Raw genomic sequence first — 144,179 nt, forward strand, 5'->3', positions numbered from 1 at the left:
GTTTGAGAAACACTGACCCTGTGAAATATGTATTGTACAGGGTAAAAGCACACAAAAGACCACATTTCACGGATGAGATCAGATTTCACAGTCCGTGACACGTTTTTCACAGCCGTGAATTTGGTAGGGCCCTAATGATAACCTAACAATTGGCCTGTAGCAGAATGGTTACTTCCAAACCAGGACAGATGTTGGTGTGATCACACATTCAGATTAACATCCTTGCTTGTATCCAGCTATGGATATTCCAGATTTATGCATCTGCATTTATTTGAAAGAATGAAAGACAACTTAATGTTTAAAAAGCTGCTTCATGTCAGAATGGAGGGTAATGCTTTGTGGCTTTCGTTATCTGAACTGAATGTGGAGAATTCTGTCAAATGTAGGTGTGCACATATAGTCGTATGAGCAATAATACACGTATATCAGCCTTTTTGAAGTGAATGCCTCATCATTCCAATATAGGAGAGTATGGACATCTAAGAGTAAGGATGGTCTGGTATTTAGGGCTGGAACTCAGGAGCTCTGGGTCTATTCCTGACTCTGGCACAAAATTTCTCTGTGACCTTGGATAAATCATTTAATCTCTCAAGCCAGGACCCACAACAGGATTTAAGTTCTGCAGTGCTGAGTGCTGCAGCCCCTTTTAGGTGCCTACAAAAATCACATGGACAACAGTGATACTCAAAACCTAAGTTAGGTGCCTAGGGTCCAATAGAATGAATGGGGAGAGGCATAGAAATCTTAGAGTCTGACTGTGATCCACAAAGCCAGTGCACTGGGCGGCTCCCTGCCTAAACCAGTCAATGGGAGATGCAGGAGACAGGCAGTATCCTAAGCCCCACCCCTCTCTCAGAGATCAGGGACTATGTCCTGGCTGCAGGGAGGTGTCTATCTCTGCTAGCTATCCAGAAATCAGAAGATAAGCATTTGGCTGCCTAAGTTTCAGAGGCCTGAAATAAAACAAGCAGAGGAATACAGAGGACCTTCTTAATAACTTTGTGAGTAGGGTACTCACCTAGAATGTGAACATACCCCCAGTTCAAGTCCTGCCCCTCCACTACCCCAAGGGGAGAAGGAATTCCACAGATTGCAAGATCCAGAGTGGATCTGGGGATATTGATGTGGGTGCCTCAACACAATGGTTCTTGAACCATCATGGTCCATGAAGCCCTGTCCCAGTGACCTGTGGAGTGAAATACTTTGAGAACACAGCAACAGGAAATTGGCAAGGTGCAAGAGGAGGGATCTCTCTTGTGAAGTGAGCAGCAGAATGAAAATGCTGGAAAGCCTCTGCATCTAACATGATCAGATTTTATTTATGTTAATTTAATTTATTGTTATTTCTATGAAGCTCATTACCATGCTATCTAAGAGCCTCACAAACATTGATGAATTAAGCCTCACAACACCCATGTGAGGTAGGGAATTATTATCATCTGCATTATACAGATAGGAAAACAGAATCATACAGAGGTTAAGACCCAAGTTTTCAAAAATGATCATTGATTTTAAGCACCTCAGTTTTTGGGTGCTCAACTGGAGATACTCTGGGTGTGATTTTCAAGGGGTGCTGTGCTATCATTTAAAAATCTTGTGCATCTCTTCTTCACGAGGAGCTATAATCTCCATACACACGTAACATCTCATTCTTCCTTGTTGAACAAGAAAGTTTGTCTTTAAAAATTCTTAGGAAATGTCATTTTAACAGCCCATTATTAATGTAATGTACTAGTGATAGCTCTGGGTACCTTATACTATTCCAGATCTGCCTAGCTGCAGGTAAATAAAGCTTTCTTAATTTTTATGGACTGATTATCACATTGCTGCACACACACTGTTCCCTTTGGTATGCAGCCTTTTCCTAGTTCTAAATTCAATACTTGATCTGTGTGGAAGGTGGGATTAGTTTGTGTTAGTCAACAGCACCCATTGCTAATTTAGCCATACCTTTATGTACACTCCACAGCTGTCGGCACACTAGATAAAGAAAAATGTCAAATGAACTACACATTACCTACTGAAATTGTAGTATACTTTGTAAAAATGGATGTATTCTACATATAGGCATGGCAACCTGGTTAATACTTCAGCCATGATACTGTGGAAAGCATAGGTGTTGACTTTATGGTTGCTGGGGGGCTGGAGCACACATGGAAAAAAATAGTGGGTGCTAAACACCCACCAGCCATAGCCGATCAGCTAATCGAGGGCACTGCCAAACAGCTGTTTAGTGGCTCTGGGAGGGACTTGGGGGAGGGCAGAAAGCAGCAAGCAGGGGCCTCAGGGAGGGGGCAGAGTTGGGGCGGGAAGAGGCAAAGTGAGGGTGGGGCCTCAGGCAGAGTGAAGGTGAGGCCTTGGGGGAGTGGGCAGAGTGAAGGTGAGGCCTTGGGGGAAGGGGCACCCCTGGGGAAAAGTAAAAGTCATTGAATATAATGGAAAGAACTAGAAGTAGCCATGCAGATAACCTCCCATTGCTTATTATGCAAAAGCATGTGTATTTTACTGTTACCTCATCCTCCTCTCCACATATTTCATCCATCTACTACACTCAGAAACAGGAAATATCTTTTTGCTACATGTTTGGCTATGACTGGGGCCTCCAGGCACTACCAAAATAAAAACAATGAGGAAATGAAAAAAAACTCAGAGGAATAGTAGAGTGTAAGTACCAATTTTTTTTTTATTACATTGACCTTTTAGAGAAACTCACATAAGATTTTTTTTTCCTTGCTAGATAACATGGTCAGGCTATTGAAAAAGAGAAGAAAGAAAAACATAATACAACAAGGCTTCATTTATCAGATTTGCTTCCATTTGCCATGTGTCAGACTTTTATAGGGATTGACCTCTCCCTTTTTCTCCCAAGACCAACCATTGTTTCAGTTACAGAGAGGAAAAAACCATACATACATTAATTAAACCTGAGGCAGTGGAGGTTATGGTTGTTTTGCAGAGTCCTTGTTATAAATCAGACACATCCAGCTGTAGCTTGTCTTTTTTTGTGCGCAAGCACTCTATTGCAGTAGCGTGTGGGACAGAAATGAACCAGTAAGTAGCTAGGTTTTTTTTAAAAACATTTTTAAAATTAGTATATAGAGTCTTTACCTCACTGTGTTTGTCCCATTGCTCAGACTGAAAGGCTTAGAAACTTGCCTCCTCCTCCTAGTCTTAAGAAGAACTAAAGTTTAGTTGAGAGAACAATCTGGTAATAAATATAAAGATAAGCAGATACGGGTAGGCTTAAAGAGACACTAGGACCTGTATGATCTAATTAGCTGTCGCTTTAGTTGGGAGTCTTTTTGCAGCCACACAATCCCTTGACCACAATCCCATTCCCTGTACTTTTAAGGGAGATTTCCTTTCTTCGTCTTCTTCTCAAAACTCTATTGTCAAAAGCAAGAAGGAACCGTTCCTGTTTCTACAAACGTATATATTTCCTTATTCTTTAAAAACAAAAGGTCTCTGGTTTAACTTAAATACTCATTTCCGCAAGAATGAATACTGAACCATTTTTTCTAAGGGGAAGAATAAAGTCCTCCATAGCTGATGAACCCATTACTAGCACCATGATACTCTTTGTTGCCTTTACAAGCTGGAATAGTCAAGTGCAGCAATCTGAACAGAATTTCTATGGGTACCTGTCCATCATTAGTAGAGCCCTGCATGGATACAAAATTTATATCTGCATCCGATCTGCAATCTGCAAAAATGATCTGTGGATATAATGTGAAGTATTGTATGTATTACTCCTGGGGAAATTCTGCACCAAAACATTAAAAATTCTGTGCACAATATTTTAAAATTCTACAAAATTCTGCATATTCTTTGTCTAAATAACGCAATATAATCCAGCTAGTTTCAATTATTTTGGTAATTTATTTAAACTACAATACAATGGATGGAGAATGGGAGTGGGGAGCATTGAAGGAAATCATCAAACCCCCTCTGTCTAATAGTAATGTAGCTAGTACAAACCCTTTACTTCTAATTATTAGTAGGGCTGTCAAGCAATTAAAAAATTAATCATGATTAATCGTGCTGTTAAACAACAGAATACCATTTATTCCCGTCAATGTAAACAAACTTGTTTGTCTTAGCGATTAGTAGAATAAGAAGTAGGACTGAGTGGACTTGTAGGCGTTGAAGTTTTACACCCTTTTGTTTTTGAGTGCAGTTATGTAACCAAAAAAAAAATCTGCATTTGTAAGTTACACTTTCATGATAAAGAGATTGCACTCCAGTACTTGTATGAGGTGAACTGAAAAATACTATTTCTTTTGTTTATCATTTTTACTGAGTATATATTTGTAATAAAAAATAATAATATAAAGTGAGCACTGTGCACTTATATTCTGTGTTGTAACTGAAATCAATGTTGAAAATGTAGAAAAACATCCAAAAATATTTAATACATTTCAATTGGTATTCTATTGTTATAAGTGCAATTAATCACGAATAATTTTTTTAATCGTGATTAATGTTTGTGTGTTAATTGTGTGAGTTACCTGTGATTGACAGCCCTAATTATTAGTCAGCAAATATATACAGGCATATGCTCAGTGTTACATCATAGGCAACTGAAGAGCAAGTGAGGGCTGGGGACTCAAACTCACAATTTATACTGGCTACAGACCATCTCCAAAAAGGTCAGTAGCAAAGAGTTCATGGAGCACATTCTGACAGGACGTTTTTTCAGTCCAAAAATCTAGACCAGTTCTAATCACTAATCATAAGCATTTATAAGGCCATAGCATCCTTTGTAATAAGGCTCCTTTACACCACTCTGGCAATGTAAAGGAACCTTAACATTTTTACACCTGTTTTATACTCCTGGGAGAATTCACTAAGAACAATGGAAACAATTCACTAAGCAGGCAGGCTGCTATATTCTCCTCTGCCAGAGGGAACAGAGCCTGCCCTACCTCCTCAGAAATACCCCAAAGCCCTGTCCCTCCATGCCAAGAGTGCTGCAATAGAATATCAGCACTGGAAGGGACCTCAAGAGATCATCTAGTCCAGGGGTCTCAAACATGCGGCCTTATTTCCTGCGGCCTGCCAAGCAGCCCGCACCCACCCCCCGGGCCTACCTCCAGGCCAGGGGTGGGAAAGCTACACCCATGGGATTGCCCCCCTCGAGCGCGGCTTCCTGAAGCGGCTGGCATCACGTCCCTGCAGCCTGGAGGTGGTGGGGGAGGAGGAGAAGCAGAGGGCTCCATCTCTGTGTTGTCCTGGCTTCGAGGCACCACCCCGCTGCAGCTCCCATTGGCCGGGAAGGTACCTGGGGAGGTACCTGGAGGCATGGCAAGGTGGTGCCTTTGGGGGAGGTACCTGGAGGCATGGCAAGCAGCGCGCAGAGCCCTGCGGCCCCTGGGGAAGGGGGGATGCAGGGACATGGTTCCAGCTACTTCGCGGAGCGGGGCCGGAGCCAGCAGCCTGCCCTGGCCCCAGCGTGCGCCACTGCCACCCAGGAACCCAAAGCCCTCCTGCACCCCGCACCCCCAACTCCCTGCCCTCAGCCCCCTGCTGCACCCCACACCCCTTCTACACCCCAACCTCCTGCCACATCCCACACCCCTACTCCCTGCCCCGAGCCCCCAATTGCACCCTGCCCCCCAACTCCCTGCCCTCCCTGCACCTCAACCCCCTGCCGCACCCCACACCCCAACCCTGTGCCCCAAGCCCCCTGCCTGCACCTCAACCCCCTGAGCCCCCTGCCGCACCCCACACCCCAACCCTGTGCCCCAAGCCCCCTGCCACATCCCACACCCCTCCTACACCCCAACACCCTGCCCTGAGCCCCCTGCTGCATCCCACACCCCTTCTGCACCCTGAGCCCCCTGCCTGCATCCCAATCCCCTGCCCTGAGCCCTCACCACAGCCCCATGCACCCTCTGGGGGCAGGAAGGGGGCAGAGTTGGGGTGGGGACTTCAGGGAAGTCTCTCTCTCTCTCTCTCCCCCCCCCCCACTCCCCCCTTGGTGATTTACATCTCTACCAGTTGCTCTGAGTGCCCAAACCGACCTGTCTGCATTGCCAGGGTGTGGGCACATGATCGCTCTTGTGGCTTCCCTTTGCTTCCCAGTCAGAAGTCACTTTTATGCGGGTAAGCAAAGAAATCTACTGGAGCCATGAATTCTGAGTACGTGCAGTGACATAAAATTCCCCCAGGAGTAATGTATGGGAATTTCCAGCAGATGCTCTAAGGCAAGAGTATTAAGATCAGTAAGAATTAAAACAGATTCTTGGGGAATCTGGTCCTAGATATAAAAGTCAGGTAAAAAGATAGGTGGCAATGTAAAATACAGACAATTGCTGCCAGCTGGCTTTGAGGAGGGCTTGGCCTGTCTCACTTAGAAGGCAGATCACAAACTCAGGAATGGGAGTAAGAAAGAGTACAGGCACGGAAAGTTGTCGATGAAGGGTTTGTCTAGCAGTTTTTCATGTCTTAGTGGAAAAGTTACATGTTAGCTATCTACAGAATTAATAATAGCTAACAAGAAATGTACATGAATCTATACTAAACCAGTCAAAGTAAAGGTGTTAGACAACTTGTTTTTCTTTATTGGTATTTGGCCCAAACTGTTTGTTGTTTTTGCAAGCTTAAGAGTTAAGTGCAATTCATATTCATATTAGAGCAGTGGTTTTTAATCTGCGGCCCAATCAGCACACAACTGCAGCCCATGTGACATCCTCAAGGCTACACAGGTAGTATTTGATGTGGCTCACATAACACAATGTGGGCCACATATGTGGCTTACAGTGGTAAATAGGTTGAGAACCACTGTATTAGAGGTTACTTCCATCGTGTGCAATTTAACTAAGTTATGGCTAACAGAAGAGAAATTCTATTTCCTTAATCAGTAAATTTAAGTCCAGAAGCAAAGGTCTTCTTCTGCAAAAGGAATCTTATCAAGAAGAGATTAGTTTCCTGCTTGCCACACTAGGACTAAACACAAGTGATGTGAAGAGGTGGTGGGGCTTTAGGTTGAGTGGGGGTGCCCCCTGCCCGTTAAAGGGGAGGTGGTGGTGGGGCTCTAGGTTGAGTGGGGGTGCCCCTCATTAAAGGGGAGTTAGTGGGGGGCTTTAGGTTGAGTGAGGATGCCCCCCCGTTAAAGGGGAGGTGGTGGTGGGGCTCTAGGTTGAGTGGGGGGTGCCCCCCTGGTTAAAGAGGAGGTAGTGGGGAGGCTCTAGGTTGAGTGCGGGTGCCCCCCATTAAAGGGGAGGTGGTGGGGGGCTCTCAGTTGAGTGGGGGTGCCCCCCTGGTTAAAGGGGAGGTGGTGGTGGGGCTCTAGGTTGAGTGGGGGTGCCCCCCATTAAAGAGGAGGTAGTGGGGGGCTTTAGGTTGAGTGAGGATGCCCCCCCGTTAAAGGGGAGGTGGTGGTGGGGCTCTAGGTTGAGTGGGGGTGCCCCCCATTAAAGGGGAGGTGGTGGTGGGGCTCTAGATTGAGTGGGGGTGCCCCCCTGGTTAAAGGGGAGGTGGTGGTGAGGCTCTAGGTTGAGTGGGGGTGCCCCCCATTAAAGGGGAAGTGGTGGTGGGGCTCTAGATTGAGTGGGGGTGCCCCCCTGGTTAAAGGGGAGGTGGTGGTGAGGCTCTAGGTTGAGTGGGGGTGCCCCCTATTAAAGGGGAGGTGGTGGTGGGGCTCTAGGTTGAGTGGGGGTGCCCCCCATTAAAGGGGAGGTGGTGGTGGGGCTCTAGGTTGAGTGGGGGGTGCCCCCTGGTTAAAGGGGAGGTGGTGGTGGGGCTCTAGGTTGAGTGGGGGTGCCCCCCATTAAAGGGGAGGTGGTGGGGGGCTCTAGGTTGAGTGGGGGTGCCCCCCATTAAAGGGGAGGTGGTGGTGAGGCTCTAGGTTGAGTGGGGGTGCCCCCCATTAAAGGGGAGGTGGTGGGGGGCTCTAGGTTGAGTGGGGGTGCCCCCCATTAAAGGGGAGGTGGGCAGGCTCCAGGTTTAGTTAGTGGGGGTGGCCCCCCATTAAGGGAACGGGGAGGCGTGGTTTAGAGCGCCCCTTTCCCACGGCGGGCCATGCTAGTGAAGCAGAGGTTACGCGTGCCGGCCTCTGGGAAGGAGGTGGGTCTGGCAGCCGTTAGCTGCCATGGACGCTCTCCCCAATTAAAGGGAGGTGGCGCGCCCCAGTGGGGAACACGGTGACTAGTTCTCTGTCCAGCCCGGTCCCTTTAATTCGTCGGGCTGCACCAGCAGCGAGTGAGGGCGAGGGAGCGCGCACATTCCTCCGGTGGGCGTGCTCGGTGCGAGGGGGAGGGGGAAGAAGGAGACCTGGCCTCCCCCGTCCGCGCGCTCATTCACGGCCGGTGACGGCACCTGGTCACGTGCCGAAACGCGTCACCCCGCGCGCGAGGTCCGTTCCGCCAATCATAGGCGGCTGCTGCGGGCTGGGGAACCTTTAGCGACGGCCAATATCTTCCGCTGGCGAAGGCGGGACTTCCGCCGGGAGCCGGAAGCGGGGCTGCGGGTCTCTCATGCGAGCGGGGTGTTGCTGCTTCTGGAATCAGAGACGTTTTGGGCCCCGAGTCCCGCCGCCGCCTCCTTCTCCACGGCCCCCCCCTTCCCCGCTGCTGCCGCCGCCTCCTCCCCCCCCGGGCCCCGCTCTCCATCCTCCTCCTCCTGGGATCCGGCAGCAGCGAGGCCCTGGTGGTGGCGGCGGCGGAGAGAGGCCCCGGCCCCCGCGGAGACCCCGGCAGGAGTGAGAGGCCCCGCAGACCCCGGCAGCGGCCCCGGCACCGACCTCAGCGGAGGCGCGAGCGGCGAGAGGCCCGGGCGGCAGCGGCTGTTGGTGACAGGTGAGTTCAAGTGGCCTCCCCGGGCCCCCTCCCTCCTCTTGGCCGGCCTCGCTCCGGCTCCTCCCCGGGCTGCGACCCGCCACCTCCTCTCACCGGGGAGGCGGCCAGGGCCGCCATCTTCCTACCCGGAGATCCCGCTCCTGGGGGAGTCGGATCCCGGCCCCGGGCACTGCTGGTTGCGGCGAGTACGAGCTCCTCGGTGTGGGGCCGGGCCGGAGCCCCGAGCTGTGTCGGCTGCTCAGAGCCCCGCACTGCAGCTGCCCGGCCTCGCAGGGGAGCGCCCTGCGCACTCCCCTACCCGCGGGCTGGATCTCCCGGCCTGGAGCAGCAGCCAGTCACTGCCTAAAGCGGCTCTGCCTCCCTGACCGGGAGTCTCAGCGGAGATCCGGCCCCGCGGCAGAGTCGCTCCTTCCGAGGCCGGGATGGGGGCGGGGGTGTTGTGTAAAGACACGAATAGCTCCATAAAGCTTTCGCAAAGCGTCACAGCCCTACACTGTCCTTGGCGGGCGGGCGGAGAGGTGCGGTCCTTGCCCCGCTTAGCCGGCAGCCTGAGTGGGACCAGGTACAGAAACCGCACTCCCCCACTTAGCTAGACGCTGCTAACTGGATTCCTGTAGGCATCTCTCCCCCTGGACACAAAGAAGTTAACATGCCTAGGAGCTTCAAAGATGTGTATGAACAGGTCAAAAGAATTACCAGCAAAAAGTATTACTTTCCATCAAGTATTATTGCTGTTTGTTCCTCCACTTGCTGCTTCAGCCAAGTTTTTCCCCTCTTAATTTTAGTTTGTACAGCTACTCAAAATTACTACTCAGTATTACAATGCACATTAAGTGTTCAGTGCTTTCAATCATCGTGTTGCACATAAGTCCTATGAGGCAGAAGAGTATCATTATTTCTACTTTGCGGGTGTGGAAATTGAGGCAAAGTGAAGTTGAGATTTGCCTGTGGTCACAGGGAGAGATGGTTTCAGAGCCAGTTTGAGTCACAGGTGAGGTTAAAAATCAGGAATTCTGACTTCCAGTTCATTACTTGCTCTCCTAAATCATGTCTATGGTCTAGTTTTGCTGGCCTTCTTCTGAAAGCTCAGCAACATTTGGCTGAGAATCTAACTTAAGAGAAGGGGGATGCACATTAGAGCCCTTCATGCAACTTTTTCCAAACTTCACTTTGTGCTGTGAATCTGATTGGGCTTTTTAGAACTACTGTTATTTCCCAAATAATCTTTTTTCCAAACTTACCTGTGGAGTTCTATCTCCAGGGCTTTAAGTCTGACATGTCAGCTACTGTACACCTTATCAAATCAACTTTCTAAGAAAATGTGTTCTGAAATGTAAAGTTAATCAACTTACATTCATCAGTAGTTTCACATCTTTGCTATTAGAATAAGACTTTAGCTTTCTAAATGTTGAAAGAACTGGGATGATACCTGAGAGAAGGGGTACAATGTAAATGGTGCTTTATTTTTCTATATAGTGTATATAGAAGTGGATATTTTTCTCCCCCAGAAATGCTGCAACTTGTATTGAGGTCTAGATTTCAATAATACAGTACAATTTTAAACATTTTAATTGGTTTAATATATCTGGAATAAATGATCTCCCATATGGAGACTCAAGTAAAAAAGCTAGGTTAGTGTCTTTTTAAATCCATATTCGAACAAGAAAATGTTTGTGTTCCCACTTGTGCTAAAGTTTGTGTTTTCTTAACTAGTAGTGATATATTTTCAAGGTATATCATAAGTGCCACCTTTAAAACTTCTAGTATCTTTCCTTTGGTTATTCTTGTCTTCAAATTCCCACACTTGTATATTGAAAAATAAGGCTTGCATAGGAATGTTCTATAACTCATATCACTTGCTTTTAGCTTCATATTGCATGCCTTCATACAAGAATACATGTAAAAAGGTATGGTTGGATCTAAATATCAGGTTCATGCATCAGATGCATCCTTTGAGACGCTAACTATTTAGGTCATTCTCAGAAGGTGTCTTTAAACTGATGAGAATAGAGTTAAATATTAACTACTTGCCTAATTTTACAGAAGTGAAAAGTAAATAATTTTGTCTAAACTAAATATTTTGTGAACTGCAGTTCTGTCACTTAAAATCTCATAACTGGTGATAGGGTTTGGCTTTAAATCAGTAATTTAATGATAAACTTTTATAACTGTTATATTAAATGTTGAATATTTAGCTGGTAATAACTCTGAAAATGTGGTATGCTGAAAACATGGAGGGAAGGCATACTCACATAATCCACATAAAGTATATATAATCCAAGCCAATGACAATGAAAGGTGACAGGGAAAGGGGTATAAAGTACAAGCAAGGTGATCGGATTTTGATGATACATTTCTTATCAGTTAAAAATAACCAAGGGACCTTTTTAAACTGAATAGATTTCTCTCCTGTTATCCCTCCACCATTCATCATCTTTATCTCCCCAATTTTGATTCCAGTGTCCTTGTACCACTTTCCCTACCTTAGACCCTTCCACTTTTCATAAATTAGCAGATAGCTTACAAGAAAGAAGTCAGTCTCATTATCAACTTGTTTCTTGTATTTGTCCTGGAAGAAATAGGTCTTGAGGAAGGATTTAAATGGAGAGGGTAGTGGCCTTGCTGACAAGCTCAGGTAAGATATTCTATGCTGTGGGAGAGGACTCCACAAATCAAAGCAGAAAGACCATTGTAAGAAAAGCTAACAAATGGAGTATCAATGCTTGGCATCGCTGGCAGAAAGAAGATGGTATAAGAGACAAGGTTGGATAAGCAAAGGAAACATATTCAAGCGTGGGAAATATAAAGCCATACTTTTCAGGCGTGATGCATCATTATATGAGGGAGATGTGCTGTCAAAAATGATAGGCTCCAAAGGGGAAGTTACAGCATTTTGTTCTTTAAAATATATTTTTAGGTGTTCGCTGGTACTAGTCAAATGTGAACAGATACAAACGGTCCTTGGGTTTTTTTTGTTTGTTTGTTTTTAATTCCTATATATGCAGGTAGTAATGTTAAACTAACAAGTCTTGTAGCTGTCTTACTCCCCTTACAGAGTCAGAACATAGGCACAGCTTTGGAAACTAAGGATATTACAAAATGGATAGAATTATAAGGAAGAAAATTCCCTGTCCTCCCCTACAGTTTTGTAAGAGATGATAAAATGGGTTGGCTGGGAGAATTGTGTAGAACAGCAATAAAAGAAACACTTGAAGTGAAAGCCTAAGAGGACATCTGAGCAGGAGAGTTTCCCAATGCAGGCCATGCTCATGCTCACACTGTCATTGTTTAGTTAATAGGAACTAAACAAGGCATCACATTTCACAAAACAAGCAAAGTCAACAAAGGTGGTAGAATAAATGGAGGAAATTGACTTAAAAACTTAAGTTTCCAAGTAACACAAAATTAATTAGGTGTTGAAAATAAATTAGCTGGTGTATTACTAATTTCACTTTGTCAGATTTAGCAGTTACAAAGTTCATGAAATGCTGGAAATGCTCCCTTTTCCTCTCTCCCACTTCATATCTCCCTAAAAGATAGTTTTATGTCAGCACTCTCTCAACTAAATTCCAGGCAAGATGAAGTCCCATAACTTTCAAGCAGCAAGAAAAATTGAAGAATTTTAACATACTTTTCCCAATAGTAAGTAATTGACCGCAAATATAAAATTGGATGGCATTTCAACTGGCTGGGTGATAAATTAGTTGATGGAAACCCAAATAATTTGGTACTTGGCAAGTCTTGCAATGAAAAGCAGAATCTTTGTATGATTCATGATTAAAATTTTATCTGAGCCCCAACAGTTAATGGGAATTGCTAGGAGGGGCTTATTTCTACTTTTACTGTAAGTTTAAATTTTCTGCTTCCCCAGTAACCCATCACTTCCAGTGAAAGGATACTAATACACTGATAATTTACCTTAAACTTTTACTTGTATAGCTCTTAGTGGAAAGCTGTAGACTACTTCAGGGCAGTGCTATTATCTTCACCTCTTTTGTATCCCTATTTCCTCTTTCACTATTTTTCTTCCCCTCATCTCCTCTACACCTGTCAATGTTGTAGTCTTTCCTGTTTGATTTCTCCTTTTTAGGGGGACTCCTACTTGGTGTAGAAGTGCTCTGACTAGCGAAACTGTGTGATCCTAAAACAGTTTAATTCTGAAGTTAAAGTGCTCATGATTACAATTCCTTTGTGATGTGTGCATGTTCTTCCATGTTGATCTGTGTGTGTTCAGGATGGCAATTTACTACTAATTTGGATGCCAGACAGAACAGTTATTGTATGGTAAGCTTCTTGGCCTTACGCTATTTAAGTGTACTTGCAGTGCTTTGAGGAGGCAATGTTTTGGCACTCTGATTCATCAATCAGTTTCTCCCTTATCTTTGAGCCTTAGTCTTTTCCACTATTCATCTGATTGTGGAGGGTTGGATTGTTCATGCTCTGGAGCCTGTCAATACAACTCCTTAATGAATAGTTGAATGATTTTAATATATAAGGAATCATATGTTCATAAAATGAAGGGATTGCCATCTCAGCATTTCCAGATCCTGTTATTGCTCACATAGCACTGTTGGTGCGCAAGGACCTGTAGTCTGTGGAAATGAAATCTAGAAAAAGAATTTAACCTGGATTGCTCTCATGGCAATACAGGGTTCTGAAGACCTGGAAGCCAGAAGTCAGGTACATTCATATCTGTAACTGTTACTGTTGTAAATGTCACTTTTGGGTTCTAGCCTGCTGCAGATAACTTTTATGCTCAGAGTTGCTTATCCATTTTGAGCTGTGTTAAGGAGTGCTTCCTCTCTTGATTTTTCTCAGATGAAAATAGTACATATAAAAATGGTGGTAAAACTAGGCCTTCTGTCTGGGGGAAGGAGTTAATGGAGGCGCTTGAGTGCCGGGGGCTTAAGCTGTTTCATATACAGCTTGTTTGAGAACTGACTAACTTTGATAGTAGTTGTAGACCTCATAACCAAATTGTGTCCAGAGCATGTTTGTTTGCTTTGGGGATTTTCCCCCTGGCAAATGCTTAGTAGGTGCTAAGCTTCTCAGGGTTTTGTCTAGTATATTTAGTTTTTGGCTGTGTTGCGCGTTGTTTGGCCAGTGAATGACACTATACTTGGATATATGTTCAAAACTGTTGTCAAAGAAATGACAAGGTATTGCTTTTAAGAACATCAGCCATTAAAAGTGTTAATGGAACAAACTGGCTGAAACTGTATCCCTGACCAAATAGGGGCAAAGCTACTAACTCATTTTTAAAGTAGGATTCAAAATGTATTCAAAATGCTGCTTGCATCCGAAGAAGTGGGTATTCACCCACGAAAGCTCATGCTGCAAAACTTCTGTTAGTCTATAAGGTGCCACAGGATTCTTTGCTGCTTCTACAAAACCAGACTAACACGGCTACCCCTCTGATACTTATTTATAATTGTAATTATAATTGTTTTATCATGAGAGCTATAGGTCTTTAAAAGCCATTAATTCCTTCTCTCCGTACCCAATCCATAACTAACATTTTAAACTAACTTTTCCCTTTTTCTCTAGAGTCAAATTCTGCCCTCAGACACTCACTCACAACTTTCATGGCAATGGAAGATCTGCACACGTATCACAGGGTGGAATTTGTTCCTTACTGCTTTTTTTTTCTCTCTCTCTCAATAATTCATCATGGTGTTCCCCCTAGCTACTACTAATACATCTTATCAATCCATTCTCTATGCCTTCTCAAGGTGAAGTGCTGCCATAAGGAAACAGTGATGAAAAGTAAATATTTTACCGAGTCAGCACATAATTGTATCTATCCAGCTGTGCTGGGTGTGAAAAAATTACTTGTGGATTTTATCATTCTAGGAAAGATATAGGACTTTTATGCAACAGTGGTGTTTCACTGGCGGTTCTAGTGATGTAAGATATTTCCAAGCACTTTGTAAGCTTAGGATGTTGCTATTCTAGTAATAAGTCTTGAGAAACAATATATTAACTAAATAGTTATTTGTGGTGAGTGACCTTTTTTAACTAATTGCTTCATCAGACACTCCTGTTACAAAGCTTAATCTAAAAATTGTCTCAGGGAACCTTATACTGAAGTCACAGTAAAACTAAAATCTTTGTTTAGTGTTGGTACTCATAATGATACTTTTACAGGTTAGGTGCTGTCTCAGGTTGCCCCACAACAGAGCTTTGCTAGTTCTGACCATTGTTCAAACAAGGAACGGATGAATCAACAGGCCAATGTCCAAAAGCAGTTTGCTTACTCATACCCAGTGGCTGGAGGGTTTTATGCTTAAATGAGTCAATACCGCCTTCTTATTTCAAAATGTCTCACTCTAAGAAATCAAAAGAACAGAGTAAAATTAAACAGACAGTTAAAATAAATGACTCGAACTTCCTGAAACAAATTGATTATGGCTGTTAAACTGAGTTACGAGATATACACCTCTACCCCGATATAACGCGACCCCGGCAGATCAAAGTAAGTTTGATATAATGCAGTTTCACGTATAACGCGGTAAGATTATTTTGGCTCCCAAGGACAGCGTTATATCAGGGTAGAGGTATATTGTGTTTTGCCATCCTCAGGTGCTTTTGAGAATTACAAGCACTATGCCTACACGGTGGAAATATTTTCTCCATTATCACCAACAAAACTCAGCCATTAATTGATAGTCCTACACAGCAGTTCATAGACAGGAAGTGAACGGTAACTTTTCCAGTTAACACAGCAATAAAGGTGGGCAGAACATAATTCCCCACAATAGAATTGAACCAGGACTCTGGGATTGGTGTCCTTAATCCTGCTCACATTGCCATCCAGTTTCTGATAATTAGTCATGTTATGCCTGAAGGATGGCACAGTGAAGTGCGCTGTTCTTCCTATTCTTATTCTAGGTAGCAGAGATTAGCACTTCTTATTTTTCTGTCTGTCATCTAAGTATTCACCTGATACACTTTGTCTTGTGACATTTAACAAGATTATCCAAAGTGTTATGGTTAGAGCTGGGTAAATAATTGATTTATTTATTTTTCTTCAGTGGGTGAACTGAAAAATCCCTGAAAAGGTTCATTTTGGTCAGACAAAAACTGATATTTTTGTTTTTTTTCCCTCACTGAAACAAGAAACAAATTTAAATTAGGTTTTTTCATTTTTTTTAATTTTGTTAGTGTTGTGCTGTACATTTTTAAACAAATCCATCTAAATTTCAAAATAACATTTTGAAATAAATAGTTTGTTAAATTGTAATGAACAGCTAAAACTTTTTCAATTGTTTTTCATTTGTTGGGTTGAAAACTATTTGTGAATTCGACAAATAGTTTTGGCCAAATCAAAAATGCAGTGAGGAATTGGGTGGGGAGTGGTAGGAAATTGAAAACGTTGAAGTGGTTCACTTAGTTGCCCCAGAACCACATTTGTGGATGAAAACTATTTGACCAAAAAATTGAGTTCTCATGCTCATTTTATCTTGCTCCATAGTATCAAGATATTGACAAGGTTTCAGAGCAGTATGGTAGTGTGTTGTGCCAAACTATTTTGACTTGTGGGGAATGTTAAGGGAGTATTAGATTTGAATCCAGGCTGAAAATTTGGAGTCCATCCTTTAACAATGAGCCAAAAAAACTGAATTACCAGTAGCACTGATTCCAACAATGCATCACAAGTGTGACTGTAAGACTAACTATAAATAAAAGTGCACTACAGTAAGTGTGTTTCATGTACCAGTTTGCTTATTTTTAAAAGGTGGTGCATTATTGTTATATTGGGCTGGAGCATGGATTAGTAGCAAAAATAATGTTGAAGTGATCAACCTCTGAGCTATTTAATTTATTTTTTTGTCAAATATAAAATCTTACATAATCATGGTCAATAATTCAAGATGCAATTTTCCTCACTTTTAGGACATTCTAAGTTTAATGAATGTACATTTGTGACCACTTTAAATTAGTGTGGTTTATGAAGACTTGGATCTTGCCTTTAGGACATTGACAAGCATAAGCTAAAAGATTCTTAAGTTGCATTGGAAAAGTTTTTTTTTTTTTTTTAAAGCAACCTCCAGGGAAACTGAGAAGGAAACTGACTTCAGATTGCTCTGTAAAAGAAATGTAACCATTTTTAATTAAAAGAATCTTGAGCTGACATTTTCATTGAAAGAAAACTGGTTCTTAAGAGCTTTGCCTTTCATTACCTTCACTATCAATTATATTTGATCTGGCTCATAGTATAACTCCCACTTGGGTTTTGAATGTGTCAGCACTTTCATTTTGCTGTCATGCTCCAAAGATCTGCTCTGGTTGAGGAAAACATGTGCCAGTACTGCCATAGCTGCCCTGCTATATGCTGTGGTCAGTCCTAACTCTAGCAGATATCCCAGTGACTTTTTAAATCTTTTTGATTGCCTGTTTTTAATAACATTAAATATATACTGGGTATTAAACTAAGCAGGCCTTCAAATTGAATGGCTAACATCACTTTCGTAGAAAACATGATGAATCATGCAAACTGCATGTGAAGGTTAGAGACTATTTCTCAAAGCACTAAAAATCAAATGACCTTCTTGATGTCTCAAACTTCAGTGAAATGTTTTTACTTAGATAAGGAAACTGCTTGTTGTGGACTCAAAACATGCAGCTTTAGAATATATATTTCTGGGGTTTTTTTTGTTCTTTTAAGAATATAAGCCCATTAGGATCTGTTGAATTAGACCAGACTCTTAACCTAAACCTTGGTAGTGCCCATTAAATTAACTTTATAGCTTCAAGATTAAACTCTGTCTTGTCTCTGGTTGCTAGAGCAAGAGGCAGTGTTCCAGTCAATACCTTGGTAGTATCTGGTTCATCAAGGGAAGGTACTATAGGCAAAATGTCACCCCTGAGTTAGACTTCTTTCCCTTTTGTTGTTGGGTTAAGTGGTTTATAGTTGTACTGCAATATGAAACTACAGTATCATAAACCAGAGGTTTTCAAACTGGAGGGGCAGACCCCTCTGGGGGGTGTGGAATATACTTGGGAGGGCATGAGAAGCTTTGGGGGATGGGGTGGAAACTTACTGCACACATTTTACCCATAGCAATGAATAAGCGGATTCCTCAGGACCTCTCAGGTCCTCAGATGGTACTGTGAATTTGACTTTAGATGGCACCGTGCGTTTTGACAGTTCTCTGTTAAGCTTGCATAGCATTGTACAAAGTCGTTGCTATCTGTAGTTAATCCATTTGCTACAAGGTGGTGTGCCCATTTAATTGTAAACATGGACCACAATCACAGTTTTGCTTTTGCTTTTATTACAATGGATTGTTGGCTCATTTGTGCAATAGTGTGGGGGTGGGGAGGGAGACCAGTGAAAATCAGAAACCGAAACTGATTTGAGAGAAGCACTGCCACAGCCATTGGTATATGTATTTGTGTTGCTGGGGGGTGGTAGGTTACTGTAAACGGCTACAGACATGAAGATGGGGGGCATGCTCATATAAGTTTGAGAACCACTGTCATAGACCCAACTAGAAGACTTGCATTCTGAGAAGCTAAAGCAGGGGTAGGCAACTTATGGCATGGGTGCTGAAGGCAGCACGTGAGCTGATTGTCAGTGGCACCCACACTACCCGGGTCCTGGCCACCGGTCCAGGGGGCTCTGCATTTTAATTTAATTTTAAATGAAGTTTCTTAAACATTCTGAAACCTTATTTACTTTACATACAACAATAGTTTAGTTATATGTTATAGACTTATAGAAAGAGACCTTCTAAAAAGGTTAAAATGTATTATTGGCACGTTAAACCTTAAATTAAAGTGAATAAATGAAGACTTGGCACACCCCTTCTTCTGAAAGGTTGCCGACCCCTGAGGTAAAGTATACTTCCAGTGTACTCATTTCCATTTTAACTTAAAGCAAATTAGGGTTTTTTGTGCTAATCACAGTTAAGTGGATTTACCTTCTTAAAAACTAAGATTGCAAAAAGTAATATTAATTCCTGTATATGTCTCCTTCACAGTATTTCTAAGCTCTGGAGCTTTAGAAAGTTAGTGGTGTACTCTGTGGTTAATTTGGATCTGTTGGGTTCTTGTGATTCTGCTGCAGTCTCTGATGTGCCCTGGAAGCTCTGGGTCACCCTCAGAGGTGGTGCTGGTGTTCTTGTCCCTGGGGCCCATGTCTGGCTGGAGAGAGCACCAGAGGGTCGTCTTGCATCAAACTAGCGTATTTGAATTCTGAGGGGCAATGTGTACCTTAAACTTCAAGTTGAAAACTGTTCTTTTCTTAGAGTTTCTAGCAGAGTTCTCAGTATTGCAATGAGTACATTACCAGTCATCTTGGTGGCAGGAAACGGGAATGGGGAGGAAAACTTTGTAAATAAGGAAAAGGAAGTCAGATATAGTAGTTACAGAACAGGGAATTATTGAGTTCACTATTCTAGTCCCAGCTCTGCTAAATTGGCTGTGGCTCTGGGAAAGTCACTCTATTATATATAAAATGGATAAACCTTCTTGCCTCCTTCAAGGGTGTTGTAGTGAATCACTGCATCTGTTAAAGGCTTTGAGTCCCTTCCAAGGAGCTCTAGAAGTATAAATGAAATATTGGGTGATATTAGCACTGGCTGTAAACATTGCAGCTCTACCATTTATTTTGTGGGCTGCAGTGTAATTTCTAAAGTGACCCTATGTCAAAACCCTGTTTGCAATGATATTAGTAAATTAAGATGTGCTGTGTTGCTTAACCCACAAAAACATTCACATTTCATGTGTTTTTCAGTTTCAAAAAACTGTTACTCAAATAGAAATAAAGCCTTGTGTTACAAGTCAGCAAAAGTTTCAGCATTAATATGAAAGCTGACTCCCATGACTGAGTTGGTAAGAAACAGCCAATGCAAGCAGCTTATATCTTTACTACTGTAAAGTGGAGAGGTTTTCTTGTAGTCTTGCAGCAGCAGTCTAGATGAGCTACTTTAAGAAATAGTTGGGTTCTAGATGGGGTCATAGATAATTGCTTCTTGTGACAGAAATATAGAGTAGCATTAATTTTCTGGACTTCATCTGCATCCTTGAAAGAGATAAGTACTCAAAGCGTTGCAGAGGTGAGGTGGAAGACAAACTTTGTGTAATCAGACAGGCCAATGAAAAAAGCAGGGCGCCCCCTCCCTTTTTTTAATCTGGGTTATCAGTAAACACCTTCAGTTGTCAATTATAGTTAAGTTTTTTCCACTACAAGTGGAAAAAGTTACTCAGCTCTAATGCCCAAATTTTCAGACTGTGGATGCTTACTCCCGAAGGCAAATTTCAATCTTAAGATTCAGTAGCTTTCTAGAAACAACTTTTATCATACCCTATAAAAATATTTGTCCTGTATGCACTTAGATGAATTTCCCTTTCATGAGGCTTTTCTTAGTCATGTGAATCTCTCATCACCTTCACCTGACCACTAGGAGTAATAGCCATGTGAAATAAATGTAGAGAAACTTGTCAATTCCTTCCCCCCCACACACACCCCCAATTCACTCTTAGCACCTGGAATTTTTAAAAAACTTTGGTATTTCATGCTATGGTTTATAGTTTTGCATATACAGTGACTGAGAAATAGAAAAACAAAACAACCAATCCTGCTACAAGTGTAGAACCTTTGAAATGCACAAGGGTGGGTTTTTGTGTGTGTGGTGGGTTTTTTTGGCCTTAAGTGGTGAGTTTTGTTAAGCCTCTTATTGAACCTTTTGTTAGGTCACAGGGTCATGTGTGACCATGACTGTTACTTAAAACTGCTGACTAGCTTGGAGGGCAATACTGCAAAGCTGTGAGATTACTTAATGCTGTCTCCTTAAACTGTATTGTTTGGAGCACCATGTGCATGTGTGGATGAATAAATCAGTTCATATTTTCACTTAAATCATTAGTAAACCTGTAAAATCTTTTGATGTGACTAGGAGGCTCTTGTTAGCTGTTTTCTGAACCACTTCTGCCTAGGAGTTTAAATCTTGTGATTTGGCCAGCTGAGGAGCCAGTATAGACAGCATCTACTTGGATGCAACACAACCATAGTCCTCCATCAAGTCTAAGACAAGCTTGGACACCACCATGTTGCATGACGGAGGGAGGGATAGCTCAGTGGTTTGAGCATTGGCCTGCTAAACCCATGGTTGTGAGTTCAATCCTTGAGGGGGCCACTTAGTGATCTGGGGCAAAAATCAGTACTTGGTCCTGCTAGTGAAGGCAAGGGGCTGGACTTGATGACCTTTCAGGGTCCCTTCCAGTTCTAGGAGATTGGTATATCTCCTATTATTATTTTTTTATTTTATTTTTTCTGTTCCTAGAACACATTTATTTGTTCTTCTTCGAGTGATTGCTCCTATGCATTCCAGTTAGGTGTGCGCGCCGTGCGTGCACGGCTCTCCGGAACATTTTTACCCTAGCAACTCCAGCGGGCCGAGTGGGCGCCCCCTGGAGTGGCGCCGCCATGGCGCTGGATATATACCCCAGCTGGCCCGTCCGCTCCTCAGTTCCTTCTTACCGTCCGTGACGGCCAGTTGGAACTGTGGAGTGCTCTCTTACCTCCACAGCCCTAGCGTTTCTCCATTCTTCGGTGTATATAGTTGGTTAACTTAGTTAGTTTTTAGATTAGTTGAATAAGTTTAGTTAGTTATAGTAATAGTAGGGGAGTTAGAGGGGTTAGCCCTCTTCTTCCACAACCGGTGCGGGCTCATGCCCAAGGCACCGGGGTTTAAGCCCTGTGCGGCTTGCCAACGGCACATGCCCGTGGGCGACCCGCACGACTCCTGCCTGCGCTGCCTCGGGGAATCTCACAGGACAGATAAGTGCCCAATCTGCACGGCGTTTAAGCCGCGCACCAGAAAGGAGCGGGACTCTCGCCTCAAGCAGCTCCTTACGGAGGTGGCACTTCAGCCTCCCGCGCCGTCCCCGGCGGCACCGAAATCGTCCTCGGCGCGCAGCGCACCAGCGGCACCGAGCCGCCCCGGTACCGACGCTGCTAGATCTTCGCAGCCGGCACCGACGTCCCGGCACCGTTCCCTCTCTCCACCGAGGAAGCGGAAGACGGCGCACTCGGCTTCTAAGCCTCCTGCTTCGGGACAGCTTACCCAGCCATCACCGGCACCTCCGGCACCGGCTGTGGTAGTGCACAAGCCGTGCACGGTTCCGTTGACTCCGGCACCTCAAGAGCCGTCGAGTCCGGTACCTCCCTGCTCCCCGGTGCCAACCGCGGTCGAGCTGCATCTCCCGTCCACGCCCGAGACATTCTCGACGGCGAGAGAGCTTATCGAGCTCACAGAGGCACCGAGCCCCCGGCACCGCCAATGCGGGCTGTTCAGTCGGTGGGCAAGCTGGCAATGATGCAGCCCCCGACAGACGGGATGGACGGCGCTCCAAGTCTCGGACCCGGTCCCGATCCAGGAAATGGTCGCCATCCCGCCGATCCCGATCCCGGCACCGATCAACGTCTCGGTACCGCTCCCCGTCTCGGCACCGGTCGCAGTCCCAGTACCGCTCAGTATCGCGTTACCGGTCGCACTCCCGGCGACGCTCACGGTCCCGGTCACCGGACCGACGGTACCGTTCTCGGCACCGCGACTCCCGAAGCCGCTCCCGTCACCGCCGATCGAGGTCGCGGTCAGGCTCCCGGTACCGAGGCAATCAACGGTCCCGATCTCCATCCTGGCACCCCGACGGTCGGCACCGATCCTCGGCACCGTCCGGGGACAAGCTGCCACCTTCCACGGCGCACTCCATCAGCGCCTCTGCCCCCCCCCGTGGCCTTCGCGTCAGCAGTCAGTCGCCTCTCAGGCGGGCAGCGGGAGAGATCTCCGGGCTGGAGGAGGAAGGAAGAAACAAACCCATATCTCTTCCTCCCATCTTTTTTTTTTTTTTTTCCTTTTCCTCCACCCTCACAAATGATATTAATTTCGTTTGATTTCTTCATTGTGTCCCTAATAACAGAAGGTAACATTTATGTGCCTGCAACTCCTGCACAGTTGCCCAGCTGACAGGAATTGTGTTAATTAACTCACTGCTGTTCTCATTGGTGAACTACTATTGGCAGGGGCAGCAGTAAAATTAGGGAAGGAGACAGTATGGGAGGCTATATTGTCATAAACTGTGTTCAGAGGAAAGTGACAGCGTAGTGGTGTTGTGACTACTCTATTTGGGATGCTCTACCCTTTTATCTGAGGTAGCAGAGGCTGTGAACTCTTCTTGAGAGAGGGAATTCTTGGCCTAGCTTTAGTTGGTTGTTGACCTAAAGTGAAGACACTTGCCTAGGGGGTGAGAAGTCTAGATGTGAAACTTGAGCAACCCTCTGTCCTCAATTAGAGGACTATTTATTATTATTATTATTATTAATAAATAAAGTCAGTCTTCAGGTGAAAGGATATTCCCTGTTATGGAGGAACTCTGGGTGTGAGGGGTGTATAGGGGATGCTGACAGACACTCCCTTAATGTAGTATTTCAGACTCTAATATCTAAACCATATTCTTAAATTTATTCACCTAAGTTTAGGTTATTGCTGATTACGTACTCTATCATATGACTTTTTAAAAACAAACTTTGTATTTGTAAATAATCTAAGTGCTATACCCAGATTTACAGGCACTCTTTTCTCAACTCATGTATTATTTAATTTTAACATTAGCTTTAATAAAAATTTTAAATCTGTTCTCTCAAGCAAAAAGGCAGGAAAGGGACCAGTTCATACAAACCACAGACCACAATTCACTCTGCCAGTGTGATGTCTCGTAGTAGTAAGGTGTGTACCCATGGCTGGCAAGAGGTACAGCGCGTGTGTTAAGTTGGCTTAAACTTAATTGCCTTTGTCTAGTGGTTTTATGTCAGGCATATTATGTATAGTAAACTTAATTGTTTAGCAACTTTTTGTGTATCATTATGTACATTGTCTTCCGTGTTTTGTCAAGCTTGAAAATAGATTTAGCTGAAATAGCATTGGAAGCAAACCTAAAACTGCTTATTGCACGTGTATGTGTTTCTTATGGACTTCCAGGCACAGAGTGCTCTTCTCAGACGCCTTACACAAGTATATGTATAGTCTCATCCAGGCAGTTCTTTCTCTGGCATAATCTTCTGGGTCTCCCCACCCAAAGGACCTAAGTGTGGCAGTGTTTCTTGGATCATAGAGTTGGAAATTTTGAGTGCATTGCCTCCAGAGAAGGATGGGGTGCACAGCCTTGCAATATGATAGTGCATTGAATTATATGTTAATTTCAAACACCTTTCTCCTGCTTTTTTTTTTAAATGTGGCCTGCAATAGAAAACCTAAAATTGAGCTAACTACAGACATGCTGAATACGGCCGCAGGTGAGGATGGGTTTTAGAACATAATTAACTTACTAGTATATTTTATACTTCTTGGTCTTGTAAAGACTCCAGCTCGGCCTATGTTTGCTGTTGGCACTTTAGAATGTATGCACTTGGGAAGTCCGGTGCACGCAACTTGCTGCATCTCTGAGCTTAAAGGTGCAGGACAAGGTGCACTTCTTTACTAATTTTTCCAAGTACTACAAATCTACCAAAATACCAGATTCTTCATAATACACGTAGTAAATAAAGGAGGTTGGGATAAAGGGAGAAGAGAGGAAGCAATGTATCTATCTTGAGGGTCTGCTTTGATCATAGACATCTGAAGAGTCAGCCCGAATTGCTCTGCATTTTTCTGGCATTTCCTTTCTGTGGAATGCCAGTTCATTAGCTGTGTGGTCAGCCATGTCACTGAGCCAGGCATCAGTATTTGGTGGAGACAGACTTCTCCATTTTTTTGCAGGTTTAATCTTTTAGTGACCAAAGCTGTGCAATTGAAACCAAGTTGTCTTGTTACTGGGTAGCCTCCAGGTATCAGGAATGTATCCAAGAATGAAATTTAGCATCTAATATCAAATTTGGTATGAGGTGGGTCAAAGGACAGACGTTCTTGATACAGGGACACTCAAAAAACGTGATAATATAACACTAAGGGGGTTACATTTCTAACAGCAGTCCTCATTTATGAGGCCCATTACCATTAGCCTATGTGGGTGGGGATCAGTATGTTCAAAAAAGCCATTTATGCTGAATAAGCTTTCCTCTCAGGTCTATAGTATTTCAACATTAGATACAATTGTATTCCATTCAGTTGGTGATAGTTCTGTATCCAAATATCTATTCCAATCAAATCTCAAATTGTTAATCTTTAGCGGAGCTTTTCAGGCCAGAAAATCATAAAAGGATACAGCTGGCTGAATAAATCCAAGAAGTTTCCTCCAAAATAATAAAAGGTTCTGGAACTCCTGGTGCATACAGGCCAAACACATCTGTCATTAAATGCTTTAGCTGGAGATATTTCCATGCTCCAGGGCATGGCAAGCCTGATTGTTGCTGAAGATCTACAAGTGGCTTAAATTGATCATTAAGGCTACACTTTAGTCACAGGTACTTTTTACTAAAAGTCCAGGACAGCTCACGGGCAGTAAACAAAAATTCATGGCTTGTGACCTGTCCATGACTTGTATATCCCCTAACTAAAACTTGGGCTGGGGAGCCATGGGTGCGCGGGGTGGGGGAGTCTGGGAGGTGCCACTGGTGCAGGGATGCGTGTAGTGGGGCTGGCAGGCTCCCTATCTGGCTGCATGCAGCATCTGGCATGTTCCTGCAGCTCCTGGGAGGGGAAGGTTGGGTGGCTCCGCACACTACCCCCACCATGAGTGCTGGCTCCACAGCTCCCATTGACCAGGAACTGCAGCCAATGGGAGCTGCAGGAGTGGTGCCTGCAGGCAGAGGCAGTTCGCAGAGCCCCTTGGCCCCTCTGCCTAGGAGCTGCAGGGACATGCCGGCAGGGAGCTGCAGGGACATGCCAGCTGCTTCCAGGAAGGCCCCCCAAGGTAAGTGCCCCTCACACTATAGCCATGAACCCCCTCCCACACCAAACTGCTGGTGGCCCAGGGGCTGACTGAGCTGGTCGGGCAGCAGTGGAGCCAGCTGCTGCAGAAGTCACAAAGTCAAGGAATCTGTGACCTCTGTGACAGGCATGCAGCCTTAATCGTTGTCAGTTATCTGCGACACAATCATCATTCCCCTCTCTCCAATCCCTTCGTATCAAGGTTTTGCAGTTGACTTTAAGGCTAGGATTGCTCCATAGGACTGCCTCTACGAAGAAGAATGGATGGAAGCAGAACTTTGTCGCCAAATTTGACCAACCTTGCCTTGCAGCTATTATTGTGTGAGCTCCGGAGCTGCCAAATCAATAATAATTCAGTCGTACAGTGCCTGAAGCAGGGGAGATAGTATACCAATAATTTATTCAATCTGAACCCAGAATAGGGTCTGTGAGGTGCTATCTAATAGCCACAAAGATGCCTGGCTTAACAAAAGGAGAGAATTTGCCAGGTTGGAAAACAAAATCCTTCAAGATGGGGGAGCTATAATTTATTCAGTCTAGATTTCTTACCTGCTGATTTCTTACCTTAAAATAAGTTTGAGGAATAGAAATAGGGAGACTGCTCAGGACATTCAGAATTCTGGGAAGGACATTGAGTTCATAAACCCTCAGTTTGTAGGGCAAAATTAATATACTGAAAATCAGTCTCCCTAAAGTGGGCAACACTTGGTTCTATATTTAACTTACAGATGTCTTGAATATTACTGGGAATCAATATTCCTAAATATTTAATGCAAGAGGATTACCATTGCAAGTCCAAATTTGATGAAAACCCTTTGGGCATATACGTTAATGCCTGAGATTTCTCATTTACCCCCAATTAATTTTGTGTCCTGATTGGTGTCCAAACGTATTTATAGTGGTTAGAAGATTAGGAATAGCAGTAGCAGGTTTAGAGACAAATACAGCAGCATCACCCACATAGAGCATGAACTTGTTCTCTCTTTGACCCATTGTATCAGGATGGGCTTGTTGATTTGCCTGGATGGAAATAGCTAAACATTGTAAAACTAAACAAATGGAAGAGGCGAAAGGGGGCAGCCATGCCTTAGACCGCTCTCTAATGGGAATAAGGCAGAAATAATACCATCGGTATTATTGTAAGTCAGGCTAGAGCAGAAAAGCTCCATCCAAGCAATGCATTGGTTATCAAATCAAAATTTTGATATTACATGAATAAAATAGTCCCAGATTATGCAATGAAAGGCCTTATCAACTAAAGAAATGACAGCTAAGGATTCTTTAGAATCTCTCAAAGCGGCAATAATATCAGTTGACACACATTATCTGAGCCATGTCTCTTACAAAGGAAGCCTACCTGATTTATGTATAACATGAGAACTTTTTCCAACTGGATAACAAGCTTTTGCTTAAAATCTTAATACCACAATTGATTAAAGAAATTGACCTATAATTACTGTATAGTCCAAGGTCTTTTCCAGGTCTAGCAATAACTGAAATTACAGCTTCTCTAGAGTGGTGGGAAAGTTAGCTCATTCCTGGCCTCCTTGACCATATTCATTAATCTAGGAGTTGAAGTTTCAGAGAACTTTTGGTAAAATTCAGTAGGGAACCAGTGTGTGCCAGTAGTCTTTCCAACCCTTTATTTCTTTTATAGCCTTGGCCAGTTCTGTGATTTCTAGTGGGGTGTCTAGAAGTTCCTTCAGAGAGTTAGAGATGAGTAGCATGGACAATCAACTAAAATAGTTACTAAGTCATCTTTACCAATACCCTCTTCAGCTAAACATAGTTTTAAATAAAACTGTTCAATTGTTGTATATAATTTGTTAGCCTTTTGTTTACGTTTGTGTGCCAATAGCTTGCCAGCTCTCTTACCAAATTCCCAGTAATCTTGCTTCAAACAAAATAACATAAACTCACCCTTTTGGGGCAGAAGTTTGTTTATTTCATACCTTTCTGATGAGGGTTCTGAGTTTCTTTAGGGAGAGGGCAGAAGCATAGTTTTCATCCAAGATCTTAATTTCCTTTTCTAAAGGTATCAATTCTGTGTTCTCTCCACTCCTTTTTATAAATGTTGCATAATAGTTGATACGGTCTCTGATGAAGGCTTTATTGGCTTCCCAAAATGTTGCAGTGGTGAAGTAATGGCAACATTTGTTTAAAGGAAGAAAAAAAGTTCTTACTCTCAGTGGAGTTACCAAATGATGTATCAGATTTCAGATCAATCTCCACATCTTAGTTGGAGGGTACATACCTTGTAGGCCTAAAAGACATGCATAGGCACATGGTCAGCTATATCCACATAACAGTCCACCACAATAAGTGATGGAATTTATCAAGTCATAATAGTAAGAAATAGTCCAATCTTGGATGTGTTGAATGAGCTTCTGCAGAAAAAACAACAAACAAAAAAACCAAAACAAAACTGGGCAATCCTAAGGACAAAAACTATAATTGCCACATATCTTGTAAGCCTGAATCAGCCATGTTTTGTTTTATTTTATTTATTTATTTATATAATATTAAAAAAAAGGGACCTGACAGGTGTTATATAGAGATGGAGAAATTTATCAGACTGGATCTAGAGTTTCATTAAAGTCTCTAGCTATAATAATTGGATCTGACTCATGACATTTATATTCATAAAGTATCAAAAAATTTGGGATCATCTCTGTTTGGCCCATAGAGATTGACAAAGACGATTACAGAATTGCCAATTTCAGCCTTGAGGACAATGCGTCTGCCCTCATTGTCAGACCTTGTGCTCATTCAACTTTTTATGTATTAATTTAGCAATTTTAGAATTAAAGCAACTAAAAAATTAGGCCTACCCAATCTCTGTTCAGTTTAGGATCGTCAAGTTCTGTCAGGTGTCTCCTGAAGCATAGCGACGTCAGCATTCGCAATGAGTGCATTTTGTGATAGGGTTATTAAAACCTTTTATATTCCAGGAGACATGTTTAATTATGGGTGCCTTCACTGTTAAAATGTACCAGATAAAGTATAAAGTCAATTTTGTGAATAAATGAGAAATTGCAAATTTTCTTGAGCAGTGTATGGTTCTTGCATAGCTAAACAGCAAAAGTTATATAATCCAGAGGTAGGGTGTCACTTCCTGGTATATATTCAGCAGGAATGGGAAGGAAATTTCCAGCATGGGAGGATAAAGAGAGGGAGGGGGGAGAAAAGAATTAAATAAGTTTGAAAAAACAAAATGGAAAAGATAGTGGAGAGAGAAATAGACATTAGTACCATACAATAAAAAAAAAAATCTGTTTAAATATCCAAAATACACACTTGACACCTGTGGAGTGGGGAGAGTGGCTGCATGAGGTGAAACTTGGAGACCCTCAGAGCCCCTGGGGCCCAAACATTACAACTATAGTAATCATCTTTTACCAACAGAGCCTTGATACGTTAGTCTAAAAAGAAGCACCATCTAATAAAGCAATGATATTTGCTTTATTAGATGGTGCTTCCTTATGGACTACATCTTTCCACAGTGCACAGTCAACCTGTGGAACTTGTGAGGGATATTGTGAGGGCCAAAAGTATATCTGAGTTCCAAAAAGAACTAGATAAGTTCATGAGGATGGGTCCATCAGTGGCTATTAGCCAAGATGGTCAGAGATATAGTCCCTAAACATCTGACTGCTTGAAGCTGGGCCTGCATGATGGGGGAATGGAACACTTGAAATTGCCCAGTTCTGTTCATTCCCTCCCTTCTGGCCATTGTCAGAAGATGGGATCCTGGGCTAGGTGGACCATTGATCTAACTCGATATGACTGTTATGTTCTTAACCGCTCCTTTTTCCCCCCCTCTGGATTTCTGCAGTATAAGCTCCTTAGTGATAAATTTCAGGAACGTCAGTCAGTGCTCTAGACTGACCTTCTGGAACTTGTTTGGGGGCAAGGAACTGGCGTGCCTGAGGTATATCCAAAAAAAAAAAAATCTTAGGGCATGTTAGCAGTTGAGGAACAAATTCAGAAGGTTTACCTTTCTGTATTCCCACAATCCTGATGTTACATTGCCATGAATGACTTTCTTGATCAGTTAGCTTGGTCTTAATCTTGATATCATTCCAGTTCTTCATAGCCTGTAGTGGGTTGGTTTGAAAACATCATCCACTTCAGAAATTTTTCTGCTTCACTCATCCATCTGAATAGAGCTTGTAGTACACTATGAATCTCAGTCATGGTGGTCTGTTGGGTAGATGCAATTTCAACAGTATCTGCGGCTACTGCTTGCAGGATCGCCATCCACTTACATTCTGTCAGGCTCAAGCAACAGTTTGTAGAAGGTGAGGAGGTAGATCGCCTTTGAGGATGGAGGGGGGTTGGGGCATGGTAGAGGGTGGTGTGCTTTCAGTTTTTGGAGAGGAAAATGCTGAGCTAAAGGGCATCTTGGGGGTTTCAGTAGTTGAATGGTGGGTTTTAGGAGACCATGTTTGGGGATTTTCTGTGGACTGCTTCAGTATTCAAGCAACCTGTATCCACTTTGGTCACAGTGCCCTCTGGTGTCTAATATGTTATACAAACTAAAACTTCCATATGCAAAATCTGTGGTCCCATGGGCCAGGCATCTTAATGTATTAGTAATGTTTTTTTGTTCTTCCTGGAAATGATGCAGTCCACAGTGATTCTGGAACTGGCCAGCAGTTCTGAAAGATCTAAAACTAAAAAAATCAGTCTAAAATTATTTGTGTGCTGAATCCTGAGTCTGGTTAGTTCCAAGGTGTAAATCAGCCTAAATGCAGAACCCGTTTTAAAAAGAACATTAAAGGCACACTGTCAACTTAATTCATAGATTCCAAGGCCAGAAGGGACCATAGTGATCATCTAGTCTGACCTCCTGTATAACACAGGCCATAGAATAATTCCTCAATAATTCCTTAGAAAAACATCCCATCTTGATTTAAAAATTGCCAGTGATGGTGAATCCACCATAACCCTTGGTAAGCTGTTCCAATGGTTTAAAAAAATTTAACAGCAAGAGTAATTAACACCTTCCAGTCTGAATTTGTCTTGCTTCAATTTTCAGATGTTGGATCACGTTATACCTTTCTCTGCTAGATTGAAGAGCCCTTTATTAAATGTTTGTTCCCCATGTAAATGCTTAAGACTGTAATCAACTCATCTCCCTTAACCTTCTCTTTTTGTTCAGCTAAATACTCAAGGAGCTCAGTCACAATAAGGCATGTTTCCTAATTGCTTAATCATTCTCGTGGTTCTTCTCTGAACTCTCTTCAGTTTATCAACATCCTTCTTGAATTGTACACACCAGAACTGGACACAGTATTCCAGCAGTGGTCACATCAGTGCCAAAAACAAGGATAAAATAACCTCTCTACTCCTACTTGAGATTCCCCTGTATAGGCATTCAAGGATTGCATTAGCCCTTTTGGGTACAGTGTTGATTTGGGGGCTCATGTTCAGTTGGTTATCTACCAGAACCCATAGATCTTTCTACAAGTCACTGCTTCCTAGGGTAGAGTCCCCGATCTTGTAAGTATGGCTGACATTCTTTCTTCCTAGATGTATCCATTTACATTAAAACCGTATTGTTTATTTTCACCCAGCTTTACCAAGAAAATCAGTTTGCTCTGTATCAGTGACCTGTTCTCATTATTGACCACTTCCCCAATTTGTGTCATCTGCAAACTTGATCAGTGATCATCTTATGTTTTCTTCCAGGTTGCTGGTAAAAATGTTAAATAGCAAAAGGGCCACAAATGGTTGCCTCTGGGTCCTCAGTAGAAACACGGCTGCTCATTGATGATTCCCTGGTCACAATTACATTTTGAGACCTGACTGTTTTAAAGCATGCCATGTTAATTTTATATTCAATTTAAAAAAAATAATAGTGAAGTACCAAGTTAAACACTCCCTCCTTTAATTCTTTGTTAACAGAGTCCCTGTCAGCTGCTCCAGGATCAATGTCAGACTGACAGGCATATGATTACTGAGGTCATCCCCTTTACCCTTTTTAAATATTGACACACCATTAGCTTTCTCCTAATCTTCTGGAACTGCCTCACTGTTCCAAGACTTAGTGAAAACCAATATTAGTGATCGAACAAGCTCTTCAGCCAATTCTTTTGAAACTCTTGGATGCATATTATCTGGACCTGCTGATTTTAAAATGTTTAACTTTAGTAGTTTAAATCCTACTCAACTTTATCAGCAAGTTACATGCAAAGACTATTATGGATGAAAAAGGGGAGTATGTATCTTCCCTTTATTTTGTGCATTTAAGACTTGCATATAGCATTCCTGTCTTTCCCTATATAGTTGGTTTTACTTTGTGTGGATCTTTTTTACAGCTCAGGAGGAGGTATAGTACCTGAACCACTTAAAAACAAAAAAACAAACGAGTACACTTGAGCAGGTGACACCCCTTCAGCTTCATCTCTGGCTAATATGGTAGATGCACAAGTCACTACTATTGAGTCCTTCAGTAATTAAGTTTTCATGTATTAGGTAAAGTGTGCAAGTCAGTTTAACCTGAAACCAGAAACTTTAACCTGAATTCATTCATTTATTTTACCAAAAAAAACCCCACAACACTGTACTAAAAACTTCACTGTGTGTATTTATTTAAAAAAAAAATCTGTTATAACATTAAGATTGCTCCGAAGTTAGAATTGAGGTTGCCTTTGTAACCTTAATTTGTCCCCTTTGTGTATGTGCATTATAATGTATTCTTGAATTATGTGATCAGACTATTTTTTCCATGAGCCCTGTCTTCATCAATGCACAGGACGGCCGCTGCTTACTTATTAAGTAGCTGTTCAATATTTTGTTTCTCCTTATTCAGGATGCATCCCCATGCCTTATCTATTGCACGCTCTTCAAACTCTGCTCTTAAGATAGAATTATTTTTCTCATGGGCTCTTCTATAGTGCTTATCATTATAGCATCTACCTACTTTACACACCTTAATGAATAGTTGTCATCCTCTGAACCAGCTCTAAAGAGGATGTGACACAAATTTTGCTGGTGTGTTTCACAGATATTTGCTGACGGCAGAAGAAGAGTTAAACTTGGAGCTCTTGGGTTCCATTCCAGGCTCTCAGGAGATGCGTACTCTAGTGGGCACACTCTCTGCCCATTTTCCTTAAGCATGACTCCTTTTTGCCCTTTGCCTTACAACCTGTAGCTGTCCCATTTCTTTTCCCCACCCTTAGCTCTTTATCCCTGTCCCATTCTCACCTCGCCAGTCCCAGTCTCCACGCTTTTGGCTTCTCATCCCAGTCTCCTTGTCCAGCCAACCCATTTTCCAGCACTCCAAGTTTCCATCTTGCCTCCCACCCAGGTCCTGCTCTTGTCCCTATGCTGTTGTGTCAGGCAGCATCCTGCTTCATGTTGCCTGGGGGGAGAGGAGTGAGTGATGGAGGTAGTCATCAAAAGCATAGGAGATAAATTCTACCTGGTTCCCCCATATAGTGCGTAGCTCTGGCACAGTCTGTGGCACCCCAGAGCTGCAGGGAAAGTTCTGTTTAACCCCAGCCTGAATCATGCCCAGCGTGCACAGAATGTTTGGGAGAAATTTAGCTGCTGAAACTTGTCTCCACTCAGCACGTGCAAACTATTTCTCCTCCCCCACCCCCGAAAAAAAAAAACTTTTTGTTTTTTGGCAGATTTTTCACAGGGATGGCAAGAAACACATCCCTGATAGGGCCTTTGCAAGATTAAGTCCCTGCTCCAAAGCATGGTGACTCTAGATGCTTCAAGGTAAAGATCTCAATCACTAGCATAGGAGAAAAAATGCATTGTTTTGCTTAACTTTGTTCTTGGAAGTGGTTGAACAGTTTTGGCTCAAATTTTCTAAAATTCTTCAGCCTAACGCTGTCTGCACTAGCACTTACATTGGTAAATCTTTTGTCGCTCACTGGTGCCCTGCTGTGGTAGAAGAAATAAGGCAGCCCTCCCCAGAAACCTGCAACAGATTTCAGAGTACCTCGATGAAAGTTTCCTGGAGATTTCTATAGTGAATTCCTGGGCCATCCCTGTGTATATAAAGTCTTTTTCATTGGGCACCGTCTGCCTAGCTGGTGCGGCCGCTGGGAAGATAGGCACTGTACCTCACCTTATTAAATTTAATAAAAAATAGAATATAAGAACATGTCACCCCAGAATATAACTTGAAATTGCATACTCGCCAGGGGTTCTTTCCCCAGCATCACACTTCGCCACAATGCTGTTGTGCGACTGGCTGGACAGCTCTGGGGTTACAAGCAGCTCCTGGCTCTTGGAAAGAATGGATCCCCTGCTCACCTGTCTCCCATTCTTTTTTTCCTCTTTCCTTTCCAAGACTACCACCTCAGTGTTGCCATGTTGGCCTGGGACTCTGACTCTCAGAGGTATCCAAGTCATGGTGGGGTCGCTGCTGAGAATCATATGCAGCTACTTGTAGAAGTGGCATGTCTGCAGTGCTGCACCAAAGCAACTGTTCACCTCCCTTGCCTTCTAGTACACCCACTACAGTTCCTTTATTTATTTATTTATTTATTTATTTTTCACCCTCTTCCTTCACCCGGCATTGCTGTGTGTCCCTGGTGTAGCTCTTCGCCCCCATGCCCTGCACAATCTGCTCTGATGTCTACATTTCTGTGGCTGAATCAGCTGTGACTGAACAGCCTCTTCTCATAGACCAATAAGATCCATCACCTCCTATGTACTCCAGTTTTGGAGACTGGAGCTGCTGTGATTAGCTGTGCAGTTGAGCGCCCCACACCCAAAAAACAGGAAATGAAAATTCAAAAGGTCCTGGTCCTTTAACCAGGAGGGGCTTTTTCCTGTGTACCTGGCTACTGTGCAGCAGAGTTGAACATGTTTACCCGAGCAGTCACACTGGTGCATTATGGGACACCTTCTGGAGGCCGGTTAGATCAACATAAGCAACGTTGTGTCTATACTGCCTCTATGTTGACTTAACAACATCGAATTAAGTTCTAAGACTCTTGTGGAGGTGGAATAATTAAGGTTATGTCTACACTAGCACTTTTGTCAGTCAGTGGTGTGTGTGTGTGTGTGTGGTGGGAAAACCCTGACCAACAAAAGCACCAGCGTGGACAGCACTACGTTGACAGGAGATGCTATCCTGCCGACATAGCTACCGCCGGTCGTTAGCAGTGGAAACTAATATTAAAGCTAGATATAAGAATTCTGGACAAAAGCATTCTTAGTGGAGAGAATGACACGCACTTGAAAATAATATTTTGAGATGATGAGTAATTAATCATTTCTTCTTATTCCCAAAATAGTCTTCCCAAGCATGTATAACTCTCTGCTGTTTTTAAATGCAAGATACTTAAGTCCCACGCAGAGTATTGTGAACCTGAAGAGATAAAAAAAAAAACAACAGACCGCAACAAATCCCCCAGAACATGGTTATTTCCTTTTTTTTTTTTTTATTCTAACAATTGGTTAACTGCCCCAGCCTATCCTTGGTATGTTAGTGCTGCCTATGCTCTCAAATGTATTGGGTATGAGGATTTTGGCCCCTGCTGCAGGAGTTCACACCACTACATCTGCCCACCCCCTGCCTAGCAGTGAATTGTGCCCCACAATCTCCAAGTCAGTTCTGCTCTCTGCCCCCCCCATCAGTTCTATCCCCACCCAGACAGGTTGTGCCTCCCTAATTCCTCCACCTCACACCCAGCATCCCGTTCAGCCCTTCCACCTCGCCTCTGCTCCTCCTTGGGTTCTCCCCCCAGCCCTGGGGGGCTGCAGCGGGATCTCTGTTCCCCTTCCAGGCTGGGGTCTAGGGCCTCTTCCCCACGGCTGGTGGCTGCAGGAAGGAGAGGGGAGGGGCAGAGGAGGGGACCTGTTCATCACAGAAGGGGAGGGGAGAAAGATTGAGCTCTGATTGGTTGCTCTTCCCCTGGAGGAGGAAGGGCAGTGAGGCAAATAGCCAATCAGAAGGCAGCTTCTCCCTCCCGTGCCTCCACTCCACAGGACTCAGATTTGCTATTTTACTCTCTGTTCCCCAAAGGGAGGTTGACTCATGCATAATAATGAAAGGGGTGTTGTCTCAGAGAGCAAAAGCACAGAATGTGATCCAGCTCCGACACTTTTTTTAAAATACAAAGGAAGGCTTTTTGGTTCTCGCATGTGCCATGGAATTTTTTTGAAAAAACTACACCTGTTTGGTTCTGACAGCACATCAGTTGGGAAATGCTGCTATAGACACTGCACTATGATAACTTCCTAGAGTGCAGTACAGTGTGCTCTCACAGGAGATGGAGAAGCTCCTGCAGCCATGGTCCCCAAACTTTTCATGCTGTGCTTCTCGCCCTGCCCCCCACCCCCACCCTGGGAGCTGCGCCAGGAGTTGGCCCGCAGCTCCTGGGTAGGGGGGGCTGAGGTTGGGGATGGAGCCACAGCTAGGGGTAGGTCTGGGGTGACAAGTGGATTTGGGGCTGGGAGCACATCTGTAGCCAGGGCTGGGTGGCACTCCCTCCCCAATTTGGGGGGTTGGCCCAGGAGCAGAGCTGCAGCTGGAGGCAGAGTGAGGCTGGGTGGCACTCCCTGCCTGCTGTGGGGGCTGGCCTGGGCCCTGCCCCACCCCCCTGAATGATCTTCTGTAACCACCTGGGGTGTACACCCCACAGTTTGGGGACCACTGACCTAGCTGCTAATGCGATGGTCTAGTGCAGAAGCAAAGGCATGTGAGAGTGAAAATAGTGTCTGATACTACATTTCCACTACAGTATGTAAGGGCTTTCTGACTTGCAGGTGGGAAGGTAGGTGGAAATCTGGGGACAGTTTTCTGGTGTTAAAAATTAACACATGCACCTCTTGAAAGTCTCAACTAGAGCATTCTTATGTTAAGTTTCAGAGTAGCAGCCGTGTTAGTCTGTATCCGTAAAAAGAATAGGAGTACTTGTGGCACCTTAAAGACTAACAAATTTATTTTAGCGTGAGCTACAGCTCACTTCTTCGGATGCATAGAATGGAACACACAGGCTTTGGCTACACTGCAGCGCTTTGAAGCGCTAAGTGTAGCCAAAGCGCCAGCGCTGGGAGAGAGCTCTCCCAGCGCTGTCCGTACTCCACCTCCCTGTGGGGAATAACGTACAGTGCTGGGAGCTGCGCTCCCAGCGCTGGGGCTTTGACCACACTGGCGCTTTGCAGCGCCGCAATTTGCAGCGCTGGAGAGGGTGTGTTTTCACACCCTGCTGCAGCGCTGCAAATTTGCAAGTGTAGCCAAGGCCACAGACAGGAGATACTTATACATACAGAGAACATGAAAAGGTGGAAGTATGCATAACAATTGAGATGAGCTATCAGCAGGAGGAAAATAAACTTTTTGAAGTGATAATTAAGATGGCCCATAGAAGGTGTGAGGAGAACTTAACATAGGGAAATAGATTCAATTAGTGTAATGACCCAACCATTCCCAGTCTCTGTTGTATCTAATTTGCATATTAATTCGAGTTCAGCAGTTTCTCTTTGGAGTCTGTTTTTGAAGTTTTTTTGTTGCAAAATTGCATGTGCCAGCAATGCCCCTCTGCCATGTACATTGGCCAAACCGGACAGTCTCTACGCAAAAGAATAAATGGACACAAATCTGACATCAGGAATCATAACATTCAAAAACCAGTGGGAGAACACTTCAACCTCTCTAACCACTCAGTGACAGACTTGAAGGTGGCAATTTTGCAACAAAAAAACTTCAAAAACAGACTCCAAAGAGAAACTGCTGAACTCGAATTAATATGCAAATTAGATACAATTAACTCTGGCCTAAACAGAGATTGGGAATGGTTGGGTCATTACACTAATTGAATCTATTTCCCTATGTTCAGTTCTCCTCACACCTTCTATGGGCCATCTTAATTATCACTTCAAAAAGTTTTTTTTCCTCCTGCTGATAGCTCATCTCAATTGATTAGACTTTTCCTGTTATGCATACTTCCACCTTTTCATGTTCTCTGTATGCATAAATATCTCCTGTCTGTGTGTTCCATTCTATGCATACGAAGAAGTGAGCTGTAGCTCACGAAAGCTCATGCTAAAATAAATTTGTTAGTCTTTAAGGTGCCACAAGTACTTCTGTTCTTATGTTAAGGTAACTAATGGAAGTGTGCTTCTATGTTGATGGCTTCTTTTGAAAAACTTCCATTAACCTGGTTTCAGACTAGTTTGTGAAGAAAGGGATTTATGCAAAGAGCTAAATTCCAAATATATATTTGTTTACATTTGCTGGAAGAGCAATGAAAAGATCTTTTATTTTAATGAGCTTTTTTGTTGCTGTTTGCAGTGCTAAAGTTAGTTGTCAGCATTTGCATTATAAATTCTTTTTAAGGGCTGATTACTCTGGTCTGAAAACTGCAAGATTTCAGCCTAGGAGCATTGTTTTGTGGTTTATATGTTTTTAAATAACAAATCTGACTGAACTGATTGTGCTTATGATAAACACTTACACATCCATGCTCTTGTTCACTCCAGATAGTAAAAACTGACTGCATACAAGTAAAGTTTACAACAAAGATTAGAGAAAAAAGTAGGTTCAAGTGTTCAAGTTAATGGTAGTTCAATGTCAAGGGTCATATTCTGAAATCTGTAAGTAGTTCATTCCTTTTTCAGTATTACTTTCAGTATTATTCAGTCCTTTCCTTCCTGCAAAGACTGCTGCTAATGTAGCTGACTTTTTGCATGTGTTATACTGACTCGCCGTTCTTGGGTAGTAAAACTATAGATGGTTGTAACTCAAGTTTTATTATAACCCATGTTTTCAGCTGAAATGCCCTGCTTGGGTTAATCCCAAAGGTGAATTGTTTAAACTTAAGCAAAATCCATTTAGCTGTTCTTGGGTTAGGATAGGGGAGATTAATTTTGTATTTTAAAATAAGCTCGCTCTTTACGTATTAATGTCTCAATTTAATTTTAGCATTTAACTGTCTAGTTTTTGCTAAAATAGGCCCTTGATAATTCTGAAGAAAAAGTTATCAATCTTGTAAGTACTTATGTAATTGTATAACCGTTTCTAATTCGACCTTCAATTATTAAAATTAAGGCATTAAACTAGTTAGGGACATCAAGAGTAAAAAAAAAAAAATTTTACACATACCTTAGAAGCAAGAGGAAGACCAAAGACAAGGTAGACCCGTTAATCAAATGAGGAGGGATAGCCAATATCGGAAGATACAGCAATGGCCAAAGTGTTAAATGGTTGGGGGTGTTTTGGTTTTCATTGAAAACAGTGAAAAACATCAGCATAAATAGGGTAGGCTCTGAGACTGAAATAGTGAAGGAACAAGCTAAGAATTACATAGGGCTTGTCTACATTTGAAATGCTGCAACGGTGCTGCTGTTGCACTTCAGTATAGACACTAACTGCACCAATGGGAGAGGCTTTCTCATTGGTGTAGGTAATCCACCTCCCAGAGAGGTGGAAGGTAGGTCAGTAGAAGAATTTTTCTATTGACCTAGGTCTGTCTACGTGAAGACTTAGGGCAGCTTATCTGTATCACTCAAGAGGTGTGGCTTTTTCACACTAGAGACAGAAGCTGGGTTGATCTAACTTTCTAGAGTAGACCAGCCCTTAGTAGACACCTTCCAGTCAGCAGGGCTTGACTACGTACATCCTAGAATACTTAAGGAACTGGCTGAGAAGATCTGAGCCACTAGCAATTATCTTTGAGAATTTGAGGATGGGAGAGATTCCAGAGGACTTGCAAAGGGCAAATACAATAGTCATCTACTAAAAGCAGAATAAGCTCAACCCAGGGACTTACAGACAAGTCAACTTAACTTGAGTATCTGGAAAGATAATGGAGCAAATCAAGCAATCAGTTTGTAACCACCTAGAAGACGATGTGATATGTGACAGTCAGCATGGATTTATGAAGAACAAATCATATCAAACCAACCTAAAATCATTCTTTGATAGGGTAACAAGCCTTGTGGATGGGGGGAAGCAGTAGATGTGATATATCTTGACTTCAATAAAGCTTTTGGCCCCGTCTCCTATGACCACCTCAAACTAGGGAAATACAGCTTAGATGTACCCACTGTAAGGTGGGTACACATCTTATCAGTGGTTCGCAGTCAAAGTGGAAGGGCATACCAAGTTGGGTCCCACAGGTATTTGTCCTGCGTCCATTTCTGTTCAATATCGTCCTAAGTGATTTGGATAATAACATGGAGAATAAACTTACAAAGTTTGTGAACACCACCAAGCTGGAAGGTGGTGCAAGTGCTTTGGAGGACAGGATTAGAATTTGAAATGGCCTGAAATAAATAGGATGAATTTCAGTAAGGACAAATGGAAAGTACTGCACTTACGAAGGGATAATCAATTGCACAAATACAAAATGAGAAATTACTACCTAGGGAGTACTGCAGAAAAGGATCTGGGCATTATAGTGGACCACAAACTCAATAAGAGTCAGCAACTTAATACTGTTGCAAAAAAGGTGAACATCACTTTTTGGGATGCACTAGCAGGAGTAATTCTTCTACTCTACTCAATACTGATAAGGCCTCACCTGAAGTACAGTGCTGTGTCCAGTTCTAGGCAACACACTTCAGGAAAGATGTAGTCCAAAGGAGAGCAACAAAAGTGATTTAAAGATCTAGAAAACATGAATTGCGAAGGAAGATTGGAAAAAAACTGGGTTTGTTTAGTCTAGAGAAGGGAAGACTGGGGGGGGGGGGTGTAACCCTTCTAGTATGTAAATGGTGGTTAAGAAGAGGTAGGTGATAAATTCTTCTCCCTAACCACTGAGGATAGGAATTAAGTAATGGGCTTAAATTGCAGCAAGGGAGATTTAGGTTTGACATGAGGAAAAACTTCCTAACTGTAAGGGTAGTTATGCACTCAGTATAACTAGGTTGCTCAGGGGTGTAAAAAATCCACACCACGGAGTGACACAGGTATACTGACCTAACCCCTGTTGTAAACAGCACTATTTTTACAGAAGGGCTGCCCTCTCAATACAGCTACTGCTTCTCAGGGTACGTCCAGACTACCCACCGCATCGGCGGGTAGCAATCGATCTATCGGGGATCGATATATTGCGTCTAGATGAGACGCGATATATTGATCCCCGATCGCACTCCTGTCGACTCCGGAACTCCACCAGGGCGAGCGGCGGAAGCGGAGTCGACGGGGGAGCTGTGGCCTCTATCCCACGCCGTGAGGACGGGAGGTAAGTCTAAATAAGATGCGTTGACTTCAGCTATGGTAATAGCATAGCTGAAGTTGGATATCTTACATCGACAAATCCCTTCCCCCCCACCCACCCCCAGCGTAGACCAGGCCTCAGGGAGATGAAGTGCCTATGCCAATGGGAGAAGCTTTCCTGCTAATCACTACAGAGGGACATCACCTCCAATGCAGCTGTGCTGTTGCAGCATTGTAAGTGTAGACAAGCCCTGGTCAGGGATGATCTAGATAATACTTAGTCCTGCCTGAGTGCAGAGGACTGGACTAGATGATCTTTCAAGGTCCGTTACAGGACTACAGTTCTGTGATTCTATTGTCTTGTAGTACTAGAGTGAAAAACTGCATGGTGCATTAGCTAAGTGTTTGCTACTGAGTAGGATGTCTGTGGAGTTGTGGAAAAATCATTCAGCTTTATAGTTTGTGGGAGGGCATGGTTTTTGTATATCTTATTCCTGCAGTCTATGGAATTGAATTTTGTGACACCCTTGTGCTATGGCTAGGCTAGCCTCTGTTTTAAATGCAAAAAATTACATTACAGTATTAACCGGTAAATTTAAAGAGCAAAGGTCCAAATGCTGATGTGCCTTCAGGGCTTCTATTGACTGGAGTAGAGCCCATAGGGACGCTTGTATGTAGCAACAACTTGGCCACACTGTGTATTTATGCCATTGTTATGATCACTAGTCAGTTTGTTTTTAAGATGCACAATTAACCATGGATATTCCAACATTGCTATGAGAATCTTAAATATTTAATTTAATTTTGTTAATGCTACATGAACATAGAAATTTGTACATTTACTATATTGAGCATTAACTATTTTGCCTGTTAAATTGATACTATAAGGTGATTAACATTGAGTAGTCAAATTGTCATCTAGAGCATTGTATGCAGTGGGGTTGCTGCTGTGTTGGTCCCAGGATATTAGAGAGTCAGCGTGGGTGAGGTAATCTCTTTTATTGGAACAACTTCTGTTGATAGACAAGCTTTCAAGTTTACACAAACCTGAAGAAAGCTCTTTGTAAGGTCAAAACCTTGTCTCTATCACCAACAGAAGTTGGTCCAATAAAGATATCTCACCCACCTTGTCTATCTACAGTATTGTCATTCTTAGCAAAGGTTGTTGATACCAGGACACAGCATAATTAATAAGAAATCTTTAAGTCTGCAAACGTAGCAAATTTCACTTTGTCTTCCACGAAAGTACAAAGGGGTCATTTGATACTTAACTCACTTACAATTTTCATTTAGCTTGTCCTGAAGTACCTGTGTTCCACTAAGGTGTATCTAAATGCATTATTCTGTGACATGGCTAAATGGAACCCTACCAGAATATGGAGTTGGTCTACAAGGTCCTGGTAAGTGGTGACTTTATTATAATGGTGTGGTTTTTGAAAAGTTCATTATCAAGTAATTAACTTTCCAAAACAGTGCTTTATAATAATAATAAAGCCACTTGACCCTGTAGGTTAACTCTGTAGTCAAGTTCAGTAGTATCTGTCATGTCGTAACACCATTTGGGATGTTGCAGCAGAGCTCTCAGGAAACATGAAATGGCCTTCTAATTTTAAATCATGTCAAGTGGCTGTGGCATTCAGCACATGCAAATATGGTTTACTTAATTGTAAAATACTTACCCAAATGGGTGGCCAGTATGAATAACTCGTAGTATGGATTCATGCAACAAATAATGCAAATGGCAAGAATATTTATATGGCTGAGTACGGAAGCTCCCTGACTTGAGCAAGCATTTCGTTGCGGAATGCCTTGCGGAAGTCGAATTTTGCGGAAGTCAGGAATGTATCTCCGACAATAATGCACACCAAAAAAAGCGCTTAGAACTTTTTCCATAAGTCTGTATTTCCGTAAGTCAGGTTTACGTAACCCAGGGAGTGTCTGCATTCCAAATGAAACTGGCACAGGTTAGTTCTTGACAAAAGTTTTACATGAGATCCAACATGACACATCAACTAAGGGCATATTTAAACTACAGCCACTACAGTGGCACAGCTGTGGTGCTGCTTGTAGCATCATAGTGTAGACGTTTCCTGCATTGACAGAAGGGGTTTTTCCTTTGGTGTATTTAATCTTTTTGAGAGGCAGTAGCAAGGTCAACAGAAGAATTATTCTGGAAACCTAGTTGTTTCCCCTAGGGATGAGGTCCAGCTAACTATGGTACTCAGCACACAAAATATTTCACAGTCCTGAACGACATAGCTAGGTCAAGCTAACATCCACATGTAGACCAAGCCTTAGTGTTAGAAGTTGAACGCTGATTAGTTATGCTATTTTTAATTGCTTGTATGGCCATCACATTTTATTATATTGTTCATGACGTTGTTAGCCATCTAAGAAGTTTACTACTAACTTGTCTAATGTTGTCCTAGAATAATCAATTAGCTAACTCCTGTGCGATTAATAACCAGTAGTCAGGAAGTGCCAAAAGGGGACCTCAGTGCAGTGGAGCTTTATTCATGGTGGTTAAAATCATGTAATCCTACTTGTTTTTCCTCCACAGGCTTTACATGTATGAAGTACTAGTGCTAACCCTTCATCTTCTAGAAGGAACAAGGTGGGGGAAGGGGGAATAATAGAGAGATTAGAGGGAAGGGTGAAAAAGCTCCAAGGTAGAAGGAAAATAGACAAGAAGATGCATGGGCAGAATGGGGAGGTATTGCATACCTCATGTGCAATACTTTTTTTTAAAAAACTAGCTGTCTGTGAATAATCATGTGCCCTCATTTGAGTGCTTAAAGGGTAGGGCATCTGCAATTGTCCCCAAGTTCCTTCTAGCTGGAATCTAGCTGGTCCACCTCGCTAGATTTTACCTCAAGCCAAACTTCTCCAAATTCTTCTCAGAATCTTCAGAACAAAGTTACTTTTATTTTGGTACCTTAGTCTGTACTAGTGCTTGTCAGATTGAAAGTTGCTGATCTAGACCCCTTTGTCCTATCTTAGACCACAGGAGACTTACAACATGTATGGTGTCTCAGTTTTATGATGGCAATGCTTGCCTCCATTGCTTCAAGCTCATGACTGGTTCATGGCTCTCAACTTGCAGTACTTCCATGTCACCAACTGCCTGGTCCACAAGAAGTATCTCAAGTTCACAGTAGGACCCAACCACTGTCAACACTGGGTTCTGCCCTTTGTAGTCTCTGTGGCACAGTCTCTTCATGAATCTGGCTTTGGAATCTGGGGGAGTGGGGGAAGTGCCTGGCTATAGCAGTGGCATATCTAAGAGGGAATCCACTTCTACCTGTATCTAGATGACTGGCAAATCAGAGGCAGGTACTGGGGGAAGACATACTGCCTTAGATGACATCCTTTCTTTGTCTTTCACGGAAGACTCCTGGTGAACTACAAGAATTCCTCTTTCACACCATCACAGATGTTGAGCTCTACTTGACTCTAGTTCAGCAAAAGTTTTCTTGCCAGAGGACAGGTTCTGGTCCCTTCAGTCTGTAGTGCACCACCTATTGACAAGACTGGCAACAGTATGTACACTTGGGCTCTTCAGCCGCATGTCTTCATGCATATACATGCTGCTGCTTGCCAGGTGTCACCTGTGGCATCTATAATGACCTCTCCTCCTCATCCAAACATCATATTAATAAACAAGTCATGGTCCTGACCAGAATCCTGCAGGAACCTGACTGGTGGCCACACCCACTGGATGTGAGAGAAGAGGTACTGTTTTTGGTCTCTCCCTGACAATGACACAGGTCACAGATGTGTCAGTCTGGTGCACTCACCTTGGTCTCAAGATCTCATGCTCTCGATATCTTGAAATCGAGAGCCACTACCTGTCTTGTGAAACCCTGCAGTGCAGATTCTGACGGACAATGCATTGGCAATGCACAATTTAAAAAAGAAACAGTGAGGCGCTTGATCATCTTTTCTTTGTCTGGAAGCAGTTGAGTTTTGGGAATGGTGCCATCATCAGAGTGACACGATGCTAGCTCTGCACCTTCCAGGAATCGACAATGGCCTGACAGACTTGGGGCTGGAACAGCTGTGAGTATTCACTACAGAAATCTATCCTAGACATGCTATTCTACCAGTGGGGGACTCCCACCATAGTTCTGTTTGCCATGACAATGTCAAGGGCAAAGACTTCTGCTTCAGTGAATGTGTGAGCACTGACTTTAGTTCAGATGCCTTTGTTTGGTGATTTCAAGGACTGCTACATGCCTTCCCCAGGATAATATCCAAGATCAAAACTGCCTCAGCCAGTATGATGTGCTGTCAGATCTCTGCAGATGTCCAGCCAGCCCTTCTGTACAACTTTCTATCTGTCTGAAAATGATGTTGCAAAACTAGCATCAAATATTGCCTGTAGACCCACAATGGTTGCACCTGATAGCATGGATGTCAGCTAGATAAGTAGAACTGATGGACTGGCACCCCAGAGCAGGAGTGGGCAAACTTTTTGGCCCGTGGGCCACATCTAGATATAGAAATTGTGGCAGGGCCATGAATGCCCACGAACTTGGGATTGGGGTGCAGGATGGGATGAGGGCTCTGGCTGGGGATGTGAGCTCTCTGGTGGGGCCAGAAATGAGGAGTTCATAATGCAGGGAGTGGGCTCCAGGCTGGGGCAGGGGGTTGGGGTGCGGGGTGGGTGAGGGATCCGGATGGAGGTGAGGGCTCTAGGGTGGGGCTGGAGATGAGGGGTTTGGGGTATAGCAGCTTCAGGGCAGCTGAAGGGTTCTGAATGGTTCAGAATGTGGGAGGGAGGCTCTGGGGTGGGGCAGGGGGTTGGGGTGCAGGAGGGGAAACGCCTGGAAGCAGCAGCATATCCCCTCTCCAGCTCCTATGGGGAGGTGTGGCCAGGCGGCTCTGCACACTGCCCTGTCCACAGGTGCTGCCCTGAAGCTCCCATTGGCCACAGTTCGCGGCCAATAGGAGCTGCGAGGGTGGCGCTTGGGGCGAGGCAGAGCACAGATCCCCCTAGCTGCCGCTGCGTAGGAGCCGGACTGGGGTCATGCCACTGCTTCTGGGAGCTGCAGCATGCAGAGCAGCCCTTGATGCTGCTCTCCGGCTGGAGCACGGGAACGGGGCAAGCCCCAGAGTGATGACTGTTGGAAATAGTTGGCTGGCATATTTTTACCTTCAAAGGTCAAGGGACACTCGACCAGGGTGGAGACAACCTCTTTGGCCTGCTTCAGAAATGTGCTGATCTGTATGGCGGCTATGGGGAGCAACCCACTGACCTTTTGTTAAGGATTATTCACAAGGCTGCAAGTTTTGTCAAGGAAGTCGCTCCCTGACTTCTGCAACGGCCGGTGCATCTGGCCGGGGGGCTGCCTGTACAGCCCTCGGCTCTTAGGCAGGGGCAGGGCCATGGGGCTCTGTGCGCTGTCTCCACCTACAGGCACTACCCCCTCAGGTCCTGTTGGCCACACTCATGGCGGAGGCAGCGCGCAGAACTGCCTGGCCGTGCATCTGCCTAGGAACTAGGGGGTGGGGGATGTCACTGTTTGTGGGCAGCCCACCAAGGTAAGCGCCAGCCAGAGCCCTCACCTCCTCTAGCACCCCAACCCACAGCCCTGAACCCCCTCCCACACCCAAACTTGTGTTGCTGCTGGGAGGGGGTGCCATCGCCAAAGACTGTCCCAGCTTTCCAGCTCTGCCATCCCCAATACCCACGCACCCCTGCCACTGCCTCTCCCCTGAGCACCTGCAGAACCCCTGGGCCGTGCCCTCCCCCTTCCCCCCCTGAGATTTAGCCGGGGAATATAGTAAGTCATGGACTGGTCACAGGCCATGCATTTTTGTTTACTTCCCGTGACCTGTCCATGACTTTTACTAAAAATATCTGTCTAAAACATAGCCTTAATTATTCACTTGGTTATGCCTGGGCAGATGCCAAGTTCAGAAGAATGGTACTCCACTGGTTGATATAGCCAAGACTCCTCACGCCCACAGTCCAAGGCAGATTCTGCTTTGCAGTCACCTAGAGTGGGATCCACACTGACAAATAATTGGCGAGAAGAGTTACTGATCTACATTAACTGAGGGGTCCTCAAGATGATGTAGGTAGTGTGGATCCCATGACCTGCCCTACATGCCTGCTTTTCAAAGTCCTCGGCTAACTGGGCTTTGAATTGCAAAGATACTGAGGGATGGTTGTAGCCTTCCAGTCCTTACTGCCCTCGTACAGGATTACAAGGAACCACAGAATGCATGTGTGGCCCCAGTGGACTCTAACAAAACAAACAAAAAGCACTGTGCCTGAGGTATATGCACATTTAGTGGGATCTACCCTGACTACAGCATCTCAAAGAACCCCACTAACTATAGCATAAGTAACAATTCATTGTCATGTTCTGTGAGATATCAAAATATATATTATCTAAATGTACTTTAGTAGCCTACATGCTACCTTTTATTTAAAAAAAAAAATCACTGTTGTTAATTAGTGTGGGTGGGAGTTTTTAAAGAATACTTTCAGGAATATTTCCCAGGTACCTAAATACCTTTTGCTCTGTTAATGTTTCGACAAATTCTTCCCACCCTTGAATTCTGGGGGAGAAATGTAGAGACTGAGTAGTTAGAAATACCTAATATTCTCACATAGTTTCATCTTGAAGTAACTGGTGGTGAAACTGTTTAATTAGACTTTATGAAATATTAATATACGAACAACAATGTTTTTTGACACCTCATGTGCCAACACTTTATTTGGCTCTTATGGTTCCTTAGTCCTTGATCACAAATACATTTATTTTCTCTACCCTTCTGCTTCCTTGTGTATATTTTTTTTAAAGGGGGCTACTTGTCAAGAACTGGATGGGTAAAAGCAGTATGCTGGTTTTCCAAAAGAATGTGCCCAAAATATTTTTCATGCTGTCTGGTCAAACCACCACTTTTGCATACTTAGTATGATATGATAAACAAGGGTTCTTCTAAACTAAATGCTTAGTCTTAATGGGGACTTAAATTTTGGTTCCTTGAACAATGTCAGTAAAATGACAGATATGTTGAATGAGCTAATGAGTCAGATAATTGAACCTAGATCTTGTAATTTTGAGTTTTTTGTTTACTTGTAGATTTTAAAAGGATTAGTCTTTTTTGTTGGTAAACATCAATTTCACCATGTGTACACAAACTGATGTACATTTCTATCAATGGAAATTTTTCATGTAGGTAAAATAAGAAAATGCTGCTTGAGAACTTAGAGAATGTAAGGATATTTACTTTGTATATTTTGACATGTGATGTTGACAACTTGTGTTTTAATGGTTTACAGTGCTTTAATTTTATGAATCTCGATGTTTGTCATTGTCTGATTCCCATAAATTTGCAAAATTGTGTGTGTAAATAGATAAATTAGAGAAAAGCTTTAAAAATAAACATTGATATTTATCGAAATTATTTAAAAATTATTCTCCTTAGCCTATTTACTTGGATTTGTCATAGCTATATATGAATATCTGGGATATACAGCGTCATTCCACATGTAGAACACCTCACATTGTGGGCTCCAAAATTTTACTTTCTGTATTTGCCATACATTACTCTAGTAATGTTTTAAAGTTTCACTTTCAGTTCTAACTGTAGTTTTTCTAGCTACCTGCAAAACCTCTTGAGTGAGATCTTGAATACTTGTGTGGTCCCTTTATACTGAATAAAAGGGCTAAACTGGCATAAATGTGTCCTAAAGACCCCAGTCCCACCTGGGGAAAATCTTCCCCACAGCAGGCACTGAGGTAATGGCAGTAAGGGTGCCTCATTGGACCCCCTTGCCAAGCCGTAGTTCAGTGGTGTACATGCCTGAACAGGTCTGCAGTGCTGTGAGGATTTCTGGCAGTCCTGGGACATGGCTGTAATTTACAAAGGCCACAGGGGCTCTGAGTTAGGTTGGCGACTGCTCCATCCTCCAGAGCAGCCCAGGGTTTGAAGAGTGCAAAGATGACTTGAAGCTACCCTAGCACAGACCGCAATCTCCATTTCCCTGGGGTGCGCATCTGTGCTTTCTCTTACAGGCACAACACTACATCTCACCCCTTGGCCTTGGGGCTAAATCTGACATGTTCGAGGTGGTACCTCCCACACATTGCGCAATTTCTTGTGTGGTACTCTAGGGCTAACAATGGGATTAAAAAAACCTAATAATTAAAAATCCTCCATTTGTACTCAGGGACTTTAAGGCTAGAAGGCACCATCATGATCATCTAGTCTGACCTCCTGCACATTGCAGGCCACAGAACCTTACCCACCCACTCCTGTAGTAGACCCATAACCTCTCTCTGAGTTTCTGAAGTCCTCAAATCATGATTTAAATACTGCAAGTTACAGAAAACCCAACATTTACACTACTTTAAACCTGCAGGTGACCTGTACCCAGTGCTGTGGAAAAAAAGTCTAAAAACCCCAGTCTGTGCCAGTCTGACCCAGGGCCGCCCAGAGGGCGGGGCAAGTGGAGCAATTTGCCCCGGCCCCCATGAGAATATAGTATTCTATAGTATTGCAACTTTTTTTTATGGAAGGGCCCCCGAAATTGCTTTGCCCCAGGCCTCCTGAATCCTCTGGGCAGCCCTGGACTGGGGGAAAATTCCTTCCCAGCTCCAAATACGGCAGTCAGTTACTCTGCACATGTGCACAAGACCCACCAGCCAGGACCCATGGGAAAGAATTCTCTGTAGTATCTGGGAGCCCTCCCCATTTAGTGTCCTGTCTCTGGCCATTGAGAATATTTGCTACTAGCAGTCGCAGATTGGCTACATGCCGTTGTAGGCAGTCTCATCATCCCATTCCATCCATAAATTTACCAAGCTGTCTTGAAGCTGATTAGGTTTTTTGCCCCCACTGCTCTCTTTGGAAGGCTGGTCCAGAGCTTCACACCTCTAATGGTTAGAAACCTTTGTCTAATTTCAAACCTAAACTTGTTGATGGCCATTTTATGTCCATTTGTTCTTGTGCCAACATTGGTGCTTCACTTAAATAACTCCTCTCCCTCCCTGGTATTTACCTCTTTGGTGTATTTATAGAGAGCAATCATATCTCCCGTCAGCCTTCTTGGTTAGGCTAAACTAGCCAAGGTCTTTGAGCCTCCTCTCCAGAAGATAGATTTTCCCATTTCGGTGATCATCCTAAGTAGCCCTTCTCTGCACTTGTTCCAGTTTCAATTCATCTTTCTTACACATGGGAGACCAGAATTGTACACCATATTCCAGATGAGATTCTGCCCCTCCCCCCCAAAAAAATTCTCACAGTCCAATCCTTTTTAAAAAACGAAGAATGTGATTTATACAATGACTTTCTCTTTTTTATGAAACACCAACTGTTTACTAAGACACAGGTATTTTAATAATAGCTGTAAAATGTGAAACCATCAGTGTCCTGCAGATTTTCACCCCTCATCTGCTTTCTACCCATCTGGTTAGATAAAGTAACTTTCAAGCATGATGGAATAGTGACTTATTAAACACTGCTAACGTAGAAAAGCAATTGTGATGTAACATCTTTTAAAAATTGTTAAGATGAAATGTTACAGCAGTTGGGAACCTGAAAATCCATTTGTACTGAAACTTGGAATCTTTTTAATCAAATGAAAAAATAATTAGCTGCAGCGGCAAAAAGAGGTGCTGCATGGTTGGAAACCAATCTGAACGCGTCTCAAGGTGGACCAATGTAAATTGTGCTTATAGCTGTTTTCCACTGGAAAACCTACAGTAGAAACAGTTGTAGCTGTTCCTTTTGCCATTGTTCTACAAAATGAAGTTGCTTATGAATTCTTGAACTATTTTAACAGTCACTTTTATAACGTCTATCTTCTTGTTTTCTCTGCAGCTTACCAAGGTGGCCAGTAAAGTTCTCTCTGAGGAGCCAAAAAGCAGACAGCTCATGACTTCTGATCAGGACACTAAAGTTGTGGCTGAACCGCAGGTGCAGCAAGTACAAGAAGTTAAAGACAGTTCTCATCTAGTAAGTATTACAGGTTAAAAAAATCAAACATTTCACTTAGTTTGAGCTAACTATCTAATGTAGTCTGTTTTGTATATTAAACAAATACACTCTTTTGTTTGGCAGTCTTTAATACAAATTGTATCCCAAAACATTCTAATACAGGATGTGGGCAGTACATGGCACCATCACCAAAAATCTTGAGAAATAGCTGTCTAGGTGGCTGCATTTCCACAACTCTTGGAAATTCACCTTCATAGTACAAAGTTGTTTCTCAGTCTTGAAGTGGTATGCACCTTAAGTTAACATGTTATGCAGTTACTAATATGCTAAAGCCAATTGGAGAAGTTTTTTTTGAAAAAACAAAATTAAGTTACTAACCCTCAGCTTAGTCAATAGAGAGTGCTAGAACCCACACATGAGGAGAAACTTTACAGGAATAAGCCTTGGCATGGATATTTTTAGGTTAAAAGTGTTTAACTTTTGTGTAAAATGGGAATGTGCATCCCATGTAATGAATTTTGCATAGTCAAAACACTCTGGCAAAAGACATGTTGCTGTGCAGGATCTAATTGCATCATGGGGTTCTTGTGGCTTTTGGCAAAATGCATGGTAAATGCAACTTGTGTACAGATTTACAGTGATAGTAGCAAATGTTCCAAGTAACTTAGACATTTGGGTTTGAAATTTTTTATTAACCAAATGGAAAATTTTGACTTCTTGCATAAATAGTACTTAAATGATTTGAGAGACTAAAATATAATAATGCTTTAAGGAAAATATTGCCTTTGGGACTGGGTGGAGGGTGAGTGGGGAAGGTGGGGGATGGGGAGCTGCACTTGGGGCAGGAGAGGGGAGCTGTCAATACCTCTCGACTGAGCTGCCCCAGAGTGCTCCTCCAGGCTCCAGCAGCAGCTGCTCTTCCCCCTCCCCTTCTGTATAACAAATGGATCACTAGACCACTTTAAACTAGTGCACTCTGCGTTTTTCACTTCACTAATTAAACATGTGTATTCTCCAGCTTGCCCTAAAACATGGGCATAAGTGGAGGTTGGGGACCTTGGGTTTTTTTAGTTGAGTCACTTCCCTGCCTCAGTTCTGTTCTGTCTCAAACGTGGATGTTTCTCTTCTCTTTAAAATCGCAGACAGGAATATGTTGAGCCAGATTCAGAGTGGCATTATTTCAGATGTGCAGAGTTTTTTTGTTCCATGGTAAAGTTGCCTCTCTTCAGAATATCTGACTCTAGGGAACAGTCAAAATACCAGTAACTTTCAGTGCTATATCTGGACCTAATAGGTATATCAGTTGTTCTGTAGAAAAGGGTGTCAGCTTATTTGCATTAGCCTCCCACTCTCACAGAGAAGCCACTCACTATGTCTTTTGTCTAATGCTAGTTCTTCTAAAATAAATAAAATGTCCTTAATTAAAACACATAATGCTAGATGCAAATTTAGAGCCAAATCTCAAATGTCTGCTCTTCCGTATCTGATTAGAAATGGGATTAACTGTTTTAGGTAACTTTAGAGAAAACAGATTTCATCTAATGTCTGAACTCAGGTAAAGGAGCCTCTGAAGGCAGACAGTTAACAGGAGTTTGGAAGACTTGAAATGCTATCCATAGCTTTGGACCTGAAGGATAAGCATAGCCTCTTGTTTTCAGGAATGGCAAGCTTTTCTCCCGATAAGGTGTCGTCATTCTTCAAGCTTTTCGTGAACTACACCAGTATCGTGGTTCTTAGGATACTGCTTGTGTAGAGCACCTGTCAGTGACTTAGTATATTGAACTATGCTTCCGAAGGGGTTTGTTTAAAAGCCATATGTTCCCTCTCATACAAAATGTCTGAATATTTTATTAGTAATTGTTTGGTGCTGCTGTACAAAATCTGAATGTGGCTGTAGATTCATGAGCAAAACTTGTCACTTCAGTACAGTTCAAGAAACATACAAAGAAGTAGGTCATCTAATTTTTAAATCTTTTTTTATGTAGATGCTTCAAAGAATAATTCCAGCTGAAGTCCTGGCTAAAACATGATTAACAAGTTTTTTCCAATTTATTTGAATTACTTTTTAAAGGTTAAGGCTATATTTCTGTAATCTGCACATTTCTGCACCAGTTTACTTCTCTGGACCTATGCGCACTGGGGGTATTCAGCACAATGTGTTGCTGCTTGTGAAGGCCCTACCAGAAACCCTGAGAGCACAAGAACCCTTCTCTCAGGAGCTTATTGGAATATGCTGAATCGTATTCCCTAGCCATCCTGGCTTTGTCCCTCGAATGAAGGTTAGGCTGTCTGCTTTCTGCCAGTTCAGCCTCCCCTTCACAGAATGTCTGTTAGGAGGCTTCTGGAATAGATACAGACATTGGCAAACGTAACTCCTTGAGTACTGGTCTGGAGCCTTGAATGAACCAATGAACCCACAGAAGTTGTGTGGTTTGTTTTTTTGGTAGAGGATTCATCTTTTTCTCAATAAAATGTAGTGTCAGTCTTCCTGTGCAAACATAGTAAGATCAAAACTTACAACACACATTTAAAACATTCCATAGTTTGAGCAGCTAGTGGTTGGCCTAGTAGTAAGCAAATTAAGACTAAATTTTTTTTGTTAGGACCCTTTTGCCCCTACTGCCCCCACGTCCCTACCTAGAAATCTGGCTGCGTAGACAATGGCTAAGAAGACAATGGCTACAAGAGGAGTTTAATGCAACTTCTTAGGTGCACATTTGGTAACTCATAATATGCAAGTACCACCAATAGCATACATCCAATATGCTTGTTCTGTGTTCAGTTTCAACATGGTGTGAACATACAGCAGTAGTTTGCTGCAAACTGATGGAGTATCGTTCTCGAGGGAGGGTGGGGGTGGAATATCCCGTGGTCCTTTGTGTAGCTGAGCAGTGTGTATTATGGGATAGTTTTCACTGTAAGTTGTGGGATGTGAAATGGAAGTTAGGAGGATTCAGGTTTTAAAACCCCATGTTCTGGGTGTTTCATGTCATGCTTCCTTTTTGGATGAGCATTTTTGCTGTTTTTGCTTTCTGCCAGCATGGACCCAGAAATGCACTATGGTAGGAAGTGAGAGTATGCAGAGGCTGACTGGGCTGTATTACAGTGCACAGAGCCACATGTTCGGCTTTGGACTTCACCCACCTTACCACCAAGCAGAAGGAAAGAACATGTTGACTGAGTAGTTGCAGGAGGGTGATTGAGTGCATTTGGCTGTTTTAAAAGGCAGATCGTGTTGCTTATGGAATCATTTGGATGCAGCAGAAAGAGTCCAACTATTATAGTTGCTCTCACAAATATTGTGCAGAACACAAGAGGGGAAAGCCTCATCAATGGGTGGAACCGAGGTGCAGAGACTTGCTTGGCAGTTCGAGCAGCCAGCAAGGCATCCTGTAGAGAATACTAACGCAGAGGAGGATACTTTTAGGGATGCCTGTTGCTTGTATTTTGAATCTCCTGGTTGAATGTGTGTTTGTGTATCCTGCTGCTAATCCATGGGGGGCAAACTGGGACAGATTTTGAGCAGTGCAATACATTTAAGGCTGAGGAGGTGGGATATTGCCTATATACTTCTGTAAAACTTTGAATTATTTTAGCTGTATTTAAAGAATTTTGTGTTACATTAGTGATGAGTGAGAATGGACCAAAATGGATCTTAAACAATTTTTATTATGAAACAGTAACAAAGCCAAAAACTTTAATAATAAATACATAAATAAATACCTTTTTATTTGAAAATGCATTTTCCAAAACACTGTTCTGTTTAAAGGTTTGCTTTTTGTTGATCATTGTGAACCAAACTAAAAGCGCAACAGTGTAAACAGAGCAAAAATAACAAGTTTGCAGGGAGGAAGGAGCTTAGTGTGTATAGGTCTTGCCTCTTGTACTCAGTTGTTCTGGTGCGTGGCACCATAGTTCTGGACTTCTGGAGCTGGTGTTCCTGGCAGGCGGATGTTGGGCCTGAGAGGGGAGTGGCTTCTAAAAGTACTGCATGGATTTGGCATGGAGGAATTGCTGCTGGTGCCAGTAGCCAGTATTGCGGCCTAGCAGGAGCATGTTTTGTAGGAGAGCATTCTGTCTCGGGATTGTGTTCATGCATTGCCTCTGTGTATTTCTGTCTTTTTCAGTGCTCTCCTTAGCCACTGTGATGCTTTTCTTGACCATTGCCACAGCCCTTCTGGGAGAACTGGATTTCTTTCTTCCTCAGAGTCCTCATGTACAGCCTGCACCTCTTCGTTTGGGACTCTGTCATGAGTTCGCCAAACATTTTGTCCTGAATCTTCCTTTTTTGCAGATTTCTTTGGTTCCCTGCAGAAAAATGACTTTCTGACCAGCAGTCACAAGAGCAGTCATGGTACCCTCCCTAGCAGTATGTTTTAGCTGCCCAGGGCAGCCGGCAGAGAGGCAAATCATTGTGGAGCAGGGGGCAGGACTGGGGAAGACTGGGCTGGTGGCTCCTACCCTGCGTCGGGCTCAGTTGCTAGTACTGTCTGGGCTGGGGAGGATGGGACTTCCTCTTCCCCTGCACAGCATCCAGGGCTGAGTCAGACCCACCCCCAGATTTCTCCCGCAGCTGCAGGAAGCTCTGCAAACTTCCTCCTGCCCCTTTCCCCTGCTTCCTGCACCCATCGCTCCTCAGCTGCTGGGGGAGGGATCCCAGTACAGGGAGCTGCTCCCCCATCCTCCCAACCTGCATGTATTCAGACCCCCTCATACCCAGACCCTCCTGCCAAGCCTCACTCCCCCTCCCCCCGGAGCCCTGTGCACCTGGACCACCCCGATGAGCCACCTGGATCTCCACCCCACTCCCCCAGCATCTGGACCGCCACTGAACCCCCCGACACCCCGAACCCCTCTGCTGAGCTCAGTTTCACCTCTGCTGAGCCCCACCCACCTTCACCTGGGCCCCCCTTCAGAGTCTCATAACAGTTACTCCCAGAACCCCTCAACAAGCCCCGGTGCATCCAGATTACCTACCCCCCCCCAGCACCCGGATCCCCCACTGAGCTGCCCACACCCGATTGCCCCCGCATAGAACCCTCTCAATCCATACCTCAATCCCCAGACTAAGCCCATCCACACTTGGATCCTGCTTTGCTGAACCTGCCTGCCCACACCAGGTACACCTGGTATGGAGGCTCAAGGCCTGGGGTGTTTCTGGGGCAGGTCCGGTCCTTGTGCTGTGTCAGGGTTGGGTGCAGCCTCACTGCTGAATCTGTGTCCCCGGGGGTTGCTACGCAGTGATCTCCTACCTCTGTGCAGCCAGTGGCCTGTGCTTCCCAATGCCATGCTGGAGCCTCCATATTTATTTAACAAAATTTGCAGCATTTTAAAATATGGTGTGCAGAAGTTTTAACTTTTTTGCACAGAATGCCCTCAGTAGATTAGGAAAATCAGCAGTGAAATACTTGCTACTCATCAGTGACTTAGCTGAGCACTTTTGTGGCCAGTCCCTACAGAGCTCTTGGGCACTGTTTTGCCTGTAACACAGTCACCTGATATAGCTATCTACATGTTAACCTAGACATCAAGGAGCTCTTCAATCATGCAAACTTGGTTTGAGCTAAGACAATTGAAAGATGCATACTTTTTGCCCATAAAGACGTAACCTTGAGGACTTATAAAGAGGAGTTAGCAGAAGTCTAAACTATGGTGGCTAGTCAGATTTTAATGTTCAGAGTGTGTAGTGTAAATGACTTGGGTGAAGAAATTTTGCTTTTGCTAGTTTATTACAGGATAATATTTATACTGTGTATAGTGGCCAGGTTTAAACCTTTAATTTTTCATGTGCCTAGAGTTGGCAACCTTGAAAATAAAGCAATCAAGAACCTCCATGTGACTTCCAGAGCATTTACAGTGGGAACTTGAAAAGCTTTTGGGGAAAAGCAGCTATGGGAGTTAATATGGGAGGATGTTTTTGACTGGATTCTCTAACCTTTGCTAGACTAACTTACAAAAGAATTGTAAAACCCAAGAGTAGTCCTGAATGAAAATTGTTTAACTATAAAAATATAAAGAACACTAGGAAAGCTTGGGGTCCACTGTATTTGTACACACTGGGGCTCCAGTCATGCTTAAGGTATTTAGACAATACCATGGTATAAGAGCCATTCTACATTTACCAATTGAGGTTTCAACGTTGGCCATGATGATTCAAGGTTTTTTTGGTTGTTTGTTTTTGTTTTTTCCAGTGATCATCAGTAATTGCATAACTTGTAAACAGTACTCGGTAACCACATCTCTCTCTTCTAGTACCCAGGAGTGAGGTTTGTACAAGAGAAAAATGAGTATATGGATTAGACTGGGAAATCGAGCAACTCTGGCACCACTGAATGTTTCCTTAACAACTTTGTAGCTATAGAAACAGTGTTGATGAACTTTGCCGTTCAAAGTGACTGACTGTTAATGCAGCTTGATTTTACACATTACACAGTCCAGTTAACCCCACATGTTAGGTCTGAGGAAGAATGTAAACCACATTGTCTGTGTTTTCTTAGGGACAAACATGCTATAGTCACTCCAGGCAGCATGATGGTGCCCAGGCAGCATGATGGTGCCCGTCTTTTCTTTCCCCTCCACCTTGAAACCTATTGCCCTTGAAATAGTGAAGTTGTTTTAAAGACTACAGGTTTTTTTTAAATCATGGTTTAAATCACTCTTTAAAAATATCAATTACTTAAATCAGGTTCAGGCTTTGTAAACCTAATATTCTTGTGCTAATGCAACTTACAATTTAGTGCATTATAAATTTAAAATGCTGGTTCTGTTTTGTTTTTGTTATCCTTCAGGTAGTGACATTATCTTATTTGTGTGGTGTAGGCAGAAAATAAACTCTCTGTTCCTGCAAACACTTAAGTAGATACTTGAGTCTTCTCACATTGTTAATCCCATTCGCTTCATTGGGAATGCCCATGCTTAAGTGTTTGCAGGAACTAAAGCTGAATTTATTACATTTTTCTTAATGGTATTAAAAACTTTGAAACAAAATTGCTTCACTGGCAATGGAAATGTACTTAGATTTTTTTCAAAACCATAGCACAGATATTGTGAGCTCTCTTGCATACACAGACCAAAACTTTTAAAAATAGGAGGCTAAATTTAGGCTCCTAAGGCTTTAATAAAAGCATCTGAGTGACTTGAGCACAAATCCTATTGATTTCTAAGTGCAAACCATGATGGAAGGGTACAACCTGGTCAAAAGTATGTCCGCTTGATTGGCTTGTGAAAATTCAGTGTATCAGATGGTGGTGTTGGTTGCAAATATAGCATGCGTTATTTGCTTATTAGTGTTCTCCACAGGCTGGATTTGATTTAAATCACAAGTCAGGGAGACTTGATTTAATCATGGTTTTCTATATAAAAGTGCATTCTTGTTGGTTGCTATAACCTTTAATACATATTCTTCACAACTCAAATAGATGTAGGTTTCATTTTTAGAAGGTACACATACGTTCTTAAACAGTGATTTATTTTGAAAACTTTTCCAATTTAGTTTTACAGCTATATCAGAAAATGAATGATTGGTTATTTCATTTACTAAAGGTAATTGAAGCAGATATTTATGAAGTCATTGGGAGGTGAACTATCTCCAATTCAACAGGTTAATTATTAATATTTGGAGGATTTTCTTGCCATGCTCTATTAAGAGGAGAACATCCCCCAGATAGACATGTAAATTGTTTTATTTAACTACAACAACAACGTTATGTATTCTGGTTTTTTCTTTAACAGCAAACATATGTCTTGACAAAACAGGCATATGTCCCTCACTTCTCACATTTATCTCCAGACCTCTTCTCCTTGTCCAGATCTATTCTGCCCCCAACCATCTTCTATTCATTTAACTTTTTGAAACTTTGCACTTTTAGAGAGAGGTAAGGGATTAACTCTTTGTACACAAATTTGCAGAGACAGCAGACCTCAAGTCTATTGTATTTCTCACCTCTATATATTTATTTATTTAAAACGTTTTTGCTGTTAACAAGCATGTTACCTCTGGAGACACAAATTCACAGTTTGAGAACTGCAAAACTAAGCATCTCTGATGGTATCTTCTAGACTGAGCACTGAGTTCTATTGGATAGATAGAAAGATGAACCTAAATAATCTATACAGAAGCCTGTGGGACACCATAAGATTGGGTCCCTAATCCATGAACTATTGGAACTCATTTACAAAACTTTGCTTAAACCTTACATGAATATATTGTGTCATACTATAGAATTAGAATGTATAATACCTATTCCATGGTGAGATATCTTTGAGCTATAATATATCTTAATTCAAACTATTTTTAGATAAAATGCTTTTTGAGGAAAAAATCAGAAATCAAAAAATCAAATTTAAATAAAAAATCAGATTTTTTTTTATTTTAAAAAAATCATTGATTTTTATCCACCCTGGTTCTCCCAGTAAGCATCTCAATGAGGCCTGAGATGTCTTTATTTCCTCCCAGTGTAGATGAGTGTGTTGAGTGAGATTTCTTAGCAGGAAAAAAGTATGTAAAATCTGAATTTTATTAAGTAGGAAATTAAAGAAACAAAGTACAAAATGTTCTGTTTAGCAACTTAAGACTAAACATGAGCGAGAACTAAACTAGCACCTTGTCAATACATTTTTTCATATTTTCTCCATCCTTCCTTAGAATCACCAGAACATACATAAAGAAAATGGTATGGTAAAGCCACAGTAAGTTACTACTTGGCCACAGAATTTCCCATTTTGTTTCCCTGTTAATGTAAATAGTAGAATTGCTTGCCTGTGAGAGCACTAAATGAAAACTTTCAGATCAGTAAGCAAGCTCTAGTTTTAATGTCCGTTTGTTGCTCTGTTGTAGCAAGCTTTCTCTTCACATTTCGTTAACATGTCTGTAACATTCCATATTCTGTATGAAAATATGCTTATGATATGAATGACATAACTGAGATATACTTTATGTAAGATGGCTCATGTGAAATATACTTGGAAAGGTTACGACTTACTGAATGCGATTATCCAGATACAGAAGTGATACAGGCATACAAATTGAAGTTAGGAATATTGACTATGTATCTGTACTTCAACTATGCTGCTTTGGGTGACGCCCAGGGCTAACACTTCAGGTACAACAGTGGAAAAGCCAGGCAGGGGGGATGGCCCATCCGTGAGGACAATGAGCTGTGAAAAACTTGGCCTTCCTGTGACACTCCATACTGCCACTGACTCCTGGATGCTGTGATGCTACAGAGTCAGGTGGTCTTGTCACCTGATATTAAACATTACCTTGGACTTCTTGTAACTTTCTACTGCAAAGAAAGGGGGGGGTCAAGTTTGGGAAACAAAGGATTCCCACCTAATGTAAATCCTATTTAAGGGTGGGGAGGAAGGCAAACAGGACTCCTCCTCTCCATGGCCTGTCTGCCCAAGAGGAAAGACTGCAAAAGGGAAGGCAAGGGGGGAGTCCAGACTGAGACAGGGGTCCAGTCTGAAAAGAAATATAACTGGAATTCTGAACCACAGAAACTTTGCAAACTGCCTGCAACAATATCTAGGGTGAAAAATACTATTTGGCCTTGCACATTTTTTGGATCATTCACACCTCATATTCAATGAAATGTATTCTAAATGGGGAGGAGAGACCACCAGGTCTCCTTTCCAGGAAATGTAGTGGAAAAATGACTCATAATTAAATCTGGTCAAGTTCGACAGACACAAGCATGTTGAGAAACCCTGTTCCAGGAGAGAATTTGCTCACAGATTTGGTAAGTTGGGCCAAGATAGTCTCCATCTTGTCTGTTGCTGTGGGTCTCAAGGCAAATTTCTTGGAGATTTATGCCGCCTTCTGCCAATTCAGCAATGGTGAGAGGCTTAGGGTTGAATAGAGTTTCTTCTGAAAATTGGCCAACTTAACTCTTTAGTTAAATTTTTCCTATACAAGTGTCGTTAACTTAAACAGCATGTATTCTTTCTTTCTCTCTCTTTTCCTGTCATCTCTCTGGTTACACAGAGCATCTTCTAAACCTGAACTAAGTGTGAAATAATACAGGGTCATCTTCCTGAGTCTGCAGGCATGGGACCATCAGCTGTCCTGCTGTTCAGAACTTGTTAGGCAGCAGCAGAATAAATGTTAATTGCAGCAATTTAATTGACAAGACTTGACTTACAATCTCCTAGGTGGCAGTGAAACTTCTGAATAGGTCAGTTTCATGCTGATGCTTCTTGGGAAAGGTCTGAGCAACAGCTGAGTAAGACACTGTCTGTTTTCCAAGTAAAACTGAAAAGATGCTGGGAGATGGGTAACTTGGTTAGACGCTCACTACCACTTTGGGAGAATCTTGGAATTTATGAAGTGGATGAGAGGAATAGACACTGTTCCTTCCAGTATCCAGAAGAATTTTTGTGTTAACAGTGGAGGCACATTTCACATTAGTCTCACATACTAGCCACAAGCTATAAAATATAGGAGTTCCCTAGGCTGTGCCAAGAGTATTTTGGTTGTAAGCCAAGCCCATGCATCCGACGAAGTGGGTATTCACCCATGAAAGCTCATGCTCCAAAACTTCTGTTAGTCTATAAGGTGCCACAGGACTCTTCACTGCTTTTACAAGCCCAGATGATGGGAGGTTGGTTCTGTTCATTATTCCTGGACAATGGGACCTGGTAAATGTGTCAAGCCTTATGGAAAGGATGAATGGGAGAGTAGGCAGATGGAAGAATGCCTAGTTGTGGATGGGAAGTAGGGGAATTATTGTTGGGGTAAAATAGAAAAGATCAGTAGAATGAGTGAGCAAGTGAGATTTTTGGCAAAAATGGCATAGACAAATGGAGGAGGTAGAATTACCATGTAGGTAAAGAGTGGGGGGAGAGAACAGGAAATAAACAATGCAGGAAAGATTCTCTTGTAGTAAAGAAGAATAAAGTGAAGTCCAAGAAGGGAAAGCAAGAGACTATTTAAAATAAACCTACTCCTTTAAATTACAGTGGTGTGGTGACAGAGGCATTTTTGCTTTATGATGAGGACAACTACACTTAGTCAGAATTTGAAAGCCTTATGTAGATAAGATATCTAGATATGTTGCAAGGCTTTCTGTTTTAGAAAGTTAATGCGTTTAGTAGAGCACTTAGAGTGAACTAAAATAACAATGAAGGTACCTAAGCATGCTGTGGTATTGGTTCATTAAAGCTGTTTCCCTTTAAACCTGCAAGCGCATCAGATATATTGGAGTTGTACAAGAGGGAATAACAAGTTGCCTGAGTAACTACTATATTTACATCTACTTTTGGACAAGAGATTGTTTTGTATTGATATATTTATTTTCAAAATATTGTTTGGAGAGGAGAGGAATTTGGATAGCTTATGACTCTTGATTACAAGAGTTGTGACCTTTAATTCGCTTTTCTAAAAAGTAGTATCTTAGTGTATATATATATATATACTTTTATAGAAACACTTTTGGAATATAGTAATGTGCACAACAGCTTCGGTAATACTTTTTCTCTGATTTTATAAATTTGAATCAAACTTACGTGTAGCTCTGCTTTAGATACTCTTGTACAAATATTGATGGTTGTCATCTGCAACTTCAAGAAAAACAGGTTTAGGGCATGCTTGCACTTTGGTAAAGACATAGCTAAAGTAGTTTGGTTTAAGGTAGGGTGACCAGATGTCCCAATTTTATAGGGACAGTCCCAATATTTGGGGCTTTTTTAAAATATGGGCTCCCACCCCCTGTCCCGATTTTTTTTCACATTTGCTATCTGGTCATCCTAGTTTAAGGAAACCTCAGGAAATGTCACAATTAAATGCTCACAGGTCTTAAAATATTAGCTAAGTCTGCTATGTTTTGGTTAGGAAAACTCTGACTAGATATTACAGTACATATGACACATTAAAACATTGCTCTGTAACTGGGATTTGGACTTTGAGTGGCAGTGGCATATGAGCTCTCTGCACTGTTTTAAATGTACTATTTTTGGCATCTGGGTGTTGGCTTGTCTTTTCAGAAGGAGTAGAAAGTTAGTTTAGATGTGCAAGAAGGCGATTTGCAATGTGAGCTCTCCTGTAGTACAACTTCTTCTTTAAACATGGGTTGCTGCTTCAGTAAAGAACTAACTACCAGCAAAAATAATGAAAAAACTGGCCTGTTACAAAAATCTGGGGAAGAGGAGGCACCAGAAAGCAGGATAAGTAAAACTTTACCTTCAATTTTAGAAACTGTGGAAAGTATGGCGCTGCATGCAGCAGAAAAGACAGCTAATGGGACAGCTGCTTTAGTCAGCATTGAGTGCATTCATACCGATAATTGCGTGGAGTCAAATCCTAAACGTGGGTTCTGGGGTAGAAAAACAAAGTATCCTTCATACAAAAGTGTGGAGAACACTGACCGTGAGCCAGTCACTAAAAGAAAGTACAACAGACCTTTTAGCTTTTTTCTTTCATTTAGTCATATCCTAAAGGTCTTTAGTAGATATGAAAATTTGGAAAAGAGTAAAGAAAAGGAAGCCTGGGATGGCAGTGAAAGAATAATTGAAAATACCAGTAGGAATACTCAGTGTGTGAATAATACAGAAATCTCTCAATGTAATAGTCATAATGGAAACAAATATATTCTAGCCAGAGAGCCATGTTGTTCATTGGACTGTGTTTCTCCTTCACGGGAACCGGTGTCTGTAGACCAAAGCTCACAAGAAGAAACTTTGTTAAATATGAGTTATCTGGAATATTACCCAGTTAAATATGAACATTCACACACACAGAAAGAAGAAACAGTGGAGAATGTTCAAGACAACAGTCGTGACAGCCATAGAAAGATTTCAGTTGCATCACGCAGACAAACAGCAGTTCCAGCTTTTACCTATATTGATATAGACCACAGACAACATAGAAGAGAGGAGTTTTATAGTATTTGTATTGTAGATGCTGAAGATTTGAGAATGGATGAAGAGATGCCAGCTACTGAGCGTGGAGTGATTGTAGCAGACATAGATAATTCAGCTGTTACAGTTGAAGGAATGTGCAATGTGGTATGCCCTCTAGACACTAGGAAAGAATTTCCAATCGTGCAGCCAACACAAGTGGAAGCAGAGTTTAATACACAGAAAGAACCCTCTGTAGGTGAAGAGAAACATAGCTCAAACCTGCAAAAAGATGAAACAAAGGAGTATTGTCGTATGGACGTCCAATCATCTTATAACAACTTACTGGATAGCAGCTGTCAGACATGTAAGCTAAATATTGACACTATAGCAACAGATGGTTTAAGAACACTAGTATATGATGAGTTTCCTGAAAATAGAATTCAGGGATTGGATACACTAGATAGTAGTGTCAGTTTGAATGAATCAATTAATAGAAACAATGAGTCTGTAAAATTTATGAATGCTCTCAGAGAAGAACAATATTGTTCTTATTCAAAAGGTGTGAAACATGTTGACAGTTCCACTTCTGACATTTTATTGGGTTTAAATGCTAAAGAATATAATTCAGGAAAGACTGAGAGAAATTGTAACATTGAGACCACATCATTTCATTTAAGTGAACATTTACTGAAAACTGAAAAGGAAGCAAATACTAAACAAAAGTTACATGATTCTACAGGTAACTTATGTTTTCATTTAGACAGTGATTCCTTTTCAGTGAAGCAAGATCTGGAAAACCTTAGCCAAGAGGATTCCCTACTAAAGCCAGAAAGTAAACTAAATTCTAATGAGAAAACAGACAAATTTCAGACAACGTGCTGTGAATTTAGAGAAGAGGCCCCTTTTACTACTTGTGAATGTGACAGTAAATTGGAACAGCTCCTGGAAGATGAAGAGAAATACACAGATGAAATTTTGTGTAGCTTGGAAAATGCTTTGGTTGCAAACATGATTAAAATGCCCTCAAAATTGAAGAGTGTTTCAGATTTTCAAACTGATATGAAAGGCAGCACTGAAACAAAGAGAAGGTCAAATATTTTAAGTCCTAATACTACGGAAGATGACAATCATGTGAGCATCATTGGGCAAACTCCTTCATATCAAGCAGATGATATTCCTGTGGAAACTGGTTGTCTGAGAAGGACTTCATTAAGGGTAAGAAAACATACGTTAGCATCTTGCAAACCACATAACATAAGTACACATGAAATAATCAAAAAGGAAAACTGTCTAGTATGTCAGCTTTCACCAGCACTGCCAGAAAATAAAAGTAAATTATATGACTATTCCAGTTCATTTAACAAAAACAATATTTCCTCTGTATCTTTGCTGGCATATTCAAATACGAATAAAATGGACTTGAATTATAAACAAGATGAACTATGGGATAAATGTTCATTCCATGCAGTGGAAAATGAATTGAGTGCTGGGACTGACCCTGCCAGATTAACAGGTGGTGGTGTAGAAATGGTAAAACAGCCAAAACTAGAAATGCATCAACGGGAGACGGTAAATAATGAAACAGAAAATAGTGAGCCAGATTCTGAAGTTACCATTTTTGATCATGACAATAATACAGTAAGTCTCAATAGAGACTTAATGCACGATCAGAACGTTTTCTCAGTTATGCATGATAGACCTGTAACTTTGGAAGACTGTACAGATGATAGATTAAAAATGGGGAACAGTTTCAGAAATCATGAAAGAGTGAGTAATCCATCAAGCCAAAGATCCTATTCAAATGTTCTTCAGAAAAAAGTGAGAAAGTGTGATGTGATAGATAACTGTGACAATACAGAACTAGAATCCATTTACATTAAAAGGTCTACTGAACCTTCAGCTGAAGAACTTTCAGAAACTTATGAGAAATGTGTTTCAGATCTACAGGAACCAGAATTTCAAAGGGGTGAAGAAAACCTGTGTCAGAATCAATCAAAGGAAGAAAATGTTGTTTCTAATACATCAACTGGCTACACAGAAGCACAAACCAGTGAGAATAAAAAGTGGTTGGGAACAAAGAACACTGAATCTGAAAACAGCAGTTACACTCTAGATGCTGAAATGAAAAGCTTAAAAACTCTTTCCACCGCCAATCACAAACAGACGGAAACTTGTGATCTGAACACATCTAATAAAGATTTTTGTGGGGTTTATACTGACCCAGAGCAGGTAGATAGATATGCTGCTACTCCTTCATATGAATTACCTAATGTCCGAGTTGTTGCCAGAGAACTTGAGCAAGGCAGTGGGAGGTGTGTTCTAGATCTGATGGAAGATATTTTGAATGAATCAGAAAATACCTGTGAAGTGGATACACCAAATTCCCATGATGAAATGGGTTCACAGTTCTTAACTCTGCAGACTGATGATGCTGATTTAACAAGTCAGATATTTTCTGACACCATTTTTAGTGGTAATAGTGAATATCTGATGGGCTATTTATGGAATACTGCTACTTCTAACACAGTTATGGAGAATAACAGACAAAACATACCTAATGAGAATGTCCAGAGCCAGCCTCAAGATTTGACAGTTTCTTCATTTGCTATAGAAAGAGATCCTTATCAGTTACTAGTAGCAAAAAATGATGGTATTTGGGGATGGCAAGATGAGGAATTTGTAAGTATTTTTATAAGCATGATTTGATCATTTACAGTATATTAGACTTTAAAATGTGGCTAAAATTGGGAGCTGGAGTAAATCTAAGTCCAATTTCTGATTTGACTAAACAGCACAAGTTTCATATACTCTTTCAAAAAGCATATTGATCAGTTTTGGCTCGATAAAATGACTTTTTGTCATGCTGATATAGTCCAGAAATGTTACTGACCATTGTTAAATCTAGATCAATGCTGTATTTTTGTAGTTTAGAAGTTCAATCCTTGCCAAAGTATGTGGATTTCCAGAATTGAGAATTGCTGTATAAATGAGATCTTGCTACAACTGTTCATCACAAGTAAGGAAGCTATCTGAAGATTGTCAGTAGTCCCCTTCACTGTGGTATCTAAGAGCTATATTTATAAACACACAAAATAAAATTTTCTATTCTAATGTAGTCTACATCACGTATATTAAAAACTGCTGAGAGCCTGCATCACTTACAGGGAGTTTTAAATCTTAAACTTTTTTCAGAGTAGTTCAGATCAGCCCTGCAAGGCGTTCATTTATTTCAGTGGGAATGCCTCATGTTATGTCAAGATTAATTAGATTTTTAGAACCAAGCAAACCTTGTGTCTGCACACTTCACACCAAGTACTCCTCACGAGGAAGGATGGTACAGTGGTGTAGGGCACTCTGCTAGAACATGGGAAATTAGAGTTCGGTTTCCTGCTCTGCTATATGAACTTGGGGAGATCACTTCGACCCATACTTGAAAAGGTAGTTTAGGCATTGCAGTCCTGAGTGGAGCAACACCTAAATACATGTTTAAAACTCTGCGCCTTAGTCTCTGTTTCCCATCTGCAAAATGTGATAATAGCACTTCACTTCCAGAGGTGTTGAGAATAAATACATGGAGAAATTGACACTGAGGTACAATAGTGATGGGGATAGATACATGTGCTATACATCAATCTTGCTAATTTACCCCCATCCTCCCCATCTCAGTCTCTTATAGCATGAATCATTCCCATGTTCCATCACTCACTTCAGCTCATCAGTTCTCCACACCCCTAATTGAATCACTTTTCTCTCCCCCTCCCCCCCATCCAACCCTAAAATTCATCACTTTCCTCTTCTACCAAATCTGTTACATTATAATGAGTTCCTTGGTGGCAATGGCAGCAACATCACACCCAACCTGGGTAGGCCTCAAGTCCTCCCTGATGGCAAATGCCTCTCCCTTTCCTTGCTGCTCCACTTCTGCTGTTCCTGGGCCATGGGGCTTCTGCTTTGCCCCCTCCTTTATTTAGGGAGGAGGCATGTGGAGCTCCTGAAATCTTTAGTTCCTTCCTGGAAAGGGATTAGGAACTTGGGTATCTTCTGCTCACCTTTGAGGAGGGAGAAAGAGGCTCCAGCGGCACTAAACAGGAATGCTCAGCGTTAGGTCTTGGCCAACTGTGGGAGAGAAAAGAACAAACTTGACTTGCAGCTCCTTCTCCAACCCTGCCTTGGTTCACTAGCAAAGCAAGTAGAGTTACACTTGGCCTGTAGGTGGATCAGTAGCAGCTGCTCTTACCTTGAACAACAATTTCAGCACCAGATTCACATTTTTAAGGTCCTTTGCAATCATAAGGGCTGGGAATTTACTTTGTTTTAAAATGGAAGCTGTTGGCATTGGTCATAATCACTTGGGAAAGCTTCCTGTGCAAGCAGGCAAGTGGGATTTTGCAAATCTGTTTTAGGTTAACTAAAAATACTTACTCTACCACTTTCTTTCTTTTTAAATGTTGCAAGCCAGAGGAAAACAGTGGTTTAATTTCTTCACATCTGTTTACCCTTTGATTTTGTATGTGTGTACTAGCACAATGCGGCAATGTTTGGGTTGCAAGCAGTTCAAAATATAAACTGTTCACTGAATACAGGTCTGTTGCATCTTACGGTCATTTAACATGCGCAATTTCAGCTTTACACGGTCGGCAAAAACAAAAAAAGAGGAAAAAATAACAATTTTAACGCTGTACCTGTAGTGCGGGCGATTCCGCCCGCCATTCAACTCAATGTAATTTTGACTCTACGCAGTTTTCGCTTTACACGCTAACCACGGAACGGAACCCCCACGTAAGATGAGACTTGCCTGTACCATCTGTAATACTTTTTAACCAACTAAAATTTGAAACTTTTAAACTGAATTTTGTGAGCTTAAGTCTAGTAGTTGGTGTCAAATAGCAAGTAAACCAATTGGAAAAATGTGAGTAGTCTTCAGAAAATTGAAAATTCATAACTTTTTTGTGCTTGAAAGATGAGATAAAATGTGCCATAACCTGTTGTGCTGGAAAATGCTTGAAATGCACGGTCTACATTGAAATGCAATGTGCTGACATGAGCTGGCTCTGTGATCCTTCAGCAGCATAGGGCCATAATTTTTTTTTTTTTTGAAAAGCTGGACAATAAATAACAAAGCATGCCTGAATTCAGCAGCATTTAAAAGTGTATTGCCTGCCACACACTCATTACCCTTTTAAACTAGTATTGACCTCCTGGTTGTAAAAATGTATGAATTGGCAGTGTAAATGGAACAAAATTGTCTTCAGCACCATTTCCATTGTAGTGATTTCTATAATGATGCTGGAAATAGTGTTGTCCTGTCCTATTGATACTAATTGTTCCCAGTGCTGGTTAAGGGAGAGGGCATACCAGTGTCAACAGCATCAGTTCAGTTTGCTTGTTTAGGTGGTGCTAAATGAACATACCAGATTATCATGTTTTACTACCAATTTTTTGGCCTTCTTCTTGCCAAATGGTATTACCCAAGTTTTGTCATACATACTTCATATGATGCTATTTTTCTCCTCTGTTCTTTCACAGGAACAGGCAAGGGAACAAATCTATTAGGGGGCTGGAGCACATGACTTATGAGGAGAGGCTGAGGGAACTGGGATTGTTTAGTCTGCAGAAGATAAGAATGGGGGAGGGGGATTTGATAGCTGCTTTCAACTACCTGAAAGGGGATTCCAAAGAGGATGGTTCTAGACTGTTCTCAGTGGTACCCGATGACAGAACAAGGAGTAATGGTCTCAAGTTGCAGTGGGGGAGGTTTAGATTAGATATTAGGAAAAACATTAGTCTTTGTAGCCTGCAGAAATGTTAAGTTCTACACAATGGTATCGTCCTTGCAAGAGTAGTTACTGTTTCTCCTTTTTCCTCAATACGATCATGTGGTGAAGAAACTTGGGATGCTCTCTAGCATTATATGTCAGGTTTCTTTTATGTCACATATATAAATGTGACTCATCTACAAAGTACATAATCCAAAATTTCTTTTGTAGGAGTCAACCAAGGTTTCTGAGTTAAATCCTAATGCAAAGGTATGGGGGAATCATATGTTACATTTGGAAGCTAGTGGTGCCACTGATGGTAGCGTGAACAAAACCTGGGAAGAAATACCTGACCATCCTCCAGATTCCTGCAAAGAAGGTATGAATAATAGTTTTAAAAGCTTCCGTTCTGGCTGAAGTAAACCCAGTCCAGAACTTGCGAGTAATGTCACAAATTTTCTAATGTAAGACACACACACACACACACACACACACACACACACACACACACACACACACACACACACACACACACACACACACACACACACACACACACACACACACACACACACACACACACACACACACACACACACACACACACACACACACACACACACACACATGAAAATGATTAAGAAAACAAGGGTATTCTCAGATTTCTTCCAGAATACAATTCTTTACTGAGGTTTATTTATATAAATCAGTTATTGCAAACGAAAGTTTAGACCTCCTTAATGAAAAATCCACTTCAGACATTTTCTTGTAATCCTTGCTACAGGACTGGATGCCAATGGTGATGGTGACAAAAAGCAGCAAAATGCAGTGTTAACAGAACTGCAAGAGCCAACGCTAACAGTTCCAGGGTCGGACCAAAGAGATATGAACCCTTTGGCTCTTGATAATTCAGAGTATGAATCGATACATGAAACCACCCAGACAGGTAAGAAAAGCAACTTTCTTTATGCTTGGATAGAAATTAATTGTAAACATTGCCCTGTAACTGAATAATGAACATATATACAGTAGAACCTCAGATTTAAACACCTCAGGAATGGAGGTTGTTCGTAACTCTGAAATGTTTGTAACTCTGAACAAAACGTTGGTGGTTCCTTCAAAATTTTCCATCTGAACATTGACTTAATACAGCTTTGAAACTTCACTGTACAGAAGAAGGCTGCTTTTAACCATCTTAATTTAAAAGAAACAAGCACAGAAACAACTGCCTTGTCATCCTTTTTTTTTAAACTTTCCCTTTATTTGTTTAGTATTTGACGTTTAACACGGTACTGTACTGTAGTTGCTTTTTTGTCTCCGCTGCTGCCTGATTGCATACTTCTGGTGTGTGGTCAGTTCATAACTCTGGTGTTCATAAATCTGAGATTCTACTGTACTATATACAAACGTCACTGGAAATAATCACTCTTGCTCGTCAAACTAAACATCTTACAGAATGTGTTCAAAATCTAAATTCTGTCAAAGTACAGTAGTTTTTCCTTAAAAATTAACATGCTAATATAAACATGGTTCTTGTACAATACTGCATTTTGTGGGTGTTAAATATACAATAAGTGTAGGTAGATGAGCTAATAAGTGTCTAATACTTGTGTGAAACAAAAGACAATATTAATTGGTATAAAGACTTTTTAAAAATATGAATTTTTTGCTTATCCTCTTTTTTTTTTTTTTGGTCTTATGAAACTGTTTCACACATTCTTCTGAGTTCCCCCTTGTTACAAGCTTCTTAATGAAGCTCTAAATGACCAAACTTTGTAGTGGTCTGTTTTAGTAAAGTTTTCAGACGACTGCAGCAAGGTCTTGCTATACTTACTGTTAACTAGCTCTTTTTTTAAGTATATATTATAATGATTATGTAGCATAGTGTCAGGAATAGAGTCCAGTTCTGACAGTTTAGTGGCATAACAACTAATAGCTTCAGGGATGGAGGGAAAGGAAAGGGAAGAGAAATAGGTGAAGGTGAATTAAGGAAGAAAAACAAAAGACTGTAATGGTGGTGGGTTCTAGAGGTCATATTTTTCTGCAGAATGGAAGAAATTACTAAACAGGCAGTAAATAGTCACTGAACATTTAGTTTATAGCATGTTTGGTCTTTGTACATACCTGCCATTGACCTCATTGGGAGTCTTCACTCTAGAGTGATTGTAGTATGTAGTCCTAAACTTGTACACTAGTCCAAGGGCAATAATTAGAAATGGAATTTGACCTTCTTGACACAGAGTTTGACATCCCTGGTCTAGGAGACACAAACATAACATTTTGCAACGAGGGGGAAAATATATTGGCTGATCAGATGTAGCTGTAACCATTTGTACATCAATTGCGTTTACGAAAATGGTACTGTAAAATTGTGGTTTGAGTTACAGCAGCTACGTCTTTCCTTCGGAGTTGTAGTGTTTGTGAATTTGGAACACGGTGGTGAGGGCATTGAGAACTGATCCATTTTCACCAAACTTCATTGGACCTTGGCCCCCTTCTGATAACAAAAAATACTACACGATCTCAGGAGAGTGCACTGAAGCCTGAGCCGGCCCGAGCTCTGCCACCCCATGGGGGAGGGAGGAGCAAAGGCAAAGCCCAAGAGCTTCACCCCTGGGCAGGGGGCCTGTAACTTGAACCCCGCCACCCAGGGCTGAAGCCCTCAGTTTTGGCTTCACTGTGGGACTTGGGCTTCAGCTCTGGGCGGTTGGGTTCAGATTACAGGCCCCCTGCCCAGGGCTGAAGTCTCGAGGGTGGTGGGGCTTGGGCTTTGGCTTCGGGCCTGGGCCCCAGCAAGTCTAATGCCCTCCCTGGTAATCCCATTGAAACAGTGTCGTGACCACTTTGGGGTCCCAACCCGTAGTTTGAGAATTGCTGGTACTTCACTGCACTGCGTTCTTCCTATTTGCAAGGGGTTACTCAACCTTGAATTTACTTAAGTTTCTTTTCAGTTGTGTAAGTGTGATAAAACCAAGTCTAACTCAAGTATTTACATACCTTACCATCAAAAAAACCGAGGAGTCCTTGTGCCACCTTAGAGACTAACAAATGTATTTGGGCATTAGCTTTTGTGAGCTAGAACCCACTTAATCTAGCCCACGAAAGCTCATGCCTAAATAAATTTTAGTCTCTAAGGTGCCACAAGGACTTCTCGTTGTTTTTGCTGATACAGACTAAGATGGCTACCACTCTGAAACTTGATACCTTACCATATACTTCCAGCTCTTCTCTAAAGCTCTTCCAACTGCTGGTGGGCACGAGACACTTAGATGACATCCAGACATGTTGCTTTATTAATCTTTTATATTCCTGATGTAGGGATTATTAATTCCTTACTTTTCTAATTGTTAGTCTTTTTTTTTTTTAAGTATCTAGCGTTAGGGGCTTATTAATGTTCAAAGTGTAGGCTACAGCTGACCCTGTGTATGACATTTTGAAGAAGTTACTTTTAGTACTTTCTGGCAGAATTCACTTTTAGATTTCACTGTTTCTATTCGATTTAATCTTACAACCATACATCTTCCATACTTAGGAGGAAATGACCAATTGCAGCCAGAAGGTCAGGAAGACCTGCGAGAAGTGCTTAAAAAAACACTGGAGTTCTGCTTATCTAGGTATGTATAATACGTAAATATGGGAGATCGTAGGATAGTTAGGATCCTGTTATATATTACTTTCTATCCCCAAGACGTGATGGGATCTCTATCTTCCAAAAGTAAAAACTTAGTGGAAAGGAATAGCAATATTAAAGGAAATGATCCATAGAAAAAGTACAGCATGTAATGTTACTGATATATTCTGTAGCTCAAACAGAAACAATGAATTCAATGCAGAAATTCCTGCATCGGGTGCTGTGACCTGTTTTATGCAGGAGGTCAACAATAGTTGCTTCTGGCCTTAAAATTCATGAATCTACTGCTCTGAAATTCATAACCCAGTTTTATTCATCATAACTCTGTACTACTCATTACCTTTTTAATGAATTTAGATTAAGAGGATAGTGAAACTACTATGAAATAAATCAAATACAATTCATAAGGTTGTCTTGTTTCTGTACCAGAGGGCTTTGATATGCTTGTGCATTCTGCCTATGCATCTGTATTTGAGATGAAGTAAATAATTCCTTTCATCCTACATGGTTACAAAACTAATACAAGATGTTAACCCTTGAACTCCTGTGTTACCACTTAGTTAACATCCACTTACAATTGAAATAGTCCATTGAAATAGTGGAGTTTTCAGGACCTTGCATATTCAGGAAGATGGATCACTTGCCTCTTCCAAGTATGCCAGCACAATTTGTGGCAGTGAAATGGCTAATGGCCGGTGGTAATTCTAACAATTTGTTTGAAGTGGAACAGCAAAATAATGATGCTGAGTGGTTCTGATGGGAAAATGAGTGAAAATATTCTCAAGATAAAGGATGCTGTAAGAATCTGGTACTTCCTACTTTATGGAGATGGCTATAACGTTCCACCGTGGGAGTTTGTCTTTGCAAATAATGCTTTTTGCACATGATGAATTTAGTGGGAAACCAGGATTAACCACTTATTTTTCTTTCCAACAGAGAGAATCTTGCCAGTGACATGTACCTTATATCACAGATGGACAGTGATCAGTATGTGCCAATAATGACAGTAGCAAACCTTGATCATGTCAAGAAACTCAGTACTGATATGGATTTGATTGTGGAAGTGCTGAGATGTAAGTAAATGGTATATTTTGACAGCATCTTGTAGTTCATACTGAATGCTTTAGGACCTACTAAATATTTGCAACTTAAATAAGGCCACTTAAAACTATTGAACATGAACGAATATTCAGCCTTTCATATAATGCTAGCACATTCATATTTCAGTGCATTAGACAGAATTTCGTGGTTGCTAGTGTAGTTTTAATTAGATTAAGGGTCTGTCTATACTGTGACAATGAGCATGTTAAAGATGTTTGGAAAGAAACCACGTTTTACACTATGACCCTTTACACAAACCGGATCAAAATTATGTTTAAAAACAGGTTTATGTAAACAGTGCAGGCAGACCTTAAATGACTAGCTCTTTCAGGGTGTAAAACTGCTTCACTTACTGTTTTCTAAAACCAGATTTTTTTTTTCCCCCTTTCCTCTTAGCATTGCCTTTAGTCCAAGTGGATGAGAAGGGAGAGAAAGTCAGGCCAAATCAGAATCGTTGCATTGTGATTTTACGTGAAGTACCTGAATCTACACCCATTGAAGTAAGGATATTGTAGTTCCATAAAACAAAAAATGCTTCACTCTCATGACTCAGGAATTTGCATTCTCCAGTTCATAAGAATATACCGAGGGGATTTAACCTACTTTTTAACATTTCTAATGAGATTGCTAGACTTGGGCTTATAAAGTCCATTAGAATGATCTGTGGTGTTTCTCTGTAGAAATGCATGGTTTCAAGAACATTACAGTAAGACGTGTTTCGCATGAACTTCTGTAAAGTGCTAAAGCACTCAAACTACTATTGAGACCATACAGAAATTCTTATAAATAGGTTTAAATGCTGGTCTCCCTCTATAGAACCATGGTTGTAGGTCCCTTACACTAGGGACCTATTCAGGGATTTAGGCAGGTGACCATCCCTCCACAATAGATCAGCAGAATACTTCTCTGTGGCCTTCCTCATCTTAGACTTTCCCTCCCTTAAAATATTTTCTGCTTGCCTTCTTTACAATATGTTCCAGCCCCTTTGCTCTGGGGCATAACTAGTAAATGGATAAAATTGTGAAAAGGAAAAACTGCTAACAGAAAAAGTCACTGGTGAAGCTGGAAGCCCGTCCTTGTGAGTTCAAGCATCAGAAGCTTTTCTGTAGCACTGAGGCCATCAGCTTAATATACACTAGTTTGTTGGAAGGAGTGTTAGTGGTCCAGTGGATCACTAATTATGGAACGTGAAGAAAAGCATTGGAGGAAGGGGGGGACAAGGAGGGGGAAGTGTTTCCCAGTGCCTGAATAATAAAGGCATTCAGTGCATATCTTTGAAGCAGATTGGACTTGAGATAGTAGAAAGAAGATGGAGCAGCAGAGGGATCCTTAACTACTTCATTTTGGGGTGCAAGAAGGAGGCAAAGAGACTTGACACAGGATGGGAAAGCATAGAAATGAAAATGTACAAGAACAATTCATGTTGAAAGGAATGAAATGTATTCTATTACTGAAGGAAAAAGTAATAGGAAATAACAATGGACTTTAAAGTAAACAAAAGATATGGCAAGTCTTCCTTTCAATAATCCAGCTATTCTAACTTTCAGAGTAGTTAGCGAAGAGAGACATTTCATGTGCGTACGAAGTTCTTACATGGATGTTTTTCCCCCTGTCACCCATTTGCTGATTATCATAAGATGTATTGATGCTGGAACTATGTAGCTGATCTGCCTTGAACATTTGCAAAATAGCTGTGTGAACCACTGGCTTTAAAAATGGCCAAGACCTGTCAGAAGCCAAGTGCATAGTGTAGCTAAACACTGTAGAAACTACAGTAGATGTTAATTGCATACATCTTCTAGCGTAATGGGAAATTGTACAAAGTCTGACCAGAATGTTCAAAGCCACTGTCAGGTCTTCAGAGTCACATCATGGTTCTGGATATTACTTGGCTTTTGGTTCTATGAATAAAACAGAATGGAATATTCTGTACTTTAGGCAGTACAATTGTAAATTGACATTGAAAAGTATTTTCGCTTCTGTGCTGCCAAAATCCACTATTTTAGACAACAGAAATCCTGCATTTATTCTCAAATGAAAGTCCTCTAAATAGATTTTTGCTCCTGTTTTTAAACAGTACTGAGAAGAAAAATTCCAGTATGGCCTTTGTAATGCAACATTTCATATTCCTTTATATTAAAAATAAACTTTAAGATTAAGCATTACTGCGGGTATTTTAATCTCTCTCTGTTCTTAGTCTAGCAAGCTGGAAAGCATTTTTATTCTTGTCTCTTACCAGTAGTTCACATTCAAAGTTCTGCACTTCACAATAACCTTTCTTTTTTTTCAAATCCATTTCCCCTTCCCCCTCCCCCCCCCCAAACCTTTTCTTAGGAGGTTGAAGCACTCTTCAGGGGAGATAATTTGCCTAAATTTATCAACTGTGAGTTTGCCTATAATGACAATTGGTTCATTACTTTTGAGTCAGAAGCTGATGCACAACAGGTAACAACTTTTTTTTCTCAGATGTAAAATAGTTAGTCTTTAGAATGCTTCAGGGCAATAGCAGATCAGGGTGGGCAAAAATCCATACATATATAATTTTTTTGTGAACATTTCTAGTCAAAGAAATACTGCTAAACCTCCAGTTAGTAATATCAGAAGTCTGATGTTAAGTAAACGTAACCAGTAAGAACTTTATGCTGTGTGCATGTGTTCTTGTTTCTGTGAAATATTTTAACTTTATTTACTACAAATGGTGATATTCTGTAGCATATCCTGAAGCATCACCCTATCTGAAGAAATAAAATATTGATTTAGACTTTCTAAATGCCTTTTTAAAAAGTTGTGTAATTCTATATCAAATTTACTTCAATGACTGAAGTGTTCTAACTTGCGTTGACTGTTTTATACAATTACTTACCTCCATTTAGTACTGGTGATGCTTCAAATATAGCAATAGTTCTTGGTCCACCAAAACTCCTTTAACACTAGTTGTGTTGAATTAATATTCATAATGGATATTTGACAGCTTTTTTTTTTACAAATGTCAATTTTATAAGGCTTACAGATACCTTAGAGAAGAAGTGAAAACTTTCCAAGGAAAACCAATTAAGGTAAATAAAGCTGTTTGTACTATTTTATTTACTATTAACATAATAGGTTGGTGTAATTAAGTAATCTAAATCTATCTTGCAGGCAAGGATAAAAGCAAAGGCAATAGCTATAAATACATTTTTGCCAAAGAATGGATATAGACCTCTGGACATGAACCTCTACACACAACAGCGTTACACAGCATCCTTTTATTTACCTCCAGTATACAGTCCCCAGCAACAGTTTCCTCTGTACAGCTTAATTGCCCCACAGACCTGGTCTACTACACACAGCTATCTTGATCCAACATTGGTAAGTGTTTAGGAGTATGAGAAGCATTTGTCTACAGCTGCTGCATGTTTAATTGTTTCAGGAAGAGTGTTTAGCATTCAGTTTGAAGGACTGCATGTGAGAGGTCACAATCTAAGTTCCACTCTTCTGATTGTATGTGGTGTGGGTTTTTCTTGAAAGTGGACTCTGGCAGTCCATATTGTGGAGTATGAGAGGCATCTGGTTTCCTTTTTTTTTTTTTTTAGAAAGGGAGGCTTCAAAAGTTACTTTCCTCATGCTTCAAATTCAAATAGGGTTTTTGTTCTAAAGGTTAGACACTTAAGAATCCTCCTCTGAGTAATAGTGTTAAATACTTTTTGAAAGGTAATCTTCATAGCATATGTGTCGGAGTGTATTTATAAATCCACTTCAATACTATGTGTGGAAAGCACCTAACAGGACTAGTTGAGAGGGGATAATCTAGCGCACATTAGTTTAAAATTTAAGATTTTTCTCCTGCAAGGTTAATGTGCAGGATTGCCCTATTCGACATATCCTGACAGTTGCAAAACTAAGGTCTTTATTATTAGGTTTAAGAATTGTTGACGATCTCTAAGGAAGTACTGATTTAAAGAAATCTTACATTTTCTATATTCAAAACTAGCAGCAGCCTTAGGTCTGCGTTGCTAGTGCAGTCACATTAGCTACGTGACAGACCCCACATTCTCTGTATTCTACAGCCTTTCCTCCTCCCCACTTACTCTTGCATCAGCATTCATGTCACACTCCCTGTCAGTAGCCAGCCCAGTCAGGGAAGCCAATGATCCAACCGGCAGACCAAATTCAGTGATGAAGCCTGGTCATGGGCCACCTGACGCATGTTGTATATACGCAAAGAAAAAGAATGTGCGACTTAGTGCCATATCAGAATTACTTCAGCCAGCTCCGCTCTCCACTTGTGCTTCTTGTTTGGCCAGTTGTATTCATGCATGCAGCTTTTTTTTGTGCACTCACTGGCTATGGAGTGTCATTGATTGGTGGGGGCCAGGGTTGTCACAAGTGGAACCATCCTCCTACCACCACATCTATCTTTGAGTGTAAAATAAACTAGGGTAGTAGTGCTCAAAATTAGAAAGATACTATTTAGAAATCTTGGCAAATGATTAAAGTCTCCTTGAACGAACTCCCTGTGTATTGAAAGGCAAGATTATTAGAAAGTTGTGGTGAACACATTTGACACATAGGGAAAGCGGCCAGAACCCTTTGCAGTTAGTGTTTAAAGGAAACTATAGAATGGGGAGGAGATTTGATGGAGTGCACGTTCATCTCTGGACACCCATGTCCTGGTTAACACCTAGAAACTTCTTTGGGTTTTTTTTTGAGATGTGGACAAATGAAGAATCAGTAACAGCAGTAATTGTACCACTTTCAAACAGGGTCACATTCTTATTGTCCAACAGTATCACTGGTTATGTCAAAGTCAATAAAAGCATGTTGAGGGTTCCTTTAGAATTAGAAGGAAAAGTCATTCCCTGAATGGAAAATGACGATCATAATGAAATGTTTTCAAACTAAGAGCTCTTCCGAGGAAAGAGTCTTTTAAATGATCAGTACCATCTCTTAAAGATTGATTTGAATAATCTGAATTACATTTATTTACCTCCATGCATTTCACTCGGTTTGGACAATAAAAAATACTTGACTTTCTGGTTCTTCACAACTAGTGCCTGTTGCAGCGTTTGGATTACAAATGTTGTAACTTCAGAACAAGCCTTTTTCACTGAATCTTCACTTGTATTAATAGACTTTGTAAAAATTTTAATTACCTAAATTTGAAGCCTGAAGTATTGAACAGTGTCACTTTTAATCCCTTGATGATGATGATGGCCTGTTTGCTAGCGCAAAATAGTATGCCAACAGTAAGTTGTGGTGTGAAAACTCCACTGTTAAATTTCAATTGTCAGTGTTTTGTGATGCTCTTTGCATTTCCAGACAATGCTGTGTGTGTGTTGTGTGTCATTTCAGTTGACATAATATAGCCTCCAATTCTTTGAGAAGGACTTGGCACTGTTAAATGTTTATGTAGTACTCGTTTCATAGCTGTTTGAAAGTTAATTCTCAGCTCATCTTGCTGATGCAAGTATTAATTGAGACTATGGTCTTACTGTTACCACATTCAGTGGTGGGTTGTTGGTTTTTTTGGAGCAACAAACTTTACTTTGAACTAATTAGGCAGAAAAGACAATTTTCTTGGTGCTTGTGCCATTGTAAGAAGTAATCTTAAATTTGGGTTTAATTTTTTAACTAACATGATTATTAGTATGCTCAGTGATAGAGGGAACATTAGTAGAAGGTGGATAGGAATAGTAAAAAAAAAAAAAAGGCAAAAATTTGAGTCGCACTTGGACTTTGGTAGCTCCCTTTCAATAAACATTCTATTATGTCCTCGTTTTCATATTGGGAGCAAGACAAACAGTATTACACATGTAGAGTGGTGCCTTAAAACATGAAAAATTAGAGGGTCCCTGTAACAGACATTTGCCAATTTTGGTAAGACTTTGTCAGCAAGCTCCTCAGAAGATGAGGAAGAGATCTAGCATATGGAGAAACTGTAAGCAAAAGGTTGCTAGCCTTGACAGTCAACATGTTTTGTAAACATTTGTAATACTGTACTTGACTAAATGTACTTTAAGAGATCGTGTCTGAGGTATTGATATTTGATTACTATTGTTGAATGCTTGTAGTATTAAATAGGTCTATATATACTGCTACCTCGCTATAACGCCACCTGATATAACATGAATTTGGATACAACACGGTAAAGCAGTGCTCCGGGGGGGCGGGGCTGCGCACGCCAGTGAGTCAAAGCAAGTTCAATATAACAGTTTCACCTATAACTCGGTAAGATTTTTTGGCTCCCAAGGACAACATTATATCGAGATAGAGGTGTATATTAATTGATTAAATAGCGGTTTCCTTGGCATACTGAATAAATTTAACTTACCTGTTTTACTGTCTTCTTTGCACAGTCAGTGAAGATTTGTGCCCACTTCTTAAAAGTTGTAGTAATGAGCTAACTGGCCATTACAATAGTTACTATTAACTCTGAACAGATGTTGTTTTTTACGCTATCCATAATTTTCAAATCTGGATGTCAACGCTGTTCAAAAACATTTGTGCGTCAACATAGCAATCACACCTATTTTTTACTTTCAAACGGCTAAAACATGAGAAGTGAGTGATCTTCCTATTTGGCACACTTGAAAACAAGTATTGGAAAGCGAACTTATCTTACCACCACCAAAAAATGTAACATGAACCTATAAGATATTGTGCAGTGGGACGGAGTAACAAGGTATTAGAAATACCAAACTGGGATGTTGGGGCATATATTATTTCTACTACCTTTTTTACACTGTGCTACCTAATACCATTCCTCTTCCAAAGCTGAATGGCTTCATGTCGTCCTTCCGCACATCTCATTCTTCTCTGCAGCTCTTCACTCCTGGAACCCCCTTCCTGACCCTGTCTGCCATGCATCCAGCCTTGCCTTAAATGTCTTTCTCAAAATGCACTTACTCTATGAGGCTAACACTTTAATCTCCCTTGAGTTATCTTTGAATCCAAACCAGTAAGGGGGGAAACTCCTAATCTTGGTGAAGCACGAATTAGTTACTCAAATAGCCATGTAAGCCTATGGCTGTAGTCCTCTTCCTACCTCAGCTGAAAGTTGTCGCCATCTCACTGTATTGTCTGTCTTGACATTGTAAACTCTTTGGGACAGGGACACTGTTTTACTAGTCTGTAAAGCTCCATGCATGTTCTGATGCTTTAGAATATAGGAAACATATCTTAGACCACATAAGGGAGAAAATTAAATCAATATTACAAATATTTTTTACTTTTGTCTCCAGTTGTCCTCTTTTGAGCATGTGTAATGGCTGTTTATAAACTTCCTCTTGAATGAGTTTGTCATGCACTGGCCAAAACATGTTCTCTTGTCACATAATCTTAAACTAAAAATGAAAAAATAAAATCCTTTTTGGAATACTGCCCTGCGTAGAATGACATGGGATATAGGTTTAAAAATAACTTTAGACATGCAGAAAAAGCAAAGAGGACTAGATCTTGGAAATAAAGGGAATTAACCTCCAAATTTGTCTCTTTAAAGAATACCATAGTCGCTATTTTGACAAACCTGTGGATATTCAAGACTTTTAGTATAAACAAGTATTTAATTTTCCACTCTGAAGATGAACATTCAGTTTGGTGTTATAGTATGTAATCTGCAAATGTATGTCCACACAATGTTTTTATTCTCTAGGTAACGCCATTTCCCAGTGCTGGATTTATCAACGGGTTTACATCACCAACCTTCAAGCCCCCTGCTTCTCCATTGACTTCACTCAGACAGTATCCTCCCAGAAGCAGGCAAGTTCAACCAAATAAAAATGTGTATAATCATTTTTTAAAATACCAGTATTCCAGGTGTTGTGCAAGTTACTTTATTCTTTATAGCTTAAAAAAAAACTTTAGCTTGCAAAGTGCACACTAAATTAAACTTGCTTTAAGATTAAATATGGCCAGATGATACTTACTGATAACAACATAAAGACATAGCAATATTAAGAGTGATTGATTGCACTGCTGCCTCATAGCTCTGAACTGGTCTGCTAGGTGCATGATCAGAGTTCGGTGGCTTAACATTTTCAGTGGGAACTTGGATCTTTCTGTAATGCAGATTACTAAAATTGTTTTTCTGGACTGGTTTGCCACTTCAGCTCTGAGAATACTCCACTCTATTTGGAATGTCTTTCATGAAGTCCTTAGCTGCAGTTACACTATATTTCAAATATAATTATCAGCAGATTTATTTGTTATATGTTTAAGTTTAGAATAGTTTGTCAAGCACTAAGTTAAAATAGAAGTTCCAAGGTTTAATTTTGCTAAAAATACTTCACATGTATCCAAATGAAAATCCATCTCTTTTTAAGAGGATGATCAATTTATAAGGATTATATAAATATACAACAAAGTGCTAAGCAGTTCACATAACCATTTTTTAATATAATGTATTCCCGATTTGTAGGAATCCTAGCAAATCACATCTACGGCACACCATACCCAGTGCAGAAAGGGGACCTGGGCTTCTAGACAGTCCTACAATATTCAACTTTTCTGCTGATCGTTTAATTAATGGTGTCAGGAGTCCACAGACAAGGCAGCCAGGGCAAAACAGGACACGGATGCAAAATACTACTACTAGTTATACCAAGAGGGATATAGGAACTGGACGAATGGAACAGACTAATATTGACTCTTCCCCTGGCTTAGGAAGAGGAAGGTGAGTGTTTTTAACAGTTGTTTGTATAAATACCCTATGGTGTGATCTGCTTCTGAGTATTTATTTGTATACACAGCAGTAAACACTTTCAAAAGCAGGAGTAACATTAAAAGAGCAATATTTAACTATAGCTATGTCTTTGCAATATAATTAAGGCTCTGAGAATTTTTTTCTCTGAACATGTTCATTTGATTAAACAATACATTAATGTTAAATAACAGCAGTAACCTGTTGTGGCTGTAAAATGTTGAAGTTCTTACTACTTTTGTGTTCGTTTTTGACTTGTGCTAAAATCATCCGTTTTTTAAAACTATATAAAGTGTTATGGCTTATAGAATTTCCAGAAAATATTTAAATGGGGGCCCAGTTTAAGTGCATTGGTTTTCTTAAGTGACTATTTAAAAATGGCACTTTCAGTTGGTCCTGCTTACTGTGTGTTCAGTCATAACTGCTAGATTGAGTGAAATAGTTAACACTTTGCACTCAGTCTAATACTGTAGATAATTCACCTAGGAATATGTGAGCGGGATTGTATCCCAGCTAACACATAATATAGTTAACTAACTTTCAGTGGCAGGACCAAATCATGGTTTCATTTATGCCTGTGTCATGCAAAGAACATAATGTTGCATAAGAGTAACTGAGGGCACATTTTGGACTCTGGGATCTATTGTGCTGTAAGGGAAAAATCCAGTTTACGTTTTAGTTCCCAGGTGAAGTTGGCAGGGCTGGGAGTTAGAGAAGCAATTCTTAATTTACAGATTTAGCAGACTTGATATGGAAGCCATTGAGATGCAAATAAAATCACACTGCCATTTTTTTAATCATGCTTTTAGGATTGTATTTTAAAGTAATTTGAGGGCAAAAGGAAACTATCACGCTTCCTTATCAATAACCAGTTGAATTGTGAATAGGGCTCCGTGTCCCACACAGAGCTTGTGGAAGTGGATTCCGTGACTTTCTGTGACCTGCGTGACTTGTGCAGGGGCCAGTGTGGCTGACCGCGGGGCCACCCAAGCAGTTGGCTCCGGGGACAACCACACCAGCTGCTGCTCCAGCAGCGGATCCCAGGCTGCTTCCTCATCAGTAATCCCCTGGTACCTCCCGTGCCAGGTCACGAGCTGTGAATTTTTGTTTATTGCCCATAACCTGTCCATGACTTTTACTAAAAATACCCATGACTAAATCGTAGCTTTAATTATGGAATGTCAAGTTTTTTTGGAAAGTTGAAGTCAAGTCAAATTTACCTTGCCTTTTCACTGAATAAAAATGAGTACTTTAAATGTAAAAGTAAGAACTTCTGTATTAAATCATTTAGTGTGGTATGCAAAAGAACTATATCTGGACATGTTTTTCTTTTTCTAAAAGAGGCTTAAGTTGTGAACAATATGTTAACATCTATAATCCATATAGATGAAAGAATTAGCAAGTGTTTATTATTAGAATTTACATTCTGATGCTTTTGGCATTGGATAAAACTCTAGGATATTTCCTAGTGAGTTTAATTTTTTTTCTTAATACATAGACATTATATTAATAAAGCATCACAAATGCTGTTACCTTAGTCTTTTTGGAAAGATGTAATGAAAAGCTAAAGATAAAATACATGTTCTTCAAGTGCTTGCTCATGTCAGTTCCAAATAAGTGTGTGCACGCCTCGTGCACAGTAGCCGGAAGCTCTTTCCCCTAGCAGTACCCGTTGGGTCAGCTCAGACATCTCCATGGCACCATATATAGGGCCCTGCTGACCTGCTGACCCTTCAGTTCCATGTTCCCGGCTTTGCACCAACAGAGGGGTGGGCTGGTGGGTCTTGGAATGAACATGAGCAATACATCTTGAATTACAACAGTTACGAAAAGTAGGTAACTAGGTTTTTTCCCTGCAAATAAGCTATGTTTTAAAGTTTCAGCCAGTACTAAATAATTTTCCTAAATATAGGGTAAAAATTATTCAGCCTTTTTTTATTGGATGGTTTTGGGTGTCCCTGAGACTTCCTCATAGTTTTAGATAGAGCTGTACTTTGAACAGGGGAATTCTTTCACTTAAAAAAAATAAATAAGGATTATATAAATATACAACAAAGTGCTAAGCAGTTCACATAACCATTTTTTAATATAATGTATTCCCGATTTGTAGGAATCCTAGCAAATCACATCTACGGCACACCATACCCAGTGTGGTGGGGGGGGGGAGGGGAGGGAGTTAGTTTTGCCTTGTGTAAACTTCGTGCCTTTCTTCTAGCATGAGCTTTTCTTCAATCATGTTTCCTCTTTAATCCTTACTAGTCACTGTCTCTAAAATAATGACTTGTATAATAAGCCTCTAGGATGAGGGTGACTGTAATAATGTAATTTTAAAAATAAATTGATTTTTTATATCGCATCTAGGCAAAGTTCTGATGTTAATTGTATGTTCTCCCTTCTAGGAAAAATTCATATGGCTATCGAAAGAAAAGGGAGGACAAGTTTACAGTGAGTGTTGGATCATAATTAATCTATAAGTGAAATATCAAGTTCTTTTTTGTTATCCATATCAAGATTACCATGAAGAATAACTGACCAGGCTTAAATAAGATGTTATACAAGAAAACATGCATTCTAATAGTAAATTAAAGATAACTGCCTGTTTTGTTAAGGAAAATACATCTAAATCCACATTAGAATACACCACGTAATGAACACCAAATATCAAGAGCTACCCCTTCTTGATACTTATTCCAGAGTCACTCAGGTCATTCCAGATGTATAAAGTGAAGGTAACATGCTCATCAGGAAAATGTTTCAATCTCCCTGATCTACAATAATATTTCCAAATGGTGAACTTGGTGGTTTGCCTTTTTATCCAGCCTCTTTGAGGTTTGTGAACTTTGTAGAAGGTGAAAGTTCCACACTGGCATTCTGGAGTTAAAAGCTGTTTCTTTAGGTTGGGAATAAGAATATCCACTTGAGTCCAGAAGTTAGGCTGCTGATAATGGAAGGAAATACTGGGTGGATGGGGCCATTTCCTCTTTTATACACCTGGAATCTTCCTGAGAGAAGGTGAAATGAGGGGTGAGGGGCCCACCCTTCACAGTTCAATGCCAGGAGATGCCGGTTCCACAAGTGACTGTGCAGAGGTGACTCTTAAACTGTCACTGCTTAAGCAACTCTCCTGTCAGAGTAGGTAACCATTATGGGCATGTCTCAGTTCCTGTCCTGAAACAGGCCTGAGCAGTCACAAAACAATTATTTCCTTGTTTACAAGGTACATACCAGTATTCAAGGAGGAAAAGTACAACATAGTGTAAAACAGTTGTTACTCCTCAATCTAGATGTAATTTATAAACGCATAAAAATCACCCCCCCCACAAAAATGTGAAGATTTGTTTTGTTACTTTTTCTATCTCTGAAATTGTACTCTGCTTGAGTATAATCCAAAGTTCAGTTACTCCTGTGGTGTTTTTAGGTTTTTTTACTGAAACCACCTGGACAAATAAAGTTTTGCTGTGTAACTTTTACTTTTTTGTACTAAGTCCTATAATTTCTAAAATAGTGCCTTGCTGGGGAGAAATAAGCTTCTATTTCTACAGTGCACTGTATGCATAAGTAAGCTACCAAACACTGTTCAGCAAATGGCCTGGTCTACCAGTAGACTTCGTACCTGTATAACTACTTTGGATCGGGATGGCGATTTTTATTGATCAAAATAGTTACACCAGTATAGCTGCTAGTGTAGAGCCAGTTCTCACCTCCCATTGTACCTTTTAGTCAGATTTAAATCTCGTTAGGGATCCAGTGGTGAGTAACATTGAGGCCCTGGTCTTTCCTATTTTTGGTGCTTAATAGTTTTGTATCAAAATCCCATAATCTTCCTTAACTGTAGTCTGATTTCATAATATGTCACACTTCTGTTGTTACAGAGAGGTCAAACGCAGTCTCCGCCACCTCCAAAGCCTCCGTCTCCTAGTTTTGAATTGGGATTATCCAGCTTCCCTCCATTACCTGGGGCTGCAGGCAATTTGAAGACTGAAGACTTGTTTGAAAACAGACTGTCCAGTGTCATAATGGGAACGTCAAAGGAAAGAGTGAGTAGTTTGAGTTTACTGCTTTACATACCTCCTTGTTTCAAATTCAGTGGTTTATGTAGTAAAAATACAATTCAAGTAGAACTTAACCATGCTTTTATGTAGGTCATGGAAAACTGTAGTTGTTCTGTATATAACTCCTTTGCTGTCATCTCAATTCTCATCCTAGCAGTTGGTTGGCAAGAATGCACCCTCCTTGTTGAAGGATAACTGAGGTGGTGTGGAGTATTGGTGCCCCAGAGTAACTATTTTTAATTAGTTGCTAGTGATGAAAACAGATATCACTTTTTTCAGTGTTCCCAGCTGTCAGGTTACTACTTGTTACTTTTTTGATAGCATTAAGTGAAAAATAATCTTACACCACAATTTGCTCATAATTTGCTTTGTTAGTTTTTTTTTCTCCCCTTAAACACCTAGAAAACAGCTGCAGGTGGGGAAAACACATTTTCAACCTCTGAAATACAGGGAAAGAGCCTGGAAACTCTCTAAACACTGGGCTTGTTAGTTGAAATAATAAGTATTGCTAAACCAATTGAATCCAAGAGCTGATGTGTGAGATCAGTTGGAGAATGTAAAAATACACCAAAATGACCTGGCAGACTGTGCTTTCAGGATGCAGCTAGAGATGTAATTCAGAGTTGATGCTCTCTCTAGCTGCTCATAGATAGTGCAGAGGACAGAGTCCTAAAGAATGCAATCTGTGGGCTCAGGGTGCTCTCCAAGAGAGATTTAATTCCACAGTGACTATCAAAGAGTCTGGGTTGTGGAAGTCTGTTCCATCAATCTTTCAGTTTAAATTTGGTTGCTTTATTTTTGTTGCAACTTTATCGACACTGTATGTTGATTCCCAGTTATAATATAACCAGATCCTCTGGTGCAGGAGGGTTGCTGTGGACTATTTACAAAACTGGTTTAACTGGCTCAGGGGTCATCACCTTCCTTGGTGTAAGGATGACCCATTAGTGGTAAAGAGCATCATAAAGGGGCTTACACAATATTCCCTCTTCCACTGTATCCTCCTTACTACCACCGTATCAGGGTGGGTGGGAAAGGGGTTGTGGTTGGGGAAGTGCCCTATGTCGTAGCAATCCCTGGTTACGTTTTCTGCCCACTGATGCTGCTAATGGTGTCAGTTAAAGAAGTCCTAAGGTTGTTCTAACGAGGGGTATAGTCGTTTACAGAACAATGCAAAAGTGGCTTCTAAACCACCTTCACCCATTTTCCTCATCCTTCTCCTCCCCACTGCCCCACACAGACACTTTTCCACCAACTTGTAGTCTGTGGATTTTGGCCATATGTAAGGATATTTAAGACCAGCCCACAGTCTCTCTTGAAAATTTTACCAGAATGGGCAGGGATCGTGTCCCTAGCCTCTGTTTGCCAGAAGCTGGCAATGGGCTAGAGGGGATGGATCACTTGATGATAACCTGTTCTGTTCATTCCCTCTGGGGCACCTGTCATTGGCCACTGTCGGAAGACAGGATACTGGGCTAGATGGACCATTGGTCTGACCCAGTATGGCCGTTCCTATGTAAAAGACAGGAACAGAATCTAGCTATCCAGTCCTTTGCTCATCATGCACCGTACTCCCCCTCTAAGTATAGCTTGGGAAACTATTTCAGAAGAGCTCTGCATAAGCCTGAAAGCTTGTGTCCCAGAAGTTGGGCCAATAAAAGATATTAAATCACCCACATTGTGTGTCTGTTCTCTAACCATGAAATTTTAGGGCTCAATCATGTAAGGAGTTGAGCACTCAGGCCCAAATCCATCATATGCTTCTATTGAGACTACTCATATAATTATATGTGCATAAGTGCTGTGTTGGATTTGGGCCAGGATGTTCAGTACCTTGCAGAATCAAGCCATTCCCCACGTAATTGTGGGTGCAGAGTGGTACTCTTCTCTAGTTAATTCCTAAACACGGACTATGTATGTGCTCCATGCAGCTGCTTGTGATTTTGTTTTCACTAAAGTGCAAGTCTGATTTTGTTCAGAGAAACTGCATAGTCAGTATGTGATCTGAATCATAACCACCTCATGGATTACTGTTCACCTTCATGGACTTGCCTATCTACAGACCCCACTGTAGGAATCTCATGCCTAGCCACATCAACATGGAACCAATTCTGAGTGGTAGTTGGAGGACAAAAAAAATCCCCTGTGTACACACACTCTGCTCCCCTTACTTCCCCTCTCTGCTTGCCAAGATGGTCACGGAGCCAACCTCTCCCTTCTGTCTCGATGGACAAATTAATATTTTTAATTGGTTATTATGGTAGAGCTGGTTTTAGGATGGGTAAAATTTCTCTTTACTTTTGCAGCTATTTGGATTTTAGTATGTGTAGATCCTCTTAGCCTTGCCCAGGTGGAAGGATCAGTCTTTTGAGCAGTGGAAAGTTTTAAGGGTTTTTTCATATTCAGTGGTCAGTCCTACTTCAGATGGGCATTAAAAGGGCCCTTTAGGCCTTGGGTAAGAGCACTTCTCTAAAGGCTGTTATGCCTACATGCTCTTCTCAAAAAGGTACCATAAGACACTTACCGAGAACTTGCCTTTGCAAAATACCAAGTTGAAAGAAGTGATCCTGTTGTCAAGGTGCCCCATTAAGAGGCATTGAAACAGGCTTCGCCAGCTAAAAATCAGGCTTTTGGGACAGAGCCCAAGAACAGCACCTTTCCATGGTGTCATTGGTTCCAGATGGCTACACAAGAAGGTACTTCAAGTAAGGATCCTACTGTTGGATCCCAAGTATTGCTGTGCCCATTGGATCTGTCTGACCAAAGCCCCAGGAGTAAACACTTTTTTGAAGGTGAAAAGGATGTTGGGAGACTCTGAACCATCTTCATGGTCAAACCGTGGCTGCTCCTCCTCCCCCCCACAATAGAGAGTTAACTTAGCTTCCTTTATTTTCAGCATTAGCCTGTTGATCTGTGGCTGTTCACTATAAATTAATATGTAAATCATGTAGTTTTCTTGTTCCTTTGCAAGTAAATAACCTACAAGAACAAGGGCAGTCCTAACACTTCTCTGCTTAAACATACTGTTTTGGTTTGGTTTTTTTAGAACCTAAATGTGGATGCAAGTACAAACACTATTCCATCAGGAATTCCTCGAGAGCCATTGTTGCCAGCGTCTCCTGCTCTGTCTGGGACGTTTGAAAGGTCTCCTTCCCCATCCCAGTCTCCTGAGTAAGGATTTAATTACATGCCTATAATTATTCTTTTCTGAATCAAGAGTTTGCATTTTCAAAAGGTTAGGTACACTGTGTAACTAGCTATTCAATCCTTAATCAAAGAATGGAGTAACAATATCTCATGTGAACTATACATAAAGCAGAAGGCATTAGCTTATTGTTTATCATGTAATAAATGTGCACACTTTATAGGTGCTAACGAATTGCTTAGTCTTGATTCTTAATATCTGTAAACGTTTAATAAAATGGCATAAAGAATACTTTAAGCCAGGGATGAGGAACCTACGGGCTGTGGGCCGAATCCTGCCTGCTGCTTCATTTCGTCCGACCTGCGGCAAGTTTCCACACCATGAGCAAGAAGCCCTAAGCCTCAGGGGCCCTCTTTCTCCCCTCTTTCCCCGCCCCCGACCTGCGGGGCTGGAAGCCACAGATGTTAGGTCGCCCCCCAGTGTGGGAAGCTAGGGTTGCCAGGCTGTTAGAAGTCCAATCGACTCCGTGCACTTCCCAGAAGTGAACAGCATGTTCCAGCGGCCCCTAGGTGCAGGGGCAATCAGGGAAGTGCCTCCTGGGGGGGGCATGAGGGGAGGCAAAGGGTTCTGCATGCTGCCCTCGCCTGCAGGCACCACCCTCTGCAGCTCCCATTGATTGGGAGCAGGGAACTGTAGCCAATGGGAGCTTCGAGGGAGGTACCCAAAGGCGAGGGCGGTGCACGGAGCCCTCTGCCCCCACCCCCAGGGGCCACAGGGACTTGGTATCAGCCACTTCCGGAGCAGCATGGGGCCAGGGCAGGCAGGGAGCCTGCCTTAAGCCCCGCTGCGCCACTGCCACCCCAGAGCTGCTCAAGGAAAGCGGTGCCTGGCCAGAACCCGCACCCTGAACCCCTCCTGCAGCTCAACCCCCTCTCCTGAATCCCCTGCCTGCCGCATCCCTCCTGCACCCAACCCCTTGCCCTGAGCCCCTTCCTGCACACCTCACCCCCTCCCACACCCCAACCTCCTGTCCCAGCCCTACATTCATGGCCCTGCATGCAATTTCCCCACCCAGATGTGGCCCTCAGGCCAAAAAGTTTGCTCACCCCTGGCCTAGGGGAAGCTCTGAGCCTGTGCACGCATCCCTCTGCATGGCTGTGTGGCCCACAACTGATTTTTTTTATTTCTGCCCCACCCCTGCTTTAAACCATCTTGCAGGGAATGTTTACCCTGAAATGTATGCCCTATTTTAGTAGAACTTGAGTTAGCAAGTTAGTGGCTTTGTTAACCTAGGACTTCAGCATCAAAATCATTTGTAACTCACTTGCCCCAGTACCGCTCCTCCAGCAGGTGGCGCTACTCCCCATCATTCACCTACCGGGGTCAGTAAGCAGACTCTGGCCTCGACAGCCCCACCATGGTCTCCGGAGGGGCGCAGTGGTCAGGATCGGACTGCAACTTTAGCCCCAATGTGGGGCAACTCCTCTCCCATATGGGAGACTGAGGGGGCACCGGCTGCAGTGCCAACGCAGAAGGGGCCATGGTCTGTCCATCCTCCTCCCCCCCCACCCCCCGTGGCAGTACTGGAATCCATGAGGGGTGCCAGTGATGCTGGTCCAGTACTCCGAACCCTCCCTGACTGCATCACACAAGCCAGCCACAATCGGAGCACAGGCCACTGGGAGCTGCAGGCAGCCCTGCCTGCGGACGGTCAACGTAAACAAACTGTCTTGCAGGCCGCAGGTTGCCCACCACTGCCCTAAACTGTAAGCTGGACATCAAAAAACTTTTCTCCCGAATAAGTTGAATCTCTTGGCCTCCTTAGTTTTGGCCGTTCCGCTGGGGTGGCCCTTGTCTGTCCCTTTCATTTGCTGTGGGGGGGATAAGTATACAGATACTCAAAGCCCTTTGCAGGTTTTGCCCTTTCCGCTTTGTTGGATGTTGGCGGAATGGATGAGGATGTTTGCCACATGAGCTTGGCTATTTAGATCACCACTGGGTGGATGGGCAATACAATTTTTGCCGGTTTGGTGGCTGAGATGACATTGAAGAGGTTGTCTGCCTCTTCAGCGACCTCTTCAATTTGCAAGCCCAGATTCTCTGCAACTCGTTTAAGGAAGGCCTGGTGCTCCTTAAAGGGGACTGCTGGTGTGGAAGGGTCCACAGACAACTGACAGTTGAGTGGCCTGAGGGATGGTGTCACCCCCTTCTTTGCCAGGGAGGGCTCCTTTGGCACCAGGACCCCCAGGCCCTGCTGGGACTTTATAATTTTAACCTGTGGAACTTCCTCAGTAAGTTCACAGAAGCCCTCCCACAGGATGGTGCCCAAGAGTTCGCCGCATTGGTGAGCGAAGGCACGATGGTGGCCCGTGGAGTCCTCCAGATGGCCTGGAACGCGATGGACTTGGCTGCCATGGTGGCTGCGTCGGAGGTGGCCATGCAATGTAGCTCCTGGTTGCGGGCTTCTGGGCTATTCCAGGAGATGCAGACCACAATACATGGGGATTTGGGACTCTTTTCTGAGCTGACTGTAGGCTCCATGGTCTCAAGGACTCCTGAGTCACCCTCCAACCCTGGGTTTGCACACCCCTCAGCAGTCCACAAAGCCGTTCCACCCGCCGCTGCCTCCTCCACCACAGTCTCGGTCCTGGAGGGCTCCCAGGTCTGGCTCCTACAGAAGAAAGGACAAGGACAAAGGGCTTAACAGACGCTACCCATCTTCCCGCCCAGCTGCCCAACCTGAAGGCCAGAAGAAGTCATTTTGGGTGCGCTCGAGGACAGTGCCCCAGCCAATGTACTGGATCCAACCCTCCCTTTCCTCAACAGCCTCTGCCCTTTCTGATCAGCAAGATCCCATGTCACCTTGGGCTGCTGGGTGCTAGACACGGTTTCTTCAGGCTACACCTTGCAGTTGACAGCCGACCAGCCCTCCTACCCCCTTCTCCATCCCTCTTTAGGGACCCTTCTCATGAGCAACTCCTCATTCAGGAGGTCAAAAACCTACTGCACCTGGGGGCAGTGGAAAAGGTTCCTCAAAACATAGAAGTCAGAAGATTCTACTCCCGCTACTTCCTAATTCCAAAGGCAAAGGGGGGCCTCAGACCCTTCCTTAGACCTGCATCGCCTCCAGAAGTTGAAGTTTCGCATGGTCTCCCTGGCCTCCATAATCCTGTCCCTGGATCCAGGAGACTGGTTTGCCACCCTCGATTTAAAGGACTCATAGTTCCATCTTCCCAGGGCAATGGCGCTTCCTCCACTTCATGTTGGGATGGCACCATTTCCAGTTTATGGCAATGCCTTTTGGTCTTTCGTCAGCTGAGGGTATTCACAAAATGTATAGTGCTAGTAGCTGCTTACCTGTGATGTTGGGGAGTCCAAATATACCTGTACCTCGATGCCTGGTTGATAAAGGGTCAGTATGTGGATCAGGTGCCGAAGCATCTTAGCCTGGTCTGTTCCACGTGTCGACACCTGGGGTTGATGATAAACGAGAAAAAAGTCAATCTTAACCCTGGTACAATGCATAGAGTTCATCAGAGTGGTCTTCGACTCCACTCAGGCCATGGCCTTCCTCACCAGGTCTTAATTCCAGGCCATAGTGGACTTCATTGCGGGCCTGTGAGCCCACCTACTCACTACCGCCCACATGGCAGCATGTACTTGTATGGTCTAGCATGCACGACTCCACCTCAGATCTCTGCTGACATCGGTCTATGTCCCCAGCCAGCACAGCAGGGACCAGGTGGTCAGGATTCTGGACAGCGTATTGGCATCCTTCATCTGGTAGCAGGATCCATTGTCACTGTTTGGAAGGTGTTTCCTTCACAGCCCCGTCTTCATTGGTGACCCTTGCCTCTGATGCCTCAGACCTGGGCTGGGGAACCCACCTCGGCCATCTCAACCTCCAAAGTCATAGGGCGCAATCGTTCCCTTCATATCAATCAACAGAATGCGCAGAACCAGGTCATCAACCCTTTGCCAGGAAGCCATCTGTCTACAGTACCATGTCCATCTCATAGCCACTCATTTTCCAGGGTCCAAGAACATGTTGGCAGATCACCTCAGCAGGACATTCTCATCTCGCCACTAGTGTCCCTTCATCTGGAGGTGGTCAGCTCCATCTCCTGCAGGTGGGGAACTCCCCGGGTGGACTTGTTCTGCCTGGATGTGAACAGGAAGTGCCAAGTCTTCTGCTCGATTGGAGGAGGAGCCCTGTCTGATGCCTTTCTGCTCCCATGGTCAGAGGGTCTGATGTACGCCTTCACTCCGGTACCGTTGCTGCCTAGGGTCCTCATGAAGATCAAACAGGACAGGGCGAGGATCATCCTCATAGCGTCAGCGTGGCCACGCCAACACTAGTTCAGCTTCTTGCTGGACATCTTGGTGGTAACCCCATTCCAGCTACTGCTCAGATCGGACCTGTTGTCCCAGAACCATGGCAGTCTTCTGCACCCCAACCTGGCAGCGATATAACTGATGGCTTGGCAGCTGCATTTTTAAACACACAGGAGCAGCAGTGCTCGGCAGAGGTTCAGTGTGTTCTGTTGGGAAGCAAGAAGTCCTCCACCAGAGCAACCTACCTGGCCACATAGAGACTGTTCACCTGTCGGATTGTGGACAAACATGTTTGTCCCGAGTGGGCTTCGCTGCAGTTTATTCTGGACTACCTCCTGCATTTCAAGCTCCAGTGTTTGTCCCTCTCATCGATCAAGGTCCATCTAGCGCAGAGGTTCTCGAACTGGGGGTCGGGACCCCTCAGGGAGTCACGAGGTTTTTACATGGGGGTTTGCGAGCTGTCAGCCTCCACCCCAAACCCTGCTTTGCCTCCAGCATTTATAATAGTGTTAAATATGTGTTTTTAATCTATAAGGGGGGGGTCTCACTCAGAGACTTGGTGTGTGAAAGGGATTGCCAGTTAAAAAAAAAAAAAAAAAAATTGAGCCACTGATCTAGCAGCCATTTCAGCCTTTCACCTGCCATTTTAGGGTAGGTCTGGTTTTTTTGCTCAGGATATCACAGCCAGATTCCTTAAGGGCCTGGAGTGGCCTCTGCCTGCAAGTCAGAGACCCTGTCCCTCCATGGGACTTGAATCTGGTGCTGTCTCAGCTCACGGGTCCTCCCTTTGAGCCCCTGGCTTCCTGGGGTCTCTTCCTCTCTTGGAAGGTCGTGTTCCTGGTTGCAGTGTCCACCCGGTATCCAAGATTCAGGTGCTCACCTCGGAGCCACCGTACACATCTTATACAAGGACAAGGTCTAGCTAAGGCCACACACAACTTTTCGTCCTAAAGTAGTTGCTCAGTTTCATTTGAGCCAGGACATTTACTTACTGGTCTTCTTTCCAAAGCCGCATAAGTCAGAAGATGAGTGCAGGCTACCCACCCTGGACGTCAGGAAGGCTCTGGCCTTCTGTGTGGATAGGACCAAGTCATTCCATAAGTCGATGCAACTGTTCATTGCTGTGGCCGACAGGATGAAAGGTCACCTGGTATCCACTCAAAGAATTTTTTTGGATCACTGCTTGCGTTTGCTTCTGCTACAACCAAGCGAAGGTGCCGCACCTGGTGATCGTCACCACCGACTCTACCAGGGTGCAGGCCTCCTGGGCGGCATTTCTGGCCCATGTGCCTATCCAGGACATCTGTAGGGCAGCCACCTAGTTGTCTATCCACACTTTTACGTCCCACTATGCCCTTACCCAGCAGGCCTGGGACGATGCTGGCTTCGGTAGGGCAGTACTGCATGTGAACTCCAAGCCCACCTCTGTGGATACTGCTTGTGAGTCATCTAACATGGAATAGCCATGAGTAAGCTCTCTCGAAGAAAAAATGGTTACCTACCTTTTTTGTAACTGTTCTTCAAGATGTGTTGCTCATGTCCGTTCCATTACTTGCTCTCCTACCCTTCTGTCAGAGTTGCCAGCACGAAGGAACTGAGAGGGTGCAGGGCTGGTGGCACCTGATATACCTCCACATGGGAGCACCACTCCAGGGGACGGCACAGCCAGCCCTATGGATACCATTAAGGAAGAAATCTCCAACTGTGCACATGGGCACATGCACACCTAAAATGGAATGGACATGAGCAACACATCTCGAAGAACAAGTTACAGAAGGTAGGTAACCATTTTTCATCAAGATTGACTGTCCAGAGGACAAAGAAAGTTGGCCCATGGGATTGTGAGTTGCTTTTGCCAGACTCCCAGAGCAGGAGTCAAGTGGGGCCTACCCTGCAAAGCAAGAGTAGTAGAGTTTGAACCATGTGTCCTGGCTTGACTTAGGGCTAGTCTACACTTACCAGCCGGGTCGACGCGGTGAGTTCGACTTCTCAGAGTTCGAACTATCGCGTCTAATCTGGACGCGATAGTTCGATCTCCGGAAGTGCCGCGGTCGACTCCGGTACGCCACCACTGCAAACGGCGGTGGCGGAGTCGACCTTGGAGCCGCGGACTTCGATTCTGCGGTGTCTGGACGGGTAAGTAGTTCGAACTAGGGTACTTCGAATTCAGCTACGCTATTCACATAGCAGAATTTGCGTACCCTAGTTCGACCCCGCTTCTTAGTGTGGACCAGCCCTCAGGCTTGAACTTCCACTCCCAAGGGGTTCTGGGACCCTGGGTCTGAGCCCTACGTTAGTGCAATATGTGTGTAGACAGAAGGGGATTAAGATTGAGTCTGAGTTCTAACCCTGGCGTACATTACATTGTAGACATACCCACACTTATAGAACAAAGGAGTGCATAGACTAACTCCCAAAGCAATATTCAATATCACTTTGTGCATACAATAAAAGAATTGTTTCCAAGTACTGTGTGTCACAACCTGTTTTACTGGAGACTGCAGAATCAGACGTTAGGATTATAGCAAGATAAAATGTGAGCTTTGATGTCCTGGTCTATCTCCATTTTCAAACAAATACAAACTTAATTAGAATTTGTAGCATGTTCCTTATTTTAAGTTGTGTATTAAACTGTAATATGCTTTTTAAAATGTATAGCTAATTAACTTTTAAAAGGCTGTTATAGTTGTCAGTTCACAGATAGCTGTAACTTTCTTGCAGTCCGAATCAGTCTGATTTAAAAGAACTCTTAGATGCGTAATCTGCTCACATGTTGACTTTTCAAGCTCCAAACATGAAGATAGCTTTTCATGAGATTCACTTTCTGATATGTGCTTGCAGTGACTCCAAGGTTGTCGATAAGCAGCAGAGAGAGACACAAAGTATGGAAAGACTTTCTTCCACGCTCAGTACTGCATGTAAATCAGTACAAGTCAATGGGGCTGCCATAGTAAGTGATATTACTAGCTGTCTTTTGGAAGTGTTATCACGTGATGTATTGTATTAACAGTACAGCATTTCCGTTGTTTGTCTATTGGTACCTACAGCATCTTGACCCTTGCCTCAGGTCTCTTCTGATGACTTGCAATAATAGAGCTGTATAACATCTTGCAGGAAAATGGCAAGAGTATTTTTGCATTTCCATGATTAAAATTCAGCTCACTGAAGAATTAGAAGGAACAGTTAGGTGGAGTGGCTTGCTTTTTTTTTTTTTTTTCCTGATCCCCCAGTAAGTGCAATTTTGGAGTTGGGAAGGAGAGAACATCGATTTAGGCAATTGTCATCTTTTTATGTTCATAGTAGAAAGTTTTGATATGGGAGCACCATTTAACTAACATGTTTCCTCTTATGATTTGCTAACCCACTTTCCCCATAGTTTGGTTTCACTCCATCCCCTCCCTGCTGCCTCTCCTTCCTCTGTTACTTCCCCAGATCCCCCAACACTACCTCTATCCATTATCCCAAACCTTTGTGGAGTTTTTGGCGGTCACTCAGAGCTAATATGTTTATCAGGGAGACTGAAACCTGCACTGCACTGCCTGTGTACTCCAGGCACAGCAAGGTGTATAATGGTGAACTTTACTGATCACAAAAGGGGATGTTTGTAGGTGTTGGCAGAGCCTGTGTACTAAAATACTTAAGCACATGTGTAAATAATGTCTACATTGCAACGGAAGCCCAGAACTCAAGTTAGCAGACCCTGGGTTTGTTAACCTAGAGCTAGAGCATCTCCACTCATTTGTAACCTCAGGTTACTAATTGAAACCGGATCCCAATCTGGGGCTCTGCCGTCTACAGTGCATTATGTGGGCCTGAGTCCAACAACCCATATCTGACTTCCTAGCACCTTCCCAAAATGTGGCCACTCTGGTCCTTTGTTCATGGTGCAGTGTGTGTGTGTGAACTTGACTGTCCACCAAACTTGACAGTCCAGAGGACAAAAAGTTAGTCCATGGGATTTTGGGATACTTTTGGCAGTCTCCCAGAGCATAAATCTGGTGGGGCTGCATCTACATTGCAAAACAGTAGGGCTTGAACCCTGGGTGCTGGCTTTACTCAGGCTGGAAACCTCTACCCCCAGGGGTCCTGGGAACTGGGGTCCAAGCGCTGGATCAACAGGATTTATGTGTAGATGGAAGTGAAGGGGTTAAGTTTGAGCCTGCGTTTAAACTCTGGACTTACATTGCCATGTAGACATAAAGGCAACATTGCTTGAGGCACTTATTTTATCCAGAACTCCAAGTATCATCTGATGACTTTGAGCCTTGTCAACAATTGGATGGCATGTCAATGACTCAGACAGTAGGGTTAGCTTTGAATATTTAACTGCTTTTTTGCCTGTCTCTGGTGCTGTATGCAGATATCCATGTTTTCTTTTGATTCATCGATTTGTCCTTTCTGCTTTGGGCAATATGTTAATTTGACCTCCCTGGTGTGATGACCTCCTCCTCCATATTTAGATATTTGATTTGACAAAAAAATTCCCCCCCTTTTTTTTAAATAACATTTTTTTCAAACTCCCTTCTTTCTTGGTACTGCTGCCCTTTTCCATCATAATCTGAGAAGAGGGAAGAGAACTGGTTAAATGGAAAGTTTTTCTTAAGAGTGCTTGCCCATGTCCATTCCATGTTAGGTGCATGATGGTTGGAAATTTTTCCCTTACCAGTATGCAAAGGAATGGTTTTGGAACCTCCTGGAGTCTCCTGCTCATGCACCAGTATATTGGATGCCGGCAGCCCCACACCCTCTCAGTTCCTACTTACCGCCTGTGACAGTTGGAATGCTCCTAGCTTTCACAAGTTCCTTAGTGTTATTTGTTCTTAGATTCTTTGAGTTTTTTCCTTCTATATAGTTTAAAACTCATCAAAGCACTGTGGCAAATGCCATCCTCTTTGCCCCCAACATCTAAAAGGGCAGCGAAAAAAGTAGTCCCTGCCCAAGGCTTTGAATACATGTACTCCCACCCATACGCCCCCCATGGTCACTGGTGGTCTCACCTGCCAACGAACAGGACAGATGGGCAATCTAGCGCAACCCCTCAAAATAAAGACCCTAAGAAACTTGACCTTTTTGGTATTCTACTGCCAATGTAAAAATGTATTCTACTGCCAGTCTGCAACTACATATCACCAATCAGCAAGCACTGCTGGAGCGGTATGATTACAACACTTGGCATTCAATGGCCACGGTCAGGGACTCTGCCCAGGAGTCAAGACAAGAGTTCTTGGCCTTTTTGGAAGAGGGCAAGGCAGTGGCCATAGCCTCTCTTCAAGCAGCATTAGATGCAGCCAATTTGGCAGCGCCGTCGATTGCATCTGCTGTGTCCATGCGACACAGTTCCTGGCTGCAGTCCTTAGAGCTCTTGAGCAACATCCAACTGTCATCCAGGACCTCCCATTCGAGAGTGATGCCCTGTTTTTGCAGCAGATGGACACCAGACTGCATGGGCTGAAGGACTCAAGGGCCACCCTGTGCTCCTTGGGGCTCTAAGCATCTCTGACCTCAAGGAGGCACTTCCGGCCGCTGCTGCCCAGATACTCGGGTCCACCTCGACAAAGCTCCTATATAATGAAAGAGACTTTTTTAATGCCACCAATCTTCCCCTTTCTCCTTGACCCCACGGTTGGGCCCCTCGCTGCTCGAGTGGCCCATGGCAAACATTTTGAGGGTGTGCCCAAGGGCAACACACCAGACTAACCCCAGGATCCAGACCCCCTTTTATTTTTGCACTGGTTGTCCCCATTCCTTTCTGCATGGGCCTGAATTATCTCAGACCTTTGGGTGCTCAACACCATAACATCTGGTTACACCCTGAAGTTCTCCTCCACCTCTCCTTCCCCTCCCATCCTTCTTCACAAGAGACTTTTCATCCAGGAGGTGGGTAGGGGCTGTAGAGGAAATTCCTCAAGATTTGAGGGGAAAGGGGTTTTATTCCTGCTAGTTTCTAATCCCGAAGGCCAAGGGGGGGCCTCAGACCCATCCTAGACCTGCGTCACCTCAAGAAGTTGAAGTTCCACGTGGTCTCCCTGGCCTTCGTCGTCTCCTCTCTGGATCCAGGAGACTGGTATCTCTAGATTTAAAGGACACCTATTTCCATATTTTTATTATCCATGGTCGCACAAGATTGCTCCAGTTCGTAGTGGGCCAGTTCAAGGCACTGCCCTTCGGCCTTTCCTCTGCTCTGAGGGTCTTCACAAAGTGTATGGCAGTAGTGGCCGCTTACCTGGGGCATTGAGGGGTGCAGATCTACCAAAACGTAGACAACTGGCTTGTCAGAGGCAGGTCATGAGCCCAGGTTCAGCACAGCCTTGATCTGTTGTGGGCCACCTGTCAGGAGCTAGGTCTGCTTTATGAACGAGCAGAAATCAACTCTGGCCCCGGTTCAGCAAATAGTTTATAGGAGCAGTACTTGATTCAGGCCAGGGCCTTTCTGCTGGAGTCCCGATTTCGAGCCATGTCGGACCTCCTCATGCTTTTAAGAGCCACACCCACTCACAAGTGCCTGGGTATGCCTCAAGCTGCTGGCCCACATGGTAGCATGTACTTGGTCCAACACGCGCGTCTGTGCCTTAGACCCCTGCAGATATGACTGGCATCAATCTACGCTCCCAGCAGACATGATTTGGACCTACTGGTCACAATCCTGTAGCACATCCTGTCATCCCTGGCTTGGTGGACAGACCCTTGATTGATGTTGGAAGAGATTCCTTTCACAGCCCCATCTCTATCAGTGATGTTGGTTTCTGAGTCGAATCTGGAGTGGTGAGCCCACCTCGATGTCCTCCGTGCACAAGGTCTCTGGTAATAGGATTTGTCGGAGAAAAACTCAGTTGTCACTTTTTGGATGGGTGCAGCATAGTCAGATACTTTATTTATTCTCAAGCAGTTGCAAAGAGGGAGAGTGTGTGCTAGGACACAGGCAGGTCTCTTTAAAAGATAAACAATTACAGCGAGCATTTGTACCTTTTGTTACATACAATAATAAGCAACAGCTGCATTTTGTTTATACATAGGTCATCCTGTTATCTTATTTTTCTCACTTCTATTTAGATGCCAATTTACATTCGTCATCAACACAAGGTTGCAACAACTTCTCCCACAGTTCTTTCCCATTCACTTCACACAATAATCGCTTCTACAAATCTTGCGTTATTAGGGTTACAACTAGCCTAACTCTTGCTAACAGAGACTGTCTTGCATTAAGATCCCCTACAAATCCCTGTCAGTTCTTTCTCTACTTCCAGATTGTTCTCTCCATATAAATGTCAGGGAACTCAGGGTGATATGCTTGGCCTACCAGGCGTTTCTTCCCTACCTGATGGGCAGAGTTGTTCAAATCCTGACAATACCACTGCGATGTTCTACATCAACAAACAAGGTGGAGCTTGCTTATCAGCCCTGTGCCAAGATGCTCTCCGGTTAAGAGACTTCTTTATGCAGCACTCCATTCATCTTGTGGTTTTGCACCTCCTGGGGGCTAGGAATTCACTGGCAGATCTCCTCAGCAGGTCCTTCTCATCTTGCCTCCAGTGGTCATTCCACCCACAGGGGACTCCCCAGGTGGACTGGTTTGCGTCCAGACTGAACAGGAAGTATCAGCAGTTTTGTTAAATTGACAGGCTCAACAGAGGTTCCCTGTCAGACACTTTTCTGTTCCTGTGGACAGGCATTTCTATACACTTTCCCACCAATACCCGTGCTGCACGAGATCCTCTTGAAGATTGAGAGGCAAGGCAAAAATCATGATGGCTCCAGCGTGGCCTTGACAGCATTGGTTCGGCACGCGTGTGGATCTCTCTATAGCTTGAACTGCTGAACGGACCTACTTTCATGGAACCAGAGCCATCTGCTCCACCCAAACCCAGTATCCCTTTGTCTGACAGTGTGGCTTCTGCATGGCTATATGCTGAGGAACGGGCCTGCTCGGCTCATGTGCAGCACATCCTGCTGGATAGTAGGAAGCCCTCCAGCAGGGCGATCTACCTGGCCAAGTGGAAACACTTTACCAGTTGGGTCTTCCCCCTCCAAGTCCACGCTTCAATCCATCCTGGACTACCTGCTTCACCTTCAAACTCCAAGGCTTGGCCTTTTCATCAGTCAGGGTGCATTTGGCAGCTATCTCAGCTTTTCATCCTCTGATCCAGGGCAGATCAGTCTTCTCTCACAAAATTATGCTCAGGTTCTTGAAAGGCTTGGAGAGGCTCTACCCTCAGATCCGTGATCCAATCCTTCCGTGGGACTTGAATCTGGTTCTCTCTCGGCTCACAGGTCCTCCCTTTCAGCCATTGGCATCCTGCTCTCTGCTGCTTCTCTTGTGGAAGGTGGCCTTCCTGGTAGCAATCACTTTGGACCAACAGTTCTCCAAGATCAGAGCTTTCATGTCAGAACACGCCTTCATGTTTTTTTATAAGGATAAAGTCCAGCTACCCCCCTATCCAGCATTCAGTGTCCTATAATCAGGACATCTTCCTACTGGTCATCCTCCTGAAGCCTCACCAGTCCAACAGTTACACAATTTGAATGTTAGACGGGCTTTAGCCTTCTACATCAAGAGAACTAAACCCTTCCATAAGTTGACACAGCTTTTCATCACAGAGGTAGACAGAATGAAAGGCCTGCCTGTTTCCTCTCAGAGGATCTCTCTGTGGATAACCGCCTGCATCAGGTTCTGCTATGAACAAGCCAGTGTCGCCACTGGCTATCGTGACTGCCCATTCCACTAGAGCGCAAGTTTCTTCAGCAGCTTTCTTCGTGCAGGTACCAATTCAAGATATCTGTAGATCTGCTACCTGGTCGTAGGTCCATACCTTCATGTCCAACTACACCATCACCCAGCAGGCCTGGAATGACACCAGCTTTGGCAAAGCAGTGTTGCAAGCCGCACAACCATGAACTGCGAGCCCACTTCCATGGTTACTGCTTGTGAGTCACCTAACATGGAATCGACGTGAGCAAGCACTTGAAGAAAAAATGATTATCTACCTTTTTTAACTGTTCTTTGAGATGTTGCTCATGTCCATTCCATGACCTGCCCTCCTTCCCCGCTGTCTGAGTTGACAGCAAGAAGGAACTGAGAGGGTGCGGGGCTGGCGGCACCCATTATACTGGCACATGAGCATGGGACTAGAGGGGGCGCCAGAGCCGCCTTATGGATACTGCTAAGGGGAAAATTTCTGACAACTGTGCATGTGGGTGCGCACACACCTAACATGGAGTGGACATGAGCAACACATCTCAAAGAATAACCGTTATGAAAGGTAGGTAACCCTTTTTCCAAAGTAGGCAGTCTTAGTATTAGCAAATATCTGTTAAACTTTAAAAGGAGAATTCTTTACCCCTGTTCCCACCGTCTTGTTCAGGTTCAGATGGGAGGTAATACTCTGCTGTTCAGAGATAAATCTGTTACTCGAAGATTTCTCTTGCGTACAGCCAACCTTGGCTGTAACGCTACTTGCATGAACTTCACATGCTAGATTGTGCTAAATCTTCCCTGTAGTTGCATATATTATCATAGTCACAATGAAGACTAATACTGTTTTAACTTCAGTGTCTTGTGTTTACCTTCCATTTCACAGGAACTACGAAAACCTAGTTATGCAGAGATTTGCCAGAGAACAACTAAGGATCCACCTACGTTGCAGCCCCAGAAAGAACAGAAGCCAAACACTGTAGCTTGTGGGAAAGATGAAAGAAAACCCACAGAAACAATAGAGAAAAACAGAGAACCCCCTCCCACAAAGTCAAATCCAGGACAGCCCAAAGACCAGAGGAGACAGTCAGGGCGCAGATCGCCCCCTCCAGCCATTGGGAAACGTTTAAATAAAGAACAGAACACCCCCCCAAAGTCTCCTCAGTGAAACTAATGCTTGGGAGGGGGTTGAAAAGAGTTCTACTTCCCACAAATTAAAACCCACGTTCCCACTCAGAGTACAGAGAATGAGTTGCTGGTTAGGGAGCTTGCAGTGCTGCTAGGCATATAGAATGCCTGCAAGCTTTTTCTTCTATGAAATAATTTTTTTACCCTCTTGAGCAAACATTCTATTTTTCCAGGATTTAATTGATCTAAACCTTATGTTTAGGTTGGTGCTTAACTGGAGGTGATGCTAAGTCTGATTATTTTCAAGATAGAAAATGTGTTATCTTAAAAAAATCAATTTTTTTATCAAGCCTCCTTGTGGCAATGTGAATACAAGCTCAATATAGTGAGTATTCCTGAACTATTAAGCAGAACTGTGCTGCTGCAATTTTTTTAATAAACTGGTCTGCAAGTAACTATATCTCTAAAATGTCCAAAAGACTGATAATGGCAGCTAGCATAGAGCATGAAAAAAAGTGTATCATACAAAATAGTATGAATATGACCTTGAGGATTTTTTTTATTGGGCTGCTGTTCCAAGTATCAGTTAATAAACTTGCACTTTTAGGTTAAACTAATAGTTAACTATAGCATTTTTTAAAAACTAATCTTTTTTGATGTCTTCTACAAAAAAAGTAAGTCCTCCAGAGAGCACCAGTAGAGATTTTTCTAAAATATTTGTGTTTGGATGTACTGCAAGCAAGTAACCAGCTTCTCACTCCAGAATAAAATGAATACTATAATTTCCAAATACAAAGCACATTGTGAATAGAAAAAAATTGTGAGGTTGTGAGCTTATATAGTGGTGAAGCCTGCTAATGGCTGTTATCACAAGAAAGCACAGTAGTGTTCTTGTGATGATCTAAACTTCCCCCTCACCAGGATGGAGTTAACTAGTCATTACTGTACTTTCTAGTTTATCCCTGTGCTTAGTGTAGACTTTTTTTTAAACTTGGCCCCAAGTGCTCTTTGAAAGAGTTCATATCTTAGTCAGCCTAGTGTTGACGTCTTCCTGTAACTACAAGCATTGGCATGTGGATTTAAATTTTTCAAACCTTGAGATAATGGTATGTGTTTTTTGTGGTGGAGGAAGAGATCCCTGCTATTTACCTCTGGGATGAGGTTTCTCACACTTATATTTACTTTAGAAGTGATGCGCTTTCTGAAGGACAAGGATGCACTAAATTAGCAAGCTTCTAATAAAGTTGAATATAAATTATTTTTGTTTTAAAATGGCTAAAAATTTTCTTTAAGTGTTTAAATAGCAGGCAGGTCAGATAAACCTCTTTCCTGCTGAATATAACAGTACAGTTTATTCCACAAAAATGTTTGTTTAAACAACTGATTTTTTTAAAGAATTATTTCCATCCAATATTTAAAGACTTGAATTTTATTTAAACTTGAAAATGACTTTGCCTTAACTTTTGTATAAGACAGCTTAGAGTTAATGAAGTCTGACCCCCCTTAAGGGTTAGCATGAGTTAATTACAGAATTACTCAGTTACAGTATGTATCTATTGTCACTGGTCTTACTGGGTAAACATACTGTAGTACAGGAACTAGCAGCAGTTTTTGTAATATACCTTAAAGATCTTAAACAGTTGATCTTTTTCAGATTGTTGAAAAATCTGTAAATGCAAATAGTCAATACTGTATTAAATATGTGCACTTGGAAGTGTGTGCTTTGCTTGTACAGTTGTAAATAATCAGAACATATAAAAAGGTACCCTAAAGAAAAAAAACTGATAAAAATTATTGATATATTATAAATGTTGCTGTTGAGCTGGATGTAGATAAACTAAATGTTGTGGTTTGAATATTACTTTAATTTGTTGTTTTGTTTCTTTTATTTTATTCTGGTGTGCTGAACTGACTCTGCCTCTTCACTGCAAAAGGGAAATGGAAAGAAGGTCTTATTTCAAAGCCCTCAAATGTTTTCATAATAGTCTCTCTAAAAGTGTGCATTTCAACCAATAGGTGTTCCCTAGCATAATGTAAATAGGCAACTCTGGCACTCTCGCCGTTCAACTGAAATTTTAAAAATCCCAGTAATAAAATCAAATAAATTCATTGGTATAATAGTTCAAATTGCCAGGAAAAAACACCCTGAAGCTTATTTGACCGCCTCTTCCAGGGAGAGTATCCATGCTTACCTAGATGGATAATAAGCTTGAATATGGCTGTGTATTTTAAAAAAAAAAAAAGCAGTTTTTATACTGCAGATCTCTGATGGCAATGAATTGACCTTTTAAATCCAGCCTGCTTTGTACCGCAAATGGGCAAGATGGGATGTGGTTGTTCCTTGGTTAAAAAGCACACTTTGAATTCTGTTGGAGGAGCTAAGACTCTGACAACAGTGAACGTCACCAAAATTTAGAAACCGGTTCTGTCATTGGATTTTAATATTCTTATCCTTTCCCCAGTGGGCAGTGAAAATGGCAGCTAGACTTGTATATGGTTTAGGCCAGCTGTGTGATTTGTTGTTTGCCTGCTGAAAGTATAAACCTCAACAGCTGCAAACAATACAAAACGGTCACTTACAGCAACAGTGTACAGCTAATCATAATAGCCAACTGGGACATAAGGTAATATATATTGAGACCAGCGGATTGTGTTGTGCTGTTCTAATGTATTCTGCTGCCATTTGTACTAGGTCAATACACTGTAATTACTGCTTACCCAGCAACAGTCTGTTGCAACAGGAGTTTAACCTTTGCTCTGATGTGGTTTTATAGCTTTTTAAAAATAAGCAAAAGTGACCTGCCAAGTAGCTGTATATAATATACAAAAACTTATCTTTGCTGCATTTACTTTGAGATTTTTCCACTCAGTGACAAAATGGACTTTCAGAGTAGAAAGTTGTGATGTTGCATGCAGACTGTTGCTATGGTTCCTATAGCTATTAACATGTGGCTTTTAAAAAGTGAAAAGGAAAAAATTCTCCCAGAAAGCAGTATCTGAGTTACAGGTTCAGAGATAAAGTAATTAAAATTGGCATTTTAACTTGTAGGATTGTGTGGTGATGCTTTTTATTTGGAAGTATAAAACAAGTTAACACAGGATCTGTATTTGAAACAAAGGTTGCTTTTGAGACATAATGTGAATTTCATTTCAGATCAGTCCCCACCATGACATCATAATTTGCCACTTAGAAATCAGTGGAAGGTGGCAAACTTTTATGTTGCTGTATTATCTTCTGAAGATTCAGCAGTTAATATGGAAAGGCCCTTGTTTGTGGGTGCGATGCAGTGTATCACAAGCAACAACTGACTGTAATGGTGCATACCTATCTCTATCTCCTTCAGCTAGCGACGGTTAGGGATTTTTATGTGCTTTGTAACCTATTACACTAATAGCAGCAGACAATCGAAGACTTTCAAGGAGAGCTAACAGCTGCCAATTCATGACATAGAAGTGTAATATGGAAGCTTTTTTGAGGGTTTTTGTTTTTGTTCTACTTCTTCCATTAAGACTGGAATCAAGCTTACATGTAAACTCTTGGTAATTTAAGTTTCCTTTTGTGTCATAAAATGTAAAACTGTCTAATTTGAAAAATATGTAGGTTATGAAAAATAAAGATTTAGGCACTGTTGAATTCTTGATTTTTTTTAATTAAACGGTTCAACGGTATCAGTCACTACCTTTTTTGCTCAGATTTGTGGAGAGTATGTTGTGTCAACATTGCTTTATATTATGGATGTTTCTCTGCTGTGAATAGATTTGAAATGACTTTATAAACCATGGTGTAAAGATTAAGACTCGTAAAAACGTCTTCACAATTTAAAAAGACGAGCAAACAATTGCACGCCTTCGTTAGGAATCAGTTGATGTAGGAGTGGTGCTTGTGTACATTGATCTTTTTATGAATGCTTCCATTGCAACCCCTTTTGGGGATTTATGATTGTCTCAATATTTTGGGCTTCAATTTTGGATTGAAACTTAGTGTCCTGGTGCATGACTCTTTCAGTCTAGAAAACCGTAAGGCACTACCTCAATTACGTTGTTTGGCTATTTTATTAAATGGAAAAAGTGTTTTGGATACTCTGCCTTCTAGGTTTAAAAAAAAAAACACATAAAACCAAATAATTGAAGTCCTTTTTATTTCTTTTAGTCCAGCATATGAATTGGCTGCATTTAGTATTTACAAGTTGCAAGGACCAAGTTTGTTAGAAAAATAGATACTGGGTTACCCAGCAAGTCTTAATGTTTTAGCATGTGTTGTATATTAAAGAGCCTTTAGAGCACTGAACTCCCAATGAGATCTGTATGTGGTAGAATAGTGCTCTCTAACCGTCATTGGATGCTTTTTGCTAGGCGGACACCTGAATGTCTATCTGTTCTTTCCGTTTCCCCTATTGCCACCACTAATGGCAGCTCTTACAGAGGGAGAAACATTTGGGATGCCATTGTTGACCAGCTTCTGGTATTTTAAACACCATAGGCTCCTTTACACTAGGAAAGTTTATTGTGTTAGCTAAATAATTATTGGAGCGGTAAATACTGAAGAGGACAGGTCACTGCTTCAGAGCAACCTAGAGCTCTTGGTAAACTGGGCACAAGCAAATTATGTACACCTCTACCTCGACATAACGCAACGTGATATAACATGAATTCAGATATAACACGGTAAAGCAGTGCTCTGGGGGGGTGGGGCTGAGCACTCCCGTGGATCAAAGCAAGTTCAATATAATGCGGTTTCACCTATAACACGGTAAGATTTTTTTTTTGGCTCCCGAGGACAGCGTTGTATCAAGGTAGAAGTGTATTTTAATATAGCATCTGAGATTGAAGAACGTAGGCCAGGCCTGCACAACTTGTAAAGCGGCGAGGGCCACATTCCTCCAAAGAAAACAGCCGACGGCTGAAACCTCCTGGCCCTGCAGAAACACCCACCCCAGGGCCGTCCAGCCCTGAAGAAACAAACCCTCCTTCCCCAGCGCTGCCCCACCAAAACAGCTGTGGGCCAAAAAGGAAGGTTGGGGGTGGGGAGGTGATACTTTATTTTAAATCAACCGGGGGCTCCCAGCTGAAGAGGTGGCTGGGAGCCCTCAGGGTCAAATTAAAGGGCTTGGGGCTCCGGCGGCTGGGGGAACCCGGCGGGGTTGGCTCTAGGATTTTTGCTGCCCCAAGCAAAAAAAAAATTTGGCTGCCCCCTGTCCCAGCCCTGGGCTCCCCCCTGCTGCCCCAATCCTGGGCTCTCCCCCCACTGACCCACACCCCCTGCTGCCCCAGGGCTTCCCCCTTTCCTCCTCACCAGTGCCCTCCCTCCACCCTGCTGCTGCCCCAGCCCTGGGCTCCCCCCCACCAGTGCCTCCCCCCACACACACCTCCTGCCTCCCCAGCCCTGGGTCACTGGTAACGCTCCCAGGGCAGGTCATTCAGCAGGAATTTTGGATGTGCACAAAACACAGACAGGATTGGTTCCCATATGGTTACAGAGCTGCAGTAAAGTGGAACAATTTTCAGCTTGTGTGATTGGAGGATATCTGGATGCATATTATAAGACTGTCCTCCATAAATGAGGAAAAGTTGAGGTGCCTTCATTATTCTTTTGTTCCACTCTTTCTTTCTATGGGGAATTTGCCAATGCAATCTCACTGTCTTCCTTTTAAACAAACAAAAACGCAATGGCTGTTGAAAATAGCAATTCCAGTCCCAATAAGCATTTCTCGCTCAATTTTATCCTACTTTTTCTACAGCAAGTTACAGTGAATCAGTCTATTTGATTTGGAAGAAATGAAGTAACAGCTGCCCAAACTGAGCTTGAGCACTCCTGAATTGTGAGGTGTTCAAATCTGGAAAGCAGGTGCTGGGGTGGGGGCCTGTGGGCTCCATGGGGGAGCATGACAGCAATGTGTCTGGAGCTGCATGGAGCCAGACACGCTGGTCTGAGTGGCACGGTAAGGGGGCTGGGGGGTGGAGAAGGGGTAGGGGGTTCCAGGGGGCAGTCAAGGGACAGGGAGCAGGGGTGGTTGGATGTGGCAGAGGTTCAGGGGGGCAGTCAGGGGACAGGCAGCAGTTGGATAGGCATGGGAGTCCCAGGGGTTTATCAGGGGACAGGTAGGGGGTGGGGTCCTGGGGGAATGTTGGGGGGTCTCAGGAGGGGGCAGTTGGGGACAAGGAGAAGGGAGGCTTAGATAGGGGCTGGGGTCCCAAGGGGCAGTTGGAGCAGGGGTCTTGGGAGGGAGCAATCGGGGGACAAGGAGAAGCAGCATTTAGATAGGGGGTGGGGTCCTGGGGGGCAGTTGGGGCAGAGGTCTGGGGAGGGGGCAAACAGCGGCCGCATGCCGGGATTCAAACGGATCTGGGCTGCCTGCAGCTGCGGGGAGCCCTGAGCCCTTTAAATCCCAGCCGCAGCTGGGAATCTCTGGGGGCAAACCAGAGCCCTCTGACTCCCGGCCGCAGCTGGGATTTAAAGGGCTCTGGGCTCTCCACGGCTGTGGGCAACTCAGCCTTTCGATTTCCAGCCGCAGTTGGGAGTCAGAGGGCTCTGGGTTGCCTGCAGCGGCGGGGAGCCCAGAGCCCTTTAAATCTCAGCCGCGGCCGGGAATCAAAAGGCTCTGGGTTGCCCGCAGCCGTGGGGAGCCCAGAGCCCTTTAAATCCCAGCTGCGGCCGGGAGTCAGAGGGCTCTGGGCTGCCTGAAGAGATTCCCAGCCGCGGCTGGGATTTAAAGGGCTCAGGGCTCCGGGCAACCCGGAGCCTTTTAATTCCCGGCCCCGGCTGAGATTTAAAGGGCTCTGGGCTCCCTGCTGCTGCGGACAACCCAGAGCCCTCTGACTCCCGGCCGCGGCCGGAATTCAAAGGGTTCTGGGTTGCCCGCAGAGTGCCGTGTGCGGGGGATTTAGAATCCCCTTGCGGGCCGCACAGTGAGGCTCCGCGGGCCGTATGTTGTGCAGGCCTGATGTAAGCCATACTTACACAGTGGGGGACTCTATCTTTGGAACTAGTGATTCTGAAAAAGTTTTGGAGGCCATGGTAGATAATCCACTAAACATGAACTCCCAGTGTGACGTTGTGGCCAAAAAGCTAGGATGCATACATGGGAATCTTGAGTAGTAGGTTATTTTACCTCTGGATTGGCACTGGTCTGACCACTGCTGGAATACGGTGTCTAGTTCTGGTGCCCACGATTCAGGAAGGCTGTTGATAAATTAAGAGGGTTCAGAGAAAAGCCACAAGAATGATTAAAGGTTAAGAAAACATGCCTTCCTAGTGATAAGCTCCCAGGAGCTCAATGTATTTAGTTTAACAAAGAGAAGATTATGGAGTGACCTGATTAATAGTACTTATAGAGGGAACAAATATTTAATAATGGGCTCTGCAGTCTAGCAGAAAAAAGTGTAACATGATCCAATGTCCGGAAGTTGAAGCTAGACAAATTCAGAGTGGAAATAAGGCATACATTTGAACAGTGAGAGTAATTAACCTTTGGAACAGTTTGCCAACAGCCATAACAATTTTTAAACATCCAATATTTTTTTCTACAAGATCTGCTCTAGATATTATTTTGGGGAAAGTTCTATAGCCTATGCTGTGCAGCAGGTCAGAGTAAGATGATCGGTGGTCCGTTCTGGTGTTGGTATCTATGAATTTACACTCTGTGCTGACAAGGACTGTTATGGTTAACTGTGACTGGCTGACAGTGTTAAACATGGCACATCCTCGTCTCTACGTTTGTGTGCTTAGTATCCTGTTAGAAGGATTATCTGCACAGGACGTTACTGCACGGCAAAGCAGGGTATGCATCTTCAATGAGTTAGCTTTCTGCCTAGTAACATCCCATGTGCACACTGCTACAGTGCTCTAAAAGTACCAGTGTGCACTTTGACTTACTGTACTTTGCACTCTAGCTCTTACGACCTGTACTCTGGTACTTTTAGTGTGCGGTGCTGTGTTCACAGGGGCTGGTATTGCACGGCAAGCTAGTGTGCTATAGATTCACACCATGGCTTGCTGTTCACTAATGTCTCGTGTAGACAAGTCCTTAGTTATTGTGTTCAAACACAATGTAACTTTGCAGTGCAAACAAAACCTTCATCTAACCTAGGGGTTCTCCGACTTATTTTTTGCTGCCCCCCCCTTGAAAAATTTCTGACTGTGACAACCTGCCCCCTTAAAAATAAATAAATAAAAAAGTGATAGCAAATTACTGTACATACTCATAGGAGCATTAAGCATGTAATTATTATCCCTGCAGCCTAAGACGCTGAAACCTTTCAAAAAGTGTGAAGTAGACTTACCATATTTCAAGTTCTCAAATAGAGGACATTGTCCAGGGGAAGGGGGATACAGCAATATCATACTATGCCACCCTTACTTCTGCGCTGCTGGTGGTGGCGACGCTGCTTTTGGAGCTGGGTGGTCAGCCTGTAGCCACCACTGTCCGGCTACCCCGTTCAGAAGGCAGTGCTGCTGCAAGCAGCAGCGCAGAAGTAAGGGTGTGGCAATACCATACCATCTCGCGAGCCCCCCTACAATGGCCTTATGACCCCCTTTTGGGTCAGGACCCCCAGTTTGAGAAACGCTGATCTAACCTGCTGAGCACATTTAGAAAACATGGTGACTAAGAGTACATGTACCCCTACAGCAGCAGGTCTCAGAGCCTGGGTTAAATGACTCGGGCTTGTCCTACAGAGCTAAAAATAACAATGTAGACGTTCTGGCTCAGGCTGGAGACTAGCCTCCGAAACCTGGCTGGGGGAAAGGTCCTAGAACCTGGAGCCAAGCATCATATCTACTAAGTTGTTAGCTCCATAGCATAAGCCTAAGCTGGTTGCCCCAAACTGAGAGACTTGCTGCTACAGAGAATTTTTTTTTCTGGCTAGACATACCCTGAAACATCGGAAGGTGGCTTACACTAGAGCTACAATTGGTGAAGTAGCACTGGGGGTGGGATTTGGATTCTAAAGTGACCAAGGCTTACCTAGCAGGAGTATAGCCAAAATGAGTAAATGCCTCCTCCACGGAGGCAGCCGTAGTTTGAAAAACATTTCTGCCGGTGGTGCGCTGACATTGGTATTGAACAAACACACACTATTCAGTTTTATGCCACTAGAAATAGAGGAAAAAGCAAGGATGGGAAGGATCATCATCAAGTGAGTGTTCTGCCTGTTTTTGGCACACACTATGCTAGCTGACTCCTTCTCAGACTCTCATCCTAGATTCCATTTCAAGGTAGGTCTACACTGCAACTAAAAACCTGCGGCTGGCCTGTGCCTGCTGACGGGCTCATGGGGCCTGGGCTGTGGGGCTGTCTCATTACAGTGTTGAATTCCAGGCATGGGCTGGAGCCTGGGCGCCAAGATCCTGCAAGGTGGGAGGGTCCCAGACCTTGGGCTGCAGCCCAAACCTGCGAGTCTACACTGCAGTGAAACAGCCCCGGAGCCCAAGCCCCAGGAGCCGGAGTCAGCTGGCACGAGCCCACCGTAGGTTTATATTTGCAATGTAAATATACCCTAAATGTCTTATTTTACAGCATATCCTGTATAGGTTTTGTCTTTTGTTTTTAATGTATAATCACTGTAGAATCTTTAATTTTAAACTTCTTACTCTATTGACTAGCATACGGTTTGGTCTACACTGAAAAGCTTTACCAGTTCAGTGAGGGGTGAGACTTTTTTAGTTTAAAAAAAAGTAGCTATATTGGTACAAGCCCTAGTCTGGATACTTGTTTTCCTTCCTGTATGTGAATAGGCTGTACCAATATAGCTGCATCCACGCTAGAGCAGGGGTTCTCAAACTGGGGATCGGGACCCCTGAGGAATCGCAAGGCAATTATATGGGGCGGCCGTGAGCTGTCAGCCTCCACCCCAAACCCCGCTTTGCCTCCAGCATTTATAATAGTGTTAAATATATTGAAAAGTGTTTTTAATTTATAAGGGGGGGGTCGCACTCAGTGGCTTGCTATGTGAAAGGGGTCACCAGTACAAAAGTTTGAGAACCACGGCACTAGAGGGAGTGTACCGCTATACTAGCATAGTTTAAAGCAGCACAACTTTCAGACACTCCCTACAGTGCCACATTTTGAAAATATTTTTGATAAACCGATGGGGCTTCAGATGACTTACTTTGGGTGGTAATTTTATCACTACTGTGTTGGGAGAAGCTTGTTAACTTTCTTTACCCCTCCCCCCAAAATGTTGTAAGGCCACCGTTTATGGAAAAACTTCAATTTGAGGAGACTTGTGTGCCCTTATTAGGTTCATTTGAATACTAACACTTTCCACCATTTCAGTAGCTTTATGTTCATATTTACTGTAGGTCGACAGTTGTCTGTAGATCCGTAAATCTATTATGGTGAAGAGCACTCTATGAGGGAGGAAAGGATAGATGGATAAACTTGGAGTCATAAAACATGATAGCGAGGATCAGTAGATGTATGTAATTATCAAAAGAGATGGAATTACAGGTGCCTAATAAAAATGCCTCTTAAATGTTATGCCATTATGGCTCCAGTTCTGGACACGTGCCATGCACAAACTCCCACTCCTTCCTGCAAAGGAAGGGGTCCTGTTGTGACCGGCTCTTCAGATCCCAGGAGGATTTCTGCCCTACCTACACTCACATCTGCCTCTCCACTCTAACAGCTCTTAAAAGCTTATTGCTACTTCTAGAAGTCTCTGCCCTTCTCCCCTACTACTAATATCCTTCCCTCCAGCTCCACCACTTTCCCCACCTGCTCTGGCAGTTTGATCTTGTAATTCTTTGCTATAAAGTCACCCATGACATAATATGATTTTGACGTTTGCTGATCCTCACACGTGAATAGCAAGGTGTTTTCATAGATCGATGTGTTCTGTGCATTGTAACACTTTTAATGTATCTTGAACTTATTTTTTCCTTTGCCCCCCTACACACACTCACTCTCACATTGTTGATGTGGTATGTTTAAAAGTCCATGCATTAAAATCAGTTTTAGATTAAATCTGTCAGATTTGTTTTTTTAGATTTTAAGGTCCCAGACTAGTTCTTAGTGCAAATTAAACAAGTGTGGACTGCCTCTGAATATTTATAGTTATTGCTGGCTTTCCAGTGAGTGTATGATGTATTATTGTTCAGTTCTATCATGCTAAAATCTAAGCGTGCTTCCTACATTCCATGTTGTGTGGAACAAGTCCTAGCTGCGCTGAAGGAAACTTCCTTTATGAACACTATGGCAAGTGGAAGGTGCTGGTTAGAGGTGCTGCTCCAAGTGATAGGCACCATATGACTCCATTTTTTTTGCTGTGAAGCGTGTGTTCTTATTCATTGGACTGGCTGCTTCCCTGGTAGTGAATCTTGAGAAAATGCAAAGGCTTTCTCTAGTTGTGTTAGGCAACTGTCATGGAGATTCATGTTCTGGAGATCCTGGTCAGCATCTTGCATAATAGTGGACATGTCCCTTCCTCTGACTGCTAAAATTTAGTGAGGGAAAGTATTGAAACCTTTGAAGGATCATTCATTACATGACAGCATGGTGACATCTTTTATGTGAGTGTTTGAGACTGGAAGCCAAGCCAAAAGGGAACAGTGGAGGCTTGCTTAAGTGAACTTGGAAATAGCAATTCCTTTCCTGTTAAAATTCTGGCATTGGGGGAGGGACTAATTTGCCTATCAACAGTGGGAAGTGGAAGATACACAACTTGAATTTAGCAGTGTGCTCACCCAGCATATTACCTAGCTTGACTACGCTACTGTGCATACTGTTATTTCATTGCTTTCTGACATAACTGGGAGGTTGAGCATAACATCAACTTTTTCTGTTGGAATTTTTTTTTCATATTTCAGCATCTGCAGTTTGCTCGGTTCAGTCATGTGAGAGAAGTGGGTTTTGTTGCCATCTTACCACCCGTGGAAAAGATGAGTGACTAGTAAAACCACAGGAGCATGCTAATGCTCAAGAGCTGGTCCCTATATGCCTGAGATCAGAGATTTCTAGCAAGTAATGTCTATTGTCTGTGCATTTGCCCTCATGCTTCAAACCTATGTCAGTATGGACAGATGCCCCTCTAGTTCCCTGTTACTGCCAAATGGCCTGAGTCAGAATCCTCTGTGTTCATAGATACCTCCATGTTTCCTCTTCAGAAGCTGTAAATATGTTGTACATAGTTTTTAGTATTTTTTGCCTTTATACGCAAAGACTAAAACACTAATTAGTCTAGCTTAGCTTTTCCCCTCCTTGGGGAGTCTCTCCCTGTGGACAAAGACAAGGCCCAGAGTCCCAGGCTTAAGAGCAGACTCTCCTGCCCCTGCTCCTTCTCTATGACCAACTAATACAGGCACTGCCTGTAGAGCCTGGGAGAGGTTTAATATCTCAGCTATGTGCAGCATTTGCCACGCCTTCCCTCCACTAACCCATGAGGGGTGAAAGCTCTATCTAAGGAAACATTTTGTGGAGATGGCCAGGAGCCTTCAGTCAGATCCAGTCCAGGGAGACCTCCCTTGCATACATCGGCCTCAATGAGCAGCACCCCTCAGCACACAAGTTCAGGAGTGAAAGCCAGAGCTAAGCAAGCCCAAGGAATCCTCAACTGAGGCTTGTCATGAGAGTAAGAGCCACTCTTATAAACACAAGGTGAGATCTCTTTCCAGGTCTGCTTCCAAAAGAAGGGATCCTTCTCCAACTGTCAGTCAGGTGAGTCCTTGCATGTGGGTCAACAGGATGAAAAGAACAGGAGTACTTGTGGCACCTTAAAGACTAACAAATTTATTTTAGCATGAGCTTTCGTGAGCTACAGCTCACTTCTTCGGATGTCTGTGTGTTCCATTCTATGCATCCGAAGAAGTGAGCTGTAGCTCACGAAAGCTCATGCTAAAATAAATTTTAGTCTTCAAGGTGCCACAAGTACTCCTGTTCTTTTTGCGGATACAGACTAACACGACTGCTACTCTGAAACAGGATGAAAAATCACTTAGTAGTGGTAATCAGGGTGGCTCATTTCAAACAGTTAACAAGGTGTGAGTAACAGTAGGGGGAAATTAGCATGGGGAAATTAGTTTTGGGGTTTGTTTGGTTTTTTTTTAGTTCTTGCAGTGACTCATCCATTCCCATCTTATACCCAAATAAATTTGTTAGTCTATAAGGTGCCACAAGTACTTCTCATTGTTTTATCTTTTCTTAACTAGATCTGTTTCTCTGCAAAAGTTTTCAGTTTTTACTCTATCTTGGGTTTCCTAGCGTCTTTCTGAGACTAAATGTCTAGCAGGCTGAACTCTTGTATGTGATGCTAAAATATTTAAGGGAAAACAATCTGCCATGTGTATTGTTTGCTGAACCTTTTAGGCCTGGAATCAGGAATTGGCCTTGCAAGGTGAAGTGGTGGTGTTGGAGAAGAAAGCATTGTGCTCTGTTGCTTTGAATTTTTAGAGATTCTTCAATTTCCCTGGGTACCTGAAGAGCCAGGTCTGGTTGAAAATTTTCTATTAAAACTGGTTTTTCAATGGAAAATTATGTTTGACTAAATGAAATTTGTTTGCCAAAAATGTCTGGCTCCTGCAGAAAACTTGGTTCTTAGAAAAACATCAGAAAACCAAAATGTTTCAGCTGCAGTGCCTTATGCTCCCATTCTCATCTCTGGGACAGATTCCCCAGTCTTCCATGATGAATCACAGCAGCATTTCGGAGTCAAAATATTTCAGTTTTCACCTCAAAGCTCAATTTTCTGGGGGAATAATCCTTTCCCCACTAGTCTTAGTATTGTCTGTCTTTTATATGGATTTGGTAACAGGATGGGTTGATTTTTAAATTGTGGTGATTTAAATCACCATGTGGAAAACTTTCACCAATCATTGATTTTAATCAACGTTTCCATTTTTAATTGTTTTCTAAAAGATGCATTCTCATTAGTTGGTATAGCCATTAAAATATGTTGATTTACAACTAGAGCCTTCACAGTAGCTTTGGTACATTCTTGCTGCCTAGGAGAGTACACTATAACAAAATACATTTATTTAAGCAATTATATAGCTTAATATTTTCCAATTGACTAATTGCACATTTTAGTATGTTAGAAAATGGTGAACGATATATTGCTTATTTAGGAGAGAATTAATATTTTGCTCAGGATTTGTGTCAAGCTATATTAGGATGGTAACTGGAATTTAAGCACACAAAACAGCATATAACATTTATTAAACAAAACAAGCCTTAGTAGAGTACATAACCTACTGTGCCATATTTGTAAAGCTTGACTTCAAAAGTTAGATGCCCCCCCCCCCCCCCGCCAAATTCTTTATTTATATAGAAAAGCAGTCCTGGACTCAAAGTTTTTGGTAGAGGCTCATGGATTCATCATATTTTTTATTTTAATATATTTAGGGATTATAAATAGTTTAGGATTTAAAACATTTTGTATTAATTCAGAATTACTTTGAGCGATTTAAAAAGAAACATTACAATTGAAATAATGAAAAACTGATTTTTCTCCATCTGGTGTGGTAGAGCTATATGTCTACTTTTAGGGGCTTGTGTGGACTCCATAACCATAATATTTGAATTCTTCATAGTATTTATACTCTCAACCCCCATGTAAGGGAGAGATGTACTAGTAGCCTGATTTTACAGGTAGGGAATAGAAGCACAGAGAGATTAAGCCTCACACTGGAAGAATATTGTGGAGCAGGGAATTGAACCTGGCTCTCCTGGGTAGTACCCTGATTACTGAACTACATTACTGCTCTTACTCTAGTGAAGTAAAGAAACTAAATGGCGGATGAAGGGTATCAGTTGTGCCCCTCAGATTGCTAGCATCTCTTTACTTAAAACTCTAATTAAAGAGGGGATGGGCTGACTCAATGAAAAGACTTGTGGTGTGGGCTATAAATTGCTCTTCCGAAGTGCTGAGGAACACACATTTTTTGAGGATATAAATTTACAGGGATTGGAGATTTGGATGGCGGTGCACAGTGGCCCTCCACCTTTTTAGAGAGCTCAATTCAAATAGATTCCTTCCTTAAGGGTAACACCCAGAAAGGCATTCGTGACCTGCTTTTTTGTGACAGCTAGAGATTTAAGAAGTGGGACATAGGTTCTCACCAGGGTACAAATGCCACCTGTGTTCTCACAATAAGTACTAGCCAGCTTAACACTGTGGTGGAATTGTGGAGCCTGAAGAGAGTTGTGACATCCCTGGCTGAGGAAAAATGGAGGTAAACTGAAATATAACCAAGGGGGCCGACAAGATGTGCACTGGTTTGTTTTTATTTATCATCTTAGCTGTCTCTGTCCTTCCTCTTGTCTTTAGCTTGTAATCTCTTCAGAGCAGGGACCATACATTGACACAGTGTGTAGCCTGTTGTAGATTTTTACCTCAATATTGTGAATTTCCCCAGGCAGTTCAGATGGCAACAGCAATCTGGAATGGCTGATTACTTGAAGCTTTTATTTCAAGTAATTTAACTGCTGCCTTTAGCACTTAGTGGGGCCCGTTGACTTCCTCATGAGTGCAGGGCCGCCCAGAGGGGGGGGCAAAGGGGGCAATTTGCCCCGGGCCCCGGGCTCCGCAGGGGCCCCCAAGAGAACAGCGGAGGCTCCCGCCTCTGCCCCTCTCCCAGAGCCTCAGCGCATCAAGCGACGTGTCTCCGGTGGAGCCCCTGAGCCCTGCCCCGCTCAGAGCTGTGTGGTGAGGGGGCGGGGCCGGGAGCTCCGGGCTGAGCTCAGCTGCCTCCGCTCGGCGTGGAGCTCACAGCCCCACCCCCTCACCACGTGGTTCTGAGCGGGGCGGGGCTCAGGCCCCGCCGGCCACACGCTGTGGCTGTTCCGGCGAGGCGCTGAGACTCCGGGTGAGAGGGGAGCCGGGGGTAAGAGGCTGGGGCCGGGGCGGGGGGGAAGCGGGACCCGCCGCCGAAGCGCAGCCCGGTCTTCGGCGGCGGGGGGCCCCTTCCGTTCCTGGAGCCGCCGCCGAAGTGCCCCGAAGACCCGCGGCGGGGACCCCCCCCCGCCGAATTACCGCCGAAGACCGGGCTGCACTTCAGCGGCGGGTCCCGCTTCGGCGGTAATTCGGCGGCGGGGGGCTCCCGCTGCGGGTCTTCGGGGCACTTCGGCGGCGGGTCCCGGAATGGAAGGGCCCCCCGCCGCCGAAGACCCCGGGCCCCCGGAATCCTCTGGGCGGCCCTGCATGAGTGTGAGGGAAGTGGAGTCAAATTTGATCTTCCCAGTTGGCAGTGACCTGGCCTAACTGCTGTCTGGAAGGGAGGCTGACCTGGTTTGGCTGCTCTAGTTATTAGGTGGAATTTAGGAGCTGAATAACTGCTGTGTGAACCAAAGAGTCAAATCCTCCCTCAGTACAGGGTTGATTCAAGCTGAACTCCTCAGAGATGCTGCTTTTTGTGTGCTGAAAATCAGCCTTTTAAGTACCTTTTTCCTGCATGAGGTGCTCCACTGAAGTACTGCAGAAAACTGCTAATTACATCAGACTCCTGTGAGCCAGTTTAGAAACTGGCAATTCTTGGGCAAAACTGCAGTTGATTGACTCTATAATATCAGCAAAAAGAACAGGAGTACTTGTGGCACCTTAGAGACTAACATCTATAATATCAGAAGCCCAGAGCTGTCTTCGTGCTGCTGATAGAGACAGAATTAGCTTGGGCGGCTCCCAAAAGCAATCGGCACATCTCTCTGGCAGTGGTTCCTAGGTGGGAAGGGGTGTCTCTGTACACTGCCCCACCCACAGTTCCCAGCCAATGAGAGCTACAGAGTGCGCTCGGGTTGGGGGCAGCGCACAGAGATCCCCTGCCTGCCCCAGGGGCTGCAGGGACATGCCTGCCGCTTCCGAGGGTGGCATGGAGCCAGGGCAGGTAGGGAGCCTGCCTTAGCCCCACTATGCTTCTGGAGAGGGAGGAGTTGATCAGCGGGGCGTGCGGACCCCCAAGGGTCCACGGATCCCAGTTTGAGAAATGCTGTTGTAGATAATAGATGGCTTGGTGTCTGTGGCGGTTGCTGGATCTGTGAAGATAACTGTTATCCATGGCTTTCTTGTCTATAGATTTGTAGGGCTCCATTGCTGTCACTGATCGTAGTGTCCAGCAAGGTGATGCTGGTGTGGGAGTCTTCTAGAGAGTTTGGCTGGGTGGGTAGTGGTTCTTGAAGTTGTTGTGCAAATCTGAGAGAGAGTTTAGATCTGTCCAAAGGATGAAAATATCATTGGTGTATCAAAACACATAACAATGGTTAGCTAGATGGTGAGTTGTGACTCTTCCATATTACACTGATTAGTAGTGTTCCAGTGTTGCCTTGTGCTCCTCAATCTTCTTGTATCCACTTGTCTTCTTACACTTAGATTATAATCCTTTTATGGGCAAGGACTGTCATCTTACGTATGTACGGTGCCAAGCACAATGGGAGTCTTGATCCATGATCCCTAGGCATTACCTCTACACTACTAGGTTTTAAAGTATATATGTAGGGTGCATGATGCTTCAGACATAGAAGTAAGAGGAGAACCCTTCCACGTGGAATTTAAAATCTGTATGAAGTGGAAATCCATCAATTTTGTGAAAAAACTAGTACAGATACAGACTCATTACACAAAGTAAAACTATTTCCCCATGCTAATTTTCCCCCTACTGTTACTCACACCTTCTTGTCAACTGTTGGAAATGGGCCATCCTGATTATCACTACAAAGGTTTTTTTTCTCCTGCTGATAATAGCCCACCTTAATTGATTAGTCTCCTTATAGCTGGTAATGGCAACACCCATTTTTCATGTTCTCTGTGTCTATATATCTTCCTACTGTATTTTCCACTGCATGCATCCGATGAAGTGGGTTTTAGCCCACGAAAGTTTATGCCCAAATAAATTTGTTAGTCTCTGAAGTGTGACAAGTATTCCTCGTTCTTTTTGCTGATACAGACCAACACGGCTACCACTCTGAAACTATTCCCGTAGCAGTTGGAGCAGGAAAGTATGTGTTGTGTGTGCACATGCTCTCATGAATGTTCACCTTCAATATAAACCTGTTATGCCTTATCTGCTTCCCTGGTGGCCCATGAGCTAGACCCTTGCATGTGGGCGAACTCTTTCCTTGTTTGTTTGTAATTTAAAGTTCACAACCTTCAACTCTCCTACCTTAGAGTTAAAATATTAATACAGCATGAAAATACCAACATTAACACAATGCAGAATAAAAAGCAAGATGGTTGGAGCTGCTTTGTTGAGGGGTCATGCAATGAGAGAGGAAGGGCTTGGTGCAGAAATCGCTGCATGAAATCCTATGGCCTTTTATTATGCAGGAGGGCCAACCAGGTGATCAGTGGTCCCTTCTGGCTTTAAATCTACCAATATCTGATGAAACACTCCCTGCCCCAACTTGGTCGGCAGACCATACAACTGATGAAGGAGCTGAGTAGAGAGCTGCCAGAAGAGCAGTTTGGATGAAGACGGTAGTTGTGCGCAACAGCATAGGAAGTAAACTGGTAAGGAGATGTGTGGAGGAAGGCATGAATGCTCGACAAAGCAAGGGGGAATTAAGATGAGAAGGGACTAGGAGTAAATGATGGTGATATAGGTAGGAGCAGTTCTGTAGCCTTGACTTTGAGAATAACAGGAAGAGAAGTATGGTCTTGTGGTTAAGGTTGTGACCTGGGACTTTGGAGATTTGATTTTAATCACCCCTCTCCCATTTTATTTTATCTGTGCCTCAATTCTCAATCTGCAAAATGGAGGTAATGGGAGCTATGTTAATTATGAGGCCCTCATACTATGGCAATGGGAACTATTTATGAGCAGGCTAGAGAAGATTCAGTGTTGCTCGATTCAGGTGAGGGAGATGGCAGTGAAGGCCTTTGAAAATGGAAGTGATAGTGATCAGGAGTCTAGGATGGTGAATGATTTTGGCCTGTTTGACAGGCAGCAAGGACACTGAAAGGCAACATGATGTACGATGACCGAGGCCATGGCCTAGGTTTTATTAGCTGGGGTTGAGAAGAAAGGACTATAGAAATGTGGCAGCAGGGTTTGACCTGGACCTGGATGTGAAGCTAAGCTAATTCCAAGACTGTGACTGAGTGAGTAGCAGGTCAGATCATACCATTCTTCAAAAACATGTACTCACACAACTTGTATGAGCACTTTAAAACCAGCTCCAGTAATGAACACTACAGCACTGACTTCATACCAATAAACAGCATAATAAAGAAAGAGATGATCTTTTAATCTGTTCCCCTTCTCACTCAGCTTATTGCATTAGACTATTTGGAATGAAGAGTGGGTGGTTCATGATATCAGAATGATGAGATGAAAAGGTCTTACTCATTCCATATCGCAAAAGATGCACCCAACCTAAAAGAACCAATGCTGTCTCACGCTGAGAGGCTCTTAGTGGGCCGGGGGTCAGTTCTTCACTGCCTCTTTTTCCAAGCTTGCTTGTCATCACTAAGAACATCTGATCCACTGTGCTGCCTCTGAAACATCTGACTCACTGTAAATTGGGCTGGGGGGCATCTGATATGATGTAGGGGACTGGATGAATCAAGGGATGAGTAATAGAATACTGGAACTGGTTATCCATTCAAATCCATCTCAAGTCAGCAGTGACTGGGGTACATCTTCACTGCAGAGTGCACCTGGATTAGCCTAGCTCAGGTGTGAGTGGCCACACTGCAAAGCTATGCTCAAGTTACTTCTCAGGGCATATCCCATGGTTCTTAGTGCTGCACTGAACTGTGCTACTCTGAGTTGTTCCACAGTGTATTCTGTGAGAACTTGACTTTTCTCCTGGGCTCCCTTGCGGAAGAGTTCTTAGCCCACTAGCTCAGGCATGCTCTAGACCAGGGGTGGCCAGCCTGTGGCGCCGGAGCCACATGTTAATATGCTGCTCCTTGTATAGGCACAGATTCCGGGGCTGGTGCTACAGGCACCAACTTTCCAATGTGCCAGAGGGTGCTCACTGCTCTGCCACAGGCCCTTCCCACCCCCTTCCCTGAGCCTGTTGTGCCCTCATTCCTCCCCCCATCACCCCAGAGCCTCCTGCACACCACAAAACAGCTGATCCAGATACACAGGAGGGATGGGGAGCAGTGTTGAGTTTACAATGGCTCCATGGAGCCGGGCTCATGCTCAGAAGGGGTCCCAGCCTGCTCCTTGCACTGTGCCCCGAGACCCCGCTGGCTCCCCCCGCCCACCACTTGCTCCTCTCAGCCTGCCTGCCGGCTGGCTGAGGGCTCCTTTCCACTCCCTAGCCTGTTCCTAGGGGGCAGGAAAACAATGTGGGGGGCTTGATTGGGCCTCTCCAGGCAAGTGCATCTTCAGGGAGCCTGGCCGGGGCAGGCCCTGGCCTGGCTGATCGCGCCACTCCCGATGGGCCGGAGCCATTCCCGGCCCTGGGACTAGACTTGTCTGTGCTGGTGGTTCAGCCCGGCAGACACAGTCGCCTCCCGGCTCCCAGCAGGCCACTGAGTGCGGCCGGGAGGTGGGGTGTGTGGGGAATGGGTCTCTTGGGGAACTGGGGGTGGGGGCGCGCTGGGCTGTGAGGGGGTGGGGAAGGTGTGTGTGTGTGTTGGGGCACTAGGGAGGGGGGCGGTCTGTGGGAGGTGCTGGGCAGTTGTAGTGGGGCTGTGTGCAGGGATGGTGGTGTGCAGGGTGCTGTGCATTTGTGGGTGGCTCGGGGGGGGCTCTGGAAATAGTGGGTCCAGGGGAGCTCTGGCCATAGGGAGTCAGGGGGGTGTTGGGCAGGGGGGCTGTGTGGTATGGCATGGGCCCACCCCCAAGGGGAAGGGGCATGCTGGCAGTACAGGGCCAGGCAGGCCACTGTACATCTGGCAACTGCCAGTTTGTAAAGAGTGCCCTTGCATTGGGCGGAGCAGGGCCGCCCCTGCCGTGCCATGCCATGCCCTGCCCCATTGTCTCTGTCTGGCCCCTCACTCCGTGAACTGACCTCCTGCACCATGCTCCATTGCCTCCATGGGGCCCACAAGTATGTTTGGTGTCAGGCTCACAAAAGGTTAATCCAACCCTGCAGGAGGCACTGATCGGAGGGGCTGCTGGTGGGTGGGAGGCGCTTGGAGTGGAGGAGAGCTGATGGGGGGGCTGCTGATGTATTACTGTGGCTCTTTGGCAATGTATGTTGGTAAATTCTGGCTCCTTCTCAAGCTCAGGTTGGCCACCCCTGCTCTAGACTTCCGTCTGTGGCTTCTGTTCCCACCAGGGGCCACCATGGATCCAGCACAAGACAATGACTGTTTCAGCTGTTGCTGTTAATGCAACTCTGATTTTGGCAACAGGAGGCAGATATACAGATCATGAGATGTGGTGGAAGGCATTTTGACAGTGTCTTCTTACCCTGCAAAGGTGATGGCATGCGTTGCTAAGAAGATAACGCAGACTGCGTGCAGATGGAGCAGGGTGGAGACTGCTGAAGCATGTTTGAATAGGTGTGGATTCCCCCTACGCTGGCAGCAGTTCTGGAGCAGGACCAGAATAGTGGTGGGAATACATTTATCATACAGGCCTGGGATGACCAGTAGTGGGTCCAAAAGCTCTGCATGAGGAGGATCACCTATCTGGAACTGTGTGGGATCTTGCTCTGGCCCTTCAGCACCAGGACACACACAGAAGAGAGATCAGACAAGTCCACAAGTAAATGGCAGTAGCAATCTGGAAGTTGGCTACCACAGACAGATACAGGTCTGTGGCTAATCAGTTTGGTGTTAATGAGTTAACTGTCAGTGCTGTGGTGATGGAAGTTTGTGAGGCGATTGTTGCTGTAGATTATCCAGGGCTAGTGAAGATTGCTAATATCCCAAAATAATAGCAGACTCTGGGGGAATGAGCTTCCCAAACTGTTTGGGGACCCCTGATAGCACACAGGTGCCCATTGTCTGCCTTCCCACCCGCACAAGGTGCACACAAATACGTAAACCAGAAAGGATACTACCTGCTCATTACCCAGGCCTTACTTGACTACAGAAGGAGGTTTAGGAACATCACACCACAGCTTCCGTCTTCCAGCTGAAGACAGAAGCTGCCACTGAATTGCCACTGCCGCGGAAACGCACGTGCCGCCCTAACGGCACACAGACTGCCCCCGCCATCCACGGCGGCAATTCAGCATGCTGCTGGGGCAGCTAAAACAGTAGAGCCAGCCCTGTGTGTACAGGGCCATTCGTGTTGTTACAGCCTCTGGGCCCCACACAACAGCTATGAGGAGAAGGCAGAGTGCTTTGACCAGAAGTGGGTTGATGCCTGTGCTGGCACAAGCAGCCAGTAAATGTGCCTCTGATCTTTGGGGCTGGCTCTAGGAGAGCCAGGGAAATACTGGATACCTTGTGTACCTACCTCCTTGGTTTGGAGGGGGAAAATGAGGGAAGGGATAATGTGAGCACAACACTAGGGCGCTGTGTCAATCTACCTGTATTATCCTTATCAAGCAGCAAAGAATCCTGTGGCACCTTATAGACTAACAGATGTTTTGGAGCATGAGCTTTCGTGGGTGAATACCCACTTTGTCAGATGCATGTCCTTATCAATATACATATAGTTAATCTGAGATTTCAAGAAAAGCTTTGCTTTGAACTTCCGGTCTTTCTCTAAGCACTCACGCATTGAGAGATTGAACAGCAAAATAATTTATTAAGTCAACACAAGTAGATCAGCTGCCACTAACTAAAGAAAGGGCAAACAAAATGGAGTGCAAAGAAAACAAAACATAAAACCCAGGAGTGCAATGTCCCATGGAATAGAATTTCACATCATCAGTGCACCTGTTCTCCTTTCCCCATGGATGCAAGGAGTGGAAAGCCTTGAGTACATCTGCCCATGTGCACATCCATTCATGAACTGCATTCACAGGCTCATTTTGTGCCCAGATTTGTCCAGTGGCTGCAGCATGGAGGGAATGAGATTAGAGCAAGCTGGACTCAGGCTGGAGCAAGATGTGCAGTCTGGGCTGGCACATTCTACTGCCTGCTGGCCATCGTGTCAAGCAGCCACTCATATAGTTCTCTCTGCTGCTGGCAGTCCTGTTCCCTCATCGCCCAGTCGTGCTTGACGTAGTGAGCTGCCATCTTTTTCTCTCTCTCCAGCATGGCCAGTGCTGCAGCCTGGTTCTGCCGGTCCTGCTTCAGCATCTTCTGCATTTCCAGGAGCTGCTCTGACCTGTTAGCAAAGTCTTTCTGTATCTTTCCTGCAGCAGGTCATTCCTGGCCTCCGTTCTTTTCCACTGAAGGGTCTGGACTCTTTCTCTGACAGGTCAGTGCCACATGGGTACCTCACCTCCACTGAATGAAATAGCTCGGTACTTTTCCATTCAGGTGGGGGGGGGGAGTTTCTCCTCTTTAACCTTCTGCATCACAGCAAGGGAAAAGTTTCAATTTTGGGGTTTAGTTTCCTCCATTTCTCTGCTCTGATGCTGCTGTGTCCTAGGTTTCCTCCCCTCCCATCCGCCTACCTCCCACTCCTCAAGAATGGCAAGTAATTAATTTTTATTTAAAAAATAAATATTGGCTTTTGTGGACAGGGACTGACCAGATCTTCTTCTTCCTTTTTTACTGGTAATGGAGTTAAGATTATCACAGGCTGCAGGAGCATTGGAAAATGTCAGCTTGCTGGAAATCCCTGAGTGGAAGAGGTGTTTCAGGCCTCTGGTAGAAGCCATCCATCTATGCCATGGAGCTTTTTGTCACCAGGTGACTTATAGGCAGATGAATGTCTGGAGGGGACTAATGAGCTACAGGGGCAAGTGTGGAAAGTTGGCTCTTCCTAGAAATCAGACAATTTGGAGTTTCTGTTGTATGATAAGTTCTCCTGCATCATTACACAAAGGGGATTAAAATTCAGGCAGTAGTAACAGGATGCTGAACTAGGATAGAGTAGCACAGAACCACCGCAGATGTGCCTTTGCAACCTCCCCCACTTCCACCTGGGGCAGCCAGACACCAGACCTGCAGTACTGAAAGTCTTTGCAGGTGCTCTTGATTTAATACCAGCACGTCTCATGCAATGAGACTTAATACCTAGGCTGCCTCTGAAAATGCTTCAGTGCTAGTGTCAGCAAAAGAAAACAGCATAAATATGTTGATGCTGCCAGTGTCACTGCATTTGCAGGCATTGGCCAGCTTGTACTAATCATCCCTGCTTTGCATGCACACAGCATTGCATGCCACAGTAAATCTCTGGCTGCATGACTGGATTCTGCCCCCACGCACACTTGGAATCCAACTTGGATCTTAAGTAGCTAGGACGGGGGTGGAGGGAGGAAAATGGGGAGCAGGATTAAAGATCTGATGCTGAGAGGGCCCCAACCATCCACAATTTACATTGACTTCACTGGGGATTATAGGTCCTCAGCACTTCTCAAGATCATACTCATTTGCTTTCTCCAGGTCAATCTTGAATCCCATTTTCAGGGGGATTTGGAGAAGCTGCCCATGTTGTAATCTTACACCTTTGGCAAGCATGAGATCTCAAATGTCAAAATCAACCAGAAACCAAAGCCCATTAGACTGTTTGATTAACAGCACTTAGCACCTTCCATTCAAAGACCTAAATTCTTTTTTGCAAACATTAATATAACCTCTTAATGCAAAGGTACACATTACACCGATGAGGAAAATGAGGTAGAGAGAGATCAAGAGCCTGAAATGTGACTTCCGTGCTTTACCAAATTGGGGGTCTCATCCTGCTATTTTATAGGGAGTCAAAGGCATCTTTCTTTTGTTGCACCTGAACTTGCTGGAAGAATATTTACATAATTTAGATCAGAGCTTCAAGGGAGTTTTTAAATGAAGAAAAGCTTTGAAAAGCTTAACTGTCTCCCTGTAGACCAGCTGAACTTTCCTGTTGCGTTGCTGGCAAGAGAGTTCTTATCTAGCTAACAGATCTGACCTGGAGGGATGAGATATGGCTCAGAGACAGAGTTTAAGAACAAGTGCAAATTAAATGAAGTGCTAAGTGTTAAATAGAGAACTTTTCCCTACTGTAAATATTGTGTCAAAGAACTTTGTGTTGTAATCTGACTAAGGTAGTGAGAGTGGAATGGTTTCATCCTCATGAGTTTACAAGCTAATTTACTTATCACAGCTTGCAAGAGAGCATTGCTGATATGAAATGGTAGAAAGCCTGTGTTGCTCAGTGAGTTTACCATGACTGCTATTTTGACTAGTAGGTGAGGACTAAATTTACCCTACAAGGACCAACAAATCACAGCCCCATGCCCCGGCAAGCCAAAGAGTCATCCATAAAAGTGTTCATAGCCTTCTAGCTCTCTGCCCTGCCTATGCTGTCTCATAGACTGACTCGTAGACTTTACGGCTAGAAGGGACCATCATGATCATCTAGTCTGTCCTCTTGCACATCACAGGCCACTGAACCTTGCCCACCCACTCCTGTAATAGACCTATAGTCTCCGGCTGTGTTACTGAAGTCCTCAAAGCATGCTTGTGCCCAGACCCCATGGAAGGCACCAGCATTGTCTAGCCATGGCCCCATCTCCCATAAATCCTCGAATCCAAATTTTCTGGGTCCATTGGGTCCATCCTAATGCAGAACCTAGATCTGCAGATACATGAATTATCTGAATCCTTTCCAGCCACATCTGTTACTGACCTTAATGAACTAAGCCTATGGTGCTAAACTGTTTGAACTACATCTGAATTAAAGAATTTAGGTGGCAGCAGTGTTTTCTCTCCCTACCACCAATACTTATTAGTGCTTCTAGTGTAATTGGTGTTACTGCAAAACAAAAAATGAGAGATGTTCCTCTTTTAATGTAGCCTTCTAGCTAGCATTAGAGGGCAGAAGAAAGGAACTTGGTGCATTGTAATCTAGAACCTGTCATTCTTTAAACAGTAATCTGTAAATTTGTAGAGATAAATCTGGTCCAAACGGCAACCACTTGTCCATTGCAGACACACAGCAAGGTCTCTAGATCCAGCCATTTCAGCATTATTTCAATATTTAAAGTTATATTTCAGTTGCAATACAATACAGAGCAGCTTTGCAATTCTTTAGGAACTGGGTGCAAGACTGAAAAAACCTGCACCTCTCTTTGCAGTAACTATGCTGTGTGTATGTGCAGCCTTGTACTATGGAGGTTTCTGGAGCTAATATAAGCAATAAGAAATTAGTTTTCACTGTGTCAAATTGTTAAGCCAACATCTTTTACATTTTTTTTTAATTTTTCTTCTCAGAACACAGTGGACTGCATAAGAGATCAAGGAGCGCAGTACAGCACCTTGGCAAGTAGATGTGTTTTTGCAAGCTACATTATACAGACTAGATAAATAGAGGCACAAAGATTGTGATTTGCCCAAGTCAGTGACTAACCCATGATTAGAACAGAGAAATCCTCACTCCTGATTCTTTGCATTAGCCACTTGTGATGGGGCATCTGCCCCACACTGGCCTGTAAGGGGTCAATGAAGCCCTAGGGAGGCTGTGTAGAAATCAGACAGTAGGAGAGGAGCAGCCAATCAGGGCCTGGCAGGCCCATGAAAGAAGAGCTGCAGGGCAGAGGAGGTTCAGTTGCTCCTTGGAGCTCAAGGCGGGAGCACTGGCTGCCTTGCAGGTTGAAGAAAGCCAGGACCTTGGACAGAGCAGTGCTGCTAGCAGAGACCAGGAGAGCTAGGGAAGAGCTCCTGGACGGTGGCTGGGAGTTTCAGGCTGAGGTCCTGAGGCAAGGGCAAAGAAGGTACTGTGGGGGCATGGTCTATGGAAATAGACTGAGAGGTTAGATGGGATGCAGCAAGTGGCTGCCATCTGCAGGGTCACTGGGCCAGGACCCGGAGTAGTGGATGGGTCTGAGTATCCTCCTTCCCTCCCCCCACTTGCCACTGAGGAAGGGGCTGGACCGTTGGACTGCAGTACTGTCTCCCAGAGGGGGGGAGCACAGAGTGAGGCACAGCCGGGGCGTTGTGTCCTGCAGAGGACACTGCGGTCCTTGAGCGATACGGGTCCAGGAGCAGAAGTAAACGGTGGCCCAAACACTACTGAGTTAGAGTACTGACTGTGGAGCTGATCTGCAAGATGACCAACAGCAGGTGCTAACACGGCAAGTCCCACCCCGTCACACCCCCACATATTGCCACCTAGTTTTCATCTTAGCAGGGTATTCTTGCATCCTGTAATAGTGAGCCCTGCCAGTAGTGCAGGAATTTGCCTTTTGCAGTGTGTGTGTGTGTGTGTGTGTGTGTGTACTTGAGAGACACAAAGACAATTTGTCTGAGAATGCAGTATGATGGACTCTGAGACAGCCTTTCCCCTAGCCCCAACCATAACCCCACTTCTGGTCCCAGCCCCACTCCCAGCCACAGCCCCGCTGCAGCACCTGCCGCAGCCCCTGGTGCCAGATGCAGCTCTGCTCTGGCTGCAGCTCCACCCCTGGCCTCAGCTCCTGGCCCTCACTGTGGCTCGGGTCCTGGCCACAGCCTCAGCCCCTGGCTCCTAACTGCAGCTCCTCGGAGGTACGAACAGATTCCATCAGGGCAAGGGGGCCATTATAGAAACAGTATGGGGACCACTGATTTTAAAGACTTCAAGTCAGAGAGTCCATCATTTACAGTAGTTTAAACTTGCAAGTGGCCTATGCCCCATGCTGCAGAGGAAGGCTTAAAAAAAAAACCAGGGTCTCTTCCAATTTAACTGGGGGGGTTGGGGGGGGATTGCCATATTTTAGGCCAGAAAGGAATCCGTTAGACCTGAACATTTAGGCAAGACCCAGCAGCCAGACACATGGAAAAGAATTCTCTGTAATAACTCAGAGACCTCCCCATGTAGTGTCCCATCACCAGCCATTGGAGATATTTGCTGCTAGCAGTCACCGATCGGCTACGTGCCATTGTAGGCAGTCCCCCCCTCATACCATCCCCTCCATAAACTTATCAGACTCAGTCTTGAAGCCAGTTAGGTTTTTTGCCCCCACTACTCCCCTTGGAAAGTTCTTCCAAAACTTCACTCCACTTTATATCTAGGGAAGCTTACATGGGTGAAGTGGAAAAAGAACCTGATGTAAATTTTCTATTAGACTTTAACCCAAGTAAGAGACTAAGTAGCTGCTTGAACTAAGTGCGATAGTTGTCTTTCTAAATCCTAGTTGTGATTTATCAAGTTTGCTTAACTCTGGGGCTATTTACTGGGTTCTCCTATGTCCATGTCCATGCCCATGCCCCTTTTTAGCTGGTTAAGATTTCCTCTGATTTTGCGATGTTTTATGGGCCTAGCATGTACAGCCAGAAAACTGGTAGTGATTTGTCTGCCAAATAAGACTGAAAATACCATCTTCGATAATTTTGACATTTAAACTGCACAGTGTCACCTCCAGCAGCTGCTACTTTCTACTCACTCTGATGGAATTATCTTCCTGTCATTTTAGGGGGTTATTTTAAGTGTCCCTTAGTAGGGATTATGATACGACAACAGGATATAATAGAGATGGGCCTGAATGAAAACCAATCCCTAGATCAAAACATCTCCAGAACACTGGAAAAGGTTGGATCCAGAAATGAAATCTGTACCTGATCCTAATCTCTCCAATGGAACAAACCACTTGTTATAATGCCTAGGAGTCCCAGTCAGGGACCAAGAACCTCCACAGTGCTGGGCACTGAACAAAAAGATAGTCCCTGCCCCAAGGAACATACAATCAAACGTTCCTGAACATTGAAGTTTGGATCTAGAATCTAACCGGGTAGCTCAGCCTTGTATCTAGTATGTGGTTCACTCACTCTCACCCCTGGGGTATAAAAAGCTCTAGTTATTGACCTTCAGAGCACAATGCACAGTCCACCTCTTGTCACCAGCTCTTGAGTTAGAGGGGATTACTCGAAAGTTAGTAGCCAGGAAAGGGGGGTTGTGTTTGCCTGGTTCACTCTAGTTCTGCAGTAAGGACTGGCTGCTGGATTTGACTTTCCCAGCTAATTGGTTGACCCTATTTGTCTGGGTATTTACCACTTGTGATATGTGATTGGTCACTGAAGTCACATGACATTGCTGTTCCAAAGGGATGATTAAAGCTTTTTTTAAATAGAATAGCGAATAATGAATGACACGTTTTCAGGTATGAATTTTCTGATAAACAAACCAGAAAGTGATTTGCGTGGACTATGCAGCAGATAAATTACTACTGGTAGAAATTGGAATCCATTCTCAAAAAATGCGCAAAAAGAAAAAATTGGGAAAAAGTGGTCATAAATTGTGCACAATGAGTAATTAAACCACGTGTGTGCAATATGTATCCACCCTTCAGGACTCAGTGCAACCTTGATCACCGAGCAGAAAGCATTCAAGCAGTGGTGTAAATTACACTGTTGTATTGGTCTGGAAGGTACTTGGATGCAAAGTACTCACCGATGGTGGGAGCATAAGGACGCAAATAAAATAGGCGTATAACTATTCTAGGCTAGCCTTGCTCATATATCCTGATGTGAGAGGAGGTTAGGGCATCAGATTCATCTTGATATTCCCCCTTCAGTGAGAGTAACCCCTTCCAGGCAGCCACAGTTTGCATTAAACACAAGCTTTTACTTGTGTGTTTCTTTTCCCTTTACCAGCATAGTAGACATGCTCCCTCATGCCCAGAGCATGAAAAACCAGGCATTCCCAACATACATTACATCTCTTAGAGTTTTATACTGCTGTAGTACCATAGCATCTGAGCACTTTCCATGTATAATCAATAGCAATAGTGAAGTCCCCAGTGCACTAGTAGAGCCTCTGGTTTCCCTTTCTTTTTATGAAGTAAAAGTTTTGTTTGGGATATTCTCTTCATTGTTTGGATTTTGTCACTGGTTGGTTTGTTTACAAAGGAGACTTATTTTTACATATAAAAACACACATTTTGGAGATGGTTGTTCATACGGAGGCTAAAAATTGAGGCCTCAAATGGTGGTGTGTTTTCAAGCTCACTCCAACATACAGAGAAAAGCAAATAATGAGTGACTTGTTCCTGATACCATATTTTGGAGCAAATGCTCACAGTAAAATTCACTACCTCCTTCCTGGATAAAGGGTGGATCTCTAGTCACATACAGCTCCTGGATCAGAGAAAAGTGGTCTTGCCACATTTTTTTTTCATGAAAATCTTTATAGTATTCAACTGGCTCCCTTCCCTTGCATTGGGAGCTCTTTAGGGCAGATACCTCTACTATTTTAGTGACTTGTATAGCACCAAGATCACTGGCACGTCATAAAGTAACAGTTGACAGGGAGACCTGATTTTGGAATCGATCCTAGGATGCCCAGCTCAGTCAGGGAATAAGAGTTGTTGAGGCACATGTATTCATTCACAGGCTACATTGATACCATCGTTGCTTTTGTTATCACATAGCGGAAGCTTTCCTCCTGCATCAGCAGCTGAGCCAAGCAGGACCTAGTAGCTGCTAAGTGACAGCTGATAAAATGTAAAAATGCGAGAGGGTGGCTCAGGGTATGGCTACACTTACGGTTTGCAGCGCTGGTAGTTTGCAGCGCTGGTCATCCAGCTGTGCAGGGCCAGCGCTGGTGTGTGGCCACACTCACAGCTACCAGCGCTGGTGTGTGGCCACATTTGCAGTATTTGCAGCGCTGTTGGGAGTGATGCATTATGGGCAGCTATCCCAGCGTTCAAGTGGCCACAACGTGCTTTTCAAAAGAGGGGGGTGGAGTGGGGTCTAGTGTGACAGAGAGCGGGGGGAAAGATAGAGGGGATTTTTGGAGCCAACACTGTGTGTTTAGTCTCCTGCATTGAAAAATCAGAACATGTTTCTTACCCCTTAGTCTTAACTCTTAATTGCAAACAGCCTGCCTCCAACACGGACTCCCCGCGGTGTACTGTGACAGGGAGCGGGGAAGAGAGAGATTGGAAAAATCACAAAATGTTTGCGAACCCTGCATCCAACGCTGTTTCCCCTGCCTCTCATTTGATCGTTCACAGCCAGGTACAGATAGCTCCTGTTTGCTGTGATCAGTGTTTGTTTTTTTAGATAAGCAGTTCAACGGAGCTCCTCCGTTCTGTTTCATTCACTCTCCCTGCCTGCCTCTCATTTGATTGTTTACAGCCAGGTACAGATGATCACAGCAAACAGGAGCTCTGTTTGTTCGGAGCTCCGATCGGAGCTCGTTCACAACAAAACAAAGAGAGGCTGCATAACAAAACAAAGAGAGTAATTTATAAAAGCATTCTGGGATACACCTTATACCCTGGAGGCCAATCACAGCGCTGGTGTGTGGCCACACTTGATGACCAGCGCTGCAGCACCAGCGCTGGAATCCTTATTCCCCATGCCGAGTGAGGTGTACGGCCAGCGCTGCAGCCAGGGAGGTGGCCACCTGCACCCTGCAGGTGTGGCCACTTACTAATTGCAGCGCTGGTGGAGGCTTTCCAGCGCTGCAAATCGCCAGTGTAGCCATACCCTCAGACTGAAGAGATGGATCTTTTATGTGGAAATAAGAACCTTTGTTCCTGGTGTAGCTCAAGTATTTCCGTGGAATCACCCTAGGGATGAATTTAGCCTTGGCTCTTTGAGCTTGACCTAAGCTAACCCTGTGTGTGCTTTACCATCTGTGGAATATGAAACTCGTCACCATAGGATAGTCTGCGGCAGCGTGCATGAGACAGCTATCAAAGTGCAACCTGGGGAGATATTACATGCTTGTCTGGGAAAGGTAAAATGACATGGTAACAGTAGATTCGTCCTATGTTTCTCTGTGAATGGTACAAGCACTGCACGTATGTTGTTCCAATGCTTTTCCACTGGGGGGAAGATGTTTTCTCTCTTACTTGCGATGGCAAATTAGATTCAATCATGTTATGCCTGCAAAAGCAGTGAGAAAAATCTCCAGTTGTTTATCACCTTCCCTCTTTTCAGAAAGTCTCACTGTAGCTTCTTGGCTAGCTGGATTCTGGCAGCCTGGAGGGCTGCTTTGTAAAATGTAATATGTTGCTGTTATGCTGGGGGGGGGGGGGGCACTGTGTTGTGCAAAACTGCAGGGGATGAAGGGATAAGAGCTTGTTTCTCAGGGCAACCATCATAGTTTATTTTTATAGAGGCTAAAGATAGAGTACTACGTGTAGGGTGCAGTGTGATCTGACCACCCACGACATGGATCTTTTGTCTATCTACTCCTTTCTTTCAGGAAGATGGAAGAGCCGTGATGGATATTTCAGTAGTATACTCCCACCCCTGAGCCATCTTTACCGTGTGAAGATCAAATGGCAATTTAGTGAGATCAAGGCAATAATCATTCCCTTTATTGTACGGACTCTACCTTGTGAATGTGACCAGCTCCAGAAAGTCCCTGTCACTATGCCTGTGGTCACAGCAAAATCTAGGAAGGGAAAGTGGGAATGATCTTGTTTACTTCAGCACCTGTAATACACAGTGCAGCAGCAGGAGTAGGATGTCTGACTTAAGTCCTGTTGCCTGGCAGCAGCCCTGTGCAGTGGGAGACCCTGGCTCGCTCAGGAACGGCCTCCAGTCTCTTGCTTACCAAGCCAGTTGCAGTGCAGATGCAGTATGTCACAAAGGTAATATGTCTGGGCTTTGCACAGGGGAGGGTGACGGGTGACTGCTGCTAGCTGGTCTGAGGATGGACGCACCGTAGCTCTGCAGAGCTCTCCTACTCAGGGGACAAGTGCTGTGTTCAGGGCTCTCCAAAGCACAGAGGAAAGTTGGGAATGAAGGGTGGGGGAGGAAATAAATAACAGAGGTGGGGTTCCCTGGTCTTGATTTGCTTCTAGCAGTAGGAAAATTGTCGGTAATAACACCCCTGCACCCAGCCCTGTCTTTAACACAATCATCTAAGAGCTTGTTTACAGTGGAAAACTTTGCCACTTTGACAATACCAGTGTAATTAAAGCAGTACAACCCCCCAGGATGGATGTGGTTACACCAGCGTAAGGGTGCTTATACCAGCACAGTTTATTCCTGGTTGGGAAGCTGTATAAATTATACCAGTGTGAAGCACCTTTATAGCAGTATAACTGCATCCATGCCAGAACTCCCTGGTAAAACCCTCACCCCACCCACCATAGCTATAGCACTTTAGCTTTTCTAGACCTGCCCTAAGGGCTTGGCTACACTTACAAGTTGCAGCGCTGGGAGTTACAGCGCTGGTCATGCAGCTGTGTAGGGCCAGCGCTGGAGTGTGGCCACACTGACAGCTACCAGCGCTGCAGTGTGGCCACACTTGCAGCACTTTCCAGCGCTGTATTGAGAGTTGCATTGTGGGCAGCTATCCCACAGAGCACCTCGTCCCATTTTGGCGCTGAGTATTGTGGGAAGGGGAAGGAAGTGTGTGGGTCATTCCGCTTCCTGTGCCAACGCCCCGTGGTGCATCGCTTCACATCCCAGCATTCAGTCTTTCCGGCAACATTTGGCGCCATTGTGAGTGTCTTCTGTTACTCTCTGTGTGTGAATCGCGATTTCTGTGGGAAATGGAGCCCGAGCTGCTGAGGACTCTGCTGATGAGTGTCACCAGCACAACACATTTGGCAATCGAGCTATTCCTTCAGCTCCAAAGTGACAGTGAGGAGTCCGACGATGATATCGATATTGATTTGCCTGCCGCGTGTGACACTACAGTGCTTGTGGCATTCACGGAAATGCTCAGCACCGTTGAACGCCGCTTTTGGGCTCGGGAAACAAGCACTGACTGGTGGGATCACATCGTCATGGAAGTCTGGGATGACGAGCAGTGGCTGCAGAACTTTCGTATGAGAAAAGCCACTTTCATGGGACTGTGTGCTGAGCTCGCCCCCACTCTGCGGCGCAAGGACACAAGATCGGTCTCTCGGGAACCAGTTTGGAGTGGGAAAGTCGACCGTTGGAATCGTGTTGATGCAAGTTTGCAAGGCAATTAATCGCATCCTGCTAAGAAAGACCGTGACTCTGGGGAACGTGCAGGACATTGTGGATTGCTTTGCACAAATGGGTTTCCCTAACTGTGGAGGGGCGATAGATGGGACGCATATTCCTATTCTGGCCCCCCCCACCTGGCATCAGAGTACGTTAATCGTAAGGGGTATTTCTCTATGGTTCTCCAGGCGCTTGTGGATCACCGTGGGCGTTTCATTGACATTTACACAGGCTGGCCTGGAAAGGTGCATGATGCACGCATCTTTCGGAACCGTGGCCTGTTCAGGAAGATGCAGGCAGGGACTTTTTTCCCAGACAGGAAGATCACAGTAGGGGACGTCGAAATGCCCATTGTGATCCTTGGAGACCCCGCTTACCCGTTACTGCCTTGGCTCATGAAACCCTATACAGGGAAGCTTGACAGGAGCAAGGACCAGTTCAACTACAGGCTGAGCCGGTGCCGAATGACTGTGGAGTGTGCTTTTGGCCGTTTAAAAGCCCGCTGGAGATCCTTGTATGGGAAGCTAGACTTGGGGGAAAGCAGCATCCCCGCGGTTATATCCGCTTGCTGTACCCTCCATAATATTTGTGAAGGGAAGGGTGAAACATTCAGTCAGGCATGGACCACTGAGGTTCAAGTCCTGGAGGCTGAATATGCACAGCCAGAGAGCAGGGCTAATAGAGAGGCCCAGCACAGGGCTTCAAGGATTAGGGATGCCTTGAGGGAAGAATTTGAGGCTGAAAGCCAACAGTAATGTTGGCTGCCTTGCATGGGAGTGAAGTGCACTGTTTACACTGTTATTCTATTATCCCCAAAATGATTTGCAGTGCCTCTTTCTTTACTGGGCTAAGGTATCTTTCACTATCTGCTATAATAAAGACTGTTTTCAAAGCCAAGAATTGTTTTATTGAAAAGAAAAAAACTTCCTTGACAGACAGACAGACACACAACATTTCATGAACACAAGAGGGCAGGGGTGTGGGTTGGTGAACTGTACAGTCACAAGTTTGCATATGTCCTGTCTGGAGTGCTGTTTAATGAATCCTGCACTTCAGGGTGCATATACTGCATGGTGATGGGGGTTGAGTGCAGAGGGTAAGGGTTGTAGTTATCAGGGATGGTTGGTGAACGTACAGGTGTTGGAGGCAGCTGGTGGTGGTAAGAACCTGGATGCTGGGGAAAGGGGGTTTGAGCTGACATTGGGGCACAAGGCAAAAAGCTTTGGGACGGGGGGGCTGTGGGGCAGCACGGGACTGCTCTGCCTGCATGGCTACGATAGCCTGGAGAGAGTCCGCTTGGCGCGACAGGATGTCTAGCAGCTGGTTTGTGCTTTTCCTCTTTGCCACAGCGTTTCTACGCCAATGTCTCTGGCGGATCATGCTTTCCTTTTCTCTCCACTCCTGCAAGGTTTTACTCTCTCTAGCAGAGTGAGCAATAACAGTTTTCAGCATGTCTTCCTTGCTCTTTCGGGGATTTTTTCTCAAATTCTGCAGCTTCTGTGCTGTGGTACATCTGGTCAGTCCAGCAGTCAAGGTCACTTTAGAAAGGCAGAATTGACAACATTTAACAGGGAAGCATTGTGTTCATTATCTCCAGACTGAAATTCCCACACACTGAAGGAGTCACTTTAGCATTCTTTTACCACACACAAAACACAACAGAAGCCACGAAATGGTGAGTGAGGGGTGCTTATAGAGGGAGAAGTGGGGCTTGAGTGATAGAGGGGTGCTGGTTGCTTCGGGTAAGCTGCAGTGATAGAGGGGTTGAGTGAAGATGCAGCTGCAGGGGTGATCTTCACTATCTCCCTATCTCTATCACTAGCTTCACTAAAGAGTCTCCCAACATTTTTCACAGGAGTTAATCCTAGAAGATATCTCCCTGCTGCGAGTCACTAGGGAACAGCGGGAGGCTCTTCTACAGCAATGTGGATTCCGCCCTGGACCCTATGCGGGTTGCCTGTGTTCAGCAATGGTCCCCCCACCCCTCGCGGCACAGTGGCGCGGACGCGTTAGCCTGACTGGGACAAGGACCACAGTGGCTCTCCCTATAAACCTGCGCAGGCACATTGCCCATGCTCTGGCCGAAACTTTTGCTGAGATTACTGCAGCCGATTACCACGACGTGATAGACCACATCAATGGGCTATTCCACATCTAGGCTGGCATGCATACAGCCCTAACCCCACTTCCTCTCCAGAAACATTTCCACCCAGAAAATAAAAGCCGCTTACCGGTAACCCGCTGCTCTGCTTGTCCTTCTGCAACTGCTGGCTGCTGCGATTGGGTACTTTCCTCCTGGCTTGAGAAGAGCTCCTGGCTGCATGCCTCCTGGGACTCTGGGGTGTCTTCCCCCATCCCAGTAGCTTCACTCGCATTTTCCTCCCCTCCCCCCCGCCGCCTCCGCCTCCTCCTCCTCCTCCTCCTGTCCCCCACCCGGCTCAGAAGTGTCCATCGTGGTCCTGGGATTGGCAGTGGGGTCACCCCCAAGTATCGCGTCCATCTCCCTGTAAAAACGGCAGGTCGTGGGGGCAGCTCCAGATCGGCGATTACCCTCGCGGGCTTTGTAATAGGCACTCCGCAGCTCTTTAACTTTCACCCTGCATTGTAGTGCGTCCCGATCATGGCCGCTATCCAGCATGGACCTTGATACCTGCTCAAAGATATCGTAATTCCTACGGCTGGAGCGCAGCTGGGACTGCACAGCTTCCTCTCCCCAAACACTAATGAGGTCCTGCAATTCGTCAGTGCTCCATGCTGGGGCTCGTTTGCCGCGTGGAGGCATGGTCACCTGTAAAGATTAACTGATTGCACTCCACACCTGGCTGCAGCAAACAGGAAGGAGATTTTTAAAATTCCCGGGGCATTTAAAGGGCGGGTCACCTGAGGCAAGAGCAGTAGAGTGCAAACTGATGAGCAGAGTGGCTGAACAGGAATTCTGGGATAACTCCTTATTCCCTGGAGGACAATTAAAGCGCTGGTGAGTGTCCACACCTGCTGAGCAGCGCTGGATCACCAGCGCTGCACTCCTTATACCCCAACCCGGACGGGTTTTCAGCCAGCGCTGCAACCAGGGAGTTGCAGCGCTGGTTGTGCCCTGCAAGTGTGGACGGGGTGTAATTGCAGCGCTGGAAAGCCTCCACCAGCGCTGCAACTTGTAAGTGTAGCCAAGCCCTAAGTTTCTCTGTAACAGTGAGACATTCTGAATACAGTTTTTTATCATCTTCAATCTCTACCCTAATCACCACTTCAGCTCTGCATGAGACCTAGTGGGTAGGATACCAGTCTGGGAATAAGAAGACTGTGCTAAAGGTAATAACTGGAGATATACCAATCTCCTAGAACTGGAAGGGACCTTGAAAGGTCATCGAGTCCAGCCCCCTGTCTTCACCAGCAGGATCAATTTTTGCCCCAGATCCCTAAGTGGCCCCTTCAAGGATTGAACTCACAACCCTGGGTTTAGCAGACCAATGGTCAAACCACTGAGCTATCCCTCTCCCCACAACCCTGAGAACAGAAGATCTGCCTATGACTTGGTATGACCCTGGGCAAGTCCATTAACCTTTCTGTACCTCAATTTCCCTATCTGTAAAATGGGATGATAATGCTTATCAACAAGTGTAGCATGCACTGAGATCTATGGGTAAAAACCTGGTATAGAAGTGCTTAGTTACATCATAACCGTGGCACAAAACTTTCTAAAGCCTTTTCACAAGTTCTGGATGCAGAAAAGGACTCTTAAGTCGACGTTTGGTTCTGAATTGTTAGACCTGCCACTACTGAAGGAAAAACTCCAAAGTTTGGAGCAAGATTAAATTCAATAAAATTGAGATCAAATTTGAGGAGAGACTTAAATTATACATAATAGAATCTGGTCTTTCTATAGCACCTTTCCTCCACAGGATTCTCCAAGTGCTGTATAAACTGTGTCTCGTACCTTCCAGAATCACCTTCCACACTGCTGAAGTTCAGCTAGCTCAGATGAATGTGCCATCTCTTTGCTATGCCATGTGACAGATTGGGTCAGGAAGAGAAGAAAAACACTGGATCCAGTTGCAACTGCTGCAGGGATTTAAGAGGCAGCAATTATTTGTGCACATTGGAATTGGGCCAGGATGGCAAGGCCTCCACCTCTGATCTTGCACCAAGTTACATGGCATTTTTTTTCAGGCTTCCAGCATGCTCTGAGATCTAATGGTGCAGGATATACCTTCACTTTGCCCAGTGTGTTCCTGGTAACCATCTCTTCTTTGGCTCTGAGTTTCTTTAATTGGAAACTGTTTTAGAATATCCCCCAATGTGTGAGATGCAGATAGAACATTATACATAACTGTCCTCCACCCATTCCCCTTTCAAATGCGCATGTTCAGGTGCATTTCCTGGGGACGGCCACCTGAATACGATCATTTTTTTATAGGACTAGCTACCTTTTTTCCCCTGGTTCTCAGGCTATGAATTCCCTTGTGCTGTAGAATTACTCTCTCATGTGCTCGTTAAAACTAATCAGCTGAGTAAATACAAGAGGAAATAGCAGGCTGGAAATGAAGACAATGTTAGTAATACTTCACCAAAGATCCCTGCAGTGCGCCTGTTTGTTAAACTGAGGTTTCATTCTATTCCAAACCAACATACAAACAGATTCCACCAGGAAGAAAAGCAGTTCAATAAGGAAGAAAAAAAAACTTTAAAGTAGTAAGGATTGAATTCCAAATGATACAAAAGGAACCCATCATATAAAATACTCTACACAGAGCAAAACTAGCAACAACAGTAATGGACATAAGTGCAAGTCAATTTTACCCCCTCCTGGAACCGCAGCCTTAATTGACTAAATGAAAATGCTCTCCCTAGTCATGCTCCAAATGGTACATTTGTGATACAGGAAGCTTAGAGGAACACTCTAGCTTTCAGTAAATTGATATACATTGCAAAGAGGAACCAACCTCAGAAAATAGCCTACATTAAGTTAATATACAACTACACCAACAACATAAGGCCAAAATCTGCCTTCAGTTACATCAGTGGAAATGTGGAGCAACTTGATTGGATTCAAGGGACTTTCAGTGCTGTAACTGAGGTGGAATTTGGCCCTTCCAAGGGCTGGAGTTGGGGTGGGGGGTGGAGAAGAGTGAATCCCATTAACTTGCATTGCTGGGGAATTGATAGTGGATCCTGAGTAAGCACACACATCTCAATGGTGCATTGTTGATAGCACTAGGTTGCTGGAAACAGTGGCCTCAAGTAACAGTCTGCAGTGCAGAAGGCCTTGGACAATATCTGAAAACATGGCATCAAAAGGAGGGAAGGTGAAAACTACTTTTTTTTTGGCTGACATAATTGTATTCTAATATTTCCAGTAGAAGACCAAAATAGGGAGGGGGCATTTTTGTAGCATGTTGCAAAATAAAACGTACTTGGTATTTTTCAGCCAGGGAGATAAAGCCATGCTTCAGTTTTCTGCACGTTTTTGCAATCAAAGCTCCCTATTCCTGCAGCAGCCACCAGCAGCTCATTCTTCCCCTGCAACAAACACAATTCATGCTTCTAACACCACTCTAGACTTGTGTCCCATCATTTAACTGTACTAAAGGAAAAAATGTAATTTTTTTTTAAATTCTTGCTTAGTATGGGTGGATTTTCAAGATGTTTGTTTATATTTTGGTCAATGCTAGAGCTGGTTAGAAAATAGTATTTTCTGTGGGAAACTTTTGAAAGAAAAAAATGTTCAATGGAAATTTGAAAATTTTGGATAAACTGTAAGTTTTTGAAACAACTCTCATCATTGCCTTCCTCTTCCCTTGCTTTTTGGCTGCATGTTGTGTGTTCCTGACAGTTTAATTTTTTTTCGTTCTTTATTCTTACTAACATATGGCATCTTTCAAGCCAAAGGATCCCAAATTGTTCATACCTTATGTACCAGAGCACCAGTGAAATGCAGCCACTGCTGGAGTGGGAGGGAGCCAACCCAGTTTGCTACACAACAGCAGAGAGGGGGAGGCTATTTCTAGGGCAGATAAGAGCCTGTCTCGTTCTGTAAGTTAGAAGTGAGGCTAACGTGGAACATGATTCTGAGTGCCTTCCCGCTTTGAGAGTTCATCCAGATCCCAGGTATGTGACTTGTCTCCTTCATAAATAATGGGCTTGTAGTTCAAGCCTAGATAGGAATTTGGGGAATGTTCCTGAGTTCTGTTGTCTTTTCCCTCTGCTTCTCATTTTCCTCTCCACATATTCTGCTGTTTTTCTCCTTTCGGTTTTTTGTCTCCTTCCAGGGCTGTCTTTAAGC

The 144,179-nt window shown here is 43.5% G+C and overlaps 1 protein-coding gene across 1 annotated transcript; it reads left to right on the forward strand.

Annotated features, from left to right (window-relative positions):
- The first annotated feature begins 8,441 nt into the window (after positions 1-8,441).
- LARP4B (La ribonucleoprotein 4B) lies at positions 8,442-107,750 on the forward strand. Its single transcript, XM_045006217.1, has 17 exons — positions 8,442-8,798; positions 50,649-50,783; positions 69,590-69,737; positions 70,143-70,304; positions 72,891-72,972; positions 73,926-74,062; positions 74,487-74,590; positions 76,425-76,535; positions 77,093-77,146; positions 77,229-77,438; positions 81,721-81,827; positions 82,486-82,740; positions 85,167-85,212; positions 86,640-86,804; positions 89,866-89,990; positions 97,141-97,249; positions 103,875-107,750. The coding sequence occupies exons 2-17, from the start codon at positions 50,703-50,705 to the stop codon at positions 104,154-104,156; spliced, it is 2,178 nt and encodes a 725-aa protein (XP_044862152.1). The 5' UTR covers positions 8,442-8,798; positions 50,649-50,702; the 3' UTR covers positions 104,157-107,750.
- The last annotated feature ends 36,429 nt before the right edge of the window (positions 107,751-144,179 follow it).

Source organism: Mauremys mutica, chromosome 2, assembly GCF_020497125.1.
Source record: "Mauremys mutica isolate MM-2020 ecotype Southern chromosome 2, ASM2049712v1, whole genome shotgun sequence".
NCBI classification, from domain to species: domain Eukaryota; kingdom Metazoa; phylum Chordata; order Testudines; family Geoemydidae; genus Mauremys; species Mauremys mutica.

Bases quoted from the DNA above. Each gene is read 5' to 3' on its own strand.
- LARP4B (XM_045006217.1), top strand. From the start codon at position 50,703: ATGACTTCTGATCAGGACACTAAAGTTGTGGCTGAACCGCAGGTGCAG. The intron at 70,305-72,890 runs GTAAGAAAAGCA...TTCCATACTTAG, and splicing joins ACATGAAACCACCCAGACAG to GAGGAAATGACCAATTGCAG. The intron at 72,973-73,925 runs GTATGTATAATA...TCTTTCCAACAG, and splicing joins CTGGAGTTCTGCTTATCTAG to AGAGAATCTTGCCAGTGACA.